This window comes from Sturnira hondurensis, unplaced genomic scaffold, assembly GCF_014824575.4.
Source record: "Sturnira hondurensis isolate 20B ecotype Veracruz unplaced genomic scaffold, ASM1482457v3 Scaffold0002597, whole genome shotgun sequence".
In the NCBI taxonomy this organism is placed as follows: Eukaryota; Metazoa; Chordata; class Mammalia; order Chiroptera; family Phyllostomidae; genus Sturnira; species Sturnira hondurensis.
This window is the reverse complement of record NW_028075228.1, coordinates 2,356,492-2,498,524: the sequence shown is the minus strand read 5'-3', so window position 1 is coordinate 2,498,524 and position 142,033 is coordinate 2,356,492. Positions and strand designations below refer to the sequence as shown.

The following is a 142,033-nucleotide window of genomic DNA, read 5'->3' as shown; positions in this document are numbered from 1 at the left end:
TGATGTGGGGAGTGGGGGCAGGGCTTGATTAAACCTCATCATTTCTAGGGAATTTCACCGAGTCCTGGACAGAAATCGTATCCAGCTCCCTGATCAGGTGTTGCCTGATGGGGAAGGTCCTCAGTCACTCAGGGTACCAGACAGTTCCCTTTGATGTGGAGAGATTCCACAGAACAGAGGGAAAGACTCCCGACTGCAAAGCACACAGGGGCTCCTGGGGGAAGATGCCACGTGAACAAATATGGAGAGAGGTCCGAGCAGGCACTGGCCAGCAGGGACACCAGAGCTTCTGTGCAAACACAGTGGATGGTCAAGGAAGTCCACATGGACGTGTCAGCGGGCACTATCCGGTGCCCAGAGAGGGGAGCCCCCACTGCAGGGCTGTCTGCCTTCCTCTGCCTGAGTTGTGTTTCTTGCCGTATTGAAGCCCAGGAGTCCATCAGAACCCGCGCTTGGCTGAGTATCAGGGGCTTGGACTCCACCTTTGACTCCCCAATGACCTTGGGCAAGTCCTGGCCCATCCTGGGTCTCCGTTTGCCTATGAAAAGGAACATGGGGTCCGCTTGACAGTGCTCATGGCTTCCCCAGGTCTCTCGGGAAGCAGAGTGGCCTTTGGACAGCGATCCTCTGCTTCTGCTTGCGGGTCCTCTGGCTCCCCCAGAGGAGGCTGGGTGGAATGTGTTTATATTCCTGAGCTGAGGAATGCCTGGTTCCTTGAGACCCAGAGCCCTGGCTGGGTGCCTATTCGAAGGGAAACGCTCGGCAACCAGCATCCGCAGAGCCTGTGGGCCCCCCAGTGGCCGGGAGGGAAAAGGGACATCTTCCCCTGACAGTTCCATTTCCACCGGCACCGCGGGATCTGCTCAGAGCGCTGAGGTTCTCTTCTTTCTTCATTTGCTCAAAATTTAGCTCAGCGACCTACACTCAGAGGGCATTTAATAGATATTAGTTGAATGAATACATTTGTTCATTCACTTACTCAGCCAATGAAAAATGTTGAAACCTCATGGCCAGGAACTGCGGCTGAGAAGGCTAGCTCACTGAATGCTCACCATGGTGGCCGTGTGGGGCCAGGCCAGAGGCCCTCACAGTCTGGTTTGGTCTGCACAGCACCCTGGAGAGGTGAGTACAGTCATCTCTCTTCGAGGAAGAGGGAATGCCAGGGCGGAGGGTCAGGGACCTGGACCCCGGACTGAGTGCCCTCAGGGACCCCTCTTCGCTCCACACTGCCCTGTGCCCTGGGCGGACCAGGAGCTAATCCTTACCTGCCCAAGTCGGGGTGTGCTTTTGGCAACACTCCTGTTTTGGAAAAGCTGGGGAAGGGTCCACAGACAGCCATGGTGCCCCGAGAACCCAAGAGGGAACTGTGGCCACCTGTGCACTGGCTGGGATGGTCCCATCGCGTAGGACCGTGTGAGGATGCGGGCACACAGCAGAGCTTGATTTAAAAAACCAGCCACCCTGTGCCCGCTGTGAGCCCACTAACTTCGCAGGCAGAATGGGAATAAAGGGGCAGGTCTTGGGCTGGGGATACTGTGATATTATGATGGCGATGACGCCACCCACCATCGGAGGCCACACATCCCAACAGCACCAGGGGCCACTCTGTGCAGCTCTTAATGTCGGGACTTGAGAGAGTCATTTGAAACCCAAACCAACTGCAGCCTCTTCTACTTTCTAAAGGTGGCGAGTGGCTGCACGAGTGTCCTGTGGATGTTGTAACAAATAACCTTGAACTTAGCGGCTTAAACAACACGTTTATTTTCTGTCAGCTCTGGGGATCGGAAGTCCGACGGGGCCTTGAGGTACTAAACCAGGGGCTGCAGGGCTGTTTCCTCCAGGAGGCTCCAGGGGAGAACCCATTTCCTCTTCTTTTCATGCTTCTCAAGGCACCACAGGCCTTGGGGCCATGGCCCCACATCACAGTGTGTCACCCCTCCCCACGCCCTGTGGCACGTCACTGTCTTCCCCTCCTGTGGTCAGATCTCTGCCTGCCTCCCTTTCGTAAGGCTCACCCCCATAATCTAGGATCCTCCACAATCTCAAGACCCTTAGCCATGCCCCCAAACTCCATTTGCCGTGTCAGATCACACGTCTGCAGAGTCCAGGGGTCAGGACAGACGTCTTTCAGGGCCATCGCTCAGCCCAGCGCGGTGGCGTAAGAATCCCAGAGGGATGCAGCTCTGCACTACTCCCTACCGAGGCTGGAAGTGGCCAGAGAAGGATCCAGAAACACCGATCACAGCCTTTTGTGCTCAGGGAGCCCCACATGGCCCTACAGTGAGACCCTGGGAAAGCGGGGACAGTGGTGTGTGCAGATCTCACCGGCGGGAGCCTCATGGGCACCCAGTTTACTGCCCCTTCTTCCTCTAACTCATTTGTCCCCAGATGAGCCTCCTACACAGATGCAGCCACCATCCTTGTTCCAGGGCCTGCTATGGTGAGTTCCTGAGACTCTGAATTGCTTTTGTAAACTGGGTCAGCAGCCACCTCTCTGCACAGGAAGAGGGTCAAGTGTACAGCTGAGCGGATGCTGCTGGCCCTTTTTTTCATGAAGGCCCCTGTCCTGACAGGGGGTAATAATTTGCTTCTTAGCACCAACCCAGACTGGCTTGGGCCAATTTCGTAGCCAAGAATGTCCCAGAACAACCCACTGCTAGTGACCCTCAGATGGTGTCTTGTCACGCTGTGGAAAATCTGTGGCACTCACGGTGCAGTGAGGCCTCACAGGGGCGGGCAGAACCTCCTACTCAACTAGTGAGCGCCCAGTGGCCAAGGCTATGCCCCTGGGGAAATAGAGCTGGGAGGTGGGCCAGGCTTCCTGGCTTCCGAGCCAGAGGCAGCACAGCTCCATTTGTCTCCTGAGTTTCATTCTTGTCCTGGACGTGGCCATTTCTTCCTGGAGAAATAATGTTATTTTATGCTTGCAAAAGGACTGCCAAGCCACTTGGTGAGAGTCCCGTTCAACCTGGGGACGGGATCACTGAAAACCAGCAGTGGTGGCGGTCAGAGCAGCCTCCACAGAAGGAAGGTGGACGGGGCAGGGTGAGGATGGCCAGAGAAGCCAGATCCAGGTCATTTCTCGGGCTAAGACCCAGCGTGGGGGCGTGGTGACCAGAAGTGACACGCACCTTCTTAAGGCCACGTCAGTTGCTCGGTTCAACATTCACACCCTCCGCACTCTGAAATCTCTCTCTGGAGTTTTGCTACCTGACCCATGGAACCATGGCAGTCCTCACGGTGGCTTCCAAGGCCTCCGACCTCTGATCCCTGCCTTCCGCTGCCCAGGTCAGATGCAGTCTGACTCTAGAGCTCCGCCTTGCTTCTGGTTAGAGACAGCCCTAGGCTTGACCTGGGCTCCGCTCCTGGTGCCCACCTGCTTCCCCTTTCAGGAAGAAACCCTGAGGAGCCAGGTGCTGTACCTGGAAGGCCCCAGCCTGGGTCACTGCTGTTGTCTCTACCTGCTCCCACTTCCAGGCTGCCACCATCACCAGGGAAAGGCAAAAAGCTGCACCGCTTGGTGGATGCCCCCTGGCCAGCACACCCAAGCCCAATGCAGTGGGTGCTGCCTCCACTGGGGACCGAGTTGGAAGTTTCTGGAAAGAGGTTGTTTGTCACAGTGATTAGGAGCCCTGACCACACTCGGAAGGTGCCAGGCACAGATCGTGGCCATGACACCTGAGCAGCATCCTTTATCCACCTGTTTTAGGACATCCTGTGGGATACTCATGCAGGTGGAGACCCTGATATAACTGCGTGTGTCTGGAACCAAACTCCTTTGAACAGACAGACAAGAAGTCTGGTTTTGCATGTGTATAGTCTGCACTGTGGCAAGGCATGCAACTTTAAAAAATATTTATTCAGTGTAGGCAATATCCAGAATTTTCTGAAGAAGAAAGAAAAGCTAATGGTTCTTGGAGTTAAAAGTATGTTTCAGAAGAATCAGTTCTGCATGCTTAGCCTCTAAACTGGTCTGTTAGGTGTCAGGTGGTGTGGATGCATGAACCTTTTTCCCCAGTCCTTCCCAGGGTAGTCAGAGGTTGATCTGAGGTTGGATGTGTATGTCGTATGTAAGCAAGCATTGAGGCAGAAATTTGTGTCAATCAAGGCTTTCTGCCCAATGGGCCTTTCAGTCCCGAGATAAGGTGTGAGCCTATTGGCTAAGCCTTTGAACCGCCTTCTCTGTAGTTTGAGCAAAATCCAGAGGCTACCCACAGGGACCAGGCATGCAACTATTTTGCAAATGGTGGGGACACTGTGTTTTGTCATAGTCAGAACTTTGTGAAGAGATTTGTCACCATTTGGAAAGCCATGTGACTGGCAGGTGGGTCCCACTCTCCTCACCTGGGCCAGGTGCCACCTGGCACTATCACACTCGTGGGAGCCTGTGCACCACACAAGCTGTTGGCAGGTGCATCTTCTCTCCCCAGGGAGGTACGGATGAGCATCGCCACATGGAAAAACATGGGATTTTATGTTTATTCCTTTTAGATCTGCTGCGTATTAGAGTGGGCACTCTGTGGAGTTGAGGAAATGGTGTGGGTTCCTACGCATTTTGCTTCAGGATGGCAATGGGAGTGTGAAAGTGTTTGCGGTGAAGAGGGTCCTGGTCTGTTGGATCGGGCACCAGGGTTTGTCTGGACTTACCCTAGTGGTGGTTCCCGTGTTCTTCCTCCTAGCTAGCTCTGTCACTTGCTCTTCTTAAAAAGAAAGAGAAAACTTTAACGAGGTATGATTGACATACAAAATCCGGCACATAGTTAATGTACATAATTTGATGAGTTTGGACCTATGCATACACCGTGAAGTTACCACCGTCAAGTAACAAAGTGTTGCCATCACCTCCAAACATTTCTTCACGCCCCTTTCTTGTTGCTTTGGGGTTCTTGGCTTTTGGTGGTAAGAACACTTAAAATGAGTTGTACAGTCTAAACAAATATTCAAGTGCACAGTACAGTCCTGGTAACTATAGACACTGTCATACAGCAGAGCTCTACACTTATGGTCCAATGCTTTTTAGAGAAAACTTACTTTTCACCTCTGATTACAGACTATTTCAAACATAGACAAAAGAACCTAATAACCCCACATAGCCATGACTCAACATTTTGCCAATCCTGTTTCTACTACTTTCTACTTCTTTTTTTGCCCCCAAATTTTAAAGCAAATTCCAGACTTTGTGTTATTTGCATATATTTTATTTTTAAAGCATATTTTATTGATTATGCTATTATGGTTATCCCTTTTTTCTCCCCTTTATTTCCCTCCAGCCTTCAATCCCCTCCCACCAGCATTCCCCACCTTAGTTCATGTCCATGGGTCAAACCTGTAAGTTCTTTGCCTTCTCCATTTCCCATACTATTCTTAACCTTCCCCTGTCTATTTTCTACCTACCATCTATGCTACTTATTCTCTGTAACTTTTCCTCCATTCTCCCCCTCTCCCACCCATTGATAACCCTCCATGTGATCTCCATTTCTGTAATTCAGTTCTTGTCCTAGTTGTTTGCTTAGTTCATTTTTTTAGGTTCAGTTATGATCGTTGTGAATTTGTTGTCATTTTACTGTTCATATTTTTAATCTTCTTTTTCTTAGATAAGTCCCTTTAACATTTCGTATAATAAGGGCTTAGTGATGATGAACTCCTTTAACTCTGCCTTATTTGGGAAGAACTTTACTTACCCTCCCATTCTAAATGATAGCTTTGGTGGATGGAGTAATCTTGGATGTAGGTCCTTGACTTTCATAACTTGAAATACTTCTTTCCAGCCCCTTCTTGCCTGCAAGGTTCCTTTTGAGAAATCCACTGATAGACTTATGGGAACTTCTTTGTAGGTAACTGTCTCCTTTTCTTTGCTGCTTTTCAGATTCTCTCCTTATCTTTAATCTTGGGTAATGTAATTATGATGTGCCTTGATGTGTGCTTCCTTGGGTCCAACTTCTTTCAGACTGTCTGAGCTTCCTGGACTTCCTGGAAGTCTATTTCCTTTGCCAGGTTGGGGAAGTTCTCCTTCGTTATTCGTTCAAATAAGGTTTTAATATCTTGCTCTTCCTCTTCTCCTTCTGGTGCCCCTATGATTCAGCTCTTGGAACATTCAAAGTTGCCCCAGAGGTTCCTAAACCTCTCCTCATTTTTTTTGAATTCTCGTTTCTTCATTCTGTTCTGGTTGAATGTTTATTTCTTCCTTCTGCTTGAAATCATTGATTTGAGTCCTGGTTTCCTTCCCTTTACTGTTGGTTCCCTGTATATTTTTCTTTATTTCTCTTTGCATAGCCTTCACTTCCTCTGTATTGCCACTATACTCACTATGAGCATCTTGATGTACCAGTGTTTTGAACTGTGCATCTGATAGGTTTGCTATCTCCTCGTTGCTTAGCTCTTTTTTCTGGAGTTTTGATGTGTTCTTTCCTTTAGGCCATATTTCTTTACTCAGCACACCTATTATCTTGTAAGGGGCGGAGCCTTAGGTATTCCCCAGGGAAGGACAACCCACGTCTCTGTGTTGTGACACCGTATGTGGAGGAGGGGTCTGAGAGGGAACAATGCTGCTTGCTCAGCTCTCAGCTGGCTTTCAGTCACTCCCCCTTCTACCTACAACCAAATTGGGTCTTTCTGGTGCTGATTCCTAGGTGGGTGGGCTTGTGTCTGTTCTAGGGCCCTGTGGGTCTCTCCAACAAACTCTCCCATAAGGCTGGGAGTTTCTCCCACCACCACATCCCCCACAGGTTTTGGGGAGAGGGTTTCTTTTCCCTGCACTGGAACGCTGGGCTGCTCAGTCTATCTCACTCCACAGTTGTTCCTCCTGGTTTATCTGCACACTATTTGGGGACTGCCCAGTCCACCGGCTGCCGCCTTGCTGCATGTCCTCTCCTCCCCTGCCGCCTGTGTCTGTCCCTCCTACCCGTCTGAATGAATGTTTCTTCTTTAACTCCTTGGCTGTTGGACTTCCATACAGTTTGATTTTCTGGCTGTTCTGGTTACTCTTTGTTTTTAAATTTATTGCTGTCCTTCTTTTGGTTGTGTGAGGAGGCACAGTGTATCTGTCTCTGCCCCCATCTTGGCCAGAGGTCACATGTAAGTATTTTAGTATGTTGTCTCACTGATAAAGACTAAAAAAAAGTGCTCATCATGCCATTGTGATGCCTAACACAATCAGCAATATTTCCTTCATATTGAGCCATGTTCAAATTTCTCCAGTGATGTCTTTATGTAATTTCTTAACATCAGTACTCATATGCAGTTTACACAGTGCATTCGTTGTTTCTGTGTTTCTGTCCAGATGCTTTTTCTCACTGGCCCCTTTTCCTTTTCTCCAGGAATTCTCCCCCAACCCCATTCTTTCTTGATTTTTCCAGAGAAAGTCTTTTCTTTTTTTGTTATTTGTAATTTTTATTGAACACAGTCAAGGAAAAAAAATTCACTTTGTGCCTGCCATCACGGACAGTGTAAATGAGAGGGAGAGACAAGCCTTAGAAAAAGGAGCCACTTGTTGTTGCTGGCAAAGGACGGAGCTTTCCTCCTTTCCTGTCTGCTCCCTCCTACCTGCTCTCAATTCAGCTCCCTCCTGCCCCTAGAGAGCCCTCATTTATTAATTAACTCTGCCTCCCTCCAATGCCTCCTTCTCCATGCTCAGAAGGACACCTGTTTCCCCAGCCTGCAGAAGAAACCACCCTTCTCTCCTTCTGGTGGGGCTGCCTGCATTGATGATAACTGCAGGCCCTTATCCATTCATGTATAAGCCACTGGGCTGAGCCCCTCACGCACATCAGCTCAGTCATTCCCACAGTGATCCCTGGAGACGGCCTACTGTATGTCCCAATCACCACCAAGGCTTGGCTGAGAGGAGTTTGTAACTTGCCCCAAAGTCACCGCTATTGATCTCCAAGGTGGAACACATCCCCAAAGCAGTGCCATGGAGCTTTTTATGCCCAAGGCTGAAGCAGCTGAATTAAGGTAGACACTTTTTGCCTCTCTCAGTTTAGATGAATTAAATCAGCAGTTGGCAAATTATAGCCTGCAGACCATATCCAGCCACTGCCTGTTTTTGTAATTAAAGTTTTATTGGAACACAACCATGCCCACTCATTTGCACATTGCTCTGGCTGCCTGGGTTCTGCAGTCACAGAGCCCAGTAGTTTCAGCAGAAATCATAGAACTGCAAAACCAAAAGCATTTACTCCCTGGCCCTTTACAGAAAATGTTGGCCAAGCCCTGAGGTGTACACCTGACAGGAGAAAGGAAGGACTAACAAAAGAGAGGAAAGGGGGCCTCTTTCTTCATAACCTTAAATTATTTAATGGCTTCTTGAACTGGCTCTGGAAAGGATTCCCTGACAGAATCCTTTTCTAAAAGGTAAGAGGTGCTGGATCATCAGGGTAAAAGTAAAAATTGTAAGTCCTGTGTCTGAATTCTAAGGCTATTCTTCCCAAGTTAAGTGAATTCCCTGCATAAACTAGTTAAGTGTTTAACAAGAGGAAGAAAAGAGCCATCTTGGTGGGTGTTTTTTTTTTCCTCTGCTTTGATTCCATCACAGGAAATATCAAATCACTCCTCAATTTACTCAAATGCCAGAATCCAGTTTGGATGGGCCAGAGACAGAAACCCCTTCCCTCGGAATAAGTCATGCTGCTACCTGAACTGGCCTGATTCATTTGTGTGTGGGGACAGATGGTGTCTGCCCACGGTGGGCATCTGACTGGGGCCGGGTATCCTCCGTCTGAGCCAAGTGCCACCTGACTGCACGGGGCTTGGACTCTAGCAGGGAGGGGTTTCTTCCTGAGGTGAACCTCTCAGAGCCACCACCTGCCTGGCTTTGGGAGGCCTGGCCAGGGGAGTGTATTTGATTCCTGACAGGGCAGTTTTGAAAGCAGAAACAGATTCTCCCAGAGTTCTGGAGCCCAGAAGCCCAAGAGCAGGATGTCAGCAGATGGCTTCTTCTGAGGGCTGTGAGGGAAGTCTGTTCCAGGCTTGACTTGCAGATGGCTGTCTGCTCCCTGTGTTCTCCCATTGTCTTCCCATTGTGAACATCCCTGTGTCTAACTGCCTCTTCTTATAAGGATACCAGTCATAGTGCGTGGAGGCCCACCCATGGGACCTCATTTTAACTTGGTTACCTCTGAAAAGTCCCTGTGTCCAAAAACGGTCACATTCTGAAGTCCTGAAGGTTAGGACTCCAACATGACTTCTGGGGACACAGTCTGCCTGTAACAGTGATCAATGAAGCCAGCACAGACGCTCTGGTGTGGGGTGACCCCAGACTATGGGTACAAATGAAGGTGTTGAGACACTGAAAAACAAGGGACAGTCTTGGCCCTCACCTCATGACCAGAGGACCCCAATTCCTTCCCCAGTCAAAGCCTCCCATCAGCATTTCTGGGGGGCCAGATGGTGCATCAGAACTAACTTGTCCATGGTCTTTGTCTGGGCTGTTGTGGCTGATCCGGTGATATGGTAACACTATTGGCATTGATTAGGCAGGAGGCTGGGAAAATTAAACATTAAACAAGTGGTATTGGGAAAATTGGGCAGATACATGCAAAAAAAAAATGAAACTGGACCACTCTCTTATGCCGTATACAAAAATAAAGTCAAAATGGGCTAAAGACTTAGATGTAAGGCCTGGAACCATAAGGTTTCTGGAAGAAAACATAGGAAGTAAACTATCTGATGTTAGTCTGAGTAATATCTTTGTGTGCACATCCTTTTGAGCAAGGGAAACAAAAGAAAAAAAGTAAACAAATGGAATTTTATGGAGCTAAAAGTCTTCTGCACAGTGAAGGAAACCATCAACAAAACAAAAGGCAACCTACAGACTGGGAGACTATAGTCTCAAATGATATATATGATAAGGGATTGGTATTCAAAATGTGTAAGGAACTCTCACAACTCAATAATCAAAAATAAATAGTCCAATTGAAAAATTGGCAGAGGACATGAAAAGTCATTTCCCCAAAGAAGACATACAGGTGGCAAACAGACATATGGAAAGATGCTCAGCATCGCTAATCATCAGGGAAATGCAAATTAAAACCACAGTGAGGTATCACTTCACACCTGTCAGAATGGCCATCATCAAAAAGTCAACAAGCAGCCCTGGCTGGTGTAGCTCAGTGGATTGAGCGCGGGCCTGCGAACCACACGATCGCGGTTCGATTCCCAGTCAGGGCACATGCCTGGGTTGCAGGCCAGTTCCCAGTAGGGGACTCACGAGAGGCAACCATACATTGATATTTCTCTCCTTCTCTCCTTCCCTTCCCTTCCCCCCTAGAGATAAATAAGTAAAATCTTTAAAATAAAATAAAAAAGTCAACAAACAAATGTTGGTGAGGATGTGGAGAAAAGGGAGCCCTTCTGCACTACTGGCGTGACGGCAAACTGGTGCAGCCCCTGTGGAAAACAGTATAGAGAGTCCTCAAACAACTAAAAATAAGTATATTGTATGACCCAGGAATTCTACTTCTGGATATTACCCAAAGAAAACAAGAACACTAATTGAAAAAAGATATGTGCACTCATGCTCATTGTAGCATGATTTACAATAGCCAAGATACGGAAGCAGCCTACGTGTCCACCAATAAATGAGTGGATAAAGAAGATGTGGTACATATACATGCACAATAAAATATTACACAGCGAGAAAAAAGAATCTTCCCATTTGTGACAACATGGATGGATCTAGAGGGTATTATGCTTAGTGAAAGACGTTCAGTGGAGAAAGACAAATATTGTATGGTTTCACTTGTACATGGAATCTAAAAACAAACCAAGCCAAACAAACACAATAAAAACGGACTTATAGAAATGGAGATCAAAGGGATGGTTGGAGGGGGGTGAAGAAATGGGTGGAAGAGGGGAGGGGAATTTAGCCAACAACATTGTGATCAGTTTGCATGGTGACAGATGCTAACTAGAATTAGTGGGGTGAGCACATTGTAAGGTATAAAAAATGTCAAACACTATATTGTACACCAATGATATAAGATTGTATACCAACAACATGTATAAATAAAAAAGGAATTTAAAAACAGAGGAAAAAGTGCATCCTTACAGCAGAGGGTGTGGTGGATGTGGTAGAGACAACACAAAGTGGAGCCATTTACTAATCACAGCGGGAGCTGGGTGGTGTGTACATGGATGACCGCCACACACACTTCATCCTACTTTTGTACATTTGAAAATTCCCAGTATAAAAAGTAAGTGATAACAAAAGTGAAAGAGATCAGCTTAAAAATAAATTCACCTACTAATTGTGTCTTTACAGGCCAATCTTTCAATTATTTTATTTTGAACAACTAAATTTATTTGGGGAAGACACCTTGTTGGGAGATGACCTCAAACAAAGCCAGATACAGATCCTCATGGCGGTAACAGAAGGAAACGATAAAAGAAGACCCCCCCCCAACTTAACCTCTACTAGCAAATCTTCCTCTGGAGGGGACCTTTGAGTACAGGCGTCACAGTGAATAAGCTGTTTAAAGATCCCTTTGAAAAGGCCTGTTTTAGGTGCTTCCATTGTGAAGGCTGAAGATCTAAACCCACAAGTCAAATGGAGGAAAACAGTCTCAAAATTTTGTAATGGAGATACGTACCTTGGTGAAGCCATTGTCAATGGCTGTCAATATCAGAGGACTCAGAAAAGAAAACGAGATGATGTGCCTTGGAAAACTGAGTTCGAAGACTCAAGAAGTGTTCTCAAAGATACAGCCACTGATGTTGACCATGTGTGTGAAGAATTTGAGTAAAATTGACTCAGGAAATGTGAAATGGAAAAAGCAGTACTTCTAAATTAATGTATTGAGTTCAGGGGCATCCACCAGAGCACCAAACAAAACAATCATGTGTAGTAGTGCCACGGGCTCATCCTTTCTCACGTGAGTCCTAATTGGGTGTTTGGTGGGTGTTCAGGGGTTCCCCGTGCCCTGGGGCTCAGCAGTCTGGGCTGGATTCAAAGTCGAGCCAGCAGAGGAGCTGGGAGCCTGGGCAGACTGGGTGAGGGAGGTTTCCCAGGCCAGGCCCAGAAGTGACGTCAGGTATTACTGCCCGAATCCCATTGGACAATGTCTGTCTTGTGTCTGTACTACCTGCCAGTTGCAGCCGGGAAATGGAAGCAGTCTGTATCTCCTGGAGGAAGAGGGAAACAATTTGATGGACAACATACTAGTCTCCACCACATGTACCGTTTGATCTCATTTGTGAGTCTAAAAGTGTATTTCTAATGGAATTCATGAATTACATTGTACATGCATTCCTGTGACTATTTTGCTGACATCGAAAACCTTTCTGTATTCAAATTGGGCCAAAAGCATTATGGAGGGTTGACTTGGGCATTTCCCTGCATGTGGGGCTCCCTTATGTTTGGTCACAGGGTGCTTCCTTGATTTGGAGAGATGTGTGCAGTAGAGGAAACAGAAAGAGCTAATGAAGAGTAAGAGTTCACCTTTACTGAGAGCTCACTGCTGCCTTTGTCCCAACAACCGGGGAGGTGGGCCACTTGGTTGGAGGGTTCAGGGTGGGTTTGCCCCCACTCACCATCCCCTTTCCTCACCCCGCCCCCCCCTCCCCCGCCTGCCACCACCGCCAGTCAACACAGAGGAGGTAGGGCAGAGTTTTATCTTCCTATGGAAAAAAAAAAACATGTATATGTATGTGGAAAAATGTCTATAAGGAAACTCCCCAACATGTTAATATTGGTGACCCCTTGGGAATAGAAAGGGTGAGTTTTTACTTAGTAAAGCTTTTATTGAACATACACATGGAAAAGTACACTAATCGTAAACACGCGGTCTGATGTGCTTTCACAAATGCGAACACTGGGGACAGTCCCAGCAGTTCAAATGTCCCCACTCCCAGGAGGGCTGCCATCCTGGCTTCAGATACTGCCTGTCTGGACGCTCAGGAGTTACCCTGGCGCCTTGGAGGGTCTGGCTTCCTGCCTGAGAGAGTCATCTTCGTTATGCGGAGATCAGGTTGGTTCATTTCCTTGTTGTGTGATCAAATTGGGAGGTTATAAACTCTTCCTTATGCGTATTTATTCTTTCTCATTTTTCTATAATAAATATACATTACATTTAAAATGCAGTTTTAAAAATCAGAGGGGGGAAAAGTACAAGTTGATTTCAAGCGGAATTCAAACAAAAACAGCGCTGTCCTGGGGCTTCTGGTTTGGAAAAAGCTTCAAAACATATAATTTCTGGCCAAGGCCAGCTTGTCTGTCGGCCAAATGGGAGGAGCGCCGGCAGCTGTCACCACAGGCTTTATCCTCCTCCGGCCCCATGATCCAAGACCCAGGGAAGGCAGGCGGATGAGGCCTGAAGCCGGAAGGAGCAGCCTCGTTCCTCTGCCTGGGCTAAGTATATGCACTGGAGATACCGCCCCCTGCCTTTTGGTCTCTCTGGCCTTTTTCTTTCCCACTAAAGCTTGCAGTAAAGAGAAAAAAGAAAACCACCCTCTGGGTGAATGAATGGTCAGGCGGGAGGTGCCCTGGGGAGTGGACGAGGCACTGTGTGCTGTGGGCAGAGGCTCACTTCAGAGTGACAAAGAAAGGACACAGTTGTGCAGACTGTGTTGGACACAGCCAGCTCTTCAGCCTGAGGGCATGCAGAATCCCACCTTCCTCTCTGGCCCCGACACCCAGGTTCCAGGCAGGTCTGGACCCACACCCATCACTTAAGGCCATGTGAGCCTGGGGGAGTCGCTCTCTCCTTGGAGTTCTTCCTCCTGTCTGTAAAGTGAGCGTGTGGACCAGCTCCCTGCTGGGATTTCTTGCTCTCCTAGACTGCAAAGGAGCTGAAACAAAAGGAAAGCTGGTAGGCAAGAGCGGCACTCTGCTGTGTAGCTCAGAAGGGGAAATAGGTTTGTTTACATCATCAAACACCTGACGTAAAGGTTCAGCGTGTGAACTCTGGAGTTAGGTGTCTGGCTCTGCACATGGTCCCATGTCTACCAGCTGTGTAGCTTTAGGAAAACATTCTGCCTCTCTGAGCCTCAGTTCCCTCATCTGCAAAATGGGGATAAATGTAGAACTTAACATTACAGGTTTGTTTTATGGATTAAATGTGAAGTTCTTAGGATGCTTTAGGGCATGTGATTAAGTGCTCAATAGCTACTGTTAGGTGTGCAAACACACATGCACATGCACAACATACTCATGCACACACACATGTACATTTATACATGTAACACCCACCAACATACACATACCTACCCCCACACATACACACTTGCTTATATACACATGCACATGCACGCACATGGTGCATGTGCATGCACATATACCCTTACACACAAACATGCAAGTGCATGTGCATATTCATGTATACATACAAACATATACAGACATACACAAGCATTCACACACAGATACATGTTCATGCACAGATGCACATTCACACACATGGGTACACAGGAGCCTTATCTACAATTGAAACCAGAGGCACACGGACAAGGAGTCACTATCAGGTACAAACCTGCACCACAGGACCCTGAAGTGGGCACCTCACTTGCCCTATCCAGCCTCCCTGCCCCTGGCCTTGGCCTGACCCATGTCTTCAGGGTAGACAGGACAGCACCGTATAGCCCCAGAGAACCAGAACTTAACTGTGTCTGGTGCAGCCAACTTGGGAAAACCTTTCGATTCTTGTTAATTCTTATGGCGATTCATTTTTCTCAATGACAAGGCCAGTCCTCATCTGGACCAGAGGGCGTGCCTTGCTGTCTTGGTCTGGGTGTCCATGGAACAGACCCTGAGCTAGGATTCGAGAGGTTCAGTTTATCTGAAAGTGACTCAAGAAATTCTGGGTGGGAGAGTGGAGGGCAAGGCAGAAGGAAAGGATCACTGGGAGGCATTGACCTTATACCACGCTAGGGCTACACCCCACTGGCCATGCTGGAACAGTGTGGGGCACAGCATAGGTCCTCACTCCTATTACTTTTCAACATGGCTGCCCCTGAAGCATAAGCCCCCAGCACTTCATTCTGCCCTGTGCCCAGCCACGTGTCTACTGCACCTGCCAAGTGGTCCCTGATGCTAGATTTTGGGCTCCTCAGTGACATCTGATGTGGACTCTGGCCCATGAGGTCCGTGTGTTGTGGATGCAATGAATAAATTCACATGAACTGCAGAAGTCCTATGGAGAAAAATTGATGGCATAGCTACTCTCTGAGTGAGAGAGAGGGCCCCCACCCTGGCCTGGACAGGCTTTTATTTCTTTCCTGGGCACATTACATCGAGGACGGTCCTCATTTACTATTCACAGGTTCGCTTTAGGCGGTTACATGTTACAGATAACAAAGGAGAGGAAGTTGCTAATTACTACAAAGAAAAAGGATATTTGCAAATGTAAAGGAAAAAGTGGTTGAACTGGTTACCCTACATCCTTGGGAGGTTTAGCATAAATTTTAGGAGGTTAGTTTAGATATGCAGTAAACATTTTCTGCCTCAATTCAGGGTGAAGGAGTTTTAGCAAAAGCAAGCCTCAAAGCAGCCTAGGTACAACGCAGGCCTGGTTTCCCATGGGAAAGCTGATCCATGGGTTTGGCTTCCTGTGTGCTGACTCGTGCCTGTCGGTTTTCCGATAGGGCTGTGCTACATTCGCCATACCATACAGAACGGTTCCTTATAGAACCGTTTACCATTTATCTCTGTTTATCTCTGTTTATCTCTGCTTACCTGTCGGCTCACACTTGTATTCCATTCTTACATTGACAGGCACTCAGAGCGTCTTCACGTGCCAGGCCAGGGGCAGGAAAACCCTATCCCTGCTCAAACAGGGCTCATAGACCTCTGTGCGGATATTTTCACAAAGTCACAGGGAATGTGAGACCTGGAGAGGATACAAGCATTAGAGCACGGAGAGCTGGAGGCGGCCACCAAGTGGGGGCTCAAAAGTACACAGAAAGCTATAATCAGACCCAGGGAGTCCACCCCCAGGTGTCTACCCAAGAGAGTTGAAACCACACACCCACACAAAAATGCATGCAAGGGTGTTCACAACAGCATTATTCATTATAGTCCAAAAGTGGAGAAAAGCAAATGTCCCTCCACTGATGAACAAATGGGCAATGTGTGGTCTAGCACACAGCAGAATATTACTCAGCCATGAAAAGGAACAAAGTGCTGACACAGACTTCAGCATGGGTGACCCCTGAACCCTTCCCGCTGAGTGCAGGAAGCCAGACACAAAAGGCGCCATGGTGCACAACTCCTCTTCTATGAAAGGTCCAGAACAGGCAATCCACAGAGACAGAAAGCAAGTTATCAGTTGCCAGGGGCTAAGACGGGCAGGAATGGGGAGTGGCAGCTAAGGGGGGACGGGTTTTCTTTTGGGGCGATGGAAATGTTCTGCAACTACGCTGTGACGGTGGCAGTAACTCTGTGCATGTACTAAATGCCACTGGGTTGTTCACTTGAAGTGGTTAATTTCATGTTATGTGAATCTTACCTCAATTAAAAACATAGATTTAGTAGAATTGGAGGAGATTCTACAATGGCCCACGAGAAGCAGCACGGTTCCCTGTGGGATGGAGAGAAGGCCAGGGAGGCGCCTAGACAGAGAGAGACCCTTCCCTGCTCTGGAGCCCCTTCCTCACCAGTCCCCACCCAAGACGTCCCCGGGAAGCCGCATTCAGGCCCCTGCCCCAGGCTTCCCTTGGCAGCCAAACTCCTCCTGTTGTCATATTAGTAAGACGAATAACAACCATGCAGCCCGTTCGCTGGGAGCTCTCCTTTAAGGAGTAGCTCGCTTGATCTGCCCAAATTCTCTCTCCTATAATGGGAAAAGGTACAATTATTGACCCAATTTAGATGAGGAAAGTAAGGGGAAGGGAGGACAGGCAAGGGGAGGGGGATTGGAGATTCAGATCCATCAGACCCCAAAATCTTATAACACAGAGGAAAATTCCAAAATGCTTCACGTGCCAGATTCTGTGTCCGTAACTCACACTCGGGATGAAAGTTCAACTGGGAGCTAGCTCCCTGCAGACTGGATTACAGTTCCCGGAGGCACAGCCAGGCAGGGCTGCGAGGGAATTTGTGGAGGATGGCAGGGATAGAGGAGGGCTGGGAGAGGATGCGTTTACCACCAGTGCTTGAGCAGACATGCTGCCCACACGCTCGGCCCGAGTGAGGAGCCACCGCTCAGCAGGCTGTGATGGGATCCATGCTCATGGCTTCCGGTTCATCACACGTCCTCAGAGGCCAGGACACTATGAGGAAGAGATGCTTTGAGGCCGTTAGTGGTGAAGCCAGCTGGATGCCCATGTCCATCTGTGTTCTACCACCTGGCCTCTGGGTAACGCTAAGTGAGTGTATCAGTAATACATTGCTGTATAACAAATATCCCCAAACCCAGCAGCTTAAAACAACAAACATGAATTATCTTGTGATTTTCACAGGTCAGGAATCTGGTCACTGCCTGAATGGCTCTGGCTCACGTGGTTGTGGTCAGGGCTGTCACGTGGGGCTTCAGCTGGGCTGTGGTCCCTGGCAGGCCTCAGGTCCTCACTGGCTGTTGATGGGAGGCCCCCATTTCTTGCTATGTCTCTCCATAGGGCAGTTTCCAGCATGGACCCTGGCTTATCACAGAGTGAGTGATGAGAGAGAGAGAGACTAAGACAGAAGCCAGTCTTCCTATAACCTCATCTCGGAAGTGACATGGCACCACTCCTGCCGTATTCTATTTGTTAGAGGTGAGTGTCTGAGTCCAGCCCATGCTCAAGGGCAGGAGAACTCAGCTTCTCCTCTCAAGGGGTGGAATACCCAAGAACTTGTGTACACAGAGGTATGTGTGCTTTATCCAAGGTCCTGAGCTCACGAGTGATGCTCTGCTGATGAAGCAGAAGGAACTGCCTGTAGATTTGGAGTCTGAAGACCTGTGCTCACCTCCTGGCCCGCCACTTCCTGGCTGAGTGGTCTTGCACTTCTTCTCTAGAAAACAATGACTGTAAGCAAAAATTAGAAACAACTAAAAGCTTATCAGGATGCAAAATAGTTAAGCAAGCTAGGGCTTGGTTGCACAGTAGAATAATGTCCTGTAGTACGAGAGCTGCATGAGGCAACATGGGTAGACCTAAAACATTCTAGAGTAAAGAAGAAAAAGGTGCTAAAGGCATCGAATAGCACGATAATCTTCATGTGAGTTCTGTGACACAGAGTTTATGACATGGGTCTCTGGATGCTGGCATCCAGAGGGAAGCAGGCATGGGACTGGCGCAGTAACTTCAGGAGGAGGTCACCCCTGAGCAGGGTGGGAGGGAACAGGTCGGGTGGGACTTCAACTCCCTCTAACTTTGATCTCGTGAAAAAACACTGCCAAGCAAATAGGGACAAGATGAACATCTGTTCAGTTGGGGTGGTGGCGCAGGGTGTCTGGGATGCATCGGACTGCTCACAATTTAGAGTCTTCCATGTATTTTGGCATGGAGCTGCTATGAGGATGCTCTGGGGATGGGGGGTTGAACACACCCGCATGCTACTATGCTGGAGACTCACAGGGGTCTTCAAGCTCCCTGCATGATGTATGTGCATGTGTGTACACATAGCATGTCAAGCATGTCAAGAGTGTCCTGCCAGACACACAGTGGTCAGTGTGTTAATCTGGAACCAGGCAGTGGGCATGAGGATGGGAACTAGACTGACTCCACTTTAGATGCTGGGTGCTGGCAGCCTTTAAGTGCCCCCCCCATTTCTCTTTGCCCCATATCTGAGCAGGCTGGTAAGAAAGCCCCCACGCCCCGCCCCCCTCACTGCAGGGGATTCAAACCACGTACCTCCATTCAGCTCCATTCTTTATCTCACTCCATCCCCAATAAAACCCTTTCTCTGCTCCCTCAAGCCATTTTGGAGAAACGTGGGAGGCTGCTCTGCTCTCCCCAGAAAGCCCCACCTATGAATAACCTATGAATAACCTGCTGGTCCTACCCTTTTGGTGTTTGTGTAGCTCATCCAACTTCGGGGGGGCGGGGCATCCACCCTGTTTCTCCAGTGTGGCCACAGCACAGTGACACCTGGGAAGCTCTTCCCTCCTTCCTCTGGAAGGTGGGGGCCAGGTGAGTCAGTCAGCCACATACATATGGGCGTCTTTGTCTGTCTCCTGGGATCAGACAGAGCTGGGCCCCCTGGCCAGGTTCTCAGTCTCATCACCCCATCGCCCCATCGAGATCTTGGTGGAGAGAAGAGAAGGAGGTCAGTTCCCACTGACAAGACAGATGCCAGGCCGTGTGGGGCCCTCTGTCCTGTGTTGGCTCATCGGTCCTCACAGGCATGTGGCTACGCTGTGGGACATAGCAGCCCTAAAATGCTGGAAAGAGAAAATGGGGGGCACAGATTAATGGTCCCCCGAGCATTGTCAGTGAAATTCCCAGCGGGTCAGTGGGATGGAGAGGCTCAGAGAAGCTCACGTTTGGTGGCATCTTAAATTCCATGACAAACAGTAAATGCTGAGAGCACTATGTGATCGTGTACAAATATGTTGGCATCGCACGCTCTGAGGATGGGGTATTTATAAAAACCACCTCAAAGCTTTGTGGTGAGGATGAATATTGAACCACATGAAATCGCCCTTTCAGAAGGCAAAATGGCCTCATAGCAATTGCTTGAGGTTCATGTAGAAAGCAAAACACTAAGAACTCGTGCTCTCCCCCAGCTTCCACCCGGATTAAAGTTGTTGGGTTTTATGCACCCTACTCTCCAGCCCCTGCCTCCCCTGCCTCCTGCCTAAGGAACACAGAAGTATCTGCAGCCTGTCAGGTGGAGCGAAACCCAGCTACACTGTGTCTCCATCTCCCCGGGCTGGACTTGGAGACAGAGCTGCCAGGGCTGCACAGACGCTCCTGTCCAGACGGGGTCTCTCTCGGCCAGCCCTGCTCTCCTGGACTGCTAGCAGGGCTTCGGGAAGGAAACCCAAAGGGCTGGGAGGCTGCAGGAAAGGCCCTCCATGAACAAGGCAGGAGCCCCGCTGCCCGGCCTTGGTACTGAACGCCAGTCTCACTAATCCTCTCTGGGTGGAATCGATTTGCAGGAATTGGCGCATAAACAGCCCATCTGGGCTGGCGGCTCATGGCAGAGATTCAGGCTCCTCGGGAGGGCAGGGGCTATGTGGACCCAGGCAGTGTGCCAGGAATGACTTCTCCAGCCCCAACGGCTCCATTCCAGCTAGCCGTGAACACACTTTCTGGGTCCATGGTCTGTCCAGCCCTGGCCCCACTGAGCACTAGGCTTTCTTTAAGAAGGGAGTGGCAGAGAATCTGTGAGAGCCTGGGGACCTCTGCTACTCAGAGGGTGGTCCTGGGCCAGCAGTATCAGCACCGCATTAGAAATTCAGGGTCTCAGGCCCTGCCTGGCCCTGCCAAACCAGAATCAGAGCCAGGTGACTCTGACCCATATGGAAGGTTGAGCAGCTGTAACAAGGAGGACCATCCAGGTGACCGCAGAAGGTCTGCAAAATGCCCTTCAACCTGGCTGTTCTGCATTTCAGAACTTATCCAAAGGAATCAATCAGAGGTGCCCACATGGAAATGTTTGACGTGGCAATGCAGTGCTCACCATGGACATCCTGCCCTAAACACCGTGGATGTCACAGTTCATGTCCCTGGGAGGTGGCTCCCTGACAAAGAAAGAAGTCACAACAGTCAAGGAGCCCAAGGGTGTTCAGCCAGGATGCAGGAGACTTAGAAGTTAAGTTCAGCCAGTTGGCTGTGGGCCACTGCCCCCTTACCCCAAGCAGTGCCCTCTGTCGACCTGTGTGGGCGCATCCATCACAGTGTTATTTGTACGCCAGGGAGCAGGAGGATGCCTCTCCAGTGCTGAGGGCCGGCCAGGGAATGTGGTCTGTCTGTATAACGGGGGTCCTGCTCTCCAGTTTGAAGCATAGAAGCCACCCAGCCCCCGAGCAGGAGCCTCAGGCACACTTGAACGACACCCCTCCAAACTGGCCCGATATCTACTCTCTCCTCCCTCCTTTCTGCCCCTGTAAAAAGTTGTAGAATCTCAGGGGCTCGTGTGGCTTCCCAGGGGAGGGGTGTGCCTTTTCTGTGAGCTCAGATCTGTATTCTGCTCTTGCTGCCATCAGCCAGTGAAGGCCCTGTCTCTGGTGGCTCAGGTCAGCATCGCCATGGGCAGCTTCAGTCCTCATTCTAGACCACGGTGCTTGAGACCGAGGGGGTCGGGAACCAGGGCAGAAGATAACAGCCTCCATGTGTTTCTGCAGCAATGGGAGTTCCAAGTTAAATGGATGCGCAGCACTTCTTGCAGGTGCATGCAGGTGTCCATAGCCCCACAGACAGGCCCAACCACCTTCTCCACCACCGGCTTCGGAGGACGACGTGACAGAGGCCCAGATGGCCCGGGATCAGTCACACGCTGGGTCCAGAATCAGTTGGCCTTCCTGCCACCTCTTGGTCTGACTTCCAGGATCAGCCCCATCCCGTTTCTGCCCATAATGAGGGCACTTCAGAGGCAGGGTGGACTCTGGAGCCAGACTGCCTGGGTTCAAACCCTGGCCCCATCGCTTAGCAGCTGTGTGCCCTTGGGCAAGGGGTCCACTTCTCTGTGCCTCAGCGCACTCCTCTGGATAGGCCCATACTAATAGACTTAGATCACGTGGTTGTTGTGAGCATTAAATGGGTTCCTCTGCGAAAAGCATTGAGTATATATGAGCACAATGTAAACATTAGAAACACTAAAGCACAGGATAAACTATGCACATACATAAACATTTGCTATTATGAACAGCCAATGACGGACACGAGCAACCTTAAGTTGGGCTGTAGAAGACCATTTGATGATGGGAAAATGTTCAGGACTTATACCGAGTGATAAAAAAAAACAAGCACAAACCAGCCCTTGCAGTATGGTCCTACTTTTGTCAACTACAGTGTTCCCCATGATTTTACGACTTTACGATGGGGTACAAGCAACTTGCAGGTGGTAGAATCCCTGCTTTGAAGGTGGAATTCTGTTCTTTTCCTGGGTGATAAGAAGTGGTGTGATACTCTCCTGTGATGCTGCTGACCAGCCACTGAACCACGCGATCACGAGGGTGAATGGCCGATACCCTACTATGTGGTGTTGGCGGCGATCTTTGGATATTAAGTTTTGATTGTTCACCTCACCACGTCTACACAAAAATGCCCATCTTTGTCTCCCGCTTCTGGTGAGAAGAAGAGGAAGGCAATTACTCTTCAGATGGAACTCAAAACAATGGCCCAACTGCAGGCTACTGTAAGTTTCTGAGTACATTTAAGGTCGGCTAAGCTATGACATTCGGTAAGTTAGATGTATGAAAGCATTTTGACTTACAATGGAGAGATAACCTGATACCTCATCATAAGTCAAAAATATTATCAGTCAACTGTTATATATCTGTGTTAATTATGCTTAGAAGAAAATGCCAGAAGGAAATAAATCGTTAGCTGTCACCGCTGGGTGATGGATGATGAATTCATTTTGTGTGTGTGCTGTTCCGTATTTTCTAAAATGTGTGTAGTAAGCATAATGGTGATAATATGGACCAAGTGTGTTTTTAAAAGCTGCTCTGTGAAGAAGAAAGCTATTGTTCAAGGGGCCTCTGACACTTTTCCTAAGGGGTAGCTACCTTTCAGTTTCTGAAGCTGTGGCCTGATTTCAGAGAGAAGGGGTAGGGGAGCCGGACCGGTGGGAGGTAGAGAGCCTCGATTCTCTTTCCCCAACTCTCCAGTGAACCACTGAGGCCCTGGACCCACAGCATCTGCCTCCCCTCTCCCAGGGCTTCTGTTTTTCCTCTGGGGGTGCCTCCCTGGTGGGCTTACTGTGCTCATTCGATGGGTGATGCTTAGGCCAGCTCCCGGCCCACAGCTTGTCATACACAGAGGGGCTGTGGGCACCTCCTGCCAGGTCAGCACCGACTGTCACTTACACTTGTGTTGTGTGCGTGGCCTAGTTCTGTGCGGAGAGGAGGGGCTGATTCGCCTTCCCATTCGACAGGTGATGCCTCTGAGGCTCCAAATGGCTGAGTGATTTGCTCAAGGCCACAAGAGTTAGGACTGAGCAAACATCTTGTGAGTCTACTCCAGCCTTCCAGAAATTCTTTCTTATGCAGTTCTTTATTCAGTTAGGGGTGCTCAACTGACATAACTATTTACCAGCCAAGCCTGCTCTCCCCATCGCCAGTAACTGTAATTTCCATGGTCAGAGCTTGTACAGTGTGATAGTTTTCTGGCCACACAGCTAAGACGATGCCTGTTTCATCCTCCGCCTCATCCCAAGCCCTGGCCTTGGGTTTCTTGAATGAATGTTGAGTGAACTGTTGAATGTTCAGGGTGAAACGTCTATGTTTCAAAGGCAGGAGTGGTGGGTAAGGTGAGGGACAGAGCACAGAAAGGAGCTAATCTGCTCAGACCTTCATCTGGCAAAAGGCAGACACTGGCTGCAAGCTGCTAACAGAAGCAGTAATGGGCCTGGAGAGTCTTCGGTTCAAGCAAGCTCCAGGCTCCTCATAGGGGCGTGGAACTTGACTTGTGCTCACTCTCTCTGATTGGCCGCCTCTCTGCGGCCCTTCCTTCAGGACGCCCTCGTGCGTCCAATCAGCTCTGGCCACACAGGAAACAAGAGCGAACTTCTCGAGGAAGTGCTGTAATTCTGTCCAGGTGCCTGGCGTGCTTTCCCCAAGAACCCACCGTGGGGCATCAAACCACCCTGACATCACTGGTCGAACCTCGCACCCGCAAGAACCCACCGTGGGGCATCAAACCACCCTGACATCACTGGTCGAACCTCGCACCCGCGCCCAGCTTCAGGGCTCTTGTTTGGGAGGCAAGGCCACCACGCTGGGAAGACACTGAGGAGGCCACAGCGATGAGGGCGAGCAGTCCTTTCAAAGAGGGCAGGTGTATCAGTTAAGGTCCTTTAGCAATGACACCGAGCGTGCCACCACCACCAACAAAAAACAGGTGCATAGGACTTGACCAAAATAAAAAGTGTGTGCTACAAAAATTAGATGCCATGAAGAAACGGAAAAGACCACCCACAGAAGAGAATATTTGCAAAGCAGAGAGATCTGATAAGAGATTTGTATCCAGAATATACAAAGAACCATAACTCAATCATAAAAATATAAATTTAGCAAAGGGCAAAGGACATGAATACATATTTCTCCAAAAGGAGATACACAAGTGGCCAATAGGCACATGAAAAGATGCTCAAAGCCACAAGTCACTAGGGAAATAGTGCGCCTGATGTGGAAAATAGTCTGGCACCTCCTCGAAGGGGCGATGGAACTCCCGTATGACCCAGCAATTCCACTCATAGGTTTATACCCAACAATAATGACAACATGTGTCCTCAGAAAAAGCCGTGTGTGAATGTTCACAGCAGCCAGAGGTGGAAACAAGCCAAATATTCATCAACCGATGAATGGATAAATAAAATGTGGTCCATTCATACAATGGAAGATTACTTGGCATTAAAAAGGAATGAAGTCCTGATACACGCTCCAACACAGATGAGCCTTGAGAACACGCTGAAAGAAGTCAGTTGCAAAAGGCCCGTAGTGTATGGTTCTATTTATAGAAAATGTCCAGAATAAGCAAATCCATACACACAGAAGTAGAGTAGGGCTTTCCAGGGGCTGGGGAGGGAAGAATAGGGAGCAGCTGCTTCTTTTTTAGGTACAGGCTTCTTTGGGGGATAATAAACAGGTAAAATTACATCATGGTGATAGTTCACAACTTGATGATTATGCTGAAAACATTGAATTATACATGTTAAATGTATGTATTGCATGGTATGTGAATTATATTTCTATAAAGCTGTTTAAAAATCCTTTTGCAAATACCAAAAAACTCAGAGTGATGTAAGCAAAAGGGAATTTGTCAGCTTCTGTACTTCAGTAAATGGGTGAGTTCAAACATCGGTCTGCTCTCAGATAATGCAGGATTCAGGGGCTAAAGCAGCTCAGCAGCTTGGGGTGAAGACTACTCAACACATGGGCTGAGGATCAGGAAGCAATCTGAACGCTGTTGCCTAAGAAAAGGGTAACAGACGCTGAACAGCCCTGTGTCCGCTGCAAGCCTGAATAGGCACAAGAGGAGCCACTAGAAAGGAGGAGAGCGAGGCCTTTGTCCCTGCAGAAGGCTAGGTCGGGAGACAGGGCTGGGGAAAGGAGCTGTTCCCAGACCCAGTTACCTCTGAGTCACTCCATGATCCTGAGCAAATACTTGGCCACCTTATTTATTCAACACCCCACATCATATTTATTGAGCACATATTATGTACAGACACTGAGTTGGGATAGAATGTGAACACAGTGGTCACAAGTCCCTGCCCTCAATCATCTAGCAGATAAAGCTGGTGATAAAACAAACCGGAACCACACAGTGTGCCCAATGCTGTGGGTCAGAAGGTCCAAGGAGCTCTGGGAGCACCGGGCAGGAGCTCCATCCTGGCCTTGGTCAGGTAGGGGGTCAGGTAGGCTTCCTGGGGAAAGGAGTTATTAAGTTGAGATACGAAAGCATGCGGCAGGCAGGGGCAACAGAATATGTGAGAGAGGAGGCTAGCCTAGATAGGATGGGGGGTACGAGCAGGAGGCAGGGAGGAGGAAGGCAAGAGGTAGGCAGGGGAGGCAGGCAGGGTCAGGAAGCCTTGTTGACCATATTAAGGAGGCTGGATGTTATCCCGAGGCCAGTGGGTTCTGATGAAACCCATCACAGATAAGATAGGAGGGAACGCCCCTGGCCTGGCCCGCATACCAGCTCGTCTATTCTGGCCAGGCCCCCATCCACCACTGTGATTCCAGATTCACCTCCCCAACCTCTGAGGCCCTGCACATCTTTGATGGGTGTCTCTGAGGCTCTGACCCTTGGAGTCACCCATCAATCTACGGCAGCTCAGCCCCTGCCCCAGCCCTCCACGACTTTCGTCTTCCTCTCCGATGAACCAGCAGGTCCATGGGCCTCTTCCTGCCACCACCTGCTCACTAATCTTCCTCGGGGATGGACAAATTGAATACACAACAGATAAGGGAAAAGCATGAGGAAACCACTAGCTGTCTCGCTCTAATGAGGTTTAATCACACTTATTAGCCCTGGAAGCCAGCAAAGGAGGAAATAGAAAAAGGCAATGTGGCTGGAAGCATTTTTCTGGATGTCTTTATGCATCCAACATCCCGCCTACTGGACAGGAAGGGTGAGTGAAGCCTTGGGAATCCTCCCTACTCCTCTGCCTGTAGACTGTGTCCCCAGGTGCCACATGTGTGATATTGGCCTGTGTCACACAAGGTTGAAATACATACCAGAAGCAGCCACAGCTGAGTGAACATCTTAACAGCTCCTCTGGGCTCCACCATTCGCTTGTATGACAAGCTTTGGTTTTACAAAGGTACAGGGGAATGCTGACTGTCCGTTCATTTATTCATTTACTCATTCATCCTTTACTCAAAATGCAATCACTGCTTTCCTAGTGTGTGCCAGACACCATGCTGGGTGTGAAGGGGGAGAATAGGGATCTGACAGGGTCTCACCTTGGAGCACTCCCTCTCCCTGTGTGAGTGAACGAGACCTTGAATGAAAGGATAACTACGTGGCAGAGGGACATATGCACAGGTGATCAGAGAAGAGGGCTCCTTGGAAAAGGATGTTTATGGTGAGGCCTGAGAGCAAACAAGTGTTACTGGGCAAAGAGATGTGTGTGCACACTTCAGACTATATAGGCCAACTAGTAGAAGCAGTTGTTTGTAATAACCCCAAACTGGAAACAAGCCAAATGTCCAGTTACAGGAGAAGGGGTATTTATACAAGGGACTATTATACAGCTAAGAGAACAAATGGACCCCAGAAATGCACAATCACATGAATGAACCTCAAACACAATGTCACCAAAAGAGAATGCCCATAGTATAATTCTAGTGCCATAATGTTCAATGGCAGGCAAAACTAAACTACAGTGCTTAGGGATACACAGGTGGTATAACTATTAAGAAAAAAGATTACTATAGCCCTGGCTGGCATAGCTCAATGGATTGAGCGTGGGCCTGTGAATCAAAGAATTGCGGTTCGATTCCCAGTCAGGGCACATGCCTGGGTTGCAGGCCAGATCCCAGCAGGGGACACACAAGAGGCAACCATACATTGATATTTCTCTATTTCTCTCCTTCCCTTGCCCTCTAAAGATAAATAAGTAAAATCTTTTTAAAAAGATTACTATAAATTCAGATTAATGGTTCTGTCTGTGGGGAGAAGGTTATGACTGGGGAGGGACACATGTGGGTTTTTGGGGGTACTGATGATGTTCAGTTCCATGGCCTGGGTGGCTGTTCACAGGCATTTGAAATACAACCATCCATCCATCACATTGTACAAATATGAATATGCAAATCACATTGTGCTTGACCGCAGATAAAAAGTCTTCTTCCCCAGCGAGGGGCGTTCACACTTCTGAGACAGAAGAGTGTGGTGGTTGGGAGCCCGTGCTCTGCCGACAGCTGCCTGGGCTCATTTCTACCCCAGGCAAGCGACCTGACCTACCCACATCTTATGTTTCCTCACCTCCAGAATGGGCATAATAATAGTACCAGTCTCCCATTTAGGGTTAAATGTGATAGTGAATGTAAAGGGCTGAGCACAGAACCAGGAACATCAATGCAAAATTAATCACTGTCACCATCACCATCACCATCACCATTATCGTCACCATCATCATTATCGTCACCATCATCATCCTCATCGTTACCATCACCATCACGACCGTCACCTTCACCATCATCCCCACTACTACCGCCTCTCTTTTTTCTTCTTGCCATCCATCCAAATCACTTCTGCATTACCCTCTTGTTCCGCCTTTCCTCCACCTCTTCTTCATAACTGTCTTCATCTAGAAATCGAATGACCAGTGACAGTGTTCAAGTCGGGTCACAGATAATTGTAATTCTTGGTAAATAAGGAAGTAAAATGATGCCTGCCATTTTTCATAACTCTTTCATGCTCAATGTCAAATCATCTGTCCCATTGACAGAATACACACCCCAATTTTTTATTCAGATTGTGCCTCCTCTACTTGCCCTAGAAACGTCAGTTATGCTTTCTTACTGCGGTCACAAGGCAGGACCCCACTCCCTGACCACAGCTGACTGGGTCAGGAATGGCCCCCTGACCTATGCTGCCCAAGCTGAATCTCTCTCCCAGGAATCAGGATCTACAGAGTCCAGGTTACGGACTGTCCGGGTATTGGACTGAGAGATGCTGGAAAGCACAGACCATGGCAGAGAACACCGCTGTATGGAGAATAGAAACATAAAGCACACAGGCCAAGAGGACAGACAGGAGGGCTCAGGAAAAGGGAGCGCCTCGGGTTCTGACTTCTCAGTTCTCGGTTTCTGGCCAGAGCCTGCTTTTACCTTCGTCCTTGAGGTCAAAGACGTCCACTCTCCCCCATTAAATTGCTCCCTCCTCATCCCTGCTGGCCTATTAACTGCACAAGACTATTCTCTAAGTAAACTTCTCCCACCCTTTTCTAAAAAAACTTGGGTAGATTTATTTTCAAAGAAAAATTTACATCAGCAATCTTAAGAGAAAACTCTGTGACATGTGAGGTTCTCAGAAGGAAACTATAAAAATAACTACAACAAATACAATAATAAGAATCAATATAAACATCAGAAATAAAAGTTGACCAGTAAAATACAAGTAAAAAATAAGCCTCATTAATTTACAAAGTATTGATCTAAGAAATGCAAATTAAAAATCACAGTAAGATACCATTCTACATCCATTAGATTGGCCAAAATTAAAAAGACTGACATTACCAAGTGTTGGTTAGGATGTGGAGCAACTGGAACTCTCACCCTCTGTTGGGGGAGCACAAATTAGCTCAACCATTCTGGAAAACTAAATGCTGAAATTAAATAGACATCTATCCAAGGTCCCAGTAAATTCACTTCTAGAAGTAACATACGAGAGCACTCATACTAGCTTTATTCAAAATAACCCCAGATTGGAAACAACGCATGTGTTTATAAACAGGAAAATAGATAACTAAATTGTAGAATATTTCTAAAATAAAATACTATACAGCAATGAAAAGAACAACAAATGGAGTCATCACAAATTGGATGGCTCTGAGACATCATATTGAATGAAAGAAGCCAGGCACAAATCTATGATTCCATTAAAATGGAGTTCAAGGATAAAGCAGAACAGATTTACGGTGCTACAAGTCAGCATAGCTATTCCCTGTGATGCGTAGAAGGAAACAGTGTGAGAGGCGGTGCACAGGAAGACATTCTGTATCTTGAAGGGGATGCTGCCTCTATTGCTGTAACGCTTGTTGCCTTCGAGGGGTGGGTATCAGGCAGAGCAGGGCGGTGGCTCTTATGGCTGCTGGCTCCTGATGCCATGACTCCAACTGCTGAGATGCAGAAGGTCGTTTCAGGATGAGGATGAAGGTTTGTTACAGGACAGCAGGGTGGAAAGGGGTGGCCATATGCCTGCTCTGCATCCACATTGCCACTTACTGGCAGTCAGTGTAGGGACCGACATGGCTTGAGTGAGGTAGGGATTTGGGGCCACCAAGACCAGCTCACAGCAGGCACCAACGGGCTGTTCTTATAAAAGAGGGTCGGGGGTGGGGGTCCCTGGCACTCCTTGCGGAAAAGACAAATAGAGCTTATGAGTCTGGAAGCACTTGAACTTGGAATGTCAAGGTTGCAGAACCATTTCCTTAAGAATTTACTTACCATACTGGCCAGGTGGCTCAGTTGGTGGGAGCATTATACAGTACACCAAAAGGTTGCAGGTTAGATTCCCAGTCGGGGCACATACCTAGGTTTTGGAATTTACTTGCCTATCTTAAGCAAGTTACCCCTACTAGTATTTGCTCTCCACCTGTTTTCTTATCCATAACACAGGGATGAAAACATCTGCTAGGAACCACTTATCAGAGTTGTCCTGAGGAATAAGTGAACTAACAACTGGAAAATGTTTAGACAGTGCCCGGCATGATAGCAGTGTTTTCAGCCACTGTTATTAGTAACATTTCCTGGGATTAAGAGGTGGGCCTAGGCAGCTGCAGGGTCAGGGAAAAACATACCCAGCAGGTGTCTTAGAGTTGAATTTCAAAGCTCCAATTAAGGTTTTACAACCTTTCTCCTTAGCAGACCCTTGTCCCTGAAGCTGGTCAGCAATGAATCAAAAACAAAGGATGCCACCCTGGCTGGTGTAGCTCAGTGGATTGAGCGCGGGCCTGCGAACCAGAGGATCGCGGTTCGATTTCTAGTCAGGGCACACGCCTGGGTTGCAGGCCAGTTCCCAGCAGGGGACACATAAGAGGCAATCATACATTGATGTTTCTCCCCTCTCCTTTTCTTCCTCTCTAAATAAATAATAAATAAATAATCTTGAAGAAAAAAAAGGATGCCTAGTCTTAGCTGGTATGGCTCAGTTGGTTGGAGCCTTATCTTGTAAACCAAAAGGTCACTGGAAAGGTCGCATGTTTGAGTCCCAGTCAGGGCACATGCCTAGGTTTTGGGTTCAGTCCCAGGGCCCGTATGACTTCTTGATATTTCTCTCTTGCGATCACTGTTTCTCCCCCTCACTCTCTCCCTCCCTTCCTCTCTCTCTAAAATCAATAAGCATGTCCTTTGGTGAGAATTTTTTTAAAAAGCATTACTGCCCTGAGTGCTGGGTTCTGGCAGCTGAGGAGCGAGATTCCCCTCAATTTCTCTTTGTCTTTGTGTGATCAAGCCCCGGTGCTTACACTTGCTAGCTGTCTGTGGCCTCGGGCCATTCGCTTTACCTGCCTGAGCCTCAGTTTCCCCATCTTTAAGAAAGAAGGATTCTTGCCATCTGAACCCCAAAGGGTTACACCAGAATTTCGATAAAATAAGGTGCTCAGGAGACGACCAACAACACCCTGCCGTTCTGACTATCCCCTTGCTCTCACCCAGGACTGGCATCATTCTCTGCCTCTGGTTTGAGGGGAACCAAGAGCCCCAGGACAATCTCAAGGTTTAGACCCTTATGAGCATCTCTAAGCCACTGTTTTCTCTTCCCTGGGACCTGAGTACAGGTAGGTGGAGAGCTACAGCTAGAAGCTGTACAACGGAAGAGAGAACGGGGGAGGGTGGACACAGGGCACCTGCAGCACCTCTGGGCCATCGGCAGCTCCTGTACCCAATGGTCATCTTTATTCTTGGGAACAACCATGCCTGAAAAGGGAAGGAATAATAACAACTATTAGTTACTGAAGACTGACAAAATGCTAAGGACCACCCCACACCTTTCCTACCTATATCAAGTCAGTTACTCTTTGCCCCAACCCTGCAAGGTAGGAACAGGTGTTGGTGCCATTTTAAAGATGAGGGATGAGGCGAGGGGCACAGAGATATCCTGCCATTGGCTCCCAGTAAGTAAGTGGCTGAGCTGGTTTTCAAATCCGGCAGCAACAGGGACTGACTGCGTGGATGAGGGAGCAGACACCCTCTCTAATAGCTGCTCCTGGCGCTCCAGCCACATCGACTTCCCACATTCCAGGAGTCTGTGTAAGAGGGTCAGTTCTGGGTTGCCACACCCTGAAACTGGCTTGGGGAGACACCAGAAAAAGAGCCCCTCTGTAGGCTCCCTCAGCAGCTCACACGTGCCACACACATGGTCCTGGGGAGTAATCTCTGCACAGAGACCATAAATAAACTCGTCCCCAATGCAGCAGTGCGGGGCCCATTGGCCGCACGAAGAAGGCCAACGAGTGCTGAGGACAATTCTAGAACTATAGAACTGGTAGACCAGGGAAATCATCTAGTTTCCCATCTTATAGGTGAAGACACTGGGCCTTGGGAAGCTGGTAGACTTTCCCAATGTCACACAAGTTAGTGTCAGAACCAAGACCATACATAATCCAGGTCCCCTGATGCCCAGAGGGTGTTTTCTCTATCACCAAGCTACTTACCACCAGCTTGTGGGTTGGTCACTTGTGTCACAAAAGTGTGTCACACACCCATGGTGCCTGCTCCTGCAGGCAGAGAGTGAACCACACAAAATAAGCTTCTGCATAAAGTTTACAGCCTGTTCTGCTCACTACTACTGAGCGACAAACCACCCAAAACTCATTGGCTTAAAACAGGGTCTCGCGGACTGAATGTGTCTCCCACTCCCCAAAGTCAATATATTGATGCCCCACCCCCATTGTGGCTGGATGTGCAGTAAGGAGTAATTAATGTTAATTGAGGCCTCAAGGGTGGGGTCTGATCCCACAGATTAGTGTCCTCACAGGACACAAACCCTAGAGCACCACCCTTGCTCACCTCTGCTCATTGGGTCTTTCTCCCTCCTGCCCTTTCCTGCCTGCCCAACAGGAAGAGGCCCAGGAAGAGGTCCTTGCCAGCACCCAACCATGTGGCACCCTGACCTCAAAATTCCAGGCTCCAGAACTGTGGGAAAATCAATTTCTGTGTTCAAGCCACCCAGTCTATGGTATTTTGCTACGGCAACCGGAGTCGACTAACACGCAGGGCTTGGCAAACTCTGTAAAGAACAAGATGGTAAATATTTCAGGCTTTAGGGGCCATATGGTCTCTGCTCTAATGATTCAACTCTACCATTGGGGTGGGAAAGCAGCCACAGGCATATGTAAGTGAATAGGGGGTGGCTGTGTTCCAATAAAACTTTACTTATAAAAACAGGCAGTGGGCCAGATTTGGTCCCTGAGCTATAGTTTGTATAATCTCTAACTTCACATAACAAGAATCACGAATTTTGTTCAGAAATTGAAATTATGACAAGACATGGCAGGGAAAGCGCTGTGGGTGGGACCTCTGCCCCGCCTGGCGTTCGTGGGGGTGGTCCACCTGTGCTGGAGGCTCTAGTTCAAGATGGTGCGCTCACGCGGCTGTCTGTGTGTGCTGGGCTGGCTGCGAGGCCGGCGGGGGCTGTGGGCTGGAGGCCCTGTTTCTCTCCTTCATAGCTTTCCATGGGCTGCTTGGGCTTCCTTATAGTATGGTGGCTCCGTTCCAGGCTCTAGCATCCTGAGACCATGGGGCAGAAGCTGTGTCACCATTTACGCCCTGACCTTTGAAGTCACATTGTATCACTTTTGCTATACTTGCCAGCAGGCCCACCTCTCAGCAGGAGGAGTGTCCATGTGGCATTATAGGAGAGGGCCCAGAATGGGACAACTTGATGTGGACATCTCATGGTGTTGGAGTAAACACCAGCACAAACCAGAAGACAGGTAACTGAAGGAAACAAGCAGCTTCTCCAGATAAAGCGGTGCTGGGGGAGGGACTGTTGTACATTGAAACAGAAAGCTTCTCGGGAGCTGAAACCAGAAAACTTCCCAGTTGTGGTCATGGAAGAGGGTGAAGGGAATGGCAGTACAACGCCTGGAGGCAAGAAAAATTACAGGCTGGAAAACCAGGCTCTGGAGCTAGAATCCTGCTTGGTCATTATTTTCCCTCTGGCCAGACACTTCACTTAGGTAGGCTCCAAACTGGTCTTCACGACGGGAGGGTGCATAGAAGCCCAGGTCCCCCAAGGAGTGCCCGTGGGATCACTGATGTGAGCTATGCACCCCAGAGCCTTATGCACACTCCATGAAATTCTGCTGGGTGGTATTGTTGCTTGTTTTTCTCCCTGGTTTTTGTTGCGAAATTGCTGGGTGGTACTATGTTTATAGCCTTGGAGAGTTTTTTCCAAAATGAAATCAATACCTCCAGCCCCACTTTATGGGAGAACGACTTCCAAATTGCACAAAATGGATGCCTCTAATACCTGCAACTCAGACAGTAGAATCTGTCACTGCTTGAGCTAATCTGACCATGCACTGGAAAGGAGGGAGGGTCAGTGCTGGAGGTGGGGGTGTGTATTGGAATTACCAGGAGAAAGAAGGGTATGCATTACCCAGAGGTAGAAGGTGCTGACCAATAATTGTTTGGAACCAATCACCATTTTCCAATAAGATCTCAGTTGCAATCACTGCTCCTGTGAGGATGGGCTGCTGAGTCAGCAAAAAAAGGGGTTGGAAATAAAATGGAAGGGAAAAAGTGCAGATATACAAGAGAAAGAGCGATTTTACAACAAAAGTATTCAGAGGTGCAGGCTGAAGACTGGGGGTCTCACGTAGGAACCCACGACCTTTGTTGGGGGGCTGAGCTCCTAGTAACAACATGACTTCCTATTTCTTCAATGCTTACCGTGTGCTTGCTGAGCACCCAGCTACTTAAATTCTCACTGCACCCTTATATGAACTACCATTATACCCATCTTACAGATGAGAACACTGACCTCAGAGGTATTAAGTAACTGTCCAAAGGCCCACAGTTGGCCAGCCTGAGAGGTGGGATTTGAACCCAAATCTTGGGAGGAGAGTCTGCAGCCCTTTTGTCTACATACTTACTACACGTAAATTTTTCATTTTCACCAAACAGCCCTGAGGTGCTATTTCATACCCGTTTAGACTAACAAATAAAATAAATGGAAACCCAATATAAGTCTGACAATAACAAGTGCTGGCCAGGAAGCAGAGAATGGGAAGCGCAGATGCACTGCAGGGTTAAACGGAAACTCTCCAGGAAAGCAGCCCCTATGAAGTCCTGGAGGTGCTCCCCAACAATTCTACCCGCAGGCTTCAGAGATGCCAGGGAGACAGGGCTGAGAAGGTGCTTTGCATCCACCTAACTGAAAGTTGCAAAGCTAAACCAAAAACTCCCTAAAGGACCCTCCCCTAGGGGGTGGGTGAGGAGGTGACTGCCAACCAGGCCCCTGGCACTTTAGGGAGGGGGGTTGGGTGCCCAGGGCAAGACAAGAAGTCAGAGCTTGAACTTTGGTGGCCAGAGGAGGAGCTAGATTTCCAGTGAGAGCCTATTTACCCAAAGGTGGGAACAATGCAGGCAGGAGACTGCTGAGCAGAGCCCCTGGCTAATTGGAGGTTTCATTGCACCCCTTTTGCTGTGCTAAAGCTCAGGCTCCACCGCCTGGTTCACAATTCTTTGCTGAACACAGCCTGAGCCACCTACCCGCACTCCAATTAGCCCGGACCCCGTGCAGTCTCCCTCCCAATCACTGGCTGCTGCCATTTGCCACATGCGCTCCGAGAGAGCTGGGAATGCGGGCTCTGCACGCGGATTTTATGGTCCAGGAAATGCATTTTAAATTGGTCCCAGGATACTCGGATCCAGGAATCAGACACTATCTCTTGTGGGGTGGGGGTGGGAATATGTGTCGAGAGCGACCTAGTAACGCCGGAGTGGAGATCACACTTTACTCCCAAAGCATTACCACTCCCGGAGTGGGGGGCTACCTGTTGTCCGGGGCGCAGAGGAGAAATAGGATTGGGGTACCTTTACTCCAGGATATGTGCGTGTGGCCAGACTTTCTTTTAATATACGGGGTGGGGGGCATGTTTTCTGAGGCTAGAGCCTCCTCCCCCCACTACCTTCCTTCCATATATGGAGTCAAACTGTAAGGAAAAGGACAGATTGTCATATGGAAAACCACCTGTGGTCTGCCAAGAGCCTTGCCAGTTAAGCCATGGGCAGGCGTCAAAGATTGGAGCCAGGCGGGAGGGGCGAGGCGCGTGGTTGGGGAGCGGGAACCTTACCGGTGCCCCCCCCACCTCCGTGAGCGCCCCGGGCCTGTTCGGCCGGTTTTTACTCGCGGCTCCCAGTAGGGGTAGAGAGTACCTGGGTGCTGGGCGCCTTCCCATTACGCAGTTCCTGTCCCTTTAAATCCAAGTCCTGGGAAAAGGGGGGGTTGGGGTGCGCTGGCTGGACCCCTAATTCCAGGCGTGCCCGGGCAATGAGGGGAAGCTGGGCGGGAAGTAGTGCAGGGTAGGGATGAGGGTGGAGCGCTCGGGGTCCTGTCGGCGCCCCAGCCCTACGCCAGGTGGGGCAGCGCCCCGCTCCAGGCCGCGGGCCCGTGAGGAGCAAGGGGCCGTGTCGGGGGCTGGAGGGCGGGCGGGGTGCGGCTCGGGGGCGCGCGGGCTGGGTGCGGACGCGCGCCGCGCAGGCCCGAGCGCGCAGGCCGGGCTCGAAAAGCACGCCGTCGTCGCTGTTGCCGCCGCCGCCCGACCCGCCGCATTGCTGCTGCCGCCGCCTCCCCGGCCCGGCCCGTGGCCCCCAATATGGTGCAGCCGCCCGCGCCGCCGCCCGTGCCGCCGCCCGCGGGCCCCGCCGCCGCCCTCGGGCGCCCGCAGCGCGGCAGCCGCAGGTGGGGGGCTGCGCCCTGAGCCTGAGCCGCGGTCCCCGCGCCGGCCTGCTTTGCCAGCCCCGCGGGCTCGCCTCTGAGGGGTATTTCTCGCTGAGGTGGAGCCGTTTGCACCAGCGCCGCTGCTCCTGCCCCCTCCCTCCCCCTCCCCTCCCCTCCCCCTCCCTCCTCCCCTCCGGTCCTGTCTCCAGCGGGAGCGCGAGACGCTGGTCAGGCTCCGCGGCGCAGCTCGAAAATGAATAATCGCCCCCGATTGACTTAAATTCCACCGAAGCCGGCGCCTCAGCCGCCCGCCGCTCGGGATCTGCTCGCTGTGTTTTTTGCTTTCTCCATTCTTTCTTTAAAAAAAAATAGCAAAACAAAACCAGCCAGCCAACCAAGAATCCGGTTTGTTGATAGCCTTATTTTTTTTTTTCACCGTTTGCGGGATTTGCAAACCGAGTTACATGCATGTCCAGTGGGGGTAGGTTTAATTTTGACGATGGAGGGTCCTACTGTGGAGGCTGGGAGGACGGCAAGGCGCACGGCCATGGCGTCTGCACCGGCCCCAAGGGCCAGGGCGAATACACCGGTTCGTGGAGCCACGGCTTCGAGGTACTGGGCGTCTACACCTGGCCCAGCGGCAACACGTACCAGGGCACTTGGGCGCAGGGCAAGCGCCACGGCATCGGCCTGGAGAGCAAGGGGAAGTGGGTGTACAAGGGCGAGTGGACGCACGGATTTAAGGGGCGCTACGGGGTGCGGGAGTGCACGGGCAACGGGGCCAAGTACGAAGGGACCTGGAGCAACGGGCTGCAGGACGGCTACGGCACCGAGACCTACTCGGATGGAGGTAGGTGCGCCGGTGCGGGCGGGCCGGGGGCTGGGCGGAGGAGGGACCTTCTCTTGCCTCTTCTGTTTATCTCTGGGGAAGTTGAGCTTCTCCCTCCAGTGGGGCCCTGGGCACCTGGGCATTTCCGGGGTTCCCTGGAGGCCCGGCTGCCCTGGCTACAGGTTGCCCCACTGCTTGGTGGGGGATAGCACCCCTGTGCCAGCTGAATGGTGTTGGGGGCTTTCCAGGAGCAGAGCCAGGCCCTGGAGCTGCGGAGCTGAACACTGTCTTTGCATCATCCAAGAGCAGGCCAGAGACTTATGGAAAGGCCAGTCTGGGCCCAGGGCCTCCTCTAGGACCCACTGAGGGCAGACGGGGGCTGGAAGAGGCCCCCTTCCTCTTGTTGACAGAGCTTTCTTGGTGTGGGCCTCCAGGACTTAGGCCCCCCGCTTTGCTTCTTGTTTTCCTGCGGTGCCAAAGGGCCTCGTACAGACCTGATCAACCCAAGCCAAAGGAAAGGGAGCGATTAAGAGAGATGGGGGGGGGGGCATGAATCCAAACCAACACAAGGCAATAAACTTCTAGGTGGTTGGACATGGGCTAGCGCTGTCAGAGCAGGCTGCTGAAGGGAGAGAGGGAGGGAGGCCCATCTGTTTAGCGAGAGCCCAGGAATCTTCACCGTTCAGTGGCTGAATCATTTTCCCCATTAGTTCAGGGAATGGTCTGTGCCTTCATTCTAAGATGCCACCACATTCAGGGTTGAGCTGGTGCAGGAAGTCAGGGAGCTGTCCACCAGCCGCCTACCGCTGCTGTAAGATTTCTGTGCAGGGAGCCTTGCTGGCCTTGCAGCTACCCCTGTCCCAGACACGCCAGTATCCACTCCTTGGTGCATCGTAGAGGCATGGAGCATTTACTGTTCCTGGAAGCCAGACCCCAAACAAGCCTGCTCTCTGATGCAACCCCCCACGCCAGCCCCCAATCTGGGAGTTCATTCTTAGAAGCGGTTGTAATTTTTGAGGCATACTGTGGGGCACAGCAGTGACTTGTATGCTTCTGGTAGACATAGAAATATAAGTGTACGTGTGGTCTTCTCCCTGCCTGCTGGCTGCCTCCGAGTGGTATGAAGCAAGTGCTAAACACCTGCTCCCTGGCCACATCCAGGAGTGACAGAGGGCTGGAGAGTAATTATTATTTTGGCTTATGCAACTGAGAGGCAGGGTTCATTATTCCTCAAAGGGGAGGAGGCATGGGGGCAGTTAATTATATAATGCTCCTGCTTGTCATCACCCTGCCCAGCCCTTGTCCCAGGTGGCCTCTACTGTGCTGTTGTTGTTTTAACTGATCAGGTTGGAGCGTTCCCTAACCCTGGGCCATGGGGGCCAGGCGAGCGGCCTGACCCGCTTGGTTCCAGGTCGTGGGTATGTGTGTGTGCACCCACCCATGTGCAGGCACAGTGAGGCCTGGGCAGCAGGTGTGGGTGGCTGAGGTGGGTGGTTGAGCAGCCTGGCGCTCCCAGCTGGGCGCTTTGGGGGCCCAGGAGCAGTTGTCATCCCAGGGCTTTGGCCAGGCTGCTCTGCAGATCTGTCCCTGTAGAGGTGCTCCCAGCTGTGCCTGAGCCAGGAGAGTGACTTTGTCGTCCTGCTCAGGGGGGCCGCACGTGGGAACATGTGGAGGAAAGGGGTCAGGAACTCCCCAGAATATCTGAGCGTGAGGTCTGGCACCCCAGGCCGCCCACCTTCCCTGGACATCTTCAGTGTCCTGTGCATTTCTGTCCTGCATTCAACAAATATCTACTGAGTGCCTTCAATGAGCAGGTGCTCTGGACTCTGGGCAAATAGCAGTGGACAAAGCAGACAAATCTTTGCCTTCATGGAGCTTCCGTTTAAAAAGGAGGGTGGCAGTCACACTGTGATTGCTGGAGGAGGAAAGGGTCTGGTCCTGTGGCTGGCCGTGAGTTTAGGGTCTGACGTGTTGCTGTGAGAAACGCTTCTTTTATTGGATTTATGGGGGTCTTTGTCCCCCATCCAACCAGCTAAGCAGTGGTCAGCTCCCTAAAGCCCTCCCCTCTCCATCTTCTTGCTTGAGTGTCACGTGATGGAGGGAATCATGTCCATTTTACAGGTGTGGGTAGTGAGGCTCAGGAGCCAGGCACCCCACCTTTGTGGCAGAGTTGAAGATTTGAACCCCAATCTGTCCTCATCACACCACCTGTATGCCAGGAGAGGCAGGCACACAGATGCAGGTCACCAGGGCCAGCTGTTCTCTTTTGGTTTGTGACATGGCATGACAGAAAATCAAATTGAGCCTTTCTAGCCTGGGATAATCAAGCCCAGACATTGGGGGCCACTTTGCTGGAATACGCCCCCCACTTCTTATTAGGAAGAAGGTGACCGTGGAGAATGTGCCTTTGAGCAGTCCACTGAGCAGCGGAGTTAGAGTGGGTTGTCGTCTGCTGGGGCAAAACGGTGGATCTCGACACTTTCTCCCCAGTCGGATGGTGGGCTGTGGTGAGTCTTCCTCTGGAGAGGGCAGAGCATTTAATGAGTTAGAGGTGTAATCCAACTTTTCCTGTGCGCAAGAGATGGGAGTATTGGGCAGGCATCAGCAGAGCTCCCAGACTTCAGCCCAGCTCCCAGTGCTGACTTGGGAAGACAGTGATATTCATGAATAATGCACAGATAGCAAATGTAGTCCACATTTAGCTGGAATTGGTATGGAATCCATTTCAGCTGGGGAGACTTCTGCCAGCTCCTCCTCCTTGAGGTTCATCCTCCCATGAGCGCGAGTCTGGTATTGTTCAGTGAAGCGAGCTGAATGGCTTCCGCTGTCTGTTGGTGACCCCACAGGGACGGTGAGGCTGGGGGTGTGTGGCGACAGAGCGCATACTATGGAGTTCACAGCTGTTGTGCTTGAATCCCAGCTGTGCCTTTGCTCTGTGACCTTGGGCAAGTTTTGTAACTTCTCTGAGCTTCTGTTTCTTCACCTGTTCAAAGGGCTTATAGCAATTCCTGTAAAATAGGCGGGGATTAATCGAGGTGGTGTACATGGCTATACCAGTAAGCATTCATTATTATTTGTGACTATTTTCTTATTGCAGTTCACATGCAAGGTATGTCACATGTAATGATTATGTTTTAGAACCAATGGCTAGACATGACAATGATGATTTTGAAAAGGATAGTAAATGGCAATATTAAACACTCCCTGTGTGCAGGGCAAGCGTTTGCATGAATTGTAGCCCTGGATTCCTATTCCTTTCCAGGATTATTCCTTCCATTTCCCACATTGGGAATGGCAGGCTCAGGGAAGACATGAGCACTGGGCCACACCCAGAGGCACGCTCAGGGTGGCAGTTCCAGAGCCTATGCTTCTGTGTGGAACACCCCTTTCCGAACTGCCTGGTTCAAAACTACCTCCTTGTTCGTTCCTCTTCCTCCACGCCCATTCCTCTCGTCTGGGTGCAGCAGCCCAGCGCTGTAGACAAGGGCACATTCGCAGACACACACACTCAGACGCCCCACTTGGATCCTGTCAGTCGCACTGCCTCTTCTCCGCCTGCTGGACTCCTGTGCTGAGCTGCACAGGTAAATATTTCCTCCTGGGTGTCGCGTGCACAGGACCCCTGGGACCAAAAGTTAGCCCCGGCAAATAAACCCTCCCACAGGCTGAAAGATATGAGTCATCTCACACACCCGGCCTCTCCCCCTCATACACAGATTCCGTTCACCCGCCCAGATCCCTCCACCCACACAAATCACACACGCCCACAGTTGAAATTCAGATCCCCCTGCCCTGCGCCTGCGCACACAGGCGCACAATACACCTGTCACCCAGAGACGTGTTCCATCCTGTCCCCCAAACATAGCCACGTGTACCCTCCCAGCTTTGTTCTCTGGCCGCGTACTCCAATCCTTACTGATTCCTGCTCCTGAGACGCAGCCATCCCTGGGAGGGAAGGGGGGGGCAGCCCTAGAGGAGGGCTCAGATTACAGATGGAACCGAATGCTGCGTCTCCACTTTAAACACATGTTTCTGCAGCCAGCGCCCCTTGGAAGGGGGGGGAAGCCCTTTATCCAAACAAAATAAACAGCCATTGAGCATATTTTTAGTACTTAGCCATGGATATGTGAAAGTAAATTTTTGAATCCAAATGTCCAGGTTAGGAGGAAGCGGCCCCATCCACATATTACACCCACCGGAACTCCTTCTAGAAATAAATAAAATCGAGCACTCAGCTAGGGGGGGATAAAAGCATCTCCTCAGAAATCCTCTTTCAGCCACTTTGGGAGGAAGAAGCCTCCATGAGGTGAAAGGAGAAGGAAGAGGCAAATAACTAGTTCTTTGTTGCCAATAATAGCTGAGAAAGAAGTGTTAGTGAAGACTCCCTCACCCGGCGCAGCCCTGGAGCGATGTGACGGGCTTTATATTAAGAAGCCTAACAGGGCTGGTGAGGAAATGAGGATCAGCACCCTCCAAAAATAGCCACTCCACCCGGGGTTAGTGAGTAGCCCCTGGCTGACATGAACAGCTAATGCAGCTAACCTGAGGAAAAGGGCATGAGGCTAGAGAGAGGAAGACCCCGGGGACACAGAGGGGGGTAGTGGCTTAGGGGGAGGGCCAGGAACCTCTGCTATTTTGCTTCAAGACCCCTTCCTCACTTTCCTCCAGGCCTCTGCTACAGCAAAGAGAACTAGCTACCGAGTCCGAGCTGGTAGTTTTGCATATAACACTCATTGTGGCCTTGAGTGACAAGATATTTAGAGTTGTGAGCACTACAAAAAGTGGTGATTGTTTTAATTTTCCATAATGTTCCCCCCCCTTCTTGGATCAGCTGCCCCCACCCACACCATTTGTAGTTTTCTGGCTTGTGAGAGGCCTCGTGGTAGATGAAGGGAGTTCTGTGGGGTTCTGGGGGTTCTGGCATTGCCACAAACAGGCTGTGTGGTTTGGACCAAGGGGCTGGCTCCCTTGGGTCCACCTGTCTTCCTTTGGGGGGGGGGAGGGGGGAGGGAGGAGTATCTTCAGCACCTTGGAGAGCGCCCCACAAATCCTGCCTGGGAGGCTGGCTCTGCTCTCATTCTTGCCAGGCCATCTCTTCCAGCCAAACCACGTGTCCTGGCCAGTGACCGCCTGGCTCTGACCCCTCCTGCACACTTGGCTGTCAGAAGTTTGCCTGCTCTCGTCTGTCATTGTGTGGGCTCCTTACTCCAAGAAATACCTCCCCCGAGGGTGTTTGCCCATTTTTCACCCCAATCCTGTCAGTCTTCACTAAGAAAGTTGAGTGCCTTCCTGGTGTTCCCTGCGGAACTGGGAGAGGCTCTCCCAGCTGGTGTAGGTGGCTTGGGGGTGTGGTCCTTCAGTAAGACTTGTAGAGGTTGCTCTGAAGTCTGAGGTTTACTTCTGCCTCCTGTTGGATGTGCTCAGTTTCCACAGAGCACGCGGGGGCTATAAGTGCACAACTGAAGCAGGCAAAGGAGTGAGCTTATCTGTGGCAGCGTGAAAAACTATTTTACCTTTATTCTCTTTAAACTGGCATCAATGGATCAGTCATGCGAACCAGCCCTGCCCAGTCCAGTGGCTGGCCTCATGCAACTATTGGAATTTAAATCAAAGTGAGTTAAAATGAAATGAAATAGATGGATTTAGTGCCTCAGCCATGCTGGTCACATTTCAGGTGCTCAGTAGCCACTCGTGACTAGTGATGACCCCGTATTGGCCAGTGCTGGCGGAATGCGAGTACGCTTTTTGCAGGAAGGAATCTGTGGTCTCTGCCGGTCACTACTGTGTGTCCAGGGACTAAAACAGAGCCAGCGTCTCGTGGCCCTCAGTAAATATCTGTGGAATGAATGAACTGGGAAATGTAGTAGCACTCGGTCATTTCATTCACTGCTATCTTTTCATATACCCATCTCACTGCAAGAACTTAGGACTGGACATAGACATTAAAGGCAAAAATGAAACTCTCTTTAAAGCATTGCTGTTATAAGTACTTGATCAGTTTTGTGTTGTTATTGGCTCTGTCATAGGTCGTAAGAGTCTCTGCCCGCATTTTACCTGAGTAAGATGGATGCTGTTGAATACAATGAATCATAGAGTAATGATAGTCTAATGGTGGAAACCAGGCATGTGAGACATTTTGGGAGCACTGTTTAAAGAGTGGCATTTATTGCAAAGTGCCAGCAGAAATGAGCAGAAAATAGCCTTTCGTCTGCTCACTTGCTGTCTCTTTACTGCTGCCTTTTCCTTGGCTTAGTTCGTTCGGTCCTTGGGAAGCACTTACTGAGTTCCTGCTACATTCAAGGCACAGACACAGAAAAGCTCAGCTCCACCTTCAGTGAGGTACCCTGGGGATATTTGGTGAGCACTGACTCCATGTCTCAGTCCGTTCTGGCTGTTGTGACTGACACCACGGGCTAGGGGCTTATAAACAGCAGACATTCATTTCTCACGAGGCTGGAAGTTTAAGGCCAAAGTGCCAACAGATTTGGAGTTTGGCGAAGGCCCTCTTCTGGGTTACAGACTGCCAGCTTCTCTGTGTCCTCACACGGTGGAAGGGGCAAAGGAGCCTTCTAGGGTCTCTTTCATGAGGGCACTAACTCCACTTATGGGTTCCCCCTTCACAAACCCTGGGGGTCTTTGCCTATTTTTCAGCCTAATCCTATCAGTCTTTTCTTAAAGAGTGGAGTTCCTTCCTAATACTAACATATTGGGAGTTTGGATTTCAAGATGTGAACTTTGGGGACACAGATATTCAGCCTGTAGCACTACGTACGCGGTACATAGTTTGCAGTAATGGCGGCTATTGGGGAAAATAAACAAATAAAAATAAAGTATAAGAAAAAGAATGACATGACTTCTACCAAAAAGAGTATGCAGTCTGGATGCAAAACTAAAATATGTGAAATAATTAGGGGTTTCTCACGCCAGACTTTGGGGGCCCTGCATGGCACTACCGCAGGTGAGAGGTCTGAGATGGGAAGGGAGTGTGTGCATGCTTGAGTGAGCAGCAGCGGTACCTAGGGAGGGCACACCTGGGTTGAACCTGGGAGGGTGGGCAGGGCAGCTGTTGCTCTGAGACTGAAGTTGCTGACCGTGAAGAAGGCTTGTTCTCTCAGCCTCAGTGTTCTGACTTCTATGATGGAATCATAACACTTTTCTCCTCTCAACATATGCCATCTCCTGCCTTCCCAGGGATGTCACAGGTGTTAGGGACCCACAGGAGTCCCCTGGTGCTTTGGAGGTCCCCCCCAAGATTCAAGGGTCAGTTTGTGTAGCTGGAGGAGCACAGGAATTGGGCAGGGTGTTGGCTTGCCACTCTGTCACTCTAGGCCCGTGCTGCTCAAATTTGAGTGTGTATCAGGCTCGCTTGGAAGGCAAATGAAACAGATTGCTGACCCCACCCCTGAGGTCTTGCCCCGGAATTGACATTTCTTACAAGTTTCAAGGGGATGCTGATGCTGCTGGTCCAGGGCCCACCTTTAGAAGCATGGCTCCAGGCTAGTGCCTGTTAACCCTGCTGCACTGTAGAATTACCAAAGATGGTCCCCTGGGAGACAGTTACAAATGCAAACTCTCAGGCCCCAATGCAGACCTCCAGGGCAAGAGTCCACATGCTGGGGAGAGGCTCAGGAGGTTCAAGGGCGGGGAGCACCGCTCTAACCCAGCAGTTCCAATCTTGGCTGTGCATGAAAGTCATCTGGGTGCTTTGAAAAACACTTGGTGCCTGGGCTGTGTGAGGTGGTCTACATGTAGACTAGCACTGGGGGTCTTTTGTAAACTGCCCGGATGGTTTAATGTGCAGCTCAAGTTGAGGGCCTCTCTTCCAGAGCATCCTCGGCTGCACATCGAATCATGGGGACGCACCTGGCGTTCCATCCTACACCACTCCAGCAGGGTCTGGGAGCGGGGCACCCGCCCTGTGCATGTGACAATTGAGCAAGCGCTGCTGCTCTAGACAGGGGTTTGCAGACTCTGGGTCAAGTGGCTCATGAAATTAATGTTGTGCTTCAATTAAAAAACTGAAATAGACTAGAAAGCTTCCAAGCACAACAGCGGCATTACAGGAAGGACAAGCACTGTCCCTGTTTCTGCCTCTGCCGCTACCTGGCCTTCTCAGTGTCTGTGCCTTCTCTTCTTCCTGTCTTAGCAGGACACTTGTCATTGGATTTAGGGCCCAGCCAAAACCCAGGATGAACTCATCTTAAGATCTTCAACTTCACTGCACCTGCAAAGAGCAAATTAGCAGGTACCAGGGGTTAGGGTGCAGATGTATCTTTTTTGAGGGGGGAGTCACTATTCAACTCACTGCAGTGTCTCACAGACTTCACTTTGAAAGTGCTCCAAAATGCGGATGCCCCATCCTGCGGAGCTCTCCCGGCCATCGTAGATGAGAAATAAGTCATCTTGGACACCGTCTGTTGTCCCGGTGGGGAAAGGGATGGCAATTCCCTCTAGTGGAGAATACCCCGAGCCCTTCTCCAAAATGGCTTTTATTGGGATTGATATGTGCAGAGGTATACAGTATGCATGCAAAGCTCATCATTCATGGTCTACAGGCCATAGTACAGAAAACAGGTAGTATCTATAGGTAACAATTGAGGAACACGGAGATCTGCCTCAGGTCGGCATCTGTTAGACGTGCTGGCACCAGAGGTGGTAAGGTGTGCTTCATGAGATTAAGAGTTCACTCCCCTAAATTTTGAATTTAAATATCTGGTTAATTCCAACAGGGCTGTACAGAGCAAAGCAAGCCTCAAGGCGTACAATGCATTCTTCAGGCCTGATCTCCCACAGAAACCCTCTGTGCTAGTATCGGGTCATGCCTGCCTCCTGCACTCCTGGCGTTCTGGTTGAGACTCACAGGCCTCTCTCAAGGCCTGCTCACGAGGGACTATGTGGGCGCAACTTTGCCCGCAAAGTCCCCCAGTCTGCCATGGATGAGAGTAAACACTACCAAGACATGATCTGCTTGGGGAGGAAAGGTGGCTGATCCCTCAAAGGGGAAGGGCCAAGAGCCCCCTGCTCAAGAGGCTTTTACTGGGTTCATTTGCACAAGAATACAGGTAAGGATCAGACAATAGATATCATTTTAAGAACTACAAGGACTTATTCTCAGTTAGGATCAGATACCTAAGGAGCCATAAAACTTTGAGGAACCAACTTCTTGCTTGGACGCTTATCATTTAAATGAGAGCATTCTACACAAAGCAGGTTTCACAGGATTTGTACATATTCTTTCCTAGGCCTGATTTACCACTCCTCCCATACCCACCTTTTCCAGCACAGGGCTGCACTGCCTTCCCCATCATAGGTTTTTAGGCTTAAGTGGATTAGAGCCAGGCAGCACTTCTCCCAGACGGAAATGGCGACTCAGGCTATGTCACAGTGTGGGGGGGGGAGGGCGTGCGGGAGACGGAGACGGATGAGGGTCCATCTCTCCCTCTTTGTCATAGGCCCCCAAGTCCTTCCACGATGGCCTCCCAAGTGATTGTGTCTGGCCTAGGGTGTCCCTCTCTGAGGGGTCGTGCCTGCCATGGACATCAACCATGCTTTGGTGGCAGAGGAAGAAGCAGAAGTAGTGCTTGCTGCCAGAGACAAGCTTTGTCTCCTGTAGCCCGCATTCCAGAGGTCGCTCAGTTAGCCATGGGGGGCAGTTACAATTCTTGAAACCAGGCAGGGCGATTCCCAACAGGACTACAGTTTGTGATACCACACAAAGTGGTATGGCAACACCAAAACCCAGAATTGTCACAGGCGGGCCCAGGTAACCAGGTTCTTGGTGATCGAGACAAAGATTTGAACCGAACACCCAGAGTTTATAGCAGAGAACATGGGAGCAGGCCACCTCCAAGCAGAGACTGACCTTGTGGGCTGGAGGGACTCTATTCTTATAGGGCGGGTCCTTCCTGGCTAGTTTTGGCAGGCTTTGACTGTGCATGTACAAGTAGTTGTATTAGTTTAAAGCTACTGCACATGGGGTCTCCCATGGTTTTCCCGGATTGGCTGCCAGGGAAGGGGGTCCCACAATGTTACCTAGTAGACTCCCCCTTCTCCTGGGGTCCCCCTGTACTAGGTTTGCCTTTTCCTTTGCCAGAGAATTATAGTTCTCCATGTTAGAGATTGGTGAAAAGGAAAGAAATTATTTATTCAAGTTTTACAGACTTACGAGTAATGACTTAATGTCTTCATCAAAATCCCAGAGTCCCTTAAAACACACACCGTCCTTCTTTCCCCCTTTGCCCAGTCCAAGGTACTGTTATCCCAGGAAAAGAAATAGAAAGCCGTGTGGTGGTTCTCCGCTAAAGCTGCTTGATGATTCTTCTCATGGCTGAAGGGGACGGGGCCCCCCCAACTCTGGCCAAAGCCTCATGGTTCTCTCTGCTAAAGCTACATGGTGAGTCTCTCTCACATGGCTGCGGGAGTCCCCATTCTGGCCAAAAGTACGTGGTTCTCCCTTCAATGGCTGCCGTGTCTGCATTTAAATCCCCGCGCCAATCTTCTTCTACAGCCCCATTTCCGACTCATCCCACAATCAGCTACACTTGCCAGGACTCCCATATCCTCCCAGCTTTACTGGGCTGCCATGGTGAGTCTGGGCAGGTCTGGCCCCATGACGTGGAGCCAATCCTCTCCAAGTTCTCAGGCAGGCGCTGTAACAAGGGATGGGAAGTTGCCTCCCAGTTACATCTTGGGTGGAAGTCACTCCCTTCTCCCTGGCTCAAAGCATGGCCATAGCTATTTAACATATCTATGAAACCAGTTAAAAATTATAGATACATTAAGTGACCATTCTAGAGGTTATCTGCGAAACTGTTGCTAGGCAAAACAACTCAATGACCCTGCTCCATGTATCCCATCCCCCCCAGCTCAGACTCCTGGGGGTGAGGACATCCCATATTTTTTAATATTTCCTGGACACCCTGAGTTCTAGACCCCACTGCAAATTCTTCTTTTGGGGGCCCCTGGCTGTACCCTCCTACAGAATCACAAAGCCAGAGATCCCTGTGGAAGAATTTTAAATGTCCACTTTTTTTTTAGTACAGTACTTTACCATACATGTTATTCCTTTTATTCTTTAAAACAGAGCTTTGAGATAAGTCACGTGCTCCCATTTAAGAGTGAGAAAAAAGAGACTCGTGGGGTTATGTGGCTTGATGAGGACATATGTGCACAGCGGGGCCCGGCTGGCCCCAGAATTGTCTCCACCAGCCAGCAATGGAGCAGTTATTCCAGCCACTTTCTTGCTTGACAGATGAGGAAGCCGAGAGGCCCAGAGAGGAGCCCAGGGCCTCACAGTGCAGGAGAGGCAGGGAAGGGTGATACCATGCTCTTCCAAACCTGGCCTTCAGCGGGCCTTTCCCCAGCCAGCCATAAATTGGTGCGTTCTTCCGGGCCCCTTTGAGAGTGTGATGAAGCTGTGGGCCCCCTCCCAGGACACATGCATGTCCCACACACATGTGATGTTTTGGGGACACTTACTGGGTTCACAGACCCTCTGGGACTTATCAGTGGGCCCCAGGATAAGAAAGCCCTTCCATTCTCCATGGGCGCTTAAATGTGTAGGGATGGATCTCAGTAGCACAGCAAGTGGGGGAGGTGGGAGGAGGACAGAGCCAGCAGACTCCCATAGGCCTGTGGGTCCAACGCAAAGACCAAGGGCAGGCAGAGCGGGGGGCGTGGGAACAGGGACTCAGCAATGTTTGATCACCGGTCTGAATTTGCCAGGCTGGACCTCTGGACAGGCTCCTCAGAAGAGGGCTTAGGAGTTTACAGCATGGTCACACACCCAATGTAGGGGGTCCTAAGGACACACCTTAAGAAGCACCTGTGTCCCTCCCAGTCGGTCCATGTGTTGGAGGTGAAGACTGCTATAAACAATATGAGGCATTTCTAGGTATAGGGGTCGCAGTCTGACTATAGGAAGGCCCAAGAGGGCTTTTCAGTGGGGTAAGGGAGGTAAGAGGCTCCTCCCAGGAATACGTGGGCGTGGGGAGAAGGGTGCTACCTGGTAAGCAGGTATCACACCCTCACCTTACTTGGATGCTTTTTGCAAAAGCAAAGCCAAGGGGCCATGAGCTCATACCCCCCTGCCAGCCTGGAGACTGTCCAGCTAACTGTCGTGCCTAACCTTTCTGTGGCCCTGCCCCTGGGCATTTGGTTGCTCACTGTTGAGTTCAGAGGCCTAGCTGCTTGTGGGTAGCTTGGGGACAGGAGGGAGCAATAGCCGAAATGCACTTTGGTAAGGGTGTTGTGGGGTAAGGGTGGGTTTGCCAGCTTTAGGGCATCCCTCCTCTGGCCTCTGCAGTGCCTCTGGGCCTTCTGGTATTGCATGCGTTCCTGTGTCCTGTAATTAGTGGCTTCTGGGGCTGTCTCCTGCCCTTGGATGGAAAGCTTCTAGAGGGCAGTGACCCAGTCTGCAGGGCTGCTCCCTGTGGCCCTAGTGTGGCCACAGCATCTGTAGCAGGGGAGGGGGGCTAGTTCTGGAAGTCCAGGTTGGACAAGGAATGATGCATGCAAATCAGTGGAGAGCCAGGGGAAATGCATCCTGGGGAGCGTGGGAGAAAAAGAGCATGCAGGGACGGAGAACAGCATGCGCAAAGGCTCAGAGGCCAGAACAAGCTTGGCTCGTTCCAAAAACCATAGCAGGCTGAGGGGAAGAGTGTCAGGAGGTCTGAGCACAGAGAGCTTCCATGGGAGAGAGAGACTTTGGATTTTGTTGGGAGGCCAGAGAAGGGCACTGAACAATCTAAGCAGGGCAGCAACACTATCTGGTGTTTGTGTTTTCCTAATTAACCTTTTTTTATTTTGAGATGATTATAGATTCACACGCAGGTGTGAGAAATAATACAGTCCGATCCCCTGTGTGTTACTCCTAGCTTCCTCCAGTGGTAACATCTTTGAAAACCTCTAGTTCAATGTCACAGCCAGAGCGTTGATACATTGGTACAGTCGCACACAGAATGTTCATCCTTTCATAGCCATGTCTGCCTCCCTCTCCCCCCTATATCTCCTCACCCCTGGGCACCCCTGACCTGCTGTCCATTTCAAGAATGTTCTGTGAATGGAATCATGTGGTATCTAATCTTTGGGGTTGGCTTTTTTCACTCACTCTATTTCTTTGGAGATTTGTGCAGGTCATTACTCTGTCAATAGTCCATTCCTTTTCATAGCTGCCTAGTATTCCATGGTGTGGATGGACCACTGTGTGTTTAAGTTGAGAGGCATCTGGGATATTTCTTGTTTGGGGCTGTGAGGAATACGGCTGCTACAGACCTCTGTGTAGAGGTTTGTATGTGAGCATAAGCCTTCATTTCCCTGGAATAAATACCCAGAAGTGTACTTGCTGGGCCCTGTGGTCGTTGTAGGGTTGTTTTTAGATAATCACCCTGGCTGCTGGGTGGGGAAGGAAATGGGAGGGGCATAAAACTGAAAGCTGGGGGGAAACTGGGGGAGCAGGTGTTCAGGGGAGAGGGGACGATGGCCTGGATCTGGATAGGGGCAGTGCGTTGGGGAGGACCAGAACCCCACGAGCCAGGAAGTGGGCTGAGCAGGAGGACAGAGCCCAGGACTGCCAGCTCCTATCTAAGAGAAAGGCCACCCTGGGGGAGGAGTAGGCGCCGGGGCTAAGAGTCACGTGGCAAGCTGCACGTGGCCAGGTGAGGCTGAGGGTGAGGTGGGGGTCGCAAGTCTACATCTAAATGGGGCCCCACCCTGCTCCGAGGTGTAGTGACGGGGGAGGCAGCATCGCTTGAGAAGAGGACCAAGAGTCATGGCTGATGTGAGCTGGGTGGTGGCAGATGCAGTCAGACCAAGGGTGACATTGTACTTAGTAGGAGGTTGGGGGACCGTAAGGGCAGAGATAGGACAGAGACTCACCACTTGCTTGTCTGGGCCGTGTGGCCGAAGTCTTCATCCATTGCGTTATCACACCCTCACCTTACTTGGAGGCTGAGTAAGGTGAGGCCGGGTCCACAGGATAGTGTGCCTGCCTGTTTTTAGACAGGAGGCCAGGCGAGGTGGGGTGGAGTGAGTGGGTGAGTTAGAGCGACACGCTCGAGTCACGCTCCAGAAGCCTTGGAATCGCATGGCACAGAATCGAGTTCAGATCCCAGTTCCTCCGTCCTAAGCCTGCGTAGGTTCTTCCTGAAGGTTGAAAGTGAGACCAGGAGAGGGTCTCGGAGCGTTCGCCGGATGCACGCGGATGCTCCATGGATAAGTGATCCTTCCTGCCACTGGTGCCGTTGTGTTGCTGTGTCGGAACCCCAGACGCACCAGTGGCGGTTAGAGCCCCCCTCTGCACTTCACAGCTCCCCATTTGTCTTTGCTGTGTCCCAGAGGTTGTACCCAATCAAGCCTGTCCCCTGAGAGGAGACAGGTGATGTCACAGTGACATTTTTTGGTATCATCTTTACGGAGATATAATTCACGTATCATAAGAGTCAACCTTTACACTGTACAATTCAGTGGTTTCTCATATGTGCACAAGATTGTGCAACTGCCACCACACCTAATCTTAGAACACCTTTGTCACCGGGAAGAGAAACCCTGAATGCATTAAAGAGTCCCTCCCCATTGTACTCATCTCTCCTAACCCCTGATCACTGCGGGTTTACTATCCGGATTTGCCTATTCTGGATATTTCACACAAAGGGAAGAATCATAATGTGTGATTTCTTTCACTTAACATAATGTTCTCGAGGTTTATCCATGTCCCACATATCAGAGCTATATTTCTTTTTAAGACTGAGCAATATTTCATTGTATGAATGGACCATATTCTGTTTATCTGTTCATCAGTTCACGGACTTCTGGGTCCGTCCGCCCTCGGCCCTCGGGCTGTTGTAAACAGTGCTGTCATGAACGTTCCTGTACAAGTGTTTATGTGGAGCTATGTCTTCCATTCTCTTGGGTAGGTAGGTATCTGCAAATGGGACTACTGAGTCGTGTGTTCCCCCGGTTCAAGGGACTGTCTTCCGGGACAGCTGCCCCATTCTCCATTGCCATCGCCAGTGTTCGAGGATCCCAGCTGCTCCGCGTCCTCACCGACACCTGTTACTCTGTCTCTTTGATCACGACTGTCCTAGTGGGGGTGCGGTGACGTCTTAGTGAGGTTCTGATTACATTTCCCTAATAACACTAAGCATCTTTTCATCTGCTTACTGGCCATTTGTATGTTTTTGGAGAAATGTTTTTTCAGATCTCGGACTACTTTCAAATTGGGTTATTTCTTTTTTTAGTGTCGAGTTCTAAGGTTTTAAAAAATATTTTATTTATTTACTTTTAGAGAAAGGGGAAGGGAGTGAGAAAGAGAGGGAAAGAAACACTGCTTTGTTGCCTCTCGTACACGCCCAGGCTAGGCGGTAGTGTACCAAACTCTAAACCCAGGCATGTGCTCTGACTGGGGATCGAACTGGCGACTTTGTGCTTTGCAAGATGAGGCCCAACTCACTGAGCCTCAGCAGTTAGGGTGGGTTTTTTAAAAACGTAATGTAGGTCCATCCTCCAGTGATTTAGATTCCAGCGCCTGACTTCTGAGCCCCCCAGTGGCTGTTTGCATGCTGCCTCCCCCAGTGGGTGGTGGATTCTTTGACATAAGCTGTGTGGGCACCTTTTTCTTGTCCCTAGAGTACCTAACACCCTACTGGGTGCCAAGTACACAGTAGGTACTTGCCCGCTGGCGGAGAGGTCAGGTGATCCTGTCCAGTTCTCACTGCAGAGGCTTCGATGAGCTGCATTCGGGGTCTGCTTGACCAGCAGGGAAAGAACAGCCATGGTGTTTGCAGGGAGGTTGGGACCCACAGGGATATTGATTGAGCACCGACTGTGTACCAGGCAGTGAGCTGGCTCTAGGGACAGCAGTGAATAGATAGCCACAGGGTTCTGTGGGGAACATGGCTCCTCAAGTTTTGATGCTGATGGGAAGAGGGGCCAGGCCAGGCTAACAGAGAGACTGGATGGGTATCTGGGGCAGCTTAGAAAACCTCTGGGGAAGCGACTTTCCCATGGGGATCTGAGACTGAGGGCATCACAGATGCTCCCGGAGAAGCAGTGTTAAGTGCTCAGAACCAGAGAGAGCAAGGCCACCTGGGAACCAGCATGATTTTGGCTGTACCAGAGCACCAGGGACCACATTTGGGGGTCAGACCCTCCTGGGCACTGGAGGCCCTGCTTGACCCCTTGGGCCTACTCAGAATCAACTCAACTGTTAGGAGCAAGAAGACAGGAGGCAAACCCACTGGGGATGAAGGCCCCAGCCCACAGCCTCATGGGAATCTCCCTCAGCTCCAGCATCCCACGGACAGAGTGGGGACTCGCCCTCCCTGCATGGAGGCTGAGTGGCCACACCCATGGTGCAGGACCTAATTCGGAGGAAATTGTGTGTGTGTGTGTATCCTCAAGAGAATGTGGCAGAACTGTAGTAGAAGCCAGGGTTTTCTCTGGCTGGAGGTGGCTCTGGTGACAGGGACCATGAGGTGTTCACAGGCACCGGGTCCTTTTAGCTGGAGACCTGAGCAGCAGGAGGAGCAGGGATGTGCCAGCCAGTGGAGGAAATTTGTGGAGAGACAGTGGGAGGGGGTTTGGGGAGAGACAGAGACAGAGGAGAGAGACAAATGGAAGGGAGGGAGGGAGGGGGAGGGAGGGAGGGACAGAGAGACAGGAGTGAGGGAAGAGGAAAGGGAGGGAGGGGAGGAGAGGGAAGGAGAGGGGGGTGGGGGCAAAGGCAGAAAGATGGGCTGGGTTGTAAAGGGGGAGCTGGGGTGGGGGGACAAAGAGGAGAGAGCTGGAGAGAGAGGGAAAAGTTGCTGCTCCTGCCGTCAGGGGCGCACGGATGATGCTTCACCCCGCCCTGTTGGAGCCACGGTTCTGGCCCACTTGCACTGTGGCAGCCCTGGGCTGAGCTCCATCTGCACCTCTCCTTTCAGTCCGCACAGCAAGCAGCCTTTGCAGCGGGGCGCCCTGTTGCATGGAGGAGGCCTTGGTGCTTGTGGGTGGTGCTTGTGGTCTCATAGACCCAATCCGGAGCAGGGCCGGCGGGGGGGGGGCGGGGTGCTGAGCAGCAACAGGCTGAGCACTCAGGCTGTTCCAAGGCCCCTCCCTGCCTCAGTTTTCAGTCCTGCAACTGTCCCTCAGGACTATGAAGAGCATTAACTAGAAACTGGGTCCTTGGAGTGTGGAGGATTTTGAGGTGACACTCAACAATGCTGCCTTCTGGGCAAGCTGGTGTGGGCGGTTGTCTGGGTGCTTCTGAGCTTGTGGGCATTGGAGGTGGGTGAGCCCTGGTGCCTCTGACCCTCAGGAAGGCAGCAGCACCCCCACCTTAGGCCTCCGCACCCCGACAGCAGCCAGAAAAGAGGAATCCTGTGGAAATACCCAGAACTCCGTCTGGGGGTGCGGGAGTCCCCCGGCCAATGCCTAGGAGCTCACCTGGGGCGGAACAGTCAAGTTCACTCCTTGCTGCAGCAAGGGCAGCGCCCTCCCCAGGGGATTATGGAGAGAGGGTGCTAGGAGAGCCTGGGGTGGGGACTGGGCTGGGTGGGCGGTTTGGGGAGGGTCTGAAGGAGAGGGGGTCACTCTCAACAAAGTGCCTTCGGAAAGGGGGACAGTTCTCGGGTGGAGATCCCCTCAGCCTCATCTGCAGCGGGGAGCAGCTCTGATCAAGCTGTGACCCCTCACTGCAGCCAAGAGGGGGCGTGTTTGCTGCTCGGCGGGTGCCGCCGTCACCTGTTTCCTCTCCCTTCATGGAGGTCTCAGCTGTCCCTGCCTGAGGTTGGTGTTTATGCCCAACAGGGGACAGCCCAGCTGTCCACTGTCTGGGAGCCAGGACAGTGTCCAGGGGCCAGGGGACCTTTAGGGAAGGAGGTAGGAACACTGAGGCCTTCACACCATCAAACCTGCCTCTGCCTCCCTTCCCTAGCCACTCTTCCAGTTTTTTTTGGCGTTTCCTGCGCCTCTTGGTGGCCTCAAGAACTCTTGGTGATGGATGGGCAAAGTTTCTGGAATACCAGACTTTCTGCTCTCTCCCCCGTGGCCTGAACCTGAGATGACAGGGCAGGAAGAGGTGGGCGAGAATGGGCGCTGCTGACTCTGGCAGCAGGCTCCAGCTGACCACAGGGTGCTGGGCCCTTGCAGGGCAGCAGAGCACAGACGCAGCCCCTCCCTCGAGGGCCTGTCAGCCTGGGGGCCCGACCCCTCCTACCTGTGCAGCCAGGACTGTGGCAGGCGCCTGGAAGCAGTGCTCTGCCCCTGAGCCAGTGGACTGGGGTGGGGTCTGGCCAGGTTCCCTGAGGGACTGGAGGCTAGGACCTGAAGGAGAAGCTAGGCAGCATGGGGGGTAGGGAAGCCCCAGAGAGAGTCCGGTCTCTGATCTGTTTATCAGCCCCACCTGTGGAGCCCTCGGTGTTCCCCCTGCTCTGGGCAGCAGCCTCCTGGGGCATTAAGGACAGTGCTGGATGTCCCTTTCCTAGGCCAGCAGAAGCTTGGGGTGGCATTTGTGGGGCCACAGAGGCAGGCAGAGACTGTGGGCCCTGTGTGTCCTTGGCCCTGTCCACCCTCAGCTGGCCGATCCGGTGTCCGGCAGGGTGGGTGTGAGGTTCACTGTGAGCTCTCCACGACTGCTCTGGCTGCAACAGGCCTGGATGTAACACTATCCCAGGCTGTTAGCAGCCACTCTCACAGGACGTGCCATTTCTATTGGTGACAAAGTCACAGGATTGCCATACACCAGAGTTCCGGTACCTGCCTATACCTCTGGTAGAGGTTAGTCGAAAAAATAAGGTGAATTTCTCTCCCCATGAGCCTCTCTCTGGTTGTAGCCATGGACCCCGAGAGTGTGCACACCCAAGTCTGGGGCCCTTGTACCAGCCCTGCCCTTGGGGGTGAATGTCACATCTGAAATCGGACACTCCCCCTCTGTGTCCTGCGAGGAGTCCTGAACCCAGTCTCCTCTGCATAGGGCACCAGGGTCCTCTGGCCAGACTTCAGGGGTGCTCTGTAGAGTTTTGGGGCGCAGCTTGGAAACACGTCCAAGCTATAGGGGCCCCTGGTCAGCTGAGCAAGCTTTCTGAGAAATACTCATCCTGTGAGAGCCCCCAAGGGGCCTGGGCAAGGAGGGGGTTGTGATTAAACAGAGGCATTGGGCATTTACAGGAAGCAGAGGGTGGGCGGGGCAGCTGTGAGGTCTGTTAGGAGGGGCAGGGACTGTGCCTGCCCGGGGCAAAGGAAGGCTGGCGCCACCTCGGCCAGGCCCGCTCTTTGCACAGACTGCAGAGGGAGGGGTCCACTAACCCACGGCTGCATTTTTAATACCTTTACTGAGATACAGTTCACATCTCGTACAATCCACCCATTTAAAGTGTACGATTTAGTGACTCCCAGCGTATTCACAGCCAATTTTAGAACATTTGCATCCCCCGAGGAAGAAACCCCGAACGAGCTGGCATTTCCCTCCCCCCTCTTCCCCAGCCCCTGGCAACCACTGTCTCTCTCTCTCTCTGTGGACTTGCCTATTCTGGACATTTCGTATAAATGGCTTTGCGTAATATATGACCGTTGTGACTGGCTTCTTTCATTCGCCGTGATGTTTGTGAGGCTCATCCGTGTGTATGTCAGTGCCCCCTTTTGGCTCTCATGGCAGCGCTACTGTGAACACCCGTGGGTGTGTGTTCGTGTGCACGCGTGCTTTCGCAGGTCTTGGGCCAGCACCAAGGAGTGCCCTTGCTGGGTCATGTGGTCACTGCAGGTTTAGTTGTTTGAGGAGTGGCCAGGCTGTTTGCCAAAGTATCTGCACCATTTTGCATTCCCATTCAGCTTCTTTAAAAAAATTTTTTTTATTGTTCAATTACATTTGTCTCCATGTTCCCCCCATTGCTCTCCCCTATCCAGCCCACACCCCTCACACTCAATCCTCCCCCTCATTGTCCTTGTCCCTGAGTCCTTCATACATGTTCCTTGGAGACCCTTTCCCTTCTTTTCCTAGTATTCCCCTCCCCTCTGGTCACTGTCAGTTTGTTCTTTATTTCCAAGTCTCTGGTTCTACTTTGCTTGCTTGTTTGCTTTGTTCACTAGGTTCCACTTATAGGTGAGATCGAATGGTGTTTGTCTTTCATCACCTGACTCACTTCACTCAGCATAATGCTCTCCAGTTCCATCCATGCTGTTGCAAAGGGTAGGAGCTCCTTCTTTCTTTCTGTTGCATAATATTCCATTGTGTAAATGTACCATAGTTTTTTGATCCATTCATTTACTGATGGGCACTTAGGCTGTTTCCAGCACTTGGCTATTGTAGATAATGCTTCTATGACATTGGGGTGCATAGGTTCTTTTGAATTGGTGTTTCAGGGTTCTTAGGGTATAATCCCAACAGTGGAATTACTGGGTCAAGAGGTAGTTCCATTTTAAGTTTTTTGAGGAAATTCCATAATGTTTTCCACAGTGGCTGCACCAGTCTGCAATCCCAACAGTGTTGGGTTCCTTTTTCTCCACAACCTCACCAGCACTTGTTTGTTGATTTGTTTATGATGGCCATTCTCACCAGTGTGAGGTGGTATCTCATGGTGGTTTTAATTTGCATCTCTCTGACGGCTAGTGATGCTGAGCATCTTTTCATATGTCTCTGGGTCCTCTGTGTGTCCTCCTTGGAGAAGTGTCTGTTCAAGCCTTTTGGCCATTTTTTAACTGAGTTTTTTGTCTTCCTGGAGTAGAATTGTGTGAGTTCTTTATATATTTTGGAGATCAAACCCTTGTGTGAGGCATCATTGGCAAATATGTTTTCTCATACAATTGGTTCTTTTTCATTTTGTTGCTGTTTTCTTTAGCCGTGGAGAAGCTTTTTAATTTGATGTAGTCCCATTTGTTTATTCTTTCTTTTATGGCTCTTGTTCTAGGGGACATATCAGTGACAATATTGCTGTGTAGAATATCTGAAATTTTCCTTCCTATCTTTTCCTCTAGGACTTTTATGGTATCACCACTTATATTTAAGTCTTTTATCCATCTTGAGTTTATTTTTGTGTATGATGTAAGTTGGTGGTCGAGTTTCATTTTTTTTTTGCATATAGCTGTCCAGATCTCCCAACACCATTTGCTGAAGAGGCTATTTTTACTCCATTTTATGCTCCTTCCCCCTTTGTCAAATATTAATTGACCGTAGAGGCTTGAGTTTATTTCTGGGCTCTCTGTTCTGTTCCATTGGTCTCTGTGCCTGTTTTGATGCCAGTACCAGGCTGTTTTGATTACAGTGGCCTTGTAATACAGTTTGATATCAGGTATTGTGATCCCTCCTACTTTGTTCTTCTTTCTCAAAATTGCTGAGGCTATTTGGGGTCATTTATGCTTCCATATAAACTTTTTAAAGATTTGTTCTAAATCTGTGAAATATGTTATTGGTATTTTAATGGGGATTGTGTTGAATCTACAAGTTGCTTTGGGTAGCATGGACATTTTGATGATGTTAATTCTTCTAATCTGTGAACATGGTACACGCTTCCATTCATTTGTGTCTTCCTAAGTTTCTTTCTTCAGTGTTGTGTAGTTTTCTGAGTACGGGTCTTTTACCTCTTTGGTTAGGTTTATTCCTAGGTACTTTATTTTCCTTGTTGCTGTAGTAAATGGGATTTTTCCCTGATTTCTGTCTCTGACATTTCATTGTTGGTGCACAACAATGCCTTTGACTTCTGCGCACTGACTTTGTGTCCCGCTCTGGAAGCTGAGAAGTCCTCCCCGTGGGGTTTATTGCTAGTCGTTGGGGAAATCTGAACAGGATGGAGACAGCGGTGACACAGTCAGTCTGCAGGCACAGGAGCCACCCGGTGTCGCCTGTGTGGGTGGTCTTGGCCACATTCCCGCCCTTCTCCCTCTCCCCCAAGCCCTACTCCGCCTTTCTTTATAGTGTTGGTGTTCATGGAATGTCTTTGTTTCTCTGCAGCTCTGATCCCAGAGGTTCTTGTTCTCTGGATATTGTCAGCCCCTGGCCTGCGGTAGGTGCAATATCTACTTGGTTGTGGGTGTTGGTGGTAGAGAATAAACAGGTGTTTAGAGTAGGAGGTGTTATCTCCGCGCTGCAAGAAGCTGAGGCTGGGGCAGGGCCGAGGGGCCTTGGGGAAGCTTGCAGCCGTGCCGCAACCAGTGATTGAGCTCTACATCAGCGGTCACGAGGGAGGAAGTGGCACTGCCTTCTTGCTGGACAAGCTGGCTCCCAGCCCCTCTTTCATTTTTCTCAGGACAGATTCTGGGGGGACCTCCATTAGGAGAGACAGAGACCTAGGGGGACCTCTATGAGGAGGTGACAGGCACCTGGGGGCCTCTGTGAGGCTGAAAGAGCATTCAGAGACCCGGCCCTCACTGGCAGCCACTCCAGGTTCTGAGGTCTGGTCACGGTCTGGCTGCAATGTCCTGGGTTAGAAGCTGTTACCGTTACCCCTTGTAGATGTGGAAACTGTGGGTCAGTTGCCCGGCCCCACAGTTAATGGGGGAGCTGGGCTCCAACCAAAGGGTCTAGTGGGAGACTCCGTCAGTCGCTATGGAACAGGAGCCCCATACAGAGGCCTCACCCCTCCCCTACAAGGTCATCTGGTCCAGCGCTCTGGACACTCAGGCCAGTGGAGGCCTCTCACGGGGGCCCATAGACAGCCTTCGAGAGGTCTGGAGCCCCTGTGTGTGGTTGTGGGTGGACATGCCTCTTCCTACAGCTTTGCCTCATAAATCCTATCGTCCTATTGCAAACCCTCCATCTTAATGAGGACCCTGGGCCTGAAGGCTGGGCCGCCAGGAGCGGAGGGAAAGGAGAGGCTGGTGAGGGTGAGGTGCCCCGCAGAGTGTGAGGGAGGCCGCCCATCTGAGGTGAAGATGGAGGTGAGACCTGCGGGCAGCTTTTCAGCAACAGGCTCGCTCATCCCCAAAACAATGAAAAAAGAAAGTGATTGTTGGTTCTGAAAAAGGAATCACCTGGGAGCTTCAGAACCCGCAGAGCCTCACCCCTGACTCGCCGAATTTGTGTCTCTGGGAGGCCTGGGCATCAGTGATTAGTTTGCCAAGTTCCCCAGGGGATGCTAATGGGACCCCCTGTGTTCTGGACCCTGAGGGAGATCCCAGTCACCTGGAAGATGTGTGACACGTCTGGCTGTCCGCATTCTCTCAGGTCTCCCCCAGCACACTTGGACTTGGGTCCAGCCCAAGAATCTGAATTTTAGTAAATTCCCAGGTGGCACGGGTACCGTGGGAGAACCACAGCACCCTGTTTGTGGGGAGCCCTCCCTGGCCTCCCTCTGTGCCCATCCACTTATCAGAACCCAAGCCTGGGGATAGATATTGTCATTGCCTCTGTTTCACAGAAGGGGACACGAAGGCACGGTGAAGTCAGGTCACTTGTGCAAGCTTTCACTGCTGTTAACTGTCAGCCTGGCTCTCCATCCCCTTGCTGTCCTCCTCTCTTGTAGCTCACAGGGGAATAATTTTTACCCCCATTGTGCAGATGGGGAAAGCAAGGGTCAGAGAGGACAGGGAGTCTCTTCGGGGTCATAAGACCAGGACCTGATCCCAGACCTGCCTGACTTCCAGCCATGCCAGGGGAGGGTCCTTTCCTTCCTCCTCCCACGCTCCCTACTGCCCCACCTCACAGGCATCTCTTAACCCCTGACTTCTAAGAAGCCAGCCCTGTGGGCCTCAGGCAGCTGTTGAGCCTCAGTGCCTGCTGAGTGACCAAGAGGGAGTGTGGGTCCAGGAAGGTGCCCCCAGGTGGCAGGATACAGAGTAGCACCCTCTCTGTGCTGCGGTTCTGTTCCTGCTTCCCCTGTTTACACCCAGAGGGAGGATCGGAGGGAGGGGCAGCAGGGAATGGATGAACCTGGGTTGGGGGGCACAGTGGTCCCTGCTAGTTGAGGACATGGGGCTGACACAGGAGCTGGCAGGAGGGACGCCCAGGTCTCCTCGGCCTGCACACCCGAGCTGTTCACCGTCGGGAGAAGGCAGCACTTGACATCAGTGGCATCCGAGGTAGCAGCAGGCCTCCTCGGAATGGAACCCAGAGTCCTGCCCCTGCCCAGGTACCAGCCCCCAGGGCTGGGTGGGGAGTAGTGGAGAATAACCATGCAGATGTGGGCTTGGGAATCAGACACTCGAGGTAGGGGTCGTAGCTCAGCCTCTTCTTCCCTCTTCCTCATCGTCACAACTTAGGGCAAGTGACGACCTCACCACATCTCTGCATCTGTAAAGTGGGTACAGCAAGATAGAGTAAAATCTCCCTCACAGGGCATTGTGAGAACCAAGGGAGGGGCTCATGGAAGCTCTTGGAGGGCACTCAGCAGAGTTGGGGTGTCATTCCTATTGGCAGGTGGGTGAGGCTGCCCTCCCTGGTGAGATCAGGGTGATGAGGTGGGCAGAACCTGTTCCCTTAGGGAGCATGGCTCGGAAGGAACAGTGTGGGACCAGCACATCTCCAGAAGAAGGGACACCTGACTGACGTCTACGGACCAGCCTCTCTTCCCAGACTTGCACTGATTGGCCAACAGCACAGCTGTGGCCCCCCCCTCATGACAAGGTTAAGGAGTCAGGAGGGGGCTCCCATGTCCCCACAGCCCCTGTTAGCCCTGGGGATGGGTAGGTGGGGAGGGTCAGATCTCCATCTCTTCCCACTGTGTGGCCTTGGACAAATCACCTCAGCTCGCTGAGTCCACGTGCTGTTGGGAACGTGGTCGCCATAGCAACAGTAAACGGATCAGTGGTGGCCAGGGATTGGCAGGAGGAGGGGCAGGACAGTGAAACTATGACACCACAATGGCGGGTACACGTGGTCATGCATCGTCCAAATCCATGAAATGTCCAGCGGCGAGAGCGAGCCCTCCTGTGCACGGTGGAGTCCAGCTAACTGTGTCAGCACCAGCTCATCGACATGACACGAGCGTGCACTAATGAGAGGCAATAGGGAGTATGTGTCTAGTGGGGGTGAGGAGGTGCAAAGAAAAATCTCTATACTTTCCACTCAGTTTTTCTCTAAACCTAAAAGTCTATTATTTTTAAAAAGGAAAAGCCCTCCCCATGATGAACGATGGGAGATTGGGATCTACCCCCAAGGCTGGAAGACTGTGCAGGTGGGTGTCTGTCCTCATGCTTTCCAAGTCTGTGAGGCCAAACACACTGCCTGTGCCCCGATGCCCTCTCACCTAGGTGGCAGGAAGGTGACTGTGCAGGCCACGTTTGCCCCTCCCACTGGGGTCTGCCTGACTCTCAGCACCTTTCTGACTCTGGGGCTGCTTCCTGGCTAGTCTGCCTGAGATGCACGCGGCCTCTTGAGTGGCCTCTGACAGTCCCTTTCCAGCCTTCAGTCTGCACCGGACTGAGGCCTTCTCTGGGAAGCTCCTCCCCACTGTTCCCCCAGTGGCCTCTTCCAGAGACCACTGATAGCCACCTCTGCCCCTCCTTTCTGCTTTTCCCCACCAGCCTTTTAAGTATATGGGCTGAGCATTCCTCTGGCCATTGTCCCCCTGGAGGATCAGGGCTGTGTTTGTGTGTGTGTGTGTGTGTGTGTGTGTGTGTGTGTGTGTGTCGGGTGGGGCGGGGTCTGGGTTAGGATCCCCACCCCATGAAGCACAAAGCCTCTCTGAGCTTTGGTCTCTAAAGCTGGAAAAAAGGGATAATATCACCATGGTGAGGATCTTCCTTCCTGTCCCCCTTGACATTTTTCATCTTTAAAAGATATTATGTGGCCATAGGTTAAGGTGTTGGTTAGTGCTAAAACCAAAATAGTGCTTAGAGCAAAAAGCAGCAGGACCCCGGCCCTCCCTCTGCTGTGGCCCGAACTGCACTTTGAACTCTGTCAGCTGCATCTTCAGAGACGTGCCTCCACGTTGCTGTGTGTGGCCCTGACTGCTTCATTTTTAGCCATTGTCTGTTGACTTCCTACTGTTGTTATGAGGGTTTTCAGTCTTTCAGAATCCTCTTCCTCGTACCTTCCCTAACCACTCCAGTGTTTTGTCACAGTATCTTTGTTAATCATGGTTGGTTTTCTATTATTTTTTTTAATTTTTAAATATTTTATTTATTTGTCTTTAGAGGGGAAGGGAAGGAGGGAGGAAGAGAAACATCAATGTATGGTTGCTTATTGTGCATCCCCTGCTGGGACCTGGCTCCTGACGGGAACTGGCCTACAACCCAGGCATGTGCCCTGACTGGGAATCGAACCATGATCGTCTGGTTCACAGGCCTGCGCTCAATCCACTGAGCTACAGCAGCCAGGGCAGTCAGTTTTCTATTATTGAAAGACTAAGTATTGCTTACTGTCTAGCCAAGCAATGTACTCTGATCCTTTTCACACACTTCTGCCCCTCCTTTCTATTTTTCCCCACCAGCCTTTTAGTTGCCCTTGGCTGTGGTGGTCTTTTTAACTCTGGACAAAGTGCATTCTGACACCTGTGTCCACAGAGTCAGGAAAAACCACTTTCTGGTTGAACTGCGAAGCAAAAGAAATAATGGAGTGTTGTTTGGTGTGTCCTCACGATGGTCAGATGTCCCCTCTGACCACTGTTTGGGGCTTGGAACAGATGAGACGGGAAGGTGGGGGCACAGGAAGCTTGGTCACCAGTGGAAAAGGGGGCCTGGAGCTTTGTAAATGTCATTGTTACCTGCAGGGAGACACCCTTCAACATGGGGTTCTCACAGCCCAGTCTAATACACGCCTAGAGCCGGTGCCATGAGAGGACAGGGGTCATCTCATCAGGCCAGCATCTCCAAGCTGTTGCTGTCACAGCTCTGGAGGCCAGCGCATAGTGAGACTGCATTTACCACGAGGCTGGTGCTCTGGGCCTGTGATGAAGGCTTCAGAACTTCAGCTGATGGGTGGGGGCTGCAGAGGAGGAAAATAAAAGAGTGTGTGTGAGTGAGGCTGGAGCTTGGCTGGCTGAGCAGCGTGAGCCAAGCTGGCCAGGCTGTGCTCCAGCCCAGGGCTTTGGTTTTCAAATCAGGACCCAGATGTTTCTTGAACCAAACAACATCGGTGCCCACACAAGCTGGGTGCTGTGCCAGGTGCGAGAGTGAAACTCAAAGAGGGGTCCCCAAAGTATAGCATCAGCCTCACCTGGGAGCTCGTTAGGAATACAGATGCTGGGGGACATCCACCCTGTGGGGCCATAAACTTGGGCTTTACCTTACCCGGTGGGGGATGCTAAAGCTGTTCAAGTGTGAGGCCCACTGGTGGTCTCATCCCATCCGTTCCTCCTCACTATCTAGATCATTCTAGTTGGTATTTGACAGGCGAGATTTAGGGAGGTTTGTTTCCTCACCTGAGATCACTCAGATCTCCTGTCCAGGGCTGGGTGGCAGGGACCTCCACCCACAGCCTCCTCAATGAGAGGGAAAGAGAGAGAGAGAAAGAACGTGAGAGCGCAGGCCGAGCGAGGGTGGGCACAGATGCCCCAGAGCCTCCCTTTGGGCGGAGCCGTCTCCTCGCCCAGCTGGCTGGCCTTCTCTATCCTGCTCTTTACTGCCCTTGGCAGTGGGACCGTGAAGCGGAGCTGCCCAGGGCAGTCATAGTACAGCTGATGTGGAGAGTGTTTCTGTATGTCGAAATCCGTGTTCTTACTGACGTCAGTTAGAAAGTCAGAGATATGTTCCCACTGAGGGCAAAAATGCAAACACAAGAAGGCTGCAAACCCTGGGCACAATAGGCAGAGCGACACCGTCACCCCCAGGACTTAAGTGCACAGGTCACTGAACGGGAACCTAGCACGTGGGTGTGGTTACCGCCACCGTTACGCAGCTGGATAAACTGAAGTCGGAGACTGAAGGGAGGACCCTCAGGTGGTGGGCTCCTCTCTTCCAGAGCTCCAGCACCTCTGGGTGCACCGCCCCACCAAGAGTTGATCAGCTCTTCTTTTGTCTTGTTTTGAGAATTTGAAATTATCGATACATATTTTTTACTGTGCTTTCATTTCTCTGCTACCAACCACTGTATCTTTAAAAAAATTGATATGAAGTCTTCATGACCTAAAACCAACCCATTTTAAAGTGAGCAGTTCAGTGGCATCTAACGCATTCACAGTGCTGTGCAAATACCACCTCTACCTAGTTCCCGACCGTTCTCATCACCCCAGAAGGAACCCCAGCTCCGTTCCCCCGCCCCCAGTGCTGGCACCGCCGGTCTGTTTCCTGTCTCTGTGGATTTGCCTGTTCAAGACACGAAGTGCTGTAAGGTCCTTTCCCCTCGCCACTCACCCTCGTCTGGGCCCAGGGCGTGCCCTGTGAGCACACTCTCACCCTTCCCAGTGTTAGCTAATTCGTCAAAGGATCTCCAGAGTCACAGAATCCAGGAATAAGTTGCTTAGAGCTTGCCCTCACTTCACTGATATGAAAACGGAGACTCAGAGAGGCTGTGGTGTGTCCTGGTCACTCAGCTCCTCAAGGACATGGTTGGGTGGCTTGTGGAAGGCCAGGGTGACATGATGTGGGAACTCTGGGAGAGAATGAGGGACGACAGCCTGAAGCCCAGATCTGGAACCGCCACTCCGCCCACTCTGTCACTCAGCACAAGCGGATGTTCGTCTTCGTTTTTTTGTTAGATTCCCTCTGTGCATTTCCGTCTGAGGATCCCAGGGACAGTAACGGAGATGCCCAGCTCATGGCGTGGACTGAGAATGATGTGCTATTTACTCCCTAAGGTTTTGATGATGGTGCTTAGTAATTGTTCACTGACTATCAGTGACCCGCCAGCACTTTACATTGATTACCTCGTTTTGTCCACACAGCCAGCTTCCTCCACTTTACAGATGAGGAGACTGAGGCACAGAGAAGTAAAAGCACTTTCCCAAGGTCACAGATCCAGGAAGTATGGGGTTGGGGTCCAGACCCCACTCCTCACTCCTCCACGAGCCCCGGCACCTCACGGCCTTCCCCGGGCTGCTCGTGATGCTCCTGTGGCCACCCTCACTTCTTGTTTGTGGCAAAATATACATAACATGAAATTTACCATTTTCACTGTTTTTTTTACAAGTTTATTTATTTATTTATTTATTTATTGTTTTTTAAAATTTTTATTTATTTATCTTTAGAGTGGAAGGGAAGGAGAGAGGGAGAGAATATCAATGTATGGTTGTCTCTGGTGTGTCCCCTGCCGGGAACTGGCCTGCAACCCAGGCATGTGCCCTGACTGGGAATCGAACCGCGATTGTGTGGTTCGCANCCCGACCATTCTCATCACCCCAGAAGGAACCCCAGCTCCATTCCCCCGCCCCCAGTGCTGGCACCGCCGGTCTGTTTCCTGTCTCTGTGGATTTGCCTGTTCAAGACACGAAGTGCTGTAAGGTCCTTTTCCCTCGCCACTCACCCTCATCTGGGCCCAGGGCGTGCCCTGTGAGCACACTCTCACCCTTCCCAGTGTTAGCTAATTCGTCAAAGGATCTCCAGAGTCACAGAATCCAGGAATAAGTTGCTTAGAGCTTGCCCTCACTTCACTGATATGAAAACGGAGACTCAGAGAGGCTGTGGTGTGTCCTGGTCACTCAGCTCCTCAAGGACGTGGTTGGGTGGCTTGTGGAAGGCCAGGGTGACATGATGTGGGAACTCTGGGAGAGAATGAGGGACGACAGCCTGAAGCCCAGATCTGGAACCGCCGCTCCGCCCACTCTGTCACTCAGCACAAGCGGATGTTCGTCTTCGGTTTTTTGTTAGATTCCCTCTGTGCATTTCCGTCTGAGGATCCCAGGGACAGTAACAGTGATGCCCAGCTCATGGCGTGGACTGAGAATGATGTGCTATTTACTCCCTAAGGTTTTGATGATGGTGCTTAGTAATTGTTCACTGACTGTCAGTGACCCGCCAGCACTTTACATTGATTACCTCGTTTTGTCCACACAGCCAGCTTCCTCCACTTTACAGATGAGGAGACTGAGGCACAGAGAAGTGAAAGCACTTTCCCAAGGTCACAGATCCAGGAAGTATGGGGTTGGGGTCCAGACCCCACTCCTCACTCCTCCATGAGCCCCGGCACCTCACGGCCTCCCCCGGGCCACACGTGAAGCTCCTGGGGCCACCCTCACTTCTTGTTTGTGGCGAAATATACATAACATGAAATTTACCATTTTCACTGGTTTTTTAACAAGTTTATTTATTTATTTATTTATTGTTTTTTAAAAATTTTATTTATTTATCTTTAGAGGGGAAGGGAAGGACAGAGGGAGAGAAATATCAATGTATGGTTGCCTCTGGTGTGTCCCCTGCCGGGAACTGGCCTGCAACCCAGGCATGTGCCCTGACTGGGAATTGAACCTTGACTGTGTGGTTTGCAGGCCCGCGCTCAATCTGCTGAGCTACACCAGCCAGGGCTTCATTTTCACTGTTTTTAAGTGTACTGTTCATCGGCACTAAGTACACTCACGGTGTTCTGCAGCCATCCCCGCCACCCATCTCCAGGGCTTTCCCACATTCCCAAACTGAAACTCTGCCCCCTCTAAACACTGTCTCTGCACCCCTCTCCTCCTGTGCCTGGTACCGACCCTTCTCCTTCCTGTTTCTATGAGTTTGACTCCTCCAGGGGCCTCATGTGAACAGAATCATATGGTATTTGTCTTTTTGTGACTGGCTTATCTCACTGAGCATAGTGTCCTCAGGGTTCGTCCAGGTTGTAGCCTGGGTCAGAATTTCCTTCCTCTTTAAGGCAAAATAATACTCCATTGTACGGAGAGGCCGCATTTGTTTGCCCAGCATGCCTTCGCTCTGTAACCTTCATTCCATCCTTATCTGTAAGCCCTGCCTCCTTGAGGGGAAGCGGAGGTGCTGGGGGCAGGGTGACTAGTCTCCTTCCTCTGCAGGAATCCTCAGTTTGGGAGGGGCCTGCCTAGCACCCCTTCTCAGCAAAACCCTTGGTGCTATCTTAGGAGGTCCCAGCTGGGGTGACTATATTTAGCAAAAATCCGAGGGTGCCCAGCTACATTTGAGGTTCAGATCACCAGTCTGCTTTCTCTAGTATAAGTATGTTATACATGCAGTGTCCCATAAAAATTGTGTGTTGTTCACGTGAAACTCAGATTTAACTGGGTGCCCTATATTTTATCTGGCAGCCCCATCCCAGCTCACAAGTAGAAGGGGCAGTAAGCCAGGGGTGAGCTTAGGAGGCGAGAGTTCTTACAATGGGAGCTCCCTGCTGGCTGGAAGGGGTGCTATAGGAAGGCCACCATCCAGGCAGCAGTCTGGCCTTGTTAAAGGGCCAGGTTCCCACAGGCCACCTCATGCCCAGGCAGGGCAGAAGCCACAGGCTGCAGAGCCAGATCCCAAGATCCTTCTCATAACCCCAGCCTGGGGCAAGCCTTGGAGTCTCTGCCCAGCACAGGTCACGCTGGGATGCTGAGCGGCACAAAATCAGCCACTGCCTTTGCCTGCTGACTATCCTTTCCTGGCAGTCAGACTGGCTGATTCTGGGGTGGTGGTGCGGGTAGGGGGCGCTGTGGGGCATGCAGGTGCAAGGCCTCCTTGGGGAGGAGGTGCCTACTGCTGCCTGAGGCAAGAAAACCCTGCCTCGTGTTCAGGGCAGGGGTGGGAGGAGTAAGTGGGTGCTCAGCATTTTCCCCCAGTCAGGGGTAGCTTCCTGTGTTGATGGCAGTGGACCTTCTCCTTACCTTAGCTGCCTCATCCTGTACCTCCCTCCCCAGCTTTCAGAGTCAAGAAGTCTGACCCTCTCACCTTAGGGTGGGGTGAATTCCATTCAGCTCCCCATGCCATCAGGCTGAGGCAGGGGTCCACCTCAGCTGAGGCCACCTCCTCTTGGCTCCTCCCTGCCCTTCCAACCCCCTGTGCCCCCACCCTCAGTGAATCATGTTCATAGGTCCCAGACTCCACTCCTAGGGTCATGCATCACTTTTTAAATCCCATAAACCTAAAGGTCACCAGTTTAATTCCCAGCCAGGGCATGTGCCTGAGTTGTGGGGCTAGATTTCTGGTTGGGGGCATGTGAGGGGCAACTGATTGATATTTCTGTCTCACATCGATATTTCTCACCTTCTTATTCTCCCTCCCTTACCCTCTCTAAATAAATAAATAAATAAACTCTTTTTTAAAAAAATGGCAGGCTGCTTCCTGCTGGAGCAGAGGGCGCTCTGGTCTTTGTCTGGGGCCCTGGCCAATTCCGTGCTGTTTGCATATTCTCATCTGAGGGCTGGGCTCGAGCTGTATAGAGAATGAGGTGTCTGGACTGCAAGACCCATTCCCCCTGGAGCATGTAATCTGGGTGAGCAGGGAAAATGCACTCAGCAAACATGGAAGAGCCCAGGCACTCCCCTGAGTCTGCCAACGCAGTGTTGGACAAATGCCCCGAGGCTGTGGGTGCTTGGGGGGAACACTGTGGGCTGGAGTTTTCCACCAGACTGTATTGAGAAGGGACTGCAAGCTGGGCTGGGTTGGGTGTGATTTGAATGGTAGGGTGAGGATTTTGAGTAAGGATAGGCTGTGTGGGCGAGGTCTCAGAGACAGAAAAGTCTATGAATGGCCAGGACCAGTTCTGACTTGGGGGTGATGGCAGAATGGAGTGGTGACAAGTCAGTGACAGGTTATGTGGGACCATGTATTGGGATTCCACACTGTGTTTGGATTTTACCTCCAGTGCAGGACACATAAATAAAGGAGATGGCCTGGGTGGGAGACACTAGGGAGTAGTGGGGAGTAGGGCAGGCTGGGAGGGGTGTGCCTATCCAGAGGCGGCAACTACTGCTGCACTCCAGTCCATTTTGCTACCTGAAATTAAAGACCCAAGGTTGCCAAATCTGGTACTTTTTAGGCAAAACAAGAGAATTGAACTTTTATGTAAAATTTCTTGACTTTGAAATGTTGGCAATTAATTTCGATTTTTTTAATAAAAATGCTGTGTGGGACAATTAAAACCATATAGTGGCAAGTTTTAACCTCTGAGCTTCTGATTCGAAGCCCCCAGTACAGTGGGTTGGAAGAGTGATGGGACATACCCCACCCCCGTTCTCACCCCAAAGCCCTTCCCAGGTGTAGTGAGGGGTCCCCTCATGGGTGCCTTGCTGAGGCCTGGTAATAATTCTAAGAACAAGTAGGACTGATGCAGATGGAGGTTTACTTCATATATGGCAGCATGCTGAGGATCATTTCGTTCTTACGACGACTTATGGCATGAGGAATTTTAGATTCCTTCCATTACAGAGTAAGAAACGGGGGGTCAGAGAGGTCCAGGAACTAGCCTAAAGTCACAGAGAAAATAAGCGGAGCAAGAATATGAGCCCAGGTTTGCTGATTTTTCTTTTTCTCTTATTATGGTAAGATACAGATAACATAAAATATGCCATTTTAATCACTTTTTAAAGTATATTTTATTGATTATGCTATTACAGTTGTCATAGTTTTTCCCTCTTTGCCTCCCTCCTCCCGGTAGCCCCTTACCTCCAGCCATCTCCCTGCTTAGTTCATGTGCATGGGACACATGTGGAAGTTCCTTGGCTTCTCCATTTTCTTTTTTTTTTTTTTAAGATTTTATTTATTTATCTTAGAGGGAAAGGGAAGGAGAGAGAGAGAGAGAGAAGTATCGATGTATGGTTGCCTCTCATGCGTCCCCTGCCAGGGACTGGGAACTGGCCTGCAACCTAGCCATGTGCCCTGACTGGGAATTGAACCGTGATCGTGTGGTTCGCAGGCCCGCGCTCAATCCACTGAGCTACACCAGCCAGGGCGGCTTCTCCATTTTCCATACTGTTCTTAATCTCCCCCTGTCTGTTTTGCTCCTAGCAATTATACTTCATAATCCCGCCCATTTCCCCCATTCTCCCCCTTCTCCCTCCCAGCTGATAACCCTCCAAATGATCTCCATACCTATATTCTGTTCCTGTTTTTGGTTGTTTGCTTAGGTTTTTTTTGTTTGTTTTTAGATTCAGTTGTTCATTGTTGTGAATTTGTTGCCTTTTTAATGTTCACGGTTTTGATCTTTTTTCTTTTTTAAAAAATATATTTTATTGATTATGCCATTACAGTTGTTCTAATTCCCCCCTTCATTCCCCTCCACCCTGCACACCCCCTCCCCCACCATTCCCCCCCTTTAGTTTATGTCCACATGTCTTAAGTTCTTTAGATTCTATATTTCCCCTACTATTCCTGCCCTCCCCCCTGTCTATTTTCTACCTACCATCTATGCTACTTATTCTCTGTACCTTCTCCTCTTCCCACTCTCCTGTTGCTAACCCTCCATGTAATCTCCATTTCTATGGTTCTGCTCCTGATCTAGCTGTCCTCTTAGTTTGCTTTTGTTTTAGGTGTGGTTGTTAGTAACTGTGAGTTTGCTGTCCTTTCACTGTTCATATTTTTTATCTTCCTTTTCTTAAATAAGTCCCTTTAACATTTCATATAATAAGGGCTTGGTGGTGATGAACTCCTTAAACTCGACCTTATCTGAGAAGCACTTTATCTGCCCTTCCATTCTAAATGAAAGCTTTGCTGAATAGAGTAATCTTGGATGTAGGTCTTTGGATTTCATGACTTGGAATACTTCTTCCCAGCCCCTTCTTGCCTGTAAGGTCTCTTTTGAGAAATCTGCTGACAGTCTGATGGGAAGTCCTTTGTAGGTGACTGTCCCCTTATCTCTTGCTGCTTCTAGGATTCTCTCCTTCATTTTAATCTTGGAGAATGTGTTCCTTCTTGGGTCCAAGTTCTTTGGGACTCTCTGAGCTTCCTGGACTTCCTGGAAGTCTCTTTCCTTTGCCAGATTGGGGAAGTTCTCCTTTATTATTTGTTCAAATAAGTTTTCCACTTATGGCTGTTTCTTTTCCCCTTCTGGTACCCCTATAATTCAGATGTTGGAACATTTAAAGACGTCCTGGAGGTTCCTAAGCCTCTCCTCATTTTTTTTGAATTCTTGTTTTTTCATATTTTTCTGTTTGGTCATTTTTTTCCTTCCTCCTGGTGCACTCCATTGATTTTAGTCCCAGTTTTCTTCCCATCGCTATTGGTTCCCTGTGCATTTTCCTTCATTTCATTTAGCATAGCCTTCATTTTTTCATGTAATTTGTGACCAAATTCAACCAATTCTGTGAGCATCCTGATGACCAGTATTTTGAACTGTGCATCTGAGAGGTTCGCTATTTCTTTTTCTCTTAGAGTTATCAGCTCTGGGGTTTTGAGTTCTTCTTGAGCCATGTTTGGGACTGTTCACACCTGTTACGTATGAGGACCGGAGCCCTTGGTGTTCACCAGGGTGGGGCAACTCAGTCACTGGGATGTGATGCTGTATGTGGGAGCAGGGTCCGAGAGGGGCAATGGTGGTCCCCTCTGCTGCTTCCCACTGCTGGGGTCTGCGTGGTCTGTCTCACTGCTCGCTCCTTTGCTCGTTTATCTGTGTGCAAATGTGTGACTGCGGCCAGCCTGCTGCCTTGCGCCTTCACTGGGTCTGCCCATTGCTACCCCATACCTGGGATCCGCCAATGGCTGCCTGCTCCCCTGGGTCAGTCGGTGGATCTTTCCTGCCCGACCCTGCTCTGCCTCTGGCTCCACCCCTCTTACCAGTCTGGCTGAACGGTTAGTTGTTGTTGGACTTCCGTATAGTTCAATTTTCTGTGTTTTGGCTGCGTTTTTGTTACTGAAACTGTTGACTTTAAACTTGGTTGTGGGAGGAGGAACAGTGTTTCCACCTATGCCCCCATCTTGGCAGAAGTCTGATCTTTTTTCTTAAATAAGCCCCTTTAACATTTCATATAATAATGGCTCAGTGATGGTAAACTCCTTCAGCTTTACCTTATCTGGGAAGCACTTTATTTGCCCTTCTGTTCTAAATGATAGCTTTGCTGGACAGAGTAATCTAGATTGTGGGTCCTTGCTATTTATTTCCTTGAATACTTCTTGCCAGCCCCTCTTTGTCTACAGTTTCTTTTGAGAAATCAGCTGATAGTCTTATGGGAAGTTCTTTGTAGGTAACTAACTGCTTTTCTCTTGCTGCTTTTAAGATTCTCTCTTTATCTTTAACCTTTGGCATTTTAATTATGATGTATCTTGGTATGTTCCTCTTTGGGTCCAACTTGTTTGAGACTCTCTGTGTTTTCTGGACTTGTATGTCTATTTCCTTCACCAAATTAGGGAAGTTTTCTTTCATTATTTTTTCAAATAAGTTTTCAATTTCTTGCTCTTCCTCTTCTCCTTCTGGCACCTTTATGATTTGGATATTGGTACTTTTAAAGTTGTCCCAGAGGTTCCTATGCCTGTCCTTGTTTTTTGAATTCTTGTTACTTCTTTCTGTTCTTGTTGAATGCTTATTTCTTCCTTTTGTTCCAGATCATTGATTTGAATCCTGGCTTCCTTCCTTTAACTGTTGGTTCCCTGTGAATTTTTCTTTATTTCACTTACTGAGAATTTCATAGTATTGCATTTCTTTCTTTCTTTTTTTTTTAATTTTTTTAAAAGATTTTATTTATTTATTTATTTATTTATCTTTAGAGGGGAAGGAAAGGGAGAAAAACATCAATGTATGGTTGCCTTTCGTGCATCCCCTGCTGGGAGTTGGCCTGCAGGGAACCGGCCTGCAACCCAGGAATGTGCCCTGACTGGGAATCGAACCTCGATCCTCTGGTTCGCAGGCCCGCGCTCNGAATTCTTGTTACTTCTTTCTGTTCTTGTTGAATGCTTATTTCTTCCTTTTGTTCCAGATCATTGATTTGAATCCTGGCTTACTTCCTTTAACTGTTGGTTCCCTGTGGATTTTTCTTTATTTCACTTACTGTAACCTGCATTTCTTTCTTTATTTTGTTGTTGTACTCAGTGAGTTCTGTGAACATCTTGATCCACCAGTGTTTTGAACTCTGCATCTGATAGGTTGGCTATTTCCATTTCATGTAGCTCTTTTCTTGGGGTTTTGTTCTGTGCTTTCATTTGGGCCACATTTCTTTGCCTCCTCAATTTGGCAGCCTCCCTGTGTTCTTTGTATTAGATAGAGCTACAGTGACTCTCTATCTTAGTAATATGGCCTTTGTAAAAAAAAAGGCACTTGTAAATTTTGTGTGGCAGAGCCGTAGGCAATCGCTATGGCAGGGCAACCCACTTCACCGCTTCATGGCTGTGTGTTGGGGGGGGAGGGGCACGGAACTTAGAGAGGGGACAATGCCTGGCTCCTGGAGTTTTGCCTGGCACTCGCCCCATTTCCAGTCACTTCACCCACTTTCTGTATGCAATTGACAGCCTTCCAGCTGCTGCCCTGGGGGTTGCTTATGGTTTAAGACTGTGCCGGCCCTTAAAGCAGTGAAAATCCAGCAGCTTCTTCTGTTGCCCCCAACCCCCACTGGTTTTTATAGCCAGAGGTAATGGGGATCTTTTTTTTTCCCAGTGCTAGAACCCTGGGCTCTGTGGTCTGGGCTGGGATTGCTTGCCCCCAAGGTATCCCTCCCAATTTTTATCCACCACTTGTGAATGTGGGACTGTCCGTTCCGCCACCTTTCTATTCCATCTCTGTGACTCCGCCCCTCCTACCCAGCTGGATGAATGGGGCTTCTTTAAATCCTTGGTTGTCAGACTTCCATACAGCTCGATTTTCTGACAGTTCTGAGTGTTGTGCTTGAGAGCTGGTTATAACTCTTTATGTTTGCACAAGGAGGCGAAGCATGTCTACCTATGCCTCTACCTTGACTAGAAGTCCCCCATTTTAATCATTTTTGAGAGCACAGTCCAGAAGCGTTCATGACATTCGCTGTTATGCAACCATCACCTATACTTTCCATCATCTAAAACAGAAACTCTGTTCCTATTAAACAGAGTTTTAATGGGGAAACTCCCCATTTTCCCTCTCCCAGCCCTGGCAATCACCATTCCATTTTCTGTCTTTGTGAATTTAACTACTCAGGTAATAATAAACATAATTATAGAAGTTTTGCCTTTTTGTTTCACTCAGCATAGTGTCCTCGTGGTTCATCCATGTTGTAGCATATGCCAAAATTTTTTCCTTTTTAGGGGCAGATAACATTCCACGCATGGATAGATCCCACTTTGTTCATTCATTCGTGAGGCAGTGGGCATGTGGGTTGTTTCTTCCTGTTGGCTGCTGTGAATAGTGCTGCTATGAATGGCAAATATCTCTTCAAGTCCCCACTTTTGATTCTTTTGGGGATAGCAGGTCTGCCAATTTCAACACCTTACGGTCTCCAAGCACTTAGGTCCCCATGCAGTTAAAGGTGTCCCCAACAAATGCTCTTCCAAACTCTTCTTGAATGCCTCTGGCAATGGGGAAGTTACTACCTGCAAGGCAGCCTCCTCAGTACTCCGTGTGTAGCCCAGATCTGTGTCCCTGTAGCTGCCGATGTGCTGCTTCTTTCTTCTCCCAGTCTTTTCTGGGGTGACCTTCTGCCCGTGCATGGGGGCAGCTCTCCAGTTTGCTCTGGACTCTGTGCTCCTGTCTGTATATCACAGACTATTAGGCCTCTCTTCCCCTCCCCAAATTCTAAGGGAGAGAATAAAATGCAACCATGGGAAGCAGCATGGACGTGTCTTTAAAAACAACCATTGGTGGTACAAATTGTAAAAATGCACCATGGCCTGTTAGTTTCCCCAAGTTGTCCCAAGACAGAGGGGACCGTGGAGACCCTGTCCACCATATAAGGGGCCCCTCCTCCATCACTGTCTTGGGAGCTCACCTTGTCTCCTTTGTCTCCACAGGAACCTACCAGGGCCAGTGGGTTGGAGGCATGCGCCAAGGCTATGGTGTGCGGCAGAGTGTCCCCTATGGCATGGCGGCAGTCATCCGCTCGCCCCTGAGGACGTCCATCAACTCTCTGCGAAGCGAGCACACCAACGGCGCTGCGCTGCACCCGGACGCCTCCCCTGCAGTGGCCGGCTCCCCCGCCGTGTCCCGAGGGGGCTTCGTGCTGGTGGCCCACAGTGACTCTGAGATCCTCAAGAGCAAGAAGAAGGGGCTGTTCCGGCGCTCGCTGCTGAGCGGGCTGAAGCTGCGCAAGTCAGAGTCCAAGAGCAGCCTGGCCAGCCAGCGCAGCAAGCAGAGCTCGTTCCGCAGCGAGGCTGGCATGAGCACGGTCAGCTCCACGGCCAGCGACATCCACTCCACCATCAGCCTGGGCGAGGGCGAGGCCGAGCTGTCGGTCATCGAGGATGACATTGACGCCACCACCACTGAGACCTATGTGGGCGAGTGGAAGAACGACAAGAGGGCGGGCTTCGGTGTGAGCCAGCGCTCTGATGGGCTCAAGTATGAGGGCGAGTGGGCCAGCAACCGGCGGCACGGCTATGGCTGCATGACCTTCCCCGACGGCACCAAGGAGGAGGGCAAGTACAAGCAAAACATCCTTGTGAGTGGCAAGCGCAAGAACCTCATCCCGCTGCGCGCTAGCAAGATCCGCGAGAAGGTGGATCGGGCAGTGGAGGCAGCAGAGCGGGCTGCTACCATTGCCAAGCAGAAGGCGGAGATTGCGGCCTCCAGGTAGGAGAGTGCAGAGGGGGCACGGGGCGGCAGGGTGGTTCTGAGTTGCCAGCTGGGCCCGATCTAGTCAATCACACTGCCTGGTTAAAGGCCTATGCTGGCATTTCTCAAACTATGCCTTTTGGAACCCTGGGGTTCCTCAGAGGTTCTCAGAGGTGAGGCAAGAGGTTCTGGGTCCTACAGCCCCTCCTCCAATAGAGCAATATCGCTTTTGTCTGTTTACATGCTGGCGTTTAATGTCAAATCTTGATGAATAAAGGAGTGGGCCATTCTGATAAGTTGCATAGGACGGTGCCGGCAAAGAGAAAGGTGCACGCCTCCGTGGCCACATTCTCAGCTGGGCACAGAGTGCCCAGCATTGCTCAGATGTGGAAGGAGGGTGGAAGCTGCCCTGGCCACCTGGCCTCCAGCCCAGATGGTCCCTGGGCGCTGGGAGACAGCTGAACAGATTGGCTGTAGGCTCCAGGCAAGCCTTGGTACCGTAGGCCAGCAGCTGTTCCGAATGGGTTGCAGGACTTACTGAGTTTGGGGTCAGCAGGGCTGCAGGACCCTGAGTAGTGAGTCCGGAGTTGACGTGGGTGGGCACCATGTTGGATTTTGAGGTATCTTTGGTGTTGGTGCAGGGATAGGGGTTTTAGAGCTGGAAGAAGGGGTGCCCAGGGACTTTCCCCCTGGGAGCGGCTGTGGTGAGCACATAAGCCTGGATCTGGCCCAGGTGGGGCTGTGGACCGCAGGAACGGGGCAGGTGCCTGCCACGGTCAAAGGAAGTTGTCCTGTTGGGACCCCACAGCTGTCAGGTCGCCACACTCCTGGCCTCTACAGGAGCGATTCCTGCCTGAGTTAACCAGGAGCCCCCACCGTCTGTTTGCTTTCCCGGGTCAGGCTGGGGGCCTGAGGGTCCTGGCACCTGGGAAAAGGGTCTGGGGACTGCTTTAGGTCCCTTGGCGTGCCCAGGCCGGAGCTTCCAGGACGAGTGTCTTTCTGGATGATTCTGTGTTCTCAGCCAGGGGCAGGCTAGAGTTACTCGAGGAAAGTTCCCGGCTCAGTTGCGCTCAGGCCTTCCCAACCTCGTCACTTAATTAAAATGTTAGCCCATTTGGTTCTGGTTGTCAGTGACCTTTGATCCATAGTGAAAGGACAGAAATGGTGGCTGCAGTGTGTTGGCAGAATATCTGCCACTCATAGCATCTGAGGCTTTAGAGGGAGACGAATCCATTCCAAGAAGCTGACAGAAAAATGGCATTGCTCCCCGAACACCGAGGTCAGAATTGCTGTGTCCGCCTCCTGTCCACCCCCCAGAAGTGTCCAGGTGATAGAAATAAATAGGAGCCGCATTTATGACTACTCACCTGGTGTTGTAGGGTCAGATGAGGCTCATTTTTTTCCAATTGAAATGTAATACTTGCCCCACACAGAAAACTTGGAAAATGGGGTGTGAAAGAAAAGCAACGTGGGGTCTGGTCTGATGTGTCACCAGAGACTCTCACTGGCATTTTGCCATATTTCTTTCTTTTCAGTGATTTTTTTTTTTACCTTTTGTATTATGTTTGTTTTGTTGACGTCAGTGGACAAGAAGTAGTTACAGAGGCAGGGCATGGCATCGTCAAAGATTCGGGGCCCTGGCAAAGTGGCTCAATGGGTTGGAGCCTCCTCCTGTACACCAGAAGGTCGTGGGTTCGATTCCTGGTCAGGGCACATACCTAGATTGCAGGTTTGGTCCCTGGCTGGAGCGCGTGTGGGAGGCAACTGATCGATGCTTTTCTCTCACACTGATGTTTCACTCCTCCCCGCCGTCTCTCTCTCCCTCTGTCTCTCTCTCTCTGAAATCAATAAACATGTCATCAGGCGAGGGTTAAAAAGAGGTTTTGGGTGCTGGTGACAACTCCCGGCTGGCAGGCAGGTTAGTCCTCTGCTGAGGGCACAGAACTGGTTTGATTTGAGTCCGATGACCAGGCAAATTTGTTAGGACTGAGGAGTTTCCTGACAAACCCCACAGAAGTTGGGGGTGCTTGTCTCATGAAGGAGTGAGGTGGTGGTGTGGGCAGAGCTCGGAGTCAGCACACCCAGGGCGCTCTACTCAGGTCGTTTTTCAGCGTTTCTGAGCCCTTGTTTCCTCATCTGTGAAACAGGAGTAATGGCACCTGCCTGCCCTGAAGGCCTGGGATCTGAGACAGCCCCCTCCCGGGCCTGGGGCCTCTGCGCTCCTCCAGGCGGGGAGAGTGTGGGGTTTCATGGGGCTGATCGATGAGCAGCGTGGACCAGAAGAAGGCCGGGTGCTGGGCCGGGGGGCAAGAGGGGCACAAAGAAGTTTGGGCAGCTCGTGACCTGTGGTGCATTGGCCAGCCAGCCCCAGTGCTCCCGTGTCTCCTGGGGAGGCCTTGCCATGTGTTACTTCATGTCAGGGGCAGGGGCACTGGGTGAAGGAGGGGAGAGGGCTAAGTCCGGGTCACCGGAGTGGCCAGCCCCTGGGCTGTGGTCGGGGAGGAGTAAAGTGGGTTCCTGATTGCATCTATCTGCTACACTTGGCGCTTTGGAGTCTCGCCCCCTTGAGAGAACCAGACTGGCTGACGGGGTGTCCCACTCAGCACATACACACACCCCACACGATGCAGACACACACTCTCATAATCACCTTCGCAGCACCACACACACGGCTCGGACCCTCACATACACATTCAGTCACGCACACGGAGACATGGGCACTGTGGGAGGGGCAGTGCATAGCCTGGACCTGCGCAGTGCTGGGGGGGGTGCAGCCCCGGTGCCCCTTCCATCACCTCCTAGATGGGTCTCCCAGGTCATGGAACAAAGTTGGAGTCTAGCGTTTAAAACATGTCTGAGAAGAGAGCAAACCTCAGGTGGCATCTGGAACGGCTTCTCAGAGTCTGAGCTCCTGGAGCCTGCAACCCACGTCCAGCCTGGGCCCATCACTGCCGAGTTACCTGGGGGAGAGACTTACCTCTCTGGGCCAGGTCTCCCATGGAAGGATGGGAGGGGCAGCACACAGAGCCCTCAGCTCCTGTGGGGCCTGGTGTGTTCCATTGCCCTCCCCAGGGCTCTCCTGAGCCATGCCGGCCCCTCCCACCCTGCTGTCCCCAGCCTCACAGGGAGGTGGGTGTGTCTGCACATCCACAGATGCCACCTAGTCCTGCTGGCCTCCTGGTGCCCCCAGGGTTGCTCCTTGGAGGCAGAAAGTGACAGTGTCTTCAGTTACTATGATGGGGTTGAAAATGGGCCTCGTTCCAGGCTGCAGGTGGAGCTGCGCATCCTGCATTTTTTCAGAGGGCTTAGATTTGAAAAGAAGGAGGAGGGAACAGAGGCTTCATCCTTGCGAGTGAAGCCAGCAGATGGATGGCTGGACCGGTGTCCCCAAAGCCCCAAGGCCCACCCTCCACTGGAGTGTGAAAGTGGCCCCATGGGGCTGCAGAGTGGCTGGTCCGGGTAGACTCTGGTCACCGTCACAGCCAATAAAGAGACCCCTGGGGGACAAGGGAGCTGTGACCAGCAGGGCATGGGCTGCTGAGCTGAGTCAGAGAGAAATGGTTTGGTGTGTCCTCTCAGAGTGCCCGGGGCCTTCCCTGTGCTCCCGGGACAGGGACACAGTCTTTCTCGTTAAACGGGGTTGCACAGAGTTTGCATTCTGAGAGGTGGTCCCATTCTCTCCACGTCACAGAGTGGCCCAAGGCCCACAGCAGCCAAGGGCCAGGGACCAGCAATACAGATAAGGGGGAGCCGGGATGCCTCCTGGGGCAGTGTCTGCAGCAGGTTCTGAAGCCCCCGCACTCCCCACCCACACCCACCCCTCCCCTTGCACACGCTGGAATTGCCTGGGGTGCTCAGACACATGCTGGCCATCCCGAGATGCCAAGTTCCTGGGCTGCAGAGCCCTTCAGATCTCTCCAGGTGATTGTCAGGTGCCCCCAGCACCCTTGGGAGGTATGTAAAATGCAAATGGCAGGGCCCCGCCTCCAGAGCTTCTGATTGGGTGGGTCTGGGTGTGGGCCTGAGAACCTGCATTCCCGAGGACTCCCCATGATGCTGGCACGGCTGGGTCGAGCACCACCGCTCTTCTCTCACAGGAAGCCACAGGGGAGAGGAGACACTCACAGATGTGCCTGTGACAAAGGCGGAAGGTAGAGGGTGCCTTGGCAGAGTCTTCAGGGTGAAGGGCAGGTGCACAAGGCTGGTTGGTCTGGGTGAGATGAGATCAGAGCAGAGGGCGCTGCCATCCTTCACCCATGACATTCTCCTGTAGAGTCCTCTGCACCCATTGTGGACCCCCGTTAGTGATGGGCTGTGATGTACCCCATTCTGCCCTGTCACTCAGCCAGGCTAGTCAGTCAAGGCAGACTGTGGCCTGTTTGCCCCACCCCTTCCGTCCTCCCTGTGGTGGCCCTGGACATTCAGCAGCAACCTGGGTTGATGTCTCAGGCTTGAGAAGGTGTCTGACACCTCGCCCAGAGCCGTGGGAGAGAGCGCTGGGGCCCAAGGGCTGTGTCTGCCCAGGGCCAGGCAGGGTGTGAAACGCATTGGCTCGTTGGACCCTGTGGCCCTGTGAGAGTCGGGGGGGAATCTGGTGGTGTTGCGTTGGCTGGCCTCCCTTTCTCTGCTCCCTCTGTGATTTGTCTCAAATGTTACTGTGGAAAGATGTCAAAAGGTTTTGCAAAGTGGTAAAACTGACTGGAAGAGGTGTTTATTCTCATGCACTGACCCCCATTCTGCTGGAACATGAACTTCCCCGGCCAGGGGCTCAGTGCGGTCTCTGGAGCCTGGGAGGGTGTCTGGCTTAAGGGCTTCTGGTCTGTGCAGTAGTTCTATTGTGAATGAATGTGTAACTGCTTAAGCCCCACTTTCTTTCATTGTTGGGACACCAGCTACTTCCTTTGGTTCTGGGAACCTAGAGGCATGGCAGTGACCATGGCCATCTTGGAGCACAGGGTGACTGGGTCAAGTTCACAAGGAGAGGGGGTTGTGACAGCTGAGTGACCAGCTCTTTCCAAGGGACCATGTGATCCTGCTTGCCCCTTTGGTGCCCACAGATTCTCGAGGGTACGAGGTGGACCCTCCTGGGTCCAGCAAGGCAGCATCTTCCACAAAGTTCGTGGGAGAGAGGACTGTGTGCTCCTGAGGTTTAGCCCGCAGTGCCTGGGCCCAGACACCCCACAGAGGTGGTCCAAGTCCTGATGCACTGGTGTGCTCTGTAGCTGTAAGCGGGTTGCTGACTTCACAGAGGATGGTGCAGGTAAACTTCCCCGGGGTCCTGTGTTGTGGGGGGTCACACGAGATGGTGTATGTGCAGTGTGTAACACAGCGCCCAGGTGTAGCAGTGTTTGCGAAGGGTGAAGGTGAGGATGAGAATTCACTGTGTGCAACCCCCCACCTCCCGGAGGTCCCTGCAGGGGACCAGATTGGCTTCTGAACTTGCTGTTCAGGTTGACTGGTGGCTGGAGTGGCGGGGGACAGGTAGCCAGAACACATCGGGCAGGGTGGTGCTCCAGACGCCCCACATCTCCACCCCCCACTTCTTGGCCTGGCTTTCCTCTGGCACTCAACCTGAAGCCTAGAGCTTGGAGCCAGCTCTGCTTCCTGGGAGCGACCGCCTGCTGTGCTTGGGGCTGAGGAGGAGGTGGACGTGGTTGGAGGGCTTTTCCACGACCTCTTGTTCCCCTGGGAGCAGCGCCCGACGAACATGGGTGTGCAAGATGGAGGCAGGGCTGGGCTAGGAGGCCCAGGGCTCAGTCTGTCCTGGTGGGGGCAAGAGCCTTCCTGGAGCTGGCCGGTGGAGGAGGGCACCTGCCCCTGCGCACCGAGGCCTGCTGGGTCGTCATGGCAGTTGCAGGGCTGTCAGCTGACACCCTGTCTTATGATGCTTTGCTGAGTGAGCAGAATCGCAGGCAGGTGCAGGCAGGAGGGACCCTGATAGGCATTGAGACGGGAAATGACAAATTCTTGGCACACTGACAGCCATTCCTCCTCCTGCAACCATGGCAGGCATGGCTAATTGATTGTTGCACTCAGATCCTCCTGCTAGGCAGGTAGGCTCTCCGAAGGATGGGGCCATCTCTGCCAGCACGGTGGGAAAGCGGGCCCAGCTGACAGTGTGGCCGAGAGCCAGGCCCCCTGTATTACAGGGCAGCACCAGGTCTCAGAGCTGGGGCTAGACCTCATGCTTGGGGTGTCGCCTCCCGCCCTACTCCACATCTCAGCCCCTTCAGACCTGGACCAAGTTCAGGGGCCCCCAATAATGAATATGGGGGTGTTGGCTGGCTCCCTCCAAATGTTCCTTAAAAACAGCATTGTCGCAGGAATGGGAAGGATTTGGTGTGAAAACCTCAAGTGTGGCCTGCTCAGGGAGGGGCTTCCGAATGCGTAGCCAATTCCTGAGCACCTGCCATATGCCAGGCCCGGAGCTGGTATCTCTGCTGCCAGGTCTCGGGGCACCCTGCCTATTTGCCATCAGCTGTGCATGGCGGCTCCCCTGCTTCTGTGACTCACAGACCCTCAGCAGGCCCGACCCAGAGCCAGGTGCAGGGAGACCTGCCCAGAGCCCAGGGTCCAGGCAGAGCCCGTCACCTGCCAGAAGATTTCCTGGGGCTTCCTGACTAGAGCATGTTTGCCTTTCAGAGGAAACAGGACCTCTGAGGGTCCAAAACTGGGGGAGGGGTGGTATTTTTGGTTTAAAAATATTATTAAAATGATAATATAGTCTTGTAAAATATTAAAGCAGCCAAACAGATTGGTATGAAGTAACTGTGTCCCACCAGGATCTGCTGCTGTCCTCACAGAGAACGACAGTCTCCTCAGATGTTTCTTCAACTCATGTTCGGACTCGTACGTCACCCCTGCGTGATTTCCTGTTGCAGTGATGGAGTTGCACTGTCCGTGGTGTTCCGTCCTTTGTTTTTCTTTTCTCCTTGCTCATATCAAGGACGTCTTTCCATGTCGGCAAATCCAGACTTGTAGGTTTCTCTCTTGGCTACTTGATGCTATTGCTCCAACCCCTCCTCTGTCTCTGGACGGGTCAGGAGCATCCGGTCTTTCAGTCTCACACGCCAGGCGGCAGAGACTACCCTTGTCCACGAGACTTCGCTCCTGGGTGGGTGCGTTTGCACCACAATCCCCCAGAGCAGGCACTGCTGGCTGAGAGATGGGTGCATTTGAAGCCTGTGGGAGATGCTGCCACCTCGCCTGGCAAAAAGGCTGCCCCAGTTTGCCTTGTCTGGGAGGGAGGCCTGCAGGAGGACCGGTTGGGGTGGCCTTGACCACTGCTGTGCCCTGTGGGGTTTGTCCCCGAGGCAGGCAGATAATGGCCCCCAAAGAAGTCCATGTCCCACTCCCTGGAATCTGTGGCAGTCACCTTCCATGGCAAAAGGGACTTTGCAGAAGTGCTTAAATTAGGGGCTGGGAGATGAGGGGATTATCCAGGATTATCTGGTGGGAGGTGAGTGTAGTCCCAAGGGTCCTTATTAGAGGTCAGAGTCGAAGAAGCAGCTGGGATGACGGAAGCAGAGGTTGGAGTGATGTGGCCACGGGCCAAGAATGCGGACAGCTTCCAGCAGCTGGGAAATGGGGGACACCGATTCTCCCCCGGAGCTTCCAGAAGCAAACAGCCCTGCCCACACCTTGATTGCAGCTGCAGCAGATTCGGTTTGGACTGCTGAGCCTCAGCGCTGGACGGTGATCAGTGTGTGTTGTTTGAAGAGTGTGGGGGGACTGCTACAGCTCCACGGGAAACCCGTGCCTCCACGTTCTGGCTGGGAAATGGGGCATTTCACTCCCGCCCCCCTCCCTGTGTTCCCAGTTGTCCCCCTCCAGAATGGGCATGCCTGTCCCCTTCCTGCCACCCACCCCCAGGTGGCCTGCTCTGCAGTCGAGCTTCCAGGCCCTGTGGGATTGGGCCCTCCATGCAGGGTGCAAGCAGCTTCCTGCCTCTGGGGAGGGCCCACCACACGTCACACCAGGCGACAGCCATCTGTTCGAGCTCTGCCCTCCGCACATAAGAAACAAACAAACAAACAAACAAAAATGGAGACGGAAAGACTAGGGAGTGGGTGCTGGATCCTGGGAAATGCCCAGGTGCAGGGCCAGCTGAGGACTTGGTTGGTGTGAGGAAGTTGCTGCCTCAGGGCCAGGTGTGCCCACAAACCTCGGGTTCCATCCCAGAGATCCAGGAACTCCTGACCTTGGCCTTGTGTCTAACATCTCTACCGTACTTCTTGGGGGCTGGCAGGTGTCAGGGCTTGAGACTTGGGGAGCCAGCCCCTGCCCCCACCTCCACCGCCTCTGGTCCTTGCCACAGGGTGTCTCACCCTCAGGCATGGGGTCAGAGGATGCAGACTGTCAGATGCGATAAGATCTGGCCCATTTCACTCCAAGCCACTTGTTAGACGGAATGCACAGAGCCTCTGACTCACCCACAGGCAGCTTTCCCACTTGGCACTCGCGAGGCACCTTGGGTGATGTGGGGAAACTGGGAGCCGGCCCCAGGCTGGCTGCGTCCAGGAGAGCCCTGGGCCAGAGGGCCCGGGGCCTGGCGTCGGCGCAGGCGCCATGGAGCTTTTAATCTGTCCTCCCCTGAGCTCCCTTCTGTGTAAGACAAGCTGTCGCCTTTTTCAAGGCCCTAGGAAAGGGACCCTGAAATGGACTGGTGATATGTCCCCAGACTTGGTGACTGCAGCAATCTTTCCTGTAAATCTAATCCTAAACCCTCCTGTTGCAACTGGACCCATTTCTTCTCCATCTTTGAAAGAAATGGAGAAGGGGAGCTGCTGTTCTTAGCTCTCTGGCCACAGGCAAGGTAAGTAACTCCCCGGGCCTTCATTTTCAACTCTGGAAAATGGGTTGAAGATAGTGTGTGTCCAGTGGGGCTGTTGTGAAGAGTAACAATGTCTCAAGGAAAGGCAAGGCCTCTGATTCTGGTTCCCATGGTGTGTTAAAGCAGGCAGGGAGAGGCGTGGAGAGGACTCCCCAGACCTCAATTCCTGACAGCCACCAAGCCTCAGTTTTCCCACCTGAGTGAAACAATGCACTCAGTACCTGGGACAGCCCTATCCCCACTGGTCAGATCTGAGAGGTTTGTTCAATATCATTTAAGTTCATTTCAGTCCAGCAGGAAGCGAAGGTGGCTCGGTAGGTTTGCACCTTTGGTCCTGATTTCTCTCCTCAGTACGAGGCCCACGCCCTTTGCCCTGTGCCTTCTCGGTCCTCCCACGGGAGGCTTTGGTCCATGAAACGGGACGGCAGCAATGACGTGCCAGCCCCACACTGAGGCCTGGGGAGGCTGTGTAGGCTCGTCCCTCTGTACTCCTTCCTGCCAGTGCTGTGAAATGCCCTGGGAAGGGACCATCCTCCCTCCCCCACCCCACCTCCCCTGGGAATGAAGGACCCTTGGGATGACTCAGACGCATGAGCGAAAAATAAGTGATTACTTTAAGCCACCTACCTCGGGGGAGGGGAGTTGTTATGCAGCATTATTGTGCAAATAGCTGACTGATACAGAGTTCAGTGGGTGTCGGAGGCCAAAAGGAGTGTTTTCACTGTGTTCGTCCCCACACACCATGGGCTCCAGCCACACGGGGCCATTGGCCCATTGTGAGACACTCCTGATCATCTCTGCGTGAGGGTCCTGGGGCTGCCATAGCAAAGGGCCATGGACTTGGAGGCCCAGAGCCACAGAAACTCATTCTGTCATAGTCCCGGAGGCCAGACATCCAGAGACATCCAAGGTGTCAGCAGGGTTGCTTCCTCCCGAGGCTTTAGGGAGGGACCCTTTCTCCCTCTTCCAGGTCTTGGTGGCTGCAGGCTTTCCTTAGCTTGTGGCCTCGTCACTCCTTGTGGTCTCCTCATCACACAGTCTCTGCCTGTGTTCTCCTGTGGTCTTCTCCTTGTGTCTTCTCTTCTTATAAGAACACATCATTGGATTTAGGGCCTATTCTAATCTAGTATGAACTTACCTGAATTACATCTGTAAAGACCCTATTCCTTTAAACAGTTTTTTTTATGTTGTTGATTATTAGAGAGAGGAAGTGGGGAGAGAGAGAAACATCTGTTTGCTGTTCCACTTATTTATGCGTTCGTTATTGAGTCTTGTATGTGCTCTGACTGGGGATCAAACCCACAACCTTGGTGTACTGAGATGATGCTCTAACCAACTGAGCTACCCACCCAGGACAAGACTCTATTCCTAATAAAGCCATACTCGGAGGTTCCCGGAGGATGTAAATTTGGGGATCCATTCAGCTCACTATACTTGGCACACTGCCCCACAGCCAGGCTGTTCCTGTGGTTGTAAATGCCTTTCTTTCTGTTTCTCCATCTCAGCTGCTCTGCAAATCCAGATGTTTCTGCATCTGGAGTCAGGCCTGCCCTCCAGAGAGCATGGATCAGAACTTGCTCACCTGGACAGCCCAGAGTCAGCTCAAGCCTCGTAGCCCACCCTCCCTTTCCCGCAAATTTATTCAGTTTTCAGGTTCGCGCATGCTCATACATTATGCCCCCAAGCTTGTGGGCATTCCTCCAGTTTTCCTGGCTTTTTGCTGAGCATGAATTTTCTATGAAAAATGACCTACACAAGGCGAGTATGATGTGATGGACTTTGCAGGTGGTTTGGGGAGATGGAAGAGGGTGTTATCTCAGTTACTAAAAGAATCTGCCACTGCTTAGAGACGTCTCTGTTCCCCAAATGCCCCCGCCACTCTTCCCAGGTGAGGTCCAGGCTTTGTCTGGTATCATTCTCCCTCCCCATCCCACCCCCCACCACCCAAGATTCTGCCTAAAATGGCCATTTGCCTCCAAACACCCCTTAATGGGTTGGTTCTGCTGGGTCATTTGTCCCAGGTCTCCCTCCGCCAGCTGTCTCATGCCCAGAGAATCACACCATTGGAGCGTTGAAGTTACGGGTTAAACCCTACTGGCCTGGAGGCAGGAGGGAGAAACAGAGCAGGTGTGAAAGGAGCGAGATGGGAAATGGGAATGTCTGCGTAAGCACCTTGCCTAGCTTAGTTTCCATCGTTTCAAGATCTACTTATGTTGTATAACAGAACCTCTAAATGCATACTGGTAGGTGTTTTTGGAGACTCGTTTCAACCACTGAGGTTTTCTCCAAACCTACGTCTGTACAATGTGATCCGACTGCGTTGGTCAGGACTCAGTTCAAGCTGCAGGATCACAGCTCAAATGAGCTCAAGCACAAGGCCCTGCATTGGCTCTCATTCTCAGGTTGGCTCAGGCGCAGCGGGGTCAGGGTTCAGGGAACATCAGAGCTCTGCCTCTCTCTTCCTCTGTGTTAACTGCATTCCCAGCAGCTTCTGTGCAGACACTGTTGGGAGATCAGCAGGTCTGTTCCTACAGAACCCTTACAGCTCTCAATCCTGGAGGGGGGGAAGTCTTTTCTCCCCTAGCACCTATATAGAAATGATCCCGAGCCCTGGCTGGTGTAGCTCAGTGGATTGAGCGCGGACCTGCGAACCACACAATCGCGGTTCGATTCCCAGTCAGGGCACATGCCTGGGTTGCAGACCAGTTCCCCACAGGGGACTCACGAGAGGCAACCATACATTGATATTTCCTTCCTTCTCTCCTTCCCTTCCCCTCTAAAGATAAATAAAATATTTTTTAAAAAAGAAAGAAATGACCCCGAAAGGCTCCACTGGCTCTTTGGAGTCACCTGTCCACTCCCTGTGCATGAGGGATGGGAATTTGTGATTGACCATGCTGGGTCATGTGCCCACCTCAAGTGGGAGGGGGTGAGCAGAGGGCAGACACCCCCACGGACACCCTACTGGGACATGGAGTCAGGCAGGGTTAGTCCCCAATGGGGGACACCAGGCACACAAACCTCAGAAGGGGGTGGTATAGAGATTCACATAACTCTTGTCTGTGAGAGGAAATGGAAGTGCCTCCATCACTTTCTTTTCCTTGAGATACAGGCACATACCATAAAAACCACCCTTACAAAGTGTGCTCGCTATTTGGTGGTTTCTGGTGCAGTCACAGAGTCGTGCAACCATCACCACTAGCTACGTCCAGAACATCCACCAAAGAAACCTGTTCCCCACTAGCAGTCACTCCCCCTCCCCCTCCCCCTCTCCCAGGCCCTTGCAGCAACAAATCTACATTCCCCATGAATTCGCCCGTTCTGGACATTTCATATAAACAGAATCACACCATAGGTGACCTTTTGTGTCTGGCTTCGCTCCCTCCGTGTAACGTTTTCCAGGTTCATCCAGGTTCATCCATGGGCAGGTGGCGTGTGTCAGAGCCTCGTCCCTTTTCTTGGTTGTTCTACTGCACTGTGAACAGGCCACCTTTACTTCCCCATTCATCACTGATGGGCGTGTGGGTTGTTTCCACCTGTGTCTGTTAGGAATAACGCTGCTATTGACATCCGTGCACAAATTTTTGTGTGGACATGTGTTTTCAGTTCTCTTGGCTGTCTCCCTAGGAGTGGGATCGCTGGCCCACACAGCAATTCTAGCTCCAACTTTCTGAGGCACCGCCATACTGTTTTCCACATCGGCCGCCCCATTTTGCATTCCTATCAGCTGGGTGGGCGGCTTCCAGTTTCTCCAGATTCTTGCAGGTGCAGTGGCGCCTCCTTGTGGTTTTAGTCTTTGTTTCCCTGGTACTGAGTGCTGTTAAGCATCTTTCACGAGCATGTGTGCTTGTTGGCCATGTGCACCTTTTTTGGAGAACTGTTGGCAACTTGGGTTTAAATATATATGTGTGTCCTCTTTACTGTCACCTGCATTTGCTCTACTCTGACTGGCAGACTCTGAGCCCTTGGCCCCATGACACTATCCTGGGAGAGGAGTAGGGTTGGTCTGGGGGCAGACCTGAGATTTTCTGCTGTTGTCCCCAGGGAGACTTGGTCCCTTTTGCCCCAAAGCCCTGGTGAACTCTTTTTTCAAAGCAGTTAAGAGCCCTCCCTGGCTTGGGTGCCTCAAGACTATGAAGCCGCTCAGACCCCGACCCCTTCCCGAACCTCGGACGCCCACCCAGGCACCTGGGAAGGCAAGAGGATGTCTTTCCCACATCTCACCTTGGCCTCCCTGGGCCCCACCCCCTCTTCCCCCGAGCCCCCACCCCCAGCCTGGATTCCTAGATTGGGAGGATACTGTAGGTGTGAGAGTCCCAGCTCGGCCACTTGAGCCTCAGTCTCCCCACCTGTGGTAAATGGATAAGAACACCCGCTTTGAGGCTGGTGAGAGCACAGTACTTATCATGGGGGGCTGGCTGGGGGTGAACAGCGCCCTCAAAATTCACGTCCGCCCAGAACCTCAGATGTGACCTTTTCTGGAAATGGGTCTTTGCAGATGTAGTTAAGATGAGGTCATATTAGAGTAGGACAGGTGTCCTTCTAAGAAGGCCTTGAGTCCTTGTAAGAAGATCGTGTGAGGATTCAGGGACACACATGGAGAGGCAGATTAGAGGGATGCGGCCACAAACCAGGGGGCACCTAGAGCCCCCCAGGGGATGGAAGAGGTAGGAAGGACCCTGCCTGAAGTTCTTCCATTTGAACTCACCCATTTCATGTCCGTTTGCTGCAGGGCCCCGGGAAACGGTGCAGGCCCAGACAGACCTGGGCCTGTGTTGGGCACAGTGCCTCCGCTGTTTGCATTTTACTCATAGCCCCACACCTGCAAGCTATGCAGGGACATGTCATACCCTCTTCACAGGGACCAGGGTCCCATGGGGCCATTCTCTTGACTTGGACAGATTCATCACTTTCTCTCTACTTTGAAAATGGCCTTGAGTAGGTACATACCTGGAACAACAAGGAAACTTAAGGCAAGACCAGGCTCAATTTTCTCTCCATCCCGCCGGTTGCTGGGTCCAGCGTGATCATGCAGGGCCAGCTCTGGGCCCGCCAGCCTGGTCCCCTTCTCCCTCGAGCATAGCTAGCGGCGTCTCCCAGCCTCCCTGTGGCTGGGTGGCCCCCTATGCTCCACAAGAGGAAATGACCTTCCCCCCTGGGTTCTCAGCTCCCCAGACACACCTGGTGACCTTGGAAGCCAGGGAAGAACAAAGGCTCCTGGGTCCTGAGGCACCACCACCTGGAGGAGAGCCGCTGCCAATGAGGAATATTCATTTATTAAAACAAAAAATGCTTTTAACTGTGGTAAAATACACATGTCATAAAATTCACCACCTCGACTATTTTTAAGTGCACAGTTTAGTAGTGTTTGAATACACCTGTGATGTTGTGCGGCCATCACCACATCCGCCCACAGGACTCCTCACCTTTCAGAGCTCTGCCCCCGTTAACTGCTCCCTCTGCATCCCTGACCCCGCCCTGATGGCCGTCGTCCTGCTTTCTGTCTCGGCTGACTGCCCTAGGTAGCTCCTGTGAGTGGAATCGTAGTGTTTGACTCCTGTGACTGGCTTATCTCCTTTCGCTTATTGTCCTCAAGGTTCACCCGTGTGGTGGCATGTGTCAGTGCCTCACTCCTTTCTGGTGTTGGATAATCATTGTCTGGAGGTGCAGCAGTTTTTTCCCATTCATCCTTTGGTGGACATGTGGGTTACTTACACATTTTGGCTGTTGTGAATAATGCTGCCATGGACATAGGTGTGCCACTTACTTTTACCAGGTCTGTCCAGAAAAAGTCCAGCCATTGTTAATATAACAAGAACAGTCTGTGCCACATCGATGTAACCTGGCAGCCACGGAGAGTGCATGTGTGAACCGTGACCACTCACTGTACTAGTCATTGCGGGCAGTAGATGCCACTGAGTGAGCACGTGTACTGTGTAGCTACTGCACTGACGATGACTGAGCAAGACTTCTGGCCAAGATGGAGGTGTAGATAGACACACTGTGCCTCCTTGCACAACCAAAATAAGGACAACAATCTAGAAAAAAATAGCAACCAAAACTGACAGAAAATTGAACTGTATGGAAGTCCGACAACCAAGGAGTTAAAATAGACACATTCATCCAGACCAGTAGGAGGGGCGGAGTTGGGCAGCCAGGCACAGAGGGATCACAGCAAAAAAAGCAGTAGCACAGGGTGCACAAGGCAGCAGCTGATGAACCCCAGGTGCACAAGATGGCAGTGGGTGGACCCTGGGCACGCAGGTGGCAACTGGCAGACCCCGGGTGCGGGACAGCAACAGGCAGACCCAGAAGGTGGCGATTGTGAAGCAGAGCACAGTGCGTAGGGTGGCTGGCTCACTGGGCAGTCTTGCATTTGCACACAGATAAACCAGGGAGCGAGACAGACCACATGACCCAGGGCTCCAGTGAGGGGAAATAAAGCCTCAAAACACCAATTGAAAACACCCGTGGGGGGTGAGGTGTCAGGAGAGACTCCCAGCCTCACAGGAGAGTTCTTTGGAGAGACCCACAGGGTCCTAGGATGTACACAAACCCACCTACATGAGAATCAGCACAGAAGGGCCCAATTTGCTTGGGGGAAGCAGCGGAAGGGACTGAAATCCAGGAGAGAGCAGAGCAAGCGTCATTGTTCATTCACTCTTGGACCCCACCCCCAAATATAGTGTCACAACCCAGCGACTGGGTTGCCTTGCCCTGGTGAACACCTAAGGCTCTACCCCTTGTGTTCAACAGTTGCAACAAGACAAAAAAAAATGGCCCAAATGGAAGAACAGATCAAAAGTCCAGAGCAAATACAACTAAGCGGCGAAGAGATAGCCATACTCTCAGATGCACAGTTCAAAGCACTGATGATCAGGATGCTCACAGAATTGGTTGAATTTGGTCACAAATTACATGAAAAAATGAAGGCTATGCTAAGTGAAATGAAGGAAAATGCACAGGGAACCAATAGCGATGGGAAGAAAACTGGGACTAAAATCAATGGAGTGCACCAGGAGGAAGAAAGAAACAATCAAACAGAAAAAGAATGAAGAAATGAGAATTTAAAAAAAAATGAAGAGAGGCTTAGGAACCTCCAGGACATCTTTAAATGTTCCAGCATCTGGATTATAGGGTACCAGAAAGGGAAGAGGAAGAGCAACAGGTGGAAAACTTATTAGAACAAATAATAAAGGAGAACTTCCCCAATCTGGCAAAGGAAAGAGACTTCCAGGAAGTCCAGGAAGCTCAGAGAGTCCCAAAGAAGTTGGACCCAAGAAGGAACACACCAAGGCACATCACAATTACATTACCCAAGATTCAAATGAAGGAGAGAATCCTAGAAGCAGCAAGAGATGAGGGGACAGTCACCTACAAAGGAGTTCCCATCAGACTGTCAGCTGATTTCTCAAAAGAGACATTACAGGCAAGAAGGGGCTGGAAAGAAGTATTTCAAGTCATGAAAGGCAAGGCCCTACATCCAAGATTGCTCTATCCAGCAAAGAATGAAAGGGCAGATAAAGTGCTTCTCAGATAAGGTCGAGTTTAAGGAGTTCATCATCACCAAGCCCTTATTATATGAAGTGTTAAAGGGACTTAGCTAAGAAAAAGAAGATAAAAAATATTAACAGTGAAAGGACAGCAAACTCACAATTATTAACAACCACACCAAAAACAAAAACAAACTAAGCAAACAACTAGAACAGGAACCGAACCACAGAAATGGAGATCACATGGAGGGCTATCAGCAGGGGAGTGGGAGGAGGAGAGAGGGGGAAAAGTACAGAGAATAAGTAGCATAGATAGTAGGTAGAAAAGAGGCAGGGGGAAGGCAAGAATAGTATGGGAAGTGTAGAAGCTAAAGAGCTTATGACATATGGACATGAACTAAAGGGGGGAATGTGGGTGGGAGAGGGTGTGCAAGATGGAAGGGAATGAAGGGGGGGAAATGGGACAACTGTAATAGCATAATCAATAAAATATATTTAAAAAAAAACAAAATGAGCGAGTAGAGCAATGAATCTGCTTCAAATTTTGCATGAAACTTGAACATTTCTCAAGAAGGTCCTTAGTGGAGATGAATCGGGGGTCTACAGCTGTGATCAGAAAGGAAGGCCCAGTCGTCCCAGGGGAAGTCACCTGGTTCTCCCCTCCCAAAGAAGGCACGGTGAGGTCGCAGCGAGATTGAGGCCACGTTAACTGTGTTTTTTGTTTGGGAAGGTGTTGTCCATCACGAGTACACCCCTCCAGGCCAAACAATTAATAAGGAGTGCTACCTACCTCAGTGTTCTTCATTGGTTGAGAGATGCAACATGATGAAAATGACTGCAGCTATGGGCAGCTGGTGATTGGCAGCTTCATCATGACAACACACCCACTCATGCATCTTGTTTCATGCAGTTTTTTTGCAAAACATCAATCAACTACGTGACAGCCCCCCCTACAGCCTATATTTGGCACCCTGCAACTTCTGGCTTTCCTGAAAACTAAACTCACCTTTGAAAAGGAAGATATGTCAGGCTATCTATGAAATTCAGGAAAACATGACAGGCAGCGGATGGCAATTCCCACAAAGGATTACGCAGAGTGTTTTGAACGGTGGAAGAGATGCTGGGAGAGCCATGTGAGGTCCCAAGGTGCCTACTTGGAAGGGGACTGAGGCATCATTTTCCTATGTACAGTGTTTCTGGTATCTTGAATCTTCTTCAACAAATGGGTCTAGTTTTCAGAGCACCTGGCTAGATGCTTTCTGGACAGACCTTTTTATTCTTAATTTTATGTGTACTCTGTATTATGGGCATTTTCAATCATATACAGAAGTGAAGAGAAGAGTCTAATGAACACCACAGGCCACTTGGCTTGAACCATTAGGGGCTCATGACTCACCTTGTTTTTCTGAACCCTGACCCACCCCTCCCCTTAAAGTTACTGTTTTTTAAAATATATTTTTTATTAGTTACGCTTTTACAGTTGTCCCAGTGTTCCCCCCTCCCCCCAGTACCCTCATTTCCTCCAACAATCTCCCACCTTAGTTCATGTCCATGGGTCATGCATATAAGTTCTTTGGCTTCTCCATTTCCTATACTATTCTTAACATACCCCTGTCTATTTTGTGCCTACCAATTTGTACTACTTAATCCCTGCACCTTTTCTCCATTCTCTCCCTTCCCCTCTCAAGTAATAACCCTCCAACTGATCTCCATATCTACAATTCTGTTCCTCTTCTGCTTGTTTGCTTAGTTTTTTAGATTCCATTGCTGATAGTTGTGAATTATTGCCATTTTAATGTTCATAGTTTTGATCTTTTTTCTTATATAATGCCCTTTAGCATTTCATATAATAGTGGCTTGCTGATGATGAACTCCTTTAGTTTTACTTTGTCTGGGAAGCACTTTATCTGCCCCTCAATTCTAAATGATAGCTTTGCTAGACAGAGTAATCTAGGTTGTAAGTCCTTGTTTTTCATTACTTTGAGTATTTCTTGCCAGTCCCTTCTAGCCAGCAAAATTCCTTTTAAGAAATCGCCTGACAGTCTTTTGGGAATTCCTTTGTAGGTAACTAACTGCTTTTCCCTTGGCGCCTTTAAGTTTCTCTCTTTATCTTTAACCTTAGGCATTTTAATTATGTGTCTTGGTGTGGTTCCGTTTGGGTCCATCTTGTTTGGGACTCTGTGTTTCCTGGACTTGTATATCCACTTCCTTCACCAAATTAAGGAAGTTTTCTTTCATTATTTTTTCAAATAATTTTTCAGTTTCTTGCTCTTCCTCTTCTCCTTCTGGCACCCCTATGATTTGGATGTTGGTATGTTTGAAGATGTCCAGAGGCTCCTTAGCCTATCCTCATTTTTTAAAATTATTTTTTCTTCTGGCTGTTCTTATTGAATACTCTTTTTTTTTCCTTATGTCCCAAATTGTTTATTTGATTCTTGACTTGATCCCCTCCACTCTTGGTTCCCTGTAGATTGTTCTTTACTTCACATAATGCAACCTTCATTGCTGCCTATGTCTTTTTCATGCTGCTGAAGTGCCCGGTGAGTTCCTGGAGCTTCCTGATCACCAGTGATTTGAACTCTTCATCTGATAGGTTGCTTACCTGCATTTTGTTCAGTTCTTTTCCTGGAGTGTTGTTCTGTTCTTTCACTTGGGCCATATTTCTTTGTCTCCTCATTTTGGCAGCTTCCCTGTGTTTGTTTCTCTGTATTGGGTAGAGCTGCTTTGACTCCCTGTCTTCGTAGCATGGCCTGTTGTAGAAAACTGCACTGGTGAGTTGGATGGGGGAGAGCCTTAGGTAATCACCAGGGTGGGGCGCCCTGTGTCACGGCTCTGTGGCTCTGTGTGGGGGAGGGCTGAGAGAGGGGCCAATGCCACTGCCTGGCCTCTGGAGTTTTGGCTGGGAGGAGGCCATCTCTTGGCGCTCACCTGCTGCCAGTCACTCCAGTCTCTCCCTGTCTCTCTCCCAGTCTCTCTCCACTCTCTCGCTGGGGTTCTTCCATCTGAATCCCAGAGAGGGTGAGTCTGCACATGTTCTAAGCCCATTGTGGGCTCTTTAAGAGAAGTCTCTTGAAAATCCTGCAGTTTCTTCCATGCCCCAACCCCCACTGGTTTTTCCAGCCAGAAGTTATGGAGACTTATCTTCCTGGCATTGGAACCCTGGGCTGGGTTGTCTAGTCTGGAGCTGTGATCCCTCGCCCCCAAATACCCCTCCCGATTTTTATCCACCACATGTGGATGTGGGACTGCCTGTTCTGCCTCTCTGCACCACTCTGCATTTCCATATCCCCACCCCTCCTACCCAGCTGGATGAATGTGGCTTCTTTAAATTCTTGGTTGTCAGACTCCCATACAACTAAATTTTAGGATAATTCTGGGTGATATTTGCTTTGTAGCCTCATGGTAACTTTTGCTGTAACTGTGCAAGGGGGCAAGGCATGTTTACCTATGCCCCCATCTTGACCAGAAGTTAAGGTTACTTTTTTTAAAAAAATGTCTTAATCCTCACTCAAGAACATGTTTATTGATTTTACAGGGCAGGTGGTGGGGAGAGAGTCATCAATCAGTGTCCTTCTATACATGCTCTGACCCAGGACTGAACTTGCAACCTAGGTTTGTACCCTGACCAAGAATAGAACCCACAGCCTTTTGGTGTACAGGATAATGCTCCAACCAACTTAGCCACCCAGCCATGGCTGCCTCGTTTTTAATTATTTGTTTAAATCAAGCTTAACATAGGATCCATATGCTGTCATCGGTTGATGTGTCTCTTGGGTATCTTTTAAGCTCTAGCTTCCCTCCCTGCCTTTTTTCCTTGAGAAAACTAGGTTGTTGTCCTGTAGAATTGCCCAGGCCAGGTTTGCTGTGCTCAGAGTGTGTGCACACATTCTTCTGCCCTGAGGACTTCCTAAAACTGGTAGTTAGACCCAGAGGCTTGATCAGATTTCCATGGTGTTTGCTTGTTTGTCTCTGCAAGAATATTTCCTCAATGTGCTGAGTAACTCTGAAGACAGTGGCCACATAGAGGCCCCCTTGTGAGGCCAACAGTCAGTTGTGGTCATTGCCTGGTCCCTGTTTCAGGAACACTTGGATTTGACTGGATGTGCACAAGAAGTAAATGTCTGTTTCATCCGAGTCATCATCTGTCATTGGGCCCATTTGTTACAGCCATTAGTCCAGCCTGACTGATACACTGACTGCTTAAGCTGAAGTCCATCCTGCCCTAGTGCTGTGGGGGATCCCTGCTCTCAGCACCAGGCCCAGCCCTTGGGGAGGCCAATGGGCTCCCTACAGGCTGCTGGCTGGTCCCCCAGAGCCCAGAGAGTCAAGGCCTCTCTTGGTGCTGGCTTGTCCCCAAGCTCTTGCTCCCTCTGTGCTGTTTGGATGGGACTGAGGCCAAGCCAGCCCTGCAGTTCAGCTGAGCAGGATTGCCCCAGTGTTCACCTGCTGGTAGTGCCAGGCAGTGACCCAGAGAGGCAGCTGGTGGGCAAGAGACTTGGCATGCAGGTGTGTGAGACCCCTGCATGCCCAGACTCTGCAGCAAGACTTCCCTCCCCCTCTGGTTCCCAGGCAGGGGAGGGGCCTCTCCCCACTCTTCTCCCTGGCTGCTCTCGATGTTACTATTTTCCTCCTCCTTTTATTAAGGAGTCTGGTAAAAAGGCAACCTCCAGGCCCCTACTGCCCAGAGCCGCTGTTAATATGCTGAGTGGTGCCTGTCACCGGCACGTCTTCCTGTGCGGGTGGAAGTGCTTCCGTAGGAGGAGTCTGTGTGCGGCTTCTGGTAATCCCACGACCACCCTTCATTCCAGATGCTTCCGAATGTTCCTGGCTACATGAGACGGAGATCAGTGAGATGTAGTATACTCCTTCCCCGGAGCAGAGCTGCCTTCTGAGAGGTTCTTCATGTAAGACTAAAGTAAAAATTATGAGCTTTAGAATCATATGTGTAATATGAGGCTATCTTTGAAAAAAGGCTACAAATTTATATTTGTGCTGAATGAATTTCAACCCTGTGGCTTAGTACCTGTGATTTTCCCAAGTCCCCTCAATTCCCTGTGACAAGGACAGGCCCTGGAGGACTCACTGGGCCTACTGAGACCAGGGCAGTGCTGCAGGGGTGGGGCCCCCCGTTCTCTCCCCCTATCCTCATAGCAAAGGTGGGGGCCCAGGAGGGCCTTAGGGAGGACCCAGGGCTTCAGCCTCGAGCCCCCTTGAGTTGGCACCCCGTCCCTTTCTCGGACCTTGACCGCTGGTGCCCACGGTCTGCAGGTGAGGCCTGTTGGCCTGCTCTTCTTGGAGGGGAGTTCACAGGGAATCAGGCTTAGGGTGACTACAAGCACATGCACTGGTCACTTGGCCGGTGACCTGCCAACAAAGACTCCTGATATAAAGCCCTCCAAACCCCTTCCCCACCACATTTGCCTCTCTTCATTGCCAAGCACTCAAAGGGTGTGACCCGACAGTTACTTAGCCAAGGGCTGTGGGGCTGGAAAGGGCTCAGTCAGGGCCTGGGGATTGTCACAGCCTCCTCCAGGCCCTGCTCTGCTTTCTCTTTGACCTCTTGGGATTCCAAACCCCGCAGGAGGTGAGGAGCCCACTACTGTGCAGTGTTCTCAGCCCCTCCTGCCACCCCTGCCATCTGGCCACCCAGCCACAGCTATGAGATTCCTAGGAGCGTGGTCCACATGGTGGTCACACAGAGACTGCCACCCCAGGCCACCCTGTCTCCTCCCCGCTCAGCCACCTGACAGCCGTTCCTCCTCCAGCCTCAGTTTCCCTGTCCATAGAAAAGGAGTCAGGTTTGTTTTACCTTTCATTTCCTGTTTTTCCTAAACAATCATAACTGTTCCCAGGGGTTACATTCGAAATATTAGTGGCCAGTATGCACAGCACCAGGCAGTGGCCCAGCGCTGCCAGGAGAACAGCGCAGCTGCCCCAGGTCCACACTTCCAGCCTCATGGGAGGTCCTGGGTCAAACGAGGTGAGGGGAGGTACACACACACACCCGCCGCCAAGTACACACTCTGGAACCTCATGCCGCCTTGCTGCTATTGCACACCTTGCCCCTCCACACCCCGCCCCCACCACACTGCACTCCCACCTGCCCATCCAGCCCCTGCAGAGTCGTCCTGGGCGGGGCAGCCAAGGGTGGGGTGCCCTGCTCAACAGTAGAGCCTCCATAGCCCACCCCCAACAGAAACCCCATACTCACTAATAAGGAGTCAGCCCCCACCCCTGGGAGCCTGGACTCTGCTTTTTGCCTTCTGGACATTCCATATGACTGGGATCACACAGTATTTGTCCTTCTGTGTCACCAGCACCAGCTCTCAGGGTCCATCCGTGTTGTGGCATGTATCAGACCTTACACAGCTGTGGTTTATGTCTCGTCAGTCGGGCCTCCTTCCTCACACAGCACCTGCTGTGGACTGAATGTTGAATGTGCTCCCCATTCACACACGCGGCCCTGAGCCCCGAATGCCACTCTCTTTGGAGATGGGGCTTTTAAGGCATAATTCAGGTTAAGTGAGGCCCTGGTATGGACCCCTGGTCCTGGAGGACTTGTGTCCTTGCAGGAAGAGGAAAAGACAACTAGAAGTGGAAGTCACTTCTAGTGACTTCTAGTGAGGTCACAGCCACTCGGCAGCCAAGCAGGACTTGACCCCCAGACTCAGCACATCCGGGTGGAGAACTCGGCCTTCTCTGTCTTCTGGGGGACTCGGGGGCATCAGGACAAGGGCTTGCTCACTGTGCCTCCATCCCTGTCTCTAGGCTGTTCTCTGTCTCTGTCTCTGAAGGTGGCTCTGTCTTTGTCTGTCTGTCCCCTCCCCTCCCATTCCTCTGTCTTGTGCCTGCTGACACAGACCCAGAGGACAACTGGCAAGGGAGGACAATGAAGGAGAAGGGAGGACTTCCAGGTGGCCCCACCTGAGGGTATTGGCAGGCTGGGAGGTGGGGTGCTGGGCCATGCTCCCACCATAGGGGGCACTGGACAAGCCAGCTTCGCTGACCCCTGGCTTCTCCAAGCTGCCTGCTTGGGGCCTGACTACAGGGTTGTAGGAGGGCCTGAACCCTCACCACAGGGTGGGCAGGTGGGTGGGGTGCAGTCTGGGCTTGCTGCAGGGGGTGGAACATTGCTGTCTGCCCCCACAGCCACCGTCCCTCCCCTTTCCGCCTGAAGCTCCCCTCCTAGTTATTTACCCTGCAGGCGGTGTGACTGGCTGGTGCTGGCGGAGTAATTACAGGAAGTGTCTGAACTGGGAGTGATTACCGCAGGGCGCCACAGTCGCTGCGACCTCAGTGATTGGTTATCACTGGCACTGGCCAAGGCGCCAGGCTGAGACACCATGGACAAGGCCTGAGACAGCCCGCCCTGTGTCTGGAGCTGCTTCTGGTTTAGAGCAGCTGCGTGGCAGCTTGGAGACTCGCTGCACCACCTGTGGTGGGTGGTCTACCCAGGGCTCTGGGCTGAGAGGGATCCTGAAGCCAAGCCTGGGTCAGTGGAAGGGCCTTGATTGACTAGCAGGGCCTGTCAGGGGCATACAGGACAGGGGTTGCCAGGAGGGGCACGCGTGCTCACCCCTTGGCTGCCTCTGAGGAGGGACCTGCAGGGGACGGCACAGGTGCTCCGGCTGCGGAGGTGACCTTCTCTGGAATGAGCTGTGCACCTTCTGTGGACCTTGGTAGCTATGGCATTTTTGTTCTCAATTGTTTACGTTGTGGTGAAATACATATTGCAAAAATGTTATCCTCTAACTAAAGTAAAAGGCACCACCACCCACCTAGCTGGGCAGGCCAGAAACCTGACGTGCCCTGACCGCCCGCCTCCTGCAGCCCCAGCTAGCCCTGCCCAAGCCCTGCTGGTTCCCTGTGACTGTGTCTCCTGGGTGGCACTCTGGTGCCTCTTCCCTCCCGTCGGTCCCCTCTTGCTTCTCTTCTCTCTGCCCCCGCCCCTACCCCATGACAGTCTGCATCAGGCTCCCACGAGGCAGAGCTCCCTGTTTCCTGGCTCAGCACCATCAGCGCTTCCNAATGAGCTGTGCACCTTCTGTGGACCTTGGTGGCTATGGCATTTTTGTTCTCAATTGTTTACGTTGTGGTGAAATACATATTGCAAAAATGTTATCCTCTAACTAAAGTAAAAGGCACCACCACCCACCCAGCTGGGCAGGCCAGAAACCTGACGTGCCCTGACCGCCCGCCTCCTGCAGCCCCAGCTAGCCCTGCCCAAGCCCTGCTGGTTCCCTGTGACTGTGTCTCCTGGGTGGCACTCTGGTGCCTCTTCCCTCCCGTCGGTCCCCTCTTGCTTCTCTTCTCTCTGCCCCCGCCCCTACCCCATGACAGTCTGCATCAGGCTCCCACGAGGCAGAGCTCCCTGTTTCCTGGCTCAGCACCATCAGCGCTTCCCCGCAGCAGGAGGAGGGTCCCGGAGCCCTGGTGATGTCTGCGGTGTGAGAGCACTTCTTCTGACTGACCAGCCTCCTCCTGGCCCCTCTACACCCACGCACCCCCACTGCAGCTGTGCTCTCAGGCTTGGTGACCCCACCTGCAATGGCCCCACCTGCTGTCCTTTACCTGTGGCCCAGCACTGCTTCTTTGGGAACTTTCCAGACCCTTCCCCAGGCCACCTGAAGTGCCTCTTCTCAGAGTTGCCACTGCCTGTCTGCTAGGAGTTGTCCCTCCTAATCTTTGAAGGCCTTGAGGGTGGCAGGGTGGCGAAATCATGGGGAGGTGAAGCTGGCCTCACATCTCCCCTTCTGGGCCATCCCTCCGTGCCTTCCCAGGGCTCCTGGAGGTGGGGAGGGCATACAGTCCCATCCTCCACTCGTTGCTCTGAAACCCTGGGCAATACTGAGCCTGGGGGAGGATCACATCTGCACTTGTGCTGACCTCTACACGGAAGTTAGCATTTCCCCAGTTACAAACCCCAGCCCCCGTGGTAGTACCAGAGCCTGTGAATTTGCTGCAGGACCAGACTCAGATGGTGTTTTCACACCCCGGGGTGGGGTTCGCACAGCACCACTCCCGAGTCAGCGTCCATGTTGGCCGACTACTGCAGCGTGTCTGCTGCCTTCGCTCTCCGAGAAGCATAACGTAACGTGACTTGCTCACAATTCGGTCAGTGAACGTTTCGGAATAATTGGTTTCCTCTGTAACTGCACGTGCCTTATTTTATGTATTTCGAATGGTCCTGGGACAGCAGCATCCCAGCCCACCTGCACACCATCAAAATGCTGACATTATCCGGCGAGGTTTGTCCAACATTTTGGCATCTCTGGGTCACACTGAAAAAAGAACAGTTGTCTTGGGCCACACATTAAATACACTGAGGCATGTAATCACAAAAATCTCATTATGTTTTAAGTAAATTTAAGGTTTTGTGCTGGGCCACATTCACAGCCTTCCTGGGTTGCATGTGGCCTGCGGGCCGCGGGTTGGACGCCCCAGGATAGGCTGATGGGGTTGTTTCGAGGTTGGCTTCTGGACAGCGGTAGTCGCATAGTTCGGCACTGCTTGTTTTGAAAACATGGATTGGCTCCAACATGACTGATATGAGAGGGAATGGTTTGGACAGAGCATCATTTGCGTGTTTTCTTATGCACGATTTCATCCACCAGAAACTGGGTGAACACGTACAATGGCGGCAGGGTATTGGGGGTGATGGGAGAGTTGTGGGTAAAGCCAGGAGTCAAGGGCCGGTGTCACCCAGGTCCCCTCAAGCCAGGGCAGCTGTCAGCATGACAGGGCATCTGGGAGACTGGGGAGGAGAGCCCTGGGACCCATGGCGGGGGGCGGGGGGCTGCTGGGAGCAAAGGGCCAGGCCCTGCTGACTCAGCTCTCTCCAGGCTGAGCGATCTGGGAGCAAACCCCCCACCTCCTGGCATCTTCTTGGGAGCTCACTCAGAGCAAGTCTTTCCCGACATTCCTGCTTCTTTCCTCCAGCTCTGCTCTTTCCTCAATACGTATATCCCCAAAACAATTAAATATTTTTAAAAGAATTTAAACTTCCCAAAACAAATAGATCCCTCTTACCCAGGCAGTTCCCACTGCTTGTAAGCTGCTCCTGCATCACCTCTCGGTCACTCTGAGGTTTGAGGTGCTAATTAGTGATGGCAGTAGGGACAGCAATATAGCCAGGTGCCATTCTCCCCTCCCCCCCCTCCAATGTGGCAGTGTCCCATCCACAGCACCAGCTCTCCGGCCTCTCCTGCCCAGGGCTCTGGCTCAGCAGCGCCTCCACCCTCTCATGTGGCACCGGCATCTGTTTAGAATCATCTCAGTTGAGCTTGACCTGCCATCCAGTTACCGTCCCACTTCATAGAGAGAAAATGAAGGTGAATGCCACGTGGCTGGTGCGTGCTGACAGCTGTCTCTGCTGCTGAAGGCTAGACCTGTGTCTCCTCTGCCTTTGTCCCCAGTCGTCTTCCTTGGTGCTGCCACCAGGAGGCACAACAAAGATTGAACCAGGGGATCCTTCCTGGGGGCCTGGGAGGGGCTGGTGGCTCAGAGATGCCAAAGCAGTGGCCCCGGCCGCAGCAGCTGGATAGAATGGTGCCCTGCACACCCATACAACCACCTGATGGACAGACAGACTGTCACCAATGAATAAGTGACTTCAGCGGAGGCTAGTGGTAGGACAGGAGGGAGCACCAGAGTCAATAACCTCTTCAGGGCTGTCCACATGCCCTGGCTATCCTCACAAGGCTGGTGTTAGGCCTGGAGATGGGTGTTAGGATCAGCGTCTCACATGTGCGGAAACTGAGGCCCCAGGGGTCACAGGACTTGTCAAGAGTCCCACCCAGCTTGTGGGTGGCAGAGCTGGAGTCACACCCAGGTACCCAAGTCCCTGCTGAAACTCCAGGGTCAGCCTTTCCCCTGGCCCAGCCTGCACTTCCGTCCCCTCCAGACCTCCACTGCACAAAACTTAGAGCGTCTTGCGGCAGGCAATGTCTCGCCCATCTTGGGGCTCATCTGGCTCGTCCTAGCTGATAGGTGGCGCTCAGCGCTTGCTTCTCACATGGACAAACCAGAGAGCTAGTCACCCACCTTGCTCCTCACCCCAAGCTCTTCCCTCTGACATGGAGAGGGAGGTGCTGGTGGCATCCTCTTCTGGAGGAGGTGTGAGCTTACCGCAGAGTGGAGGGCCTAGAACCTTCTTCCCAGGGCGGCTCTCAGGGCACCAGGCGAGGACACCTGCGCCGGTGGCTGCTCTGGGCCTGCTGTTCTATTTCAGCTCTGCTGACCTCTAACACTGTCGTCTTCCTCCCTACCTGCCTTCTTCTTGCTTCCACTCACATCCCCACTGAGCCTGCTTGCACCTGGCAGACCACATCCTTGTCGCCCACCTTTGTTGAAGCCATTTGTCAAAGCACCTTGTCTGCTGTCCAGTGTGCTCTGCCCTGCGTCGGAATTTTGATCATCCGGACTGGTCTCAGTGTTGGTATCGGGTCTCCCCACTGACCCTGACGCCAGGCAGGGGGGCAGCCCATGTCCTCCAGCCCAACTCTCTACTTAGCGGCGCTGACCGCTGATGTGCCACATTACCTTGAACACGCAGATCTAGCAGACACAGACCAGGATGCTTGGTGATAGTGGAACTTCGGGCAAACTGACTTTAGTCTAAGTGTGCCCGTGGTGACCCTCATCTACCTGAGGTGGGCAGCGTTGTTATTCCCATTCTGTAGATGGGGAAACTGAGGTGAGCTGGGTTCGAACCCAGGCCATCTGGCTCCAGCGTCTGTGTGCTCCCGTGGCAGTGGGGTAGGCATCTTACTCTGCTCGGACCACTGCAGCAAAACACCACAGAGGGCTTAATGACAGGCACATGTCCACTCGCAGCCCTGGAGGCTGGAAGGCCAGAATCCAGGTGTGGGCAGGTGGTGCCCCCTCCAGGGGCCCCTCCGGCTCCCGGGGGCTCCAGGGGTCCTTGGCTGAGGCACATCACTCCCTCATCTGCCTCTGTGGGCACATGGCCTCTTCCTCCTCTGTCTCAAGTCCCTCTCTGCTCGCCTCATAGAAGGACGCTTACGATGGCATTGAAAGCCCCGGTGGACGGTCAGGTCCCAAGATCCTAATGGAGTCACTCTGGCACTCGGAGTCAGTGCTGCTCCAGGGCAGTCAGCAGGTCGCCGTCTCTTGTATGTAGCTGTCCTGGGTCGGGGGTTCCAGGTGGGCCTGTCCTGGGCTTGCAGACTCAGCCTCCGCAGAAACACACTTTCTGGGTCCTGTCCAAATCCCAGCTGTTGGTGGGACTTGGGCGGGCGAGTTGGTGAGCATGGCTGAGCCTTAGTTCCTGTCAGCTGGAGCAATGATACCATCTCACTGTCCGTCATGCCAGGGTCAGGGGAGAGTTCACAGCACAGTGTGGCTTATCATCTGGCTTTGTGTCTATTACTGCGAACCACTGCTTCCTGTCCTGTGGACCAGGAGAGACTCACCTGTCCCTGCTCGCTGTCTGGAGCAGGTTAAAGGAGCTGATCCAGGACCACGCAATGCTCGTGACCTGTGGTCCTGTCCTCTCCCTCCCTGATGGAGCAGGGCCCACGCGTTGGCTGGTCGAACAGATGGTCAGTCTCTGACTCGGTCCGCTCATGGCTGCTGCTGAGCTCCTGGTGCTCTTGACGTTACAGACCAAAGAACTGGACTCAAGGGCCACCCCCATCCCTCCCACCGGGAAATGGGAAGGGGCTTCCCCAAGGGACCTGGGCTTGGACCCAGGCCTCCGAGTCCCTACTGCCCTCGGCCAACATGCTGGGCAGCGTTCCTCCAGCCGGCCCCTTGCACAGGCCTGGATCTGGCCTCCAGGGAGCTCGAGACACTTCACGAACAGCTGATTAAGCCTCTTGAGGTCCCTTGAGGTTAAGTTCGTGCGGCTCTGCCTTCGGAGAACTAAAAATTAGCAAGGAAATCACTCCCAGCTTCTCTGGATGGACGCAAAAGCCTTGAGATGCTGCCGGCGTCTCCCGTCTCATGCCAAGTGGGACAAGGGACATCTGTAGTCTGCAGGGTCTGCTCTGGGCTCTCACAAGGGTGATGGTGCAGGAAGCTGCTGGCTGTGGCACTGGGGTGGGTTGAAAGGCCCTGGTCCCCCTGACCCCCAGCAGGAAACCCAGTCATGCCTGACAGTCGGTGAGGGATTTTTGATCTCTAAGCCTGTCTGCTGGGTGGGGCTGAGAGCCCAGACTGGGTGTCTCATCTCCTCCATGCCTGACTCGGGAGGGCCTGAATCAAGGAGAGACTTGGTCACTTTTAGGTGCTCTGGGACCCTGTCACCCCTTGGCCCCTTGCCTATCAGCTTGGGCAGATTGCAGGACGTCCTTCGTGCTGTGCCTCAGTGTCCTCTTCTGTGAAGTGGGGTGACCCTAGCACCAGGCGCTCCGATGCGTACTGCACAGGAAGTACAGGGCATTGGGGGCCCTCGGCCGGCAGCGAGAGCTGCGTCCTGCCTCAGTGGTGCTGCTCCAGGCCTGGCTCCCACGGATAGCCGGAACGAATGGCGTGCTGTGTGAGACCTGTCTGGCCCCGAGGGGAATGGGGAGCCAAGCCGGTCCGGGCAGAGGAAAGAAGAATGTTGGTTGTAGCCAGAGTAGTAGCAGCAGCAGCTAACATTCCCAGGGCACCTCCCTGGTGCCCGCCCTGTGGAAGGCCTTGTGTGTGCTGACTGTCTGGGCCCCGCCCCCATTTTACATTTAAGGACTCAGAGAGACTAGAGGACGATGCCAGTGTCACACAGTGGGTGTCCAGCTGAGTGTGGAGCCCAGGCTGGGTTGTCCACACTTGAAGCCACATCTCTGCCTGCCTGAGGACTCCAGCTGGTCATCTCCAGCCATCGGGGCCTCTGGGCCAGCCCACTTGGCTGGGGCTGTGTCCAGGAGGTTGTCTCCTTTCCTTCTGCCCCAGAGCATCTCAGCCCGTTCCACGGCCAGAAACATGGAGGAAGGAACTTTCTGTAGTGGGTCCTGGGAGTCCGAGGCCTGCAGAGACCGGCCTCCACTGCACAAGAGCAGAAGGGATGGCGGGCTGTGAGGAGGGGCTGAACTGGCCCAGAGGGTGAACAGTAGTAGCAGCAGCTAACATTCCAACCCATGAGTGCCCCGCAGCAGGGATGGCGGCCTGGGCCGAATCTTCTAGAAAGATGGCTCCTCTTAGAAATGGCCTTTTCCTTTATTTATCCTGCAACTAACATCCCGGGGGAAGCCAACCTGTAATCTGCACCAAGTTAACCAGTGGAAGGCTCTCCAGCAGGCCTGGGAGCATGGAGAATGGCCCCCGATTAACATCCCTGCTTGCTATCCAAGGTCCCCTAGGGCCTGGCCTGGCCTTATTTCATTTATTCTATCAACAAACGCATGTTGATTTTGCTGTGTGTACAGCACTGTGCCAGGGTCAAGGACCCACGAGGGTGGGCCACGGGCAAGGGTCTGACCATGCCGGCGGCCCCGTCCCCTGGCAGCCTCCTCTCAGTCCTTCTGCACTTTGCTTGGGCTGTCTGTCCTTCTCTCCATCAGACACCTGCCTCCTGAGCACCCACAGCGCACCATGCACGGCTAATGGGGCCGTCAGCCTCACCCCTGAAGAGCCAGTGGGGAGGAGACGGATGACGCTGGAGAACCGCAAAAATACATTGCCTCCTCAATGCAACAGATGCCTGGATGGGGCCCACCCTGGTGCACGGCACACAGCTCCCTGCTTTTGCAGGGCTCTGGGAGCTTGTAAAGGAGGGTGGGCAGAGGTGGGAACAGGAAGGACTTCCCAGAGGAAGTGGCATTTGTCAGGGATGGAGGGACCTTCCCTGTGTCAGGAGGCAGAGGGCAGCAGCGGCAGTCAGGAAGCTGTGTGGACAGTGCTGCACCCCCCACCCACCCCCCGGGCCCACCCCCAAGAGGGCCCTGCACTTGGGTTTGATACCCAGTGTTCCCATCCTGACATTCCAAACCATTGTAGCTTTGAAACTGCTGAGTAAGTGAAGTCCCATGGGACAGGTGCAGGGGTCTTAGAGCCTTGGCTCCCACAGACAGACAGGTTCTCGGCCACACACTGGCCTCCGGGCAGGCCGCCCTTTTGTTATCCCAAGGTGAGGACTGATCTCGTGTTTTACCATTGACCTCAGCCCTGGCGGGGACCTGGGGGCCTGGAGGGTCGGGGCCTACAGCATGGCCCACCCCGACTAACAGACAGGGTCACAGCCCATCTGGTGAGCAATGTGGAGGGGCCTCTAGTCCCTCCCTGTTCCAATGCCAGTGCGTCCTGGCTGGTGGGTCGGTCGCCCTCCTGGTTGCCTGTCTACTGGCCTTGGGGGTGGCAGGCCTGTTTGGAGGGGATTCTGGTGGCCCTGGGCCCAGTCCAGACTTTGTGGGCAGACTGGCTCCTGTTTTAACTGAATGTAACTGAGTTATTTCAAAAATTACATTTCAAGCAGGGCATTGAGTAGGCAAACTAAAGAGACATGGATGCCAGCTTCCCTGACTGGATTTAAGTAAATATGACCCAGCCCGACCTTTTTGCTCCTGAGAAAGACAGTACCCTGGGCTTGATTAGGCTTATCCTGCATTCAGGATCTGCCCTTGCCCTGGCACCAGGCCTCCCATCCTGTCTGTTCTGGTCCCCCGATCCTACCCACCAACCCTGTCCAGGCCAGCCACGGGGGCGCTCACAGGCAGGCGCAGCCTGTGCACCGGCCTGAGCTGGGTGGAAATGCAGCACCCTTATTAGCGGTCTTGGCACTTGTTCAGTGGGTATGTAGGCTAATTGTGGGGGGCTGCTTGCCTGCTATTCCCGGTGTGCGGGGGCTTGGGGTGTGGGGTGAGGGAGGAGAAAGGGGGTGCTCAGTCTAAACATAGACTGTAGCCCAGAGGGGAGGAGAGGCAGGAGGAGGGAAAAATGGTTTGGGAAATCAACTCTTTAGGAGACTCCAGTTTCTAATGAGCAGGAGCTTGTGGGTTGCCATGGCAACCAGGATGTGCCCCTCTCCACCCCACCCCCAAAACAAGCCAGCCCAGAGCCTAACAGGGTCATTTCTCTGGGCCAGCCTGGCTCAGGTGACAGCTGGGCTTCCAGCTGGAGACAGTGAACACACCAGACACAGGGCTTTGCCTCCAGAGGCCTCAGTTTTCTCAGCTGTGAAATGGGGGGGCGGCAGGGGCAGCCTCCCAGAGCTTCTCTGGGAGCATTCCTGTGCATCAGCCAGGGAAAAACCCACCTCACTCCTAACAGCCAAAGAGCAGGCCGGAATCACAGAGAGATAGTACAGGACGCGTCACCTGTAAGCTCGGGGAGGGTAACAAACTAATAACCCGCTGAACTGGAGAGGATGTCGGGAGATGGCCCTCTCTGTACTACTCCTCTGGACAGCAAAGTGATCATCTCTATCAAAGTTCAGACTGTGGGAACATTTAAACTGCACTGTTGACTTAGCAACTGCACCTCTGGAGATGTGTCCTGAAGAGAGACTTGTGTGTAAAATGTCCAATGCTCCAGGGTATCGCTGGACCGTAACTTGTAAAAGCAGAAAGTGGAAAACAGCCTGCGTGCCCCTCGGTAGGGGCAGGCTCTTGGGTATTTCAGTACAAAATTCACTGAAAGGAACCAGAAAGCTCCCGTGTTTGCTGATGTGAAACACCCTCCGAGATGTAGTGTTAGTTTAAAAAACAAAACTCAACAGGAAAGGCAAGAGGCAGGACAGTGCGGTATGCTAACACTTGTGTTGGGTTTTTAGTGTGATACTCTATGCAGGCGGGAAAAACAGTAAGCGGTGCCTTGCTGAGCTCACAAGCAGAGAAACCTATGGCAAATCAAAGGCAAAAACAAGTCGTAGGAAAAAATATGTAGAGGATGACCTCATTTATATTTCAAAAATGAGATGTGTATGCCTATAAGCCCATAGAGAAATAGCTGGAAGAGAATCCACTAGAATTAAGGGTTGTTATCTGTGGGATGTTGAAAAGATGAGGACAGTGTTGAAAGGGGAATTTTATATTCATTCTCCACACTTTTTATTTAAAGAATTTTTTCAAGAAGCCATATTGCATTTGCATATTTTTTAGAAGAGAATATCCAGCCACAATAGCCAGACGGGGGAAGTTTTGTTAATTACAGTGTATTGTTTGTGCTATTACAGTTGTCCCAGTCTCCCCGACTTGGTCTGCCTCCACCCAGCCCCCCACTCCCTCAGGCAATGCCCACACCGTTGTCCATGCCCTGGGTCCTGCTTTTGTGCTCTTTGACCCCATGCCGTGTTTTGTATCCCCATGGCTGTGTGTGACAGCGGAAGGTTTTAAACCCAGTGTCTCTCGGCTGTTTCCAGTGCCCTCATCCTTCCCTGTAGGAAGATGCCTCGGCTCACCCCACCTCTGGTCACATTCTCACCTCCCTCAGTCCCCTAATGTCTGGCTCCCTTGCTTGGACCTGGGCCTTTGCATTTGCTGTCCCTTCATTTTGGAGCTGTCTCTTCCTGGCCAGTCCTTCCTTGCCTCTCAGGCTACGGGGCCCGTGACCCTGCCCAAGCGTGGTCATGCTCACTGTTCATTCCAAAGCTGTGTCCAGACCCGTGTTCCTCAGAGCTTTCAGCCCCTTGGGGCAGGCCCTGCCCTGTGCTTTGAGGCCCTGGTGCCTGCCTGTGTCCAGCCCAGCTGTCCCACCCTCTGTCCCACCACTGAGCCCACCAGACCTGCTCTCCCAGCTTGGGGCTGGTGGGCTGCAGTGCGTAAGCAGTGCTGTGGATGTTTGTGTTCGGGGACAAATTTTCTCCATTCCCCTGTTTTCTGTTGCATTCTGGGAGTGTGTTTTTCTAGAGTTTTGTCAGATTTTACAGCAAAGAGTGTCTTTTAACTCAAAAGAGAGCTCCATCATGAAAGGAGTTCAAAGGTGGCCTGGGCGTGGTGGGGGAGCGGAGGCGGTGCCTGATAGTCCTGCCCCAGGGGGTCACCCGTCCCGCCTTTCTCTGCACACCCACTGCCCACCCCTCCCCCGCCCACTGACACAGATTCAAACACCACTGCCTGAGCCTCTCCCCTGCCAGCCCTCGGCTCCTTGATTCTTCCTGGAGAGCAACACTGAACAAAACAACAAAACACAAGGCAGACTGCGGTCAACCGGAGCTGGGAGGGATGGGGAGCGACTGCCAGTGGGCATGAGGCTTCTTTCGAGGGTGATGAAAGTGTTATAAAGTCAGAGTTGGTGCTGGTTGCACAACTCCAAACACATGAAAACCCGCTGAACTGTACCATATAAATGGGAAAATGGTATAATACATAACTTATAGGGCAATAAAGCTGCTGGGAAAAAAAACTCACAAAATATCACCGGAGAACCCCAGGACTGTGTGCTGTCTCGTGACTCTTTACAGAGACACTGTGAGGAGCCTCATTACTGTGCCCATTCTACAGTTAAGGAAACCGAGGCTCCAAGAGGCGTGGCCAGCTCCAGACGAAGCAGCTGTGAGTGGGGGTCTGGATGCCAGCACGTGGAGCCCCATCACAGCTTCCTGCGTCATGACGCCAGTCTGCGGAGCCTGGAATGCTCGTGGCGGGGGTGGATGGGAGTCAGGACGGCTTTCCGGAAGTGACATGGGGCCTGGGATTGAAGGTCACGGAGAAATGGAGCATTAATACTCCACAGTAGGTGAATGGTGGCCCCCAAGAGAAAAATCCAGCCAGAACCTCACACTGTGGCCTTATTTGGAAATAGGGCCCTTTTTCGCAGTCGCAGATGTAATTAAGGTGAGGACTTTGAGGTGAGACCCTCCTGCATGAGGATAGTCATAAATCTAATGACAGTGTCCTTTAAGAGAAGAGAAGGGGAAAGTCACGGAGACACACAGACAGGAGAGGGCATGTAGAGACGGAGACGGGGCTGGAGGGACTCGGTCCCCAGCCCAGGTGCGCCGGAGACCTCCAGCGACAGCAGAGCTGGGAGAGAGGCCTGGGATAGACCTTCCACTGGCAGAGGGAGGGGAGCCCCCAGACTCCAGGCCTGTGTGAGAATTTCTGCTGTTTTAAGCCCCCAGTCTGTGGTCATTGTTGCCTAACCCCTGGACACTCATCGTGTGGGCGGAGGCAGCTCCTGACCTCAGATCTACCCCTCCCCTGACCTTTCCAACCCCCAGTCCCAAGCCTCAGCCCTGGTTCGTCACCAGGCTTGGTGCCACGTGCTGGTGGCTGACATCCCTCCGTGTGGCGCCTCCTTGACCCCCATCTGTTTCTGGCTGCCTTCGTGAGTCAGCCTGGCTGGAGCCCGCTGGTGCACCCGCCACCACTTCTTTCATTACTTTGGCCTTTTTTTTTCTCTTTGAAGATTTTTTAATAGGAGAAGAAATGGGGCTAGGGAAGGAGGAAGAGGCCGCTTGTTTCGATTTGATCTAGAATGTTTTCCAGCTTTTCAGGCAGCTCTGCTGTGTGACCTGCTCGTCTTTGACGTTGAAACTAGGTCTGGCCAAATGACCCACACACCCCCCCCTCCAGGGACTTGGGTGGGAGTCAGCCTTCTTCCCTCGTGTCCTGGCTCTGGTAGAAAACCCTGTTAGAACAACTGCACCAGGAGACTTTACTTTCATTGTATGCCGTTTGGCTTTGAATTCTTTTTTTGACTTTAATGAATTTTTTAAAATCCTGCCAATCCCCTGCCTTACTCATACAGATCGGCTCAGGCGGTGGATGCGAAGATGTCACGTACACTGTAGAGGGACGTGATCAGTCAGTTCTGTGACTGGGGCAGCGTCCGAACGTGTTCTGGCAGGGCTCCTCTCAGCACACCCCTCAAGCTGGTCCTGTCCTGCCCACGACCCTTCAGAGCCCCTCGTTGGAATAAACGAGGCCTCTGTGATCCACCTCCTGCCCCAGCTCCTTTCTCTACTTGGGCCCTTGGGTGCACCATGCCCCTCATTCCACTCCAGACCTCTGCATGCCCCATCCAGCCTCTTGCACTGACTTTTACCACTCTTGCTAGTCCTTCAAATATAGCTCATTGTCACCTCCTTCAGGAAGCCCTCCCTGACCAGGTGTGAGGCCCTGGGAATGCGTTCTCAGCAGTCTTTCTCTCTGCATCACTCATTGTAACTGTTTCTAGTTGATGCCTGTTTGCCCTCTGAGCCTCCGGGGGCAGGTGAAGGGTCTTTCCTCCTCCTGTGTCCCTGGTACTTGCACAGGGTCTGACACCTTGTGGAACTGCAGGAAATTTGCCGTGTGACCTAACGCCCAGGCCTTTCCTGGCTCTGGTCTCAGTGTCCCCTCCTGCCACCTGGAGCCGAAGCACAGTGGATTGGCCCTGCATGGATATTGGGGGTTCAGCCTTCTTGTGCTGCTGGAGGAGCTTGAGGGTGGGCGCTTGGCCTTCCGTGACTACCAGCTGTCGGCAGAGGGAGAGATGGGGGCTCGCACAGTTGGCCCCAGAGCGTGTGAGACCCCTGACCCTGGCACCCAGATGTTGGAGAGGTGGGGAAGGCCACTGTGAGTTGAGGACATGCCTAAGGACCTCCGCCTGTCTGCCTGATGGGTCTTCCCAGGCAGTTTGCGTGCTGCCCGTAACAGTGTAAGGACTTGGTGGGAGTGACTGACGGCAGGAGACGCCCCTCTTATGAACCCCCGTGCACGAGTGCCGGCAGGGAGCGCTCGGGGAGGCCGGGTGCACGTTCCCCGTGGGGAGCAAAGCCGGGCCCTGAGACGATAGCCCCAAGGTGTGCAGGGGTGTCTTGCCAGCACGCTGCTGTCTGTGGCAGCCCCGGCCTGGGCGGAGCCCCCAGGCCTACCTGGGAGGTACGCTGGGACCGGGTTGGCACTGAGAAGGCCGCTCTTTCCTGTGCGTGTGTCACCGTCTCTCCTGGGTCTGGGAAGGAGCAGCCTTCAGAGGAGGGCTTCGTTTTCAGTGATGTGACCCAGTCTGGTACAAAACTAAATTAACCTGATGACTCACCTTCACACCCCCCCCAGATCGGAATAGCCCCCATCCATGNCCCCCCCGCATGTTGCTGCAGCATTGCTGACCCCATGCCCTGAGCATCCCCCACCTCCGCCCCCAGGCTGGGCCTCCCTCCCCCAGAGGTAGATCCCAGGGACCAATGAAGCACAGTCTTCCAGCTTCAACAACACGCCCATGCAGGCATTTTGTATGCTTTCTCTCAAAGAAGGCCTGAGCCTCGCCTCTTCCCATGGCCCAGCTTCAGCCTGATCAGGGCTGGACCACGCAGGCCTGTCTGGGGCACCGGCCTGTGTGCGTTAGCGGCCCCTGGAGGGCTAGTTCGGGCAGACGTCTGGCCTTCCTGACTCAGCAGGGTTGGAGGGCCGGAGGATCTGCATTCTGGATGCCCCCAGCGCCGTAGGTGCTGCAGGTTTAGGGACCTAACCATGGGCAGCACAGGTGAGCCCTGGACCTCCTCTGGCAGGTGCAGCCCAGTCTGGTTGGGGTCAGGCACAGGTGGAGCAAGCAGTCCCCTTGGATGGTATCTATCCTGTGTTCATGGCATTTTTGTGATCATCAGACTGGCTTAGGGTTCTCCACGAGCTGGTGCTGATACAGAAATGAGTAGCAGGCACCCAGCTTGCAGCTTGTCGGTGGATTCCAATGGGCGGGTCAGGTGGCCGAAACACAGAGGGCTCCCAGGCTGTGGCCAGAGCCCCTGGAAAGAATGCAGTGATTGATGAGTGGTGTGTGCTCAGGAGGGGCCATGGCACCTCTGGCGTGAATGTTAAGCTCATTTCCAAGGCATCCCCGTCCATTGGGTTCCTGAGATGAAGCAGCCTCAGGGCTGTGCCAAGAAGGGATGTTCCACTTGCAAATGGAGGGACAGCACCCAGGACTCTACCCCAGAATGGTCAGGGCCCCTCTGCCTGCTCTGAACGCAGCATCTCCTCCTAACCCCCCGACCCTCCCGGTGCCTGACCCGTAGCAGCAGGCCCACGGAGGGCAGGGGACTGTCTGCACTGCAGCTGTGGCTGCAGGCCGGTGCCCGGATCAGCACTGATCCTGCCAGGGGTCTGCTCCCTCTTAGCTTGGTTGTGGGGGCCAAGGGACACCTGGGGAAAATCCTGTCTGAGTCACATGAGGGCAGCAGGGAAGGGCCCTGGGGGAGGAGCACCCCCCCATCCTAGGGAGGGAACAGGTCTGGCTCAGGCACCTACAACGCCCCTTCCCCACTGATGGGCAAGGACCGCCGTCCAGGCCCGCAAGAACACAGCTTCCAGATCCGCCCGCATTTGCTTTGTGCTGAGCCTATACAGAGGAAAAATGGCTTATGCTGTTTCAGTTAATCCTTGAGGTGGTTCCATTTTACAGATTGGAAAACCGAGGCCCCTGGGGCCTGGTGACCATCCCAGGTCTCTCCACAGGTAAAGGGCTGGGCCTCCCAGGGAAGTCCACACCTTTCTGGTACACCCTAAATCAGGATGGCCCAAACCCTGGACTTGGGGGCAGTGTCACATCCCACCTTGGCCTTTGCCGAGCTGGGTTTGTGTGGGACAAGCCCCTTGACCTCTTTGTGCCCTGGCAGGTTCCCAGGGACTCTCAGTGTGTCTTCCCTGTAGTGCGTGGTTCTGGAACCCTGAGGGGGCGCCCCAGGCAGAATGTGAGAAGTAAGGAGTAGGAGTCCGAGCTCTCCTGTGCCATCAGCTGGTCCTTCCGAAACTTTGCCAAGCATACAAATTCCTCGTTAAAAGCAGGCTCTGGTTCTGCAGGCCAGGCAGGGCCTGCAAACCTGCTTTCCCAGGTGATGCTGCGGGCCTTGGCTCCCCATGAGGGGCAAGGCTGGGGCCGCGCTCAACTTAACACCCTCAGCTCCCTGCCAGCATCCCTGCCTCCCCCGCACCAGCCCTGAGCCCTTCCTCTCACAGCCCAGCCTGGAGAGGGTCCGCCTGCTTGTAGATGACTCGTGAGAGCATGGACTCCCGGGGAGGAAGGCACAGGGTGTGTGAAAGGTGCAGCCCCTCGTTCAGAAAGAAGCACTGGGCCCAAGCTGAGTGGGACTGGCAGCCTGTTTACCAAAATACATTTCATAAGGCAGCAAGGGGGCAGGGCTGGCTGGAGGGGCGGGCAGGGAGGCCGAGCAGGGAGGAGGAGGAAGCACAGGCTGGTTGTCCCTGGCATCCTCGTCAGGGGTCCCGGGAGATGAGGTTTTGGCCCCCGGAGGAGATGGGCAGCTTGCCGCACCTCACAGGCAGATGTGCAGAGCAGGGAGACTGGGTTCAGAAGCTGGCTTCCAGCTTCTCCAAGCCTAAGTCTCCTCATCTGTGAAATAGGAACAACACTAATTCCCCTGTGGGTTGAGCCCTCTGCTGGCTGATGCTGGGCTGAAGGACCTGGTGATCCTAAATCCAGAAGAGAGGGGCCCTAGTCCTGCGGGGACTGACCCGTGGGCCTGGCCTCCAGGGCTGGGTCATGCCCTGGGCCCTGGCTGAGAGGGATCGGAGGCCTGCTGCACACCCAGCCCTGGTTGTGGGTCCCTCCCCCAGGAGGCAGGGTTGCCTTGGCAACTGCAGCAGAGGAGGAACAACTTGCTCTGGGCTGGGCTGTCTCCCTGTCTGTGACACGTGGTCTGGAAGCAGGGCTGGATTTGGAGGCAGGGCGAGAGGTTTTTTCCCTTTGCCTTGGAATTTGGTTTAGTGGGAGCATCCCTGAGCCACCGGCTGGAACCAACAGCCAGGGTATGAGCTCTGCATGAGCAGTGGCCAGTGAGGAAGAGAGGCCGAGAACCAGAGGAGCCTGTGGAGAGCGGCAACAAACACTGCGTCAGGCTGCTCAGGCAGAGCTTGAGCTTTCTCTCCCGGTTCTACAGGCTGCGGGTTGGAGATGCAGGTGCCCACAGCCTTGTTCTGCCTGAGGCCTCTCTCTGTGACCAGTGGACGGTGGCCTCCTCCCCTGTCCTTCCCTCTGTGTGTGTCTGGGTCCTAGTCCCTCTTCTTGTAAGTGGGTTTGAGCCCACCCTAAAGGCCACATTTTAGCCTCATGACCTCTGTGAAGACCTTACTTCCAAATAAGGTCACGTACACAGGTACCAGGGATGAGGACTTCAACCTATGCAGTTCGGGGACACAATTCAGCCCATGACACACACGTGTATCCTTTGAGATGCATAAAGATCTTCCAGGAGTGAGGGGGGAAACACAACACATTTTTAAAGTGGGAAGAAATTCCACTCTGCCTCTTAGAAGCTGTCAGAGCCCACTTGCGTGCCTCACATGGGGGCCCAGGGCCCCTGGGGTCTGAGACCCCCAACTCCGCTTACTCTGGGTGTGTTGCTGGTGTGTCCCTTCATTTTTGTGGACCCTGGTTTTCTCATCTGTGAAATGTCATATGGAGATTTGATCCCCAGCAGTGCTCCTGTCCTGTGTCATCAGCCTCACTCTCTTGGCTGGGTCACCTGTCTGTCAGCATACTCTGGTCGGCAGCTCTCCCAGGGAAGAGCCTCGACTGCACAGTCCATCCATTTCCTGCCCATTTTCTGCCCATGTCCAGCCCATTTCCCCTCCATGGCTGAGAAGATGTGGACAGTGAGGGACAGACTGGTAGGGGTGGGGTGGGCTGGATCCCGAATCAAGGAGCCTAGCAGGCTGATTGATGGGAGCCACACGGAGACACCGGGACGGGACGAGTTTCTATTCAACAATAGTGCACCTTTCATTACAATGCAGAAATCTGTCTGTCCCCGACCTGCCCAGTGCATCCTGGACTCTTCCATCTTGCCCTGGGAACCCCAGGCAAGTCTCTCAACCTCTCAGGCCCCACATTTTCTCACCTGCAAGAGAGGGCCTCACCGACTTCATGGGGTCAGGGCGAGTGGAGAGTGTGTATGAGGGGCCTGAGCACACAGAGGGTGGGCGGTCAGACCCAGTGGCTGTCGGGTCAGGAGATCACTCGAGACAGTGCAGGAGCCTGGCAGGCGGCCAGAAGTGTTGGCTGTGTCATGGCTGCCCAGGCTGGAGCTGATGAGCTGGTTCTCAGCCCCATCAGTGGGGAGCCAAGTGGGTGTGACTTTCTGTAAGTGAGCCCTTTGCTCGTTTACTTGCATAACAGGCCTTATCACAGCCCCGTGCTGTATCGGTCCTGTATTGAGACAGTAGCTCAGGCTGGACGGCGGCTCCTTAGCACGTATTTAATGATGCAGAGACAAAGGCTAACTGGCTTGGCCTGCTGCCTACGGTAGGGAGGGTTGAGGCCCATGTGACATAAGGTGATGGGAATAAGGGTGGGCAGGGGCCAGGCTTCTTCAACTCGGGAGGCCAGCCCTTGTAGGCAGCTCAGGGGACGGATCTGCAACCTCAAAGGGCTACAGAGAAGTCCAGGTCACAGACACACAAGATGAGGGGCAGGTGGGGCATGTTGGGTCAGGAGATGCCCCACCTGACCCAACATGTGGGCATATAATTCCCGCACTTGTGTTTCCCCAAATTCTGGCTCTGAGATATCAGCTTTTCTTCAAGGAAACTACAGTTGTCTATACTACCCTGAAGACGCCTGTCCTTCCACAGGCCCTGTGTGGGGTGGAGGGGACATAGAAGGCCTGGCACTGCCCTCCTGCCAGTGGGCAGCGGCCTTGCACTCTGACAGTTAGAATGGAAATATTCTGCATTGGGCAGGCGCCGGTCCTGCCTCCCTCTCCAGCTACCCAGCCAGGCCCCCAACAGACACATCCCCTGGGAGCCTGGGAGCACAACCTTGCTTGGAAAAAGGGTTTTTGCAGGCGGAATGGAGTGCGAAGGACCTGGAGATGTGATGATCCTGGGTGAGGAAGGCCCTGAATCCGGTGACAGGTGTCCTTGTAAGAGATGGGAAAAGAGCTGCAGACACACAGGGGAGGGTCTGCGGGAAGACAGCCTTAGAGTGATGCAGCCACAAGCCCAGGGACACCTGGAGCCCCCAGGACCTGGAAGAGGCAGGAAGGACCCTGTGACAGAACTTCCGGGGGGAGCATGGCCTTGCCCACACCTGGAACTAGGACCTGGCCGAGGATGGGGACTCAGCCCTAGCTCCCACCCGAGGCTGGGCCTGCCCTCCCTCCCCCACGGAGGGAGCTGGCGTGTCCCCTGGCAGGAATGAGGGATCCAGCTCCTCAGCAGAAACCCTAACCCCCCCGCCCCAGCCAGCCATCGGGCACCCAGACCAGAGGATGACAGCTCAGGGTCATTTCATCTCAGAACAGAGGGTCTGGGTGCAGCCAGCCGACACCCGCGGCACCCAGGGGTGGAGCCACCCGCCCTGGCTTGGCGACTGTGTGGCTCTTGGGGCCAAGTAGGGGAAGGAAAAGGAGGAAGCATTGGGTGGCAGGAGGAAGGGAGGAACAAGGAGAGAAGATCGGGAGGAGGGGAGAAGGAGCCAAAAAAGGGGGAAAAGAGAAGAAAAGGGAGAAGGAGCAAATACACATTCACACAGAGGCACGTTCACCCGTATTCACAGCGCACAATTGACAATCGCTAGAATGTGGGAGCTGCCGAGTGTCCGCCAGTGAGTGACTGGGTAAGCCACACGGGGTGTGTTCATACCGTGGGAAAGCCGTGCTACGGACTAGTGCTCAGCCCTGAAAAGCACCAGCCTCCACGACACAGAGGCTGCACCCCAGAAACATGACGCTCAGTGAGAGAAGCCAGATTCAACCCTTAGAGACAGGAAGTAGGTTGGTGGTTGCCAAGACGGAAGAAGAATGGCAGTGAGTTTCTTTTAGTGGGTACAGAGTTTCTTTTTTATTTATTTTTTTAAGGATTTTTGATTTTTAGAAAGAGGGGAAGTGAGGGGGAGAAATGTCGATGTTCGAGAGAAACACTGGTTGGTTGTCTCTTGCTTGTCCACAACCAGGGACCTGATCTCCAACCCAGGCACGTGCCCTGACTGGGAACGAAACTGGTGACCTTTCAGTTTGTAGGACAACGCCCAGCCCACTGAGCTGCACCGGTCAGGGCAGTACAGGGTTTGGAAATGTTCTAGAATTAGGTAGTGGTGATGGTTGCACATCTCTGTGAATGCACTAAAACCCACCGAATTGTAAGAGGGTGGATTGTGTATTATATGAGTAAACCTCAACAAAGCTGTTACCAAAACAGAGGGAAGAGGTGGCGATTATGAGGACCGGAGGACATCTCCCGTGTGACCTGTCCTGGGTCACTTCTGAGGTATCAAAGGCTGCTGGGAAGGAGGATGAGGTGAGCCCCAGGAGGTGGGGGCTCCAGGTGCCCCGGGCTTACGCACCCCGGTCTCCGTGCCTTCACATGGCCTCTTCCCTGTGTGTCCCCGTCTCCCCTGCTGTTACAGGAACTCCTGTCACCGGGTTTAGGGCCCACCCACATGCAGTATGACCTTATCTGAACTAATTACATCTGTACCATTCCAGATAAGGCCTTGTTAACAGGTTCTGGTGAACCGGGGCGGGGGGTGGGGGGAGACACATTTACCCCAAAGCAAATGGCTGGGGAGGACAATGCCCTGAGTCATTCACTCTTGGGACCAGTCACTTTCTCCTGGACTCCTGGCACTTTTCTGAGCTGGAAGAGAACTTGGGTTATCAGCTAGGCCAAACCACCAATGGAATATGGAAGCCCAGGTTTCTGTGCCTCAGTTTCCTCAATTGTCAGAGGAGTGATACTCCCTGTGCCTGTGTTAGGGTTGTGATGGAGGTCAAGGTGAATGCTTGAAGAACAATGCCAGGTGTCCTGCTGCAGAGAGTGGGGGACCTCTGACCCCAGGCAAGTGTGTCTGCTCGGATAGGTCAGGTTGAGGGCCAGTGAGGGCGAGCCCCACCCCTGCACCCCATGGCCGCTCTGCTGTACCCCATCTTCTCTGCTGTGCTTCCTTGTCTGCTCCGCCTGTCTGTGGCTCTGGGGCTGCAGTGCACACACAGCAGGTGCTCCACAAGTGCTGAATGGGCGGGAGGGGTGATCTCAGAAAACCCCCAGGTCCCTTTCAGTCCCTTGGTCACCAGCACTGCTGTCAGCTGGGTACCCAGGGGCTTTGCCCCGTGGGGCCCAAGGTAGAGCGTGACCGACCTCGATGTCCTGCAGACCTGCCCTCGAGAAGTCGACTCTGGTTGGAGGAGAACCAGGAGCCGGGCACAGGAAGAAAATCCAGGTCCAAACGCGGCAGAGGGGGTGGCGAGGCTGGAGACCCACCAGCAGGTCCCCTGCCCCACTCCTCTGCAGACAGAGTGGGGCAGCGCTGGGGCAGGCACACCCTCATTCTGGGGGCAGGGGCCGGAGCAGGGACGGCTGAGCTGGCTCACCTGGTGTCCAGCCCGAGTACAGAGGGGCTGGAGGGCGGGGCTGTCCCTCCAGGAACAAATGCAGTAGAACAGTAAGCAGCAGGCGATGAGCAGGGCACAGAATTTATAGAATCTCCCACCATGTGCAAAGGTTCTCAGACTGACCACCCCGGACCACCAGCAGCCAATTCCCAGGCCCTGCCCCTGACTTGCTGAGTTGGATACGGAACAGCCAGACCAGCAGGGTTTTATCACACCCCGAAAGATGCTATTTCCAAGTTAAGGTCACATTCCCAGGTTCCAGGACAAAGTTTGGAGAGACACCTTTCTGTACAGTACAGGCGCTAAGGGTGGACCTGTGGGGACATGGGCAGGTCACCCCATGCCCCACCTGCCCCTCATCTTGTGTGTCTGTGACCTGGACTTCCCCGTAGCCCTTTGAGGTTGCAGATCCGTCCCCTGAGCTGCCTACAAGGGCTGGCCTCCCGAGTTGAAGAAGCCTGGCCCCTGCCCGCCCGCTGGTCCGCAGCAGCACGGGAGCCCGGTGTGGTCTTCACAGCCACTTCTCTGGCATCCCCGCTGGCTGTGGAGCAGGGTGCGGGTGGGGTGCAGGGCGTGATCCCCCGGGGGCAGGGGGAAGAACGTGATCCAGATGGAGCCCGGAGAGGCCAGCAACACGGGGGCCCCTGGAGCTCAGAGTCTGTCTCGCCCTGCCCCAGAGGTGCCAGCCGGAGGGGTCCTGCTCCCCGGCCCAGCCCAGCTGTTACCCATCCAGGAGCCTGGCTGCTGGCCCGAGTCCTGAAAGTCTCATGAAATTAACCTTTGCGATGTACTGGGGGGGTTTTCTCTATTAAATGCATTCGTCTTGATTTAATGTTGTTTTAGGGTTGGCACAGCATATTCTTTTTTATGCAGGTGTGAACATATATATGCGACTACATGTAAGATGTTACAGAATTAATGTTTGAGGTGTTTACTAAGCGAAGCCGGGGAACCAGTAGTGGCCCCTTCAGGATGTTCCCATTCCCTCACGTGTCCTGTGTGTTGGAGGAGCTCGGAGCAGGCGGGGAGGCCCGTGCCTTCCTGTCCGGGAGTGCATGGTCTTGGGGGACGTTCACGGCAGGTGCCCAGCAAGGGTGGGTCCGTGGGCGCTGTGAGGGCAGGGCCACGGGACCTGAGGGGTGGAAGATCCTGGCATACTCGCCACGCTGGCTCTGAGGAGGGGCAGCATCCGGGACCCGTCGGGCGGAGCCGCGGCTGCCCAAGGCTGCCATGCTCCGTGGGCCCTCCCCGGAGCAGACCTGCTTCACGGAGAGTCAGCCAGGCCAGAGGGCATGGCTTTTATTTCCAAGGGTTCGGGACAAAACAGAAGCCTGTACAGTGAAAGAATGATCTTTGCTCGACCTTCTTGATGTGTCCCACCGCCTACCTCCTCCCAAGGCTGCGGTCACCTAGCTACACACGTCCTGCAAGGACAGGGGGCCAGATGCTCCTACGCAGGTGTCTGCAGGCGTGCTGGTAGAATGCACGCATGCAGAATGCTTTGGGGTGGCGTCCCATTAGCCCGACTTGGGGGGGATTTAAGCTGAGTTCTGTGAGTGAGCACTGGTATAATAAACAAAAGTTCGTGTTATTCCTCCAAGTGAGGAACCATCAAACTTGCTACTTGAAAGCACACAAAGATCTCACGTTTCCTTCTCACTTGATCCTGTGAGCAACCTGGTCCAGTCCAGCGTGCTGTGCTCAGCCGTGGACTTCGGTGCACACGGTCCCTCCGAAGCGTCGAACTGCTGCTTTTCAACAGCCATCCGTAGCTCCCCTTTCCCCTGCACCTGGCAGGCACTCACTCTGCCCCGAGGTGGCCCACCCTGCCTTTCCCTCTTCAGTCGGGCCGTGTCCCTGCCATGCCCTCTCTGCAGGTGGTCAGTCCCATCCCGTCGTCCAGAGCCTTGTTCCGGTTCTCTCTTCATCGGCATCTGTCACGGTCGGCAACAGTGACTGTTAAGGACGCGGAGATCTGCTGTTAGCAGGCAGCCAAGGATGCTCCGTCTCACGTTCTTGGCCGGGGGATGCCTGCCCCCGAGCCATCCAAGCTCAACTTCAAGGAGGAATCTCCGCAGAGCTGTGCTGGGCCCAGTTCCAGCCCTGAGTGCTGGTCTGCAGGGTCACCAGGCTCTTCCATTCATTTCCACTGATCTCCCTTTGCGTGGCCCCAGCTGCCTGCATTGAGGGTCTTGACGAGGAGCCCCAAGGAAAGCTGTGAGGCTGAGTGAGACTTCCCCAGGGCCCGGGCCTGGTGTGGCTGCCCTCTCCTGGGTCGCAGCTGTGATTTGGGCTGATGTGCACCCTGATCTTCAGGGATGCTGTTCCCTGCTTGCCTGGGCCTCCTGGGAACTCACGCCCCTTGGTGGCTCCAGGCCCAGGGCACACACTCTGTTACTCTCACCTCTGGCTTCCTGCCTCTGTCCACTTCCCTCATTTCCTTGGGACCTAACGTTATTCTGTTATGGGTTCATTAGTCTGCCTGCCCTTGTTGGAAGGTGACAGAGTACAAGGTAAGTAAATGCTGGAATGATGAGCATGACTAGAGACATGAATAAGCCTGGTCCTCCCTGTCCCTAGCCTGTTCCCCCTCCTCTGCCTTTCCAAATCCCCCACCCCTGAAGCCTCTTCACTCATGGAGTCTCCCACCAGTTTGGGGAGGCCCCCATGCCCTCTCCCCTGACCGCCCGGCCACTCACTGTCTCCATTGCTTGGTTCACAGCCCCTAAAACATACTTACTTTTCAGCAGCCCATCATCTGACATGAGTGCATTGTGTGACGCTAAGAACCAGGCCCGGCCCAGACTTGATGGACCAAGTGTGTGGGTGGTTCAGGGTGGACGTCACCTGCATGGGTCCCAGCCAGACACAGGGCTTTGGGGACGTGCATCTGGTTGGCTGTGACACTCCTTGGTCAGCTAATTACCCCAGGTCCCTGGGATTAGGGCACTCAGCCAGTTGGGGGGAGGCCCCAGTGTTCCACACAGCAGCCAAGTGCAGTCGAACCCCAGCCATGGTGATGGGAGGTGCTGAGTTGTCACTCAGAACCCCCCTGGGGGCTGGGGACGTAGGTGCGAATGGGTTCAGGTCTCCTTTTTGGGGTGACAGAAATGTTCTATAACTAGGTAGAGATGGTAGCTGTACAACACTCTGAATGTGCTAGATGCCCCTGAACTGACGCTTCTAAATGGTTTCCTTTATGTCATGTGAATTACACCTCAACTTTTTTAAAGAAAGGAAAAAGAAAACCTTGGGGGAAAAAGCCCTAGTTGGGCATGGTATGTCCAGAATAGGCAAATTTACTGACACAGGAAGAGCCTGGAGGTTGCCTGGGGCTGGTGGGAAGGTGTTGGGGAAAATGGGCAGGGTGGGGGTGCCTGGGAAAGGGAACAGGGTTCTCGGGGGGCGAAAATGTTCTGGACGTGTGGTGATGGTTGCAGAACTGTGAATACACATGCTAAAAACTACTGAATTTTAAGTGGAGGATTGTATAGTACGTGAGTCATATCTCAATAAAACCGTTACCACCAAAAACAAAATAAAAAAACCAGCCCATGGCAAGTTCTGAGCACACCTCCACAGCATTCCAGTGGAGGTGCGCACGGGGGCAGGCTGCTGCCGGGGTTGGGCCGAAACCGCACCTCAGGCAGTGCGGGCCCCAGGCCCGTGCTGCGCTTCTCTCCACCAGACCAGTGGTGTTCACGCTGTGGTCATCTCAGCTTTGGGGTGCCCCAGGGCCTCACGGAATCTGATGGAAGCCGTGAACCCTCCGCCTCTGGGTAGGAGGGAGGCGTGTAGAGCAGTTTGAGACAATTTCAGAGGACATGTGGACCCATGCAAAGGCCCCCAGTTCAGAGTCCCTCCAGGGGGCTGTTCAGGGCCTCTGCCAGCCTCCGGGTCTCCGGGTCGGGTGGCTCTGCTGCCCCAGCTGTCCGCTCACTGGGTCTCAGCCCAGGACAGGAGCCGGAGAAGTGGAGGGAGCTGCTCTGCCTGCCATCCCCACCCCATCCTTTCCCCTCCATCACACTCCCACCCCAGATGGGGCCTGGGACCACTGAGGCCTCTTGCTTCCACTCGAGTTTCTCACATGAGGAGTTGATGGCTTTCGAGATACAGATGCACCTCTTCCACTCTAAATTGTTCATGAACTTGTGGCTGTGACCTTCAGGGACTGCAGGACTGGAACACTCTGACCTCAGGTGGGAGGTTGCTCAGGAGCCTGTGGTGGAGATGGGCTAAAGGCTGCAGTAATGATTTACCTAATTGATTTATTACTGATACAACTGAGACATTGATCATTAGTGCTTCATTAAGGACTTTGTCTCCATGAGGCCCCTGCCCTCCTTCTGTTGTAATTACAACCAAGGGTTCCAAAGGAGCCTTCTAGAAGGTGGTGCTTCTCAGCTTGTGCTCTCAAGGGACATTGGGCTGCAGCTCTCTCAAATGACAGTCATCTTTTCTCAGTTTCTCGGAGGAAAGCTCCGCGAAGGGGAGGATCTCCTCAATGCTGTACTTTAGCAGAGGTTTTTCTTCAGGCTTCTCCGTCTCCGAGGTCCGTGGCCGGGCACCGGTGCGGCAGGCGGACGTGGGTGTGCCGGGGAGGCACGGTAACCGGAACCCTGGAGACTGCCGCACGGGCGTCCTCGGCAGCTCCCTTCGTTTCCTGGACACGTGTTCGTGCTCTGACTTACTGTGTGTATGTCATGTACATTTGTTTTCTTCTAGTACAGTTGTTCCTAGTGTGGCAGAATTGTGAAAAAACTTGTCACTCATGAGGAGCGCGGGCCCCTTGGTCAGGCCAGCAGCCTGTGAGGAGCTTGGGTGTCGGGAAGGTCAGTCTGCCCAGAGGGGCCTTGTAGGGAGACCTCTGAGGGGCAGGCCATTTTTTTGGTCACTGTGCCTCGGTTTCCTGGGTGTTGGAAAGCAGTGCCCTCTGGAGCCAGGACACGAGGCAAGTGAGACATAGGGACCCATGGCATGATCCTGCCTTGGGCACCCAGTCCAGCCTGGTGTTATAAAGGGAGGGGTGTCTCATGTGGGCCTAGCTGGGGAGAGGCGCAGGGCAAGGGGGGCCGCCCACACCCCAGGGCCCGAGTCCGAGTCCCAGGACCCCTGGGCTACAAGTTTCAGGGCCGCCACGTTGAGCTGACTGCTGGCCCCGTCACTGGATCCATCCTGGTGGGGGACGTCGCCGGCTGTCCCACTTGAGGCAGCGTGTTTAGAATGTTTGTTGACATGAGAACAAACCCATTCTGATGATGCCCCCCTACCCCAGCCTGTGTGTGGGGATCTCACATGCCCCCCGACAGAAATGAGGTCGGTGGTGTCTTGGACATCATGAGACCACAGGAGAAATGGGGCACAGACACGTGGGACTTTCGCTCGGCCTCTCGGCTCCTCGGAGGAGGGGCTGTGCTGGTGCTCCGAGTGATGCCCCACTCACGTTAAGATGGTGGTGGGTGGTTCGATTCCCAGTCAGGGCACACGTCTGGGTCGTGGGCCAGGTCCCTGGTAGGGGGCATGTGAGCAGCAACCACACCTTGATGTTTCTCTCCCTCTCTTTCTCCTTCCCTTCCCCTCTCTCTACAAATAATAAATAAAATCTAAAAAAGAAAAAAGATGCTGGTGGGAGTTAGGCCTTATCTCTGAGCAGGGTTGATGGGGAACAGACTTGCTTTCTCTCAGCGTCTGGACCGTATTTCAGGCGGACTTGGAGAAGCTTCTTAAACTCTAAGCCTGTCTCTTCCACAGGCGGGTCGGTGACAGCAGCTTCCAGAAGGTGCCAGTTGATGGCTGAGGGGACGCCCAGCCTGGCCTGTGCATGTGGGGTGCCTGAGTGCAAAGGGGGCCAAGCCGTGGGGGCCAAGGACCAGCTGCAGTCTCAGCTCTGGTCTCCCAGGATCTCCCCCAGCTCTCGCTCACCTGTGCTTCCTTCTCAGGGCAGAGCTTAGAGGGTGGCTGTGTCATTTGCTGGGATGAGAGAGGCCCAGTTCACACCTGACGGGGCTGCCTGGGCACAGGATACCAGACCACTGGATGTGTTTGGAGAATCCTGCAACAGCAACAGGGCCCCCAGCAGGACTGGCCACAGCCTCCCTGGGCCGGACCCATGCCTGGGGCTGGGGGAGCATTTGGTTCTGTACACCCTTGGCCTGACCTGCTGCTGGGAGCCGACTGGCCCTGCCATCACTCTCTCTGTCTCTGCTCAAGAGCCCAGTGGGCCAGTGGGCCACCCCCTTGGGTGCAGTGGGGTGTAACTGCCCCCCAAGCTGTGCATTTCCTGTCAGGTCAGCGTTGACTGAGCACCTGCTCACCCCTAGAGACTCAGAGACAGGTCAGCCATGGGTCCCGGCCTTTAGTCGGTGCACACAACACGGGGCAGGAGGCACACTCCTTGCCACAGGACCTGGAGCTTTGTCCAGGACAAAGTCTCCCCTTTAAGGCCTAACTTCCATCTGGGACCCCAGTGCCTCACAGGTTGTGGTCTGCCCGTGCCCAAAGGCGCTGGTGGTCGGTCTGGCCTGGCTGGTGCCCAGTGACGTTCGACGTTCGAGACCTCTGGAGGTCTGAGGGTACAGGGCACCCAGCATCCTGTCCTGGCCGAACCCACTGTGGGGACCAGCGGCCGCCCGGACCTCTCTGCTTCCTGTGCCTTCACTGCCCTCCCTGTCTCTCCCCACCCAGGACCTCCCACTCCCGGGCCAAGGCCGAGGCAGCCCTCACTGCGGCCCAGAAGGCCCAGGAGGAAGCACGGATTGCCAGGATCACTGCCAAAGAGTTCTCACCTTCCTTCCAGCACAGGGAAAATGGTGAGTTGGGGTGTGACGTCGGGGAGGGGCAGCGAGGTGCCCTCCAAGGCCGTGTTTCAGTAGGTTCTGCCCATTGCCATCTCACTTCGTGTTCACCCTCCTTTGTGATGGCGTGTGTCCCTGCAAGGGGCCTTGGCACATGCCTCCCTCAGAGACACGTGTCAGCGCGTGTGGTTTCAGTATTCCTCCCTGCCTCCAGGGCCATGTCCCTGTGCACACGTGTTTCCGAGCATCTCTCTCCTGCTTCCCATGACGTAGAATGTCTGTCTCCCTCCCCTTCCCTCAGTGTTATTCTAGAACTTTCTATGTTGCACAAACTATTCTAGCTGCTCTGCCCACTGAGGCAGCTACTGGCCATGTGAGTACTGTGACTAGTGTGGCCGAGAACCAGCGTCATTAGTTTTATTTGATCGTGACTCATCAGTATTTAAGTGTAGACAGTGGTGCATGCCTGTCTACGCAGGACAGAACGGCTCTGGAACAGTGAGGGGAGCTTCCCCCGTGTCCTTGGTGGGAGCCGGGAGGAGCTAGAAGCCACTGCTGGGGAACACACCACAGAGAGGGCTGAGAAGAGGGTATTGATGATGAGAAACGCCTGCTGGGGCTGAGGTCCTCCCAAGCCCGACCAGTCCACCACCTCCCCGCCCCATTTTCTGCCCCACTTCCCTCTGGTCTCCCTCAGAAGCTTCCGCTGCAGCAGGAAGCCCTGGAGACCAGCTAGACCACTTCCCTCAGGGCCGTGCTCGCAAGTGGGAGACAGGGCGGAATCGGCCTGCACAGTCTCGGTCCTGAGACCACGCCCTGAGCTCACCCCCAGAGACCCGAAGCTTCTGGCCTCACAGGTAGGGTCCTGGCCTTTGGGGCAGCAGGAGGCCAGGCCTACTTCTGGGAGGCAGGAGAACCCAAGACGGGACCAAGGTGTCGTAATTCAGCCGCACGCCTCTGTCCTGCACTTTCATAAGGATGCTTCAGGGAATGCCGCGTGCTCTGGAGCTACGGTGCCCTGACAGCCAGGGTGCTGGACCTGAGCACGAGGGCACCCCTCCCTGGGGTGCGGGGCCCACAGGCCAGCCAGGGCTGACCCCAGGGCTCTTAGTGGACAGCTGGTCTTCCGGGTAGGCCACAGGACCCTGCAAGACTCGGTGTCCAGGCTCATCAGTGGCCTGAGGTGTCAGGTGCAGGAGCCTGACCCCAGGAGTCTGGATCACAGTGGGGTCAGGCCAGGGGGGTGATCACGGAGCCCTGTGATGGGGCCAGGGCTCTCCCACTGGTGCCTGTCGGCCCCCCACAGGGAGGGCAGTCATCCGTGTGGTTCCTCAGACACCCTCCAGCCTGTTCCCTTCTCTGTGCTGGGAACCAGGGGTGTGCAAGGGCTGGGGCGGGGGGGATGGTGGTGATGCCTGCAGCCCAGTCCCTGTCCCAGGGCCGCACAGGTGTGGTGGTTGGATGAGACCTGCACTCCCTGGGCCACACCCCCTGTGACAGATGGCTGCAGATGCAGGGGGGCTGACTGCCTGCCCGGAGCCCCAGCACTCATGGGTCTCAGATTTCCCCATCTAGGACCACATGGGGCCTCCCCAGGGGTCTCCGCCCTCCTGTGAAGCAGCCGCGGTGACTGCGCATGGGTGTCTGCGGCTCGGCCTTGTTCCGGCCTCTGCAGCCTCTCACCCCCCAAAGTGAGAGTGGAAGCCGCAGGCAACCAGGGGTTCCACCAACAGTGGTGGATGTCCCCTCGTAAACAGGGCACCTGGTCCCTGCTGGACCAAGAAATTTCCGGCCACACCAAGGGTGCCATGTCCTCCAAGACCTTCCCTGCCCTGGCTCCGAGCCTCCGGTGGGGAAGCAGGGAGAGAAGCCCCACAGAGGCTGGGAAGATGCCCCTGTTCTCTCAGGACAGGCCACCAGGAGGCCTAGACTGCCCTGAGGTGGAGGTGTCCTGGCTGGACAGGCCTGGTGGCCATGATGGTGTGGCCTCCCTCCCCAGGCCATGAGACCCCATAGGTCACCTGGCAGGAGATGCTTCCTTCCATCCTCAGGAGGGCCCGTGGAAGTAGGACCTGAGACACACTCCCGCTGAGTGGGCTGACCCCCCGTCCTTGTGCACGCTGCGCCCTGCATCTGCCCCACGGCTGAGGACTGGGGCTCGAGCTGCTGTCTTCCACTGCCTGTGGTGACCGGTCCCCCTCAGAGTGCCCGTGGGGAGGGGGGCTTGGGATCCACCACGTCCCAGACTGTGCTCCTGCCATCCTCGGGTGAAACCAGGCCCACCATCCAAGTAAGCCAACCTGTGTGTGCCGCCTGCTCCCCCTCCACGCAGGGCTCGAGTACCAGCGGCCGAAGCACCAGGTTTCCAGTGACGACATCGAGGGGATCTCCATCGGGACGCCCATGCAGCAGGAGAGCCCGGAGCTGTACCGCAAGGGCACCACTCCCTCAGACCTGACCCCCGATGACAGCCCCCTACAGAGCTTCCCTGCCAGCCCCTCAGCCACCCCACCACTGGCCCCTGCCACCAGGAACAAGGTTGCCCACTTCTCGAGGCAGGTATCTGTGGATGAGGAGCGAGGCGGGGACATCCAGATGCTCCTGGAGGGCAGAGGAGGGGACTACAGCCGCAACAGTTGGGGTGAGGAAAAGGCAGGCGGCTCCAGGGGGGCCCGCAGTGGCACCCTCCGCAGCGGCCAGCCCGCAGAGGACTTTCGCACCCGGGGCTCGGGCCACAAGCAGCCCGGCAACCCCAGGCCCCGGGAGCGGCGGACGGAGTCACCCCCTGCATTCTGGACTTCCCACCCTCGGGCTGGCAACCCCGGCTCAGGGGGCGCCAAGCTGCTGGAGCTGGACGAGGAAAAGCTGAGCAACTATGAGATGGAAATGAAGCCCCTGCTGAGGGTGGACTCCCACATGCAGGAAGCGCACCCCCAGAAAAGACGCTACAGCAGGGGGGCCGCCTGTCGGGGCCAGGGCCAGGGCGAGGACCGGGGCTTTGGGGTGCAGAGACTGCGATCCAAGTCCCAGAACAAGGAGAACATCCGGCCGGCCGTGAGCGGGGAGCCCGCAGTACAGAGACTGGAGAGCCTGCGGCTGGGAGACAGGGCTGAGCACCGGCTGCTGCGCTGGGACCTGACCTTCTCCCCACCCCAGAAGTCCGCGCCGGTGGCACTGGAATCGGACGAGGAGAATGGGGACGAGCTCAAGTCCAGCACGGTAAGGGGACACCCACCATTCCGGGGAGTGAGCACCCAGGCCCACCAACCCTGACACTGAGTCCTGAGGCTGCCCCTCTAGCTGGGGGCGGAGGGGGGGGCGGGAGTGGCTCTCAGGGTGATGGCACCGGCTTGCACAGCTGGGCCCTCGCCCACCGGAAGCCGCTGCTGGGCTCGGGCGGTGTTTCCTTCATGCGGGGGTCCTCACGAGGTTGCTCCCGGGCTTGATCTCTGCAGTGAAAGCATGTGGATGGCTGGGGAAGCTCCCAACATGACACTGGGCAGCAGGGGGCCCCAGCTCTCTCAAGGCCCAGCTGTGCAGGAGGGTCCCCCCTGCGCTGCAGGCTGTCTTTTGGTAAGAAGCCCTCACCAGCACTGTCTCTGAGAAGTCTCCCAGCCCTGGAGAGAGACAGCGGGCCAGACACAGGGAGCGGGTGGTGTGTCAAGCTGGGGCAGGTCCCCTTTGTCCAGGACACACCATTTACTTATGGGCAAGGTACTGTGGTCCCCCCATATGCCAGAACACGAGTCTCGCTCCAACAAAGCCTGCTTTCTAATGGGTGAGAGTCCCCTTCCTACCAGGGCCACGGTTCTCCACCTGTGGGCCCAGGACACCACACAGACATTCTCTGGGAGTTCCTTAGAATGAGGCCTCTGACCCACCCCAGGCCTGAGGAATCAGCAGCTCTGGGTGGGGCTGCTCAGGGGTGAGGGCCGTGCCTCTCAGGTGTGAGCATTGCCTGGAAGCCCTCCTGACCAAGGCTCGCAGGTTGGAGGAAAGAACAGAGTCCACTGGGCAGGACTCGGTGAGGAGGGCGGGGGCTAGGGAGGGCTCTTGTACCCAGAAGACCCTTTGTCAGGTGGCTTCCACCTGTAAGCAGACATGCCTTGGTCCCTTGGTCAAGTGGCAGCGGGAAGGGCCAATAGAACACTTCAGACCCACACTCCAGGGCAACACCCCCACGTGGTCCCCCACGATCCCACCTGCAGTCTCACTAGTACAAGGGGTGCCCAGGGGGCCTGCCTCATGGGCAGGCGGAGCCTGACACCACGCTTAGCGGCCCAAACCTCAGGACTCTTGGGCCCCATTGGGGTGTTGTCCTGGCATGTCGGGATGCAGTGCCCCTTGGAAGAAAGGCTTCGTGCCAGCGTATGGGCTGCTGGCCCCTGAGGTCATTTCTGCTCCCCTTGACACCACGGTGAGCATACCTTTCTTGCTGGTGGACAGCTCCCTAAAACACCCCTGCCCTCCCCGTGCCCAAACCCTCTCAGCCCCTCCATGAACACAGCCCCTGGGACCCAAGCCCCAGCTGGTGCTCACAGCTCCATTTTCCTCACCCCAGCAGCTGGCTGTGCAGGTGCATGTGCGCCCACATGTATGTGGTGTCTGTCCATGTGGTGTGTACCCACACACGCACACACATGGGCGTGGCCATCTCAGGAAGTCAGATGATGGGCAGGGGTGGGAGGTGCAGGAAGGGTTCCATGTTCAGCCCACTTAACCGTGCCGGCACACCTGGGCACTTGAACACAAAGCTCTGTTGAGTAGAAGCAAGACTTCCAGCTGGGCGCCCCTACTTACTCCGCCAGACCACTACCTGGTCCCAAGGGGCAGCTGGGGACCCCGTGGTGGGGGGAGCCTCCAGCAGAGGCCTTGGGTGCTGCCTCTCATCCGGTCCTGGGGGACAGCCCCTGCCCCTCACTGAGAGACTTCAAGGACAGGAGCCGAGAGACGCGCCTGTGCTCTGAAGTGCTCCAGGAACTGCTGGAAGGAAAACCCTCCTTCCTGTTCAGGAGGGGCCGGGGCTGCGCAGGGAAGGCAGTGAGCACAGGGCTCCGGGAGCTCACGGGAGTTGGGTTCGAGGGCCTACTAGAGGGTTCTCCCATTGCCAGTTACGGGATCTCGGGATGAATTTAGGGGCCCCTCTGGGGAGGCTGTGTCTGAAATTGAGTGGCACCTGAAGTCGCAGCTGTACAGAGCTGGGAGCAAAAATAACACAGGCAGGGGATGTTTGCTCAAATAGAGACCCATGGCGCTGGGAGAGATGCCCGAGTTTTCAGAGCCATGAAGGGTCCGAGAGCAGCAGCTACAGACTGACTGTCACGGAGGCACCCTGCTCCTCAGTCGGAGGTCCTCGGCTCGGAATCTGAAGATTCAGACGTTTGGTTTCTGCCATCCCTACGTGATCCGTCACCCACCCACCCTCTCAGACCTCCTGCTGTGGCCTGGGGCTGGGGCGGGGGGCGAGTGGCAGGTGCTGGCCAGAGAGAACACTCCAGCCCAGGCCGAGGCTCACGTCTGCTCTCCTTCTGTTCCAGGGCTCGGCTCCCATCCTGGTAGCCATGGTGATCTTGCTCAACATCGGAGTCGCCATTTTGTTTATTAACTTTTTCATCTGATGAGATTGTCACATTCGCAAAAATACCCGTTGGTGTGCAAAAGGGGGACATTAAAAGCAAAACGACAAAAAAGGAAACGACCATAACTCAGACAGCCTATGGCTACTTCCAAGTCTCTTCACAGAACAACGCGATTGGGTATTACTCACAGTTTGCCTTTTTTTCTGGGTAATGTTTTTGGATTTTAGCCAGAATTCTTTGCTTGATTAATTAACTCTGCTGTGTGGCATGGCAGAAGGAGGCCAGCACGCCGACCCTCCAGCTTGAAGTGGAAAGAGAAGGGACCCCGGCAAATCAGCGGCAAAAAAGTAAAATCATCGTCATCATCACTGTCCTCACACTCCTGCCTGGGCCGTGAGGGAGGCAGCAGCCCCAGGAAGACCCCCCTGGGCGTGTCCAGCTGGGCCTGGCCCGGGGGGCGGGGGAGCAGCAGCCATGATATGTGGTGCAGGGGATCAGTTAACTCCGCTCTCCCTCTCTGTTCTAGAATAGTGGGGGACAAGTATGGGCATGAGACGCAGGGGAGAGGGTGTCCCACCCTGGCTGCAGCGGCCTGGGCCGTTTTCCATTTTGAACCTATGCTGCACCGTTAAGGAAGCAGAGGTCTAGCTTCTCCCCTCTTCCCACAAAACAGGTCGTAACCCTGTCCTAGTCTCGGCACAGCCCCACGGCGTTCCTTACAAGGCCAGACCCCCACACCAAGTCTTAAAGCAAAGTCCTTGTCCTCCTCTCCCCCGGGTCCCCCCCCATTTCCCAGGCCTCCCACCAGAGCCCAGAGGTGCCGTGTGCAGACGTCCAGAGGCTGTGGAAGCCCGGGGCTGGGGCTGGTGCTGGAGGGAGCAGTGTGGGGTCCCCTGGGCCATCAAGTCTGGGCTCTTAGCATGTGGCTTTCCTGTATGTACTGGGCAGGACAGGGAGACAGGCCCCCATGTCCCTGTCAGACGTCTGTGGCCCTTAAGTGATGCCATCATCTCATTGTCACTGAGCCCACGGGTTTCGAATCTTCGTTCTGTGCCTGCAGCTTCCCCCATGGACATGCCTATTCCTTCCAGATGCCTCAGTCACTCTCTGGAGCCGGTCTGGTCCCAGGACAGGAATGTGGTTGAAACCCAGTGGCCTGAAAACTCCTGAGGAATCGCTGCCTATCCATCCCCCCCAAACACGTGCCACAACTCATTTCAGTCAAAGGTCCCTGGCGTTTCTGCCTTCTCAACCAGCATTGCTCCGTCACCCACATAAAAGAACAAGATTCCAGAATGTTTCCGTGCCCTCTGGTCCCAGCTATGGAGCCAGACTGGCCTGTGTGCACGGACGTGTCTATGAGGCCATAGGCACGTCCATGCACAGGTCCCCCTGTGCTCACACCTGAGGAGGTCCTCACAGTGAGTTCCCACAGCCGTCCTGGGCACAGCCGGTCTACAACTCTGCCTTGCTTTGCTTATGTTTAGCTGTTTTCTCTGCTATCTTTCAAGCAGATTTCTTTACTACACTGCACTGGATTGCTATATTTTTAACCAGAAATAAACTAAAGATTAGAGCATGTTCCAGTTAAATTCAGTTTTATTTTTTTCTGTTACACATTCACTCCCCATTCCTTCTCACAGTTTGGTTTAGGTTGGGGTCTTTTCTGGGGAGAAGGGACATGGGAGAGGGAGGGAGGATCCGTAGGAAATACACTTCTGATAACGCTGCTTTCTAAAGGGGTATTACATCTCTTTGTACACCTTGTTTTCCATTCCTCTTTTTAATACCGAGTGGTGGCTGCAGACCTGAAGTGAACCAAATAAAGACGCCTGCTCCTTGCAGCTCCAAGAATCATCCGTGCTGGGACATGTGTTTTATAATGTTTGCAACTCTTTGTACAGATCATAGGCTTTTTTGTACATTCCAGTAACTGCATGACAAAAATGGTACCTACAAATGCAGGGTGTGTATTTACATGCAAACACCACGAAGTAGTTGGACGAATAAAAGCAACAGCACAGAACCACGCATCATTCAACAGAAGCAGTAGTGGTTTCATGACTAGGTGTGTCTCTCACTAGTCCAGCTGCCAGTCACACACGTGTGAAAACCAAACCGATCCCCCTCCGCACCTGCGGAGGGCGGGGCCACTTCCCTACACTCCCTGTGGATTCCGAGGGGATCCCACCAAGACCCAGACATACTGGTTCTGAGCGACTCTGGGTGGCCCGCTGTCAGTTCCAAACAGTGTGATGAAAAACCAGGCTGCCTCGCAGCACGCCTGCAGACAGGCTGAATGCTCTCCCTCAGGCCGTCCAGCCCGCTTCTCCCTGCCCCGAGCCTCGGGTTTCCCCAGCAGGGGCACCAGTCACCTCACTCCGGGGCCAGGTCAGCTGACCTGCTGCTCATGCCCGCACCTGGTGGCTGTGAGCGTGCTGAGCTCACAAGGACACGGGAGACTGTGAGGAAGAACAGACGTGTGTCACAGCTGGCCCCCAGTGGTGCAGAACACTGACAAGTTGGCCGACAAATTTTAATTAATCCCAGAGCAACCTCGTGAGAGTCATTTCTCCCCTGACATGCTCTGGATGTGAAAACCCGAGGTGGAGAAATTGAGAACCCCAAGATCCGGGGCTGGGGCTGCAGGGAGGAGGGCTCACGACCCCGGGCCCACCTCTCCTCCCCCACCCACGGCTAGGAACCTGCAATCGCACCTTACCCTAAAAGAGTGGGAGAGGACACTGCCCTCTGAGGTCACCAGGCACTTGTCTGCATTGGTGGTTCACCGGTTCCACTCACCTCAAGTGTGAGGAGCCGTGTGCACTGGATTTACTCATGGTTTTCAGTCCATTTAGTGACCATATGGGGGTGGGGGGGCTAGCTGATTTCAGGCCCCTGAAAAATTCTCTTCACCCATCCTTTTGAATTCTAAGTGTTTTAATCATTAGCACACAGATCCCCAAATTCAGAGATGAGTTATATAATACATACGCCAAGGAAGATGATGCTGATACAGAAAAATCCAGTGCGGCCACAAAACTGCAACGCCTGCTGCCGAAACCACTCGGTGGGGGAGCCCCTGGAACGCAAGCACACTGACTCACTTTCCAAAGACATCCGCAACCGCATCGAACGACCAGCACACTCGGGTTTTTGCTGAAATGCCGTGGTGTGGGGTGCGAGCAAACACGTATGCGGCAGGATAGGCTCTTTCCGACACGCACTAAACCCAAGATAAGTATGAGGTCTCGCCAGCCCACAGACCCCCACCCCCAGTGCCTGCCTGGTGCCCAGGGCACACAAGTGGAGCAGCCCCACATCCTGGCTAACACCTGATGCCCCCGCCTGGCTGCGAGGGCGTCCTGTTCCCTTTCAGGAGAGTTCCGGTGTGGACGGTACGTTCCATGGCCACTGCGCTGACGAACAGGCCTTACTGAGAGCCCAGTGGAGGGGCTCAGACCCCACAAGTCCAAAACATTAAGGTCTTGTTAAAGCAAATGAAATATTTGTATTTTAGTTTGGGTTTCTGATGATCCTTTAAAGACCTCCAAGCCACCACCACCGGCATTATCCCTCTCGGCAGTGTGTTCCTGGCAAGGCGGTTCGCCCTGTCCCCGAGGGCCGGGAGGGCCCCAGAGACCCAGGGGGTGCTCCCCAAGGTGCCCACAGCGACCCCCTACCAGGGCAGTTACTTATTTCATTTCACCTGCACAGTCAGATGCTTTTCAATACGCAGGGTGGGAGGAGCGAGCTCTCTTCTTTCTGCATGAAGCTCCATTTAACTCGCACAGGTCTTGTCTTCCAATCTTCCTTGCCTTTGGTCCCAGAACTTAACATTCAGGTGCCTACAAGATTCCATGAGCTCTGTGTCCATAGCTGAGTGTACTGCCCGACCCCACGATGAACCCACAGTACGGAGCATGGCTGACGCCACCTCAGTTCCGTGACATTCAGTAAACACCGCCACACAGTCATTTTCAGTCTTGCCAAGAATAAGGATTTGCTCCTGGTCAACTAAGCATAAAAGTGAAGTAACAGGATCAAGAGCCCAGATAAGAAAGGAGTGAGGGTGAGGCTGACTGCTGGTGAACTTAAGGAGTCTGGTTACTTCTGTTCTCTTGCCCAGGGCAGGCCGCATGTCAGGCAAGACCACCAGGAAACAGACTGCAAAAGGATCTGTCCCAAGTGCCAAGAAGTGTCCCTAACTCAGCCTTAACACAAGCAAGAAAAAGTGTAGTTGCCTGTTTAAAAATACAAAACGCAGATGTATTTTTACAGTGTATCTGTGTGCCTGGGCGATGGTAACTACAAAATACGCGCGGGGTGCCTGAAAGCTGGGGGACGGGGAAGCACAGGGTCGCAGTCACTGAGACACGTGGGGTCAGCCCTGACTCATGAAGCCACGGGAGGAGACACCTGGCACCTACAGAAAAGTGCAGAAGGAATCGAGAACGCGGTGAGGTGCCCAGAACAGGGAACAGACACCCCTGTGGGCAACGGAAGCAACGCTTTAGAGGATGGCTAAATCTTCCAAAGCTCATAGAATAAATGCTGTTTTCGAAGTTTGCTTCCACATGAAACCCCAACACGGAAGTGCCTGAGAGAGACATGTGCAAACGCATTCCTAATGCTCAGAGACGCAGAGAGCCAGCAGGGGCAGCGCAAGGTGTGGCTAGGAGCTTGTCATGGGCACAGTGGGTGCAGGGGGCCCAGGTCTGGGGTTCGGGGGACAGCGAGCAGGGCAGGGTGAGAACAGCAGACCTCACAGGCCTACCTCACTTGTCTGCTCCACCACACCCTGCTGCCTGAGCCACAGACACACAGCTCACTGCAAAGGAGCCACAGGTTCAGGTCCCATGCTTAGCATGCCTGTCATCACGTCTGTGCACTCTCCTGTGGCCCTTCCCATCATGTCTGTACCACACAAGGGTGCAGGTCTCCAGCTGTGCTGCCACTGCCTGGTGACAGGGTGACGGCGGCAATCCAAACCCATGAGGGCAGAAGGCACCAAGGAATGGGGGAGGACCAGTCTCGGCTAGAGCCCAGCTCCCCGCCCCCGCAGGCAGTAGCAGCCTTGGCCGTTCATCCACACGGACTCAGGGCAGAGAAGCACCAGGGCTGCTTCCTTGAGGTCAGCACTTAAGATTAGGGCTCTCGTACTGCAAGAACACTTAGCCAGAGAACTTCTCTTCCTCTCTAAATATTGTTAGTTCCAGTGGGCAGGCACACCAGGCACCCACTGACCTTCTGTGACGCCTACACCATGCTGTATGAGCCTGTGAAAGGCAGGGTCAGGAGGGGGCTGCCCCATGGGCGTCTCCCAAATATTGGAACAGGTCAGGAAGAAGACAGTGTGAGGCTCAGGAGGAAGGAGTTGGCTCTGAGAGCCGGCTCTGCGCCTGCTCCCTCCAAGGCACCCCGGCACCCCGGCACCCCGGCACCCCGGCCCTGGGCCCGAGCTCGTCCCACGGGGCCCCGAGTGAGCTGCTCTTCATGGTGGTCGCTGCTGCCAGCAGAGCAGCAGGGCCTGCGCCCTCACCCCCACATCTATCTGGCCCTTCCACACACGTGGCTTACACGGGACACACGTGCCCCTGACCACTGACTTGCCAGTACCTCCCGAACACTGAGCTGAACCTGACAATATTCTCCAGGTGGACCCTGCTTATTTGCACCTGTTGCCATTTCCAAAGAAATGCCATCCAGTGTAGCCTGAATGAAATAAAGACCACACATCTTCACCATTCAGGTGAGCCACGTGTGAAACTCATCTTCATTCTAGCCATGAAACCACTAACCCTGACACAGATGCCTTTTTTGTGAATGAACTCTAACACAGATCTGTCTCAATCTGCATTTTGTTTCTCCCATTTTTTCCCCCGTGGTGCATGTAAACTGTTTGCTAATACTGTGCAATCATTCTGTGCATCGGCAAAAGAGAATGTGGACTATGTTCTGTTTTTCTTATTAATGAAGCAGCTAAAAACATTACCTCAGCCTTTTTCTTTTAGCTGGAAAAATAGCTTGGTCACTTACAAGGTGAAAATAAAATAATTTTCTTTAACGAACGTAAGTGTTTCAATCGCACCACCACCACCACACCCCCCACTACCTACGGGAAAGGGACAGCGCTGCGCTACAGAGAAGCTCTGCTCGTCTTCGGAGCAAACGCCGCCGTCCGAAGTCAGGTGACCTGTACCACCTCACATGTTAGTGTCTTCACTGCAAGTGCCTTCTGGCGACAAAATTTCAAGTCGGATTGTTGCCAACTTATAGAACCGAGCCTCCGTTAACGAAGAGCGTCCCTCCGCCGTACTAGAGGGTCTTGTTTTGAGTAGGGAAGCTCTGTGAGCAGGACCCTGACATGTGACCCCGCCTTCCCATGGCAGCATTCCCCCAGGTGACTGGACAGTCCCGTCCATTCACAGCCTCAGGGCCCTGACTGCTGGCCCTAACTCAGTGCCTGAGGACTCCTACCCCACCCAGGGATCACTCCCCTCTGCCAACTAACTGGCCCCAAGGATCTCACAGTATTGTTTTTTCAAACCTGTTTTAATTTTCTTAAACATCAGCATCTACGTTTCCCACAGGGCAGCTACGAGGTACCTTTCTTTCCCATTACTCTCTGTCCCAGCACCCTCCCCTGACAGCGCCGTCTCTCCAGGCTCAGCTCCATGGACGACACCCACCCCCCCCCCCCACACACACAGAGGCCCACGGTCCCCACACACAGCTCACTGTGCCCGTCTTCAGCACAACAGCAACAACTTCCACGGTGGCTCCTCACCCCACGCCCAGCTCACCTTGGTCCCAGCACCTGGGCCACCAGATGCTCTGGTCAATGCCTCAGCTTCCCACCAGACACCATGGTCAGGCCCCTGGTGACCGGGCACAGCCAGGACTCAGAAGGCACTGCCAAAGCTTTCTTACAAAGGATGACTATGGTTTAAGCTCAGGATACGATGGGACTGGTCTCTGGCGACCCACCACACACACAGCCTGCTCCCTAATGTAAAACACCTGGGAAGGCAGGAGTCACCAGACAGCCCCTTGGTGCACACGTGGAACTCAGATAGATGGCAGGTGGCTTTCAGACTCACTGGGGTGACAGCTCATCACTTTTCCTTCATGCCAGGACACAGGTGTCCCCTCCCTGCCATCCTCCGACACAGTCAACACTTGCATCACCTTCTCACTGCAACACTTGGGGGGCTTCAAACCAAGCTGGCTCCCAATCTCACAAGCGGCAGACTCCTGAGTGACCCCAGCAAGATGCCCCCGCTGAGGCTAACGTTCACCAGCAGGCCCCACCGGTACCTGGCCCCTCGGTGCACTCCCACCATCGCCTAGCCACCAACTTTCTGCTTGTACCAACCCAATTAAAAAAAAGTCGAATGTCAAATTCGACCATAAGCACCACTGCCACACCTTCAAAAGCACAAGCACTTTAAATGATGAAGCTTAGGTCATCCCCTTGATTTTCACTCCACCCAACCCAACCCCAAGAGAGCCTTTTCCCAACCCCTCAGATTCCTCTTACTTCAGCCCGACCCAGACAAGCGGCTCGGCTGCTCCTGGGAAGTGGGGGGAATGGGGAACTCATCACTCCCAAAGCCCCACAGAACCCTCCATGGAGCTCTGGCATGGTGTCTTCAGGGCGATGTGGCAAGGTGACAGGCCCCAGGGAGAGAAACAGTACAGCCCACCAAGCGGTTGGGTGTTAAGGGGCACTTACTGACAATGAGCCTGCCAAGGACAAGTTACCCTGTACCACTGCATGGCCCTTGCCGACCTGAGCTTGGCCACCTCCCAGCTGTTCTGGCTCCAGTAAGGCAGGGCTTCGTGCCAGCCCTCATGGCCAAGGTGGCCATCGAGGTATCGAGAGCATTCAGTGAGGCACATACACTCACCAGGGAACATAAGGGCGGCAGGACTCTGGCTGCCGCTCATGGGGCACCGCGCGGTACTGTGTCCAGTCTCTGCCTCCCCGGCAGCTGCACACCCAAGGCGTACTGTCACTGGTGTCCTAACCACAGCAATTACACAGCGGAGACAGCGTCTCTTCTGGAAGCTCGTTTATTCAGTTCTCATGGGTTCTGATCAACCTCTTCACTCAAACTGCATCTTCAGTAACAGCCCCATGGACATGACAACAAAACATACGTTTGTACAAGAAGCTTCTTCTTTGGGGGTTACTTCTCTTTCAACTTAGTTAAAAATTATTGGCTTCTTTCAAATATCATTTAGTTACAGGCTCCTCTAAGAAAAGTGGCCTCTGATGACAGACAACTGTGCTGGAGCTGCCTAGATCTCCCAATTATTTCTTCCCAAAGTCTCAACCAAGCCCGAGCAGCTGCACAGCCGAGCCTGGTGTGCTTGTGTCAGAGGCCTGGGCAGACAGGCCCTGAAGCCTCTGTGTGGCTGCCGCTGGCCCGCTGCGGCGCCCAGCTGCCTTTTCAGCCCTGCCTGAGGAGCTGCCGGCTAGACTCTGCCCAGAAGGCCAGAAAAGGACTCGGGCTGCCCGAGTACCCAAGGAAGTTGCCAAAACACGAGAGTAATGCCAGAGCACCTCTCCCCTCTACCCAACATAGCTGTGCCAACCAGCCAGGCAGCGCGCTAACACCAACTGGCCTCTCCCCGGTGACCAGGGCTCCTGTGGGCCCTGCAAGGCCCTGCACCCACAGAGAGGCTCTGGCAGGCAGCTGTGGAGGCCAGGCTACTGCAAGAGAAGCGCTTCTTATTTCTCATCAGCCTGCAAGAGCCCATTTCTCCTCTGGATCC

General features: G+C 52.9%; 1 protein-coding gene across 1 annotated transcript; it reads left to right on the top strand.

Moving 5' to 3' along the window:
- Positions 1 to 36,322: 36,322 nt before the first annotated feature.
- On the top strand, positions 36,323 to 133,582 carry JPH3 (junctophilin 3). The gene is made up of 5 exons (XM_037040219.1): positions 36,323 to 36,991; positions 75,584 to 76,361; positions 127,561 to 127,685; positions 130,003 to 130,889; positions 133,208 to 133,582. Exons 1-5 carry the CDS (start codon positions 36,610 to 36,612, stop codon positions 133,286 to 133,288), a joined length of 2,253 nt encoding a protein of 750 aa, XP_036896114.1. The 5' UTR covers positions 36,323 to 36,609; the 3' UTR covers positions 133,289 to 133,582.
- Positions 133,583 to 142,033: the final 8,451 nt, after the last annotated feature.

Excerpts from the sequence above, each read along its gene's own strand:
- JPH3 (XM_037040219.1), top strand. The coding sequence starts at position 36,610 with ATGTCCAGTGGGGGTAGGTTTAATTTTGACGATGGAGGGTCCTACTGT. Across the intron at positions 36,992-75,583 it reads CGAGACCTACTCGGATGGAG|GAACCTACCAGGGCCAGTGG; the intron begins GTAGGTGCGCCG and ends TTGTCTCCACAG. Across the intron at positions 130,890-133,207 it reads ACGAGCTCAAGTCCAGCACG|GGCTCGGCTCCCATCCTGGT; the intron begins GTAAGGGGACAC and ends CTTCTGTTCCAG.